The sequence below is a fragment of the Heloderma suspectum genome, chromosome 17 (genome assembly GCF_057233095.1).
Source record: "Heloderma suspectum isolate Gila_16-S chromosome 17, 16-S_ref, whole genome shotgun sequence".
In the NCBI taxonomy this organism is placed as follows: Eukaryota; Metazoa; Chordata; class Lepidosauria; order Squamata; family Helodermatidae; genus Heloderma; species Heloderma suspectum.
In genome coordinates this window covers 12,118,625-12,240,520 of record NC_139474.1, presented here as the reverse complement: position 1 = coordinate 12,240,520, position 121,896 = coordinate 12,118,625, and the positions used below count along the sequence as shown (strand labels likewise).

Below are 121,896 nucleotides of genomic sequence, written 5' to 3'. Positions count from 1 at the left end.
TGTTTTCCCGGCTGGCCTGCCTCTTCGTGTGTACGAGATGCGGCAAAGTGGTGGCCATATCTAGCGAGGGGCCCTTCCCCAGCACGTTTCTGTCTGGCCTACCCACCACCACCACCACCCTGTCTCCTGTCTCCGCACTAAGCCTGATGGACAGTAATCTGCTCTGCCGGGCTGGACGTGCTAGGTTGTCCACAGCGGCTGCAGCCGCATCACAGCCCTGGCTTCTGCCACTTGCGTGCTAAACCCCTTTCATTGCCCCCAAGGGGAAGACAAAAATGAGCGCGGCGCTTTCGAGGCCGCCTGCTTTATTGTGCTGTGTGCTTTTGTCGGCAAAAAGTTTGAAGTTTGTGAGATGCGTGAAATGGCCTGAGAGGATGGCTGTCTCAGCAGAAATGGGCATCGTCTCCCCTAGCCACCACCACCACCAGCTTTTCAACTTCCACCAATCCAGTTTGAACATTGTCTGTACCCCCATCCCATCTGCTCCCCCAGCCCCCAGCTCTGCCTGAATTTATTTATTTATTGAGTGAATGAGTGAATGAGTGAGTGAGTGAGTGAGTGTTTTTATGCTCCTCCTCTGCCGAATAAGCTGGTGGACTGGCTGGCAAATAATCAGTAAAAGAAGACAGTCGCTGCCCTGTCTGAAAAGGCACGACACACAAGGAAGAAGGGGTGGGGAGGGAAGAGCGGGGGAAAAATACTTTTAGCGGGCTGGTGGAATCCCCCCTCTTCCCCTCTCATTCCCTCAGCACAGCCTGCTGGAATCTGGATGCCTGAATTACTGCAGGCCCCAGTGAGAACACAGGAAGGTAATGAAGTTGTGAGACTATTTGAGTTTGAGGCTAACTTGTGGAACTCACTTCCACAAGATGTAGCGATGGCATTAATAGATGGTTGTGTTGTTATTTCAATTTATGAGTCAGCCTACAGTGAAAGGGCTCAGGGTGACATACAGAATAAAAACCAATGCAACACAACCAATACAACACAACCAATGATAAAACACACTCAAAGCGTTTCTTTAAGTTTTAAAAGCAGAAACCATAATTATTTAAAAATAATTTTAAAAGAGGGAGATAAATATTCAAGCAGCTAAAACATGGAAAATATTATTTTTAAATGCAGCATTAAACATATTTTAAAAAATGAAACAAGCAACAGTTAAAACTTCTTTTAAAGACCTTGGAGAATAACAAGGTCTCTGTCTGTTGCTGAAAAGTCAGTCGAATAGGTGCCAGATGGACCTAGAAGAGGGCATTCCCAAATTTGGGGGCCACCACAAAAAAGGCCCTGCTTGTGAGAAGCCACTGACCACATCTCTGTATGTGAGGGCACCCGGAGCAGGATGTCAGATGATGATCTTGGGGATTAGGCCCATTCATGGTTCTATCAAAGATTGCTCAAGATCAAACCAGACTAGGGCTGCCTTCACATCTTGTTTGTGGGCAACAGGGCGCTGGATAAGACAGACCCTTCTTCTGATCCAGCAAGGTTGCTTGTGTGCTCTTAAAAGGATGAATTCTTATTGGGTGTTCTTCCAATACTGCTTATATTTATATACTGCTTCTCATTTGAAACAAATCCGTATAATATTTATATACTGCTTCTCATTTGAAACAAATCCCTCTAATAGCAAGCTCTGGTGGATGTGCACCGACAGGACTGGAGCCAAAATGGGGTCACTAAGAAACAAGAGGGCAGCTTTGGCATGCTCAGGCGAACCCTGATGCCTGCAGAAATAGCAAACATATAACATACATTTTTCTCTGGTCAATTGCCAAAGAAAAATAGAAGATGGGAAGGGGGAGCGAGCACTCCTGTTTCACAGCATGGATCCTCTCCAACATGTGGTAGCTTAACAGAGCATCCATTTAAAGAAGCAGTATACCTTGGAATGTGAGTTACTAGGATGTAAACAGTATGGGTGTGTGTGAGTGCTCTTGTCTTGGTTGGTGCCCTGCTTGTAAGTTTCTTGGAAGCATTCGGCCAGAGACTATCATTCAGAAAATGGCTTTGATGGACCTTTTTGGTCTGATCTTATTCCCCAGCCCTCCATCCCATGCATTTGCTTAATCCCCCTTTTTCAAAGCCATCTTAAGCCACATCTTCTTGGCAGTGAACTCCAGAAGTTACTCGTGCATTGCATGAAGGTGCGCTTTCTTTAGTCTGCCCTGGATCTACTGCCAATCATTTTCACCAGATGACACCTCCCCCACCGCTGTCCCCCACCCCCAGCAACCTGAGGCTCTAGAATTATGGGTGAGGGTGAACATGCCTTTCCCCACAGTATTTGTAATTGTATAAAACCTCAAGCGTGCATGTCTCTGGGTAGCTCTGTTTATACAGTGAAATCAATATGCATAAAGGGGGGGGGGAGGCAGGGGAAGGTGGTTCCTGCCCCGAGGAACTTACATTTTAAAATTTCAACTGTGGAAGAGAGGTGGATTTTGGGGGAACAGGGTATGTTTGTGAGTAACTGTAGTTTTACATACTTACCTTTCACTGCGAGTGGTGGGATGAGGGCTCAGAGGTTGGGCAAAAAGTTTTTGTGGAATAGATATGTGGGAGCTGAAGTCTTGTTTCAATATGTTTGTGCGGTGTGCAGATATACTATACGTCAGAGATGGGCAGACTTCAGGCTTCTGGGATCTACATAAGGTGAGTCAGAGGAGACATAATAGAAGAGTATAAAATTATGCATGATGTGGTGAAAGTAGATAGGGAGGCATTTTTCTCCCTCATAATACTAGAACCTGGGGTCATCCTGTGAAGCAGATTGGTGGGAGATTTAGGATAGATAAAAGGAAGGACTTCTTCACACAGTGCAGAGTTAAACTATGGAACTCACTTCCACAAGATGTAGTGATGGCCACCAATTTGGATGGCTTTAAAAGGGGATTGGAGAAATTCATGGAGGAGAAGGCTCTCAATGGCTACTAATCCTGATGGCTCTATGCTGCTTCCAGTATCAGAGGCAGTGTGCCTGTGTACCCCAGTTGTTGGGGAACATGGGCAGGAGGGTGCTGTTGCGCTCATGTCCTGCTTGTGGGTTTCCTGTTGGTTGGCCACTGGTTGGCCACTGCGTGAACAGAATGCTGGACTAGATGGACCCTTAGTCTGATCCAGCAGGGCTCTTCTTATGTTCTTATGGGTTGTTTTTTTTCTAGAGTCCTGAGTTCCACCTGGTGCAAAAGACAAGACATTTAGGGTTCAATCTTATGCATGTTTATATAGGGGGGGGGGGGAGTCTTAGAACTCCAAGCAGGGCTGGCTGGGGAATGCTGGGAGTTGGGGGAGTTTTCCCTGTCTAAGCGTGCATAGGATTGCCCTGTTAGAATTAAATAATTCTGAGCCCACAAATGTGTTTTAAGTTCCAAAACCAGTGTTCTATTTACAGGGTCAAAGGACCAGGACTTATTTATTTATTTATTTGTTGCATTTATACCCCACCTTTTTTCCTCTTGCAAGGAACCCAAGGCGGCTTACATTATCCTCCTCCTCTCCATTTTATCCTCACAACAACAACCCTGTGAGGTGGGTTGGGCTGAGAGTCTGTGACTGGCCCAAAGTCACCCAGTGAGCTTCCATGGCCGAGTGGGGACTAGAACCCGGAACTCCCGGCTCCTAGTCCAACACTCTTGCCACTACACCACACTGGCTCCTTTGATTGGCAAGGATAATGACATCACCTTTGGGCTTCCCTGTCCCCTCTGAGCATAGCTGCAATCTTCACAGTAGCTGGGGGAGGAAAAGGATTTTCCCAGCAACAGTATATTATTGGGAGTTATGCCTGTCATAATGCAAAATATTTTGGGGTGGCTTGGTTCCCAGTGGGCAATTAAAACTCATTAGCTTTACAAAAGACCTGCTCTGGGTGGAGATGAAAACCGCTAGAACTGGTTTGTTGATATGAATCAAATCTGCTGCCTGCATTTTTGGGCTCTCTTTGGGGTCCAAAGTTATGGGGTAGTTATGATGAGCATCTGCACTTCAGAATTTACAACACTGCCCAGAACTGAACAGAGCTCACAGTCCTTCCACACACGAATCTGCTCTTGGTGCCTTCAAGCTTTCTTTATTTCAGCAATATAACTTGGGGTGGGTGAGAGAGTTATGTTGTTGTCGTTGTTGTTGTTAAATAATTGGGAACCAGAAACCCTTGCCCTGCAAATCCGCCAGAGATCTACCGGCAAATCCTGATCTACCTTCTGCCCACCTCTGGTGTACCATCACCAGGAAGCCGGTGTTGATTTGCAGCTTCTCAGCACGTACGGCAAGGACTGTGCTGTGGCAGCCTAAAGACAAAACACATTAACTGTGTCATGATTGGGTAGAACCCATAGCTAAGTGGTAGAGCGCATGCTTGGCATGCAAAAGGTTCCATCCTGGCATTTCAAGCTAAAAGGGTCTTGGGTAGTAGGAGAGACGAGGGTCTGCTGTCAGTCACAGTAGACCAGGGGTGAAGGACTGCAGGCCCCCAGGCCAAATCTGACCTCCGCAGTTTCCCAGAAGGCCCCCCCCCCCCCAAGTACTGGTGGTTTTTCAGGTTTTGTGTAATTTTGGCCCCTTTCTGAAAGGCTGAAATGCTTTAAGCTCAGACATGCTGGTATTTTTAGCCCCACCCATTTTGCCTTTGAGCCAGCCCCTTTTGCCTTCAGACCCACCCACCAGTGGAATGCTGCCCACCAGAGGCTCCAATGCAAAGCCCACAAGCAGGACATGAGGACAACACCCTTCTGCTCTTGTTCTCCAACAACTGGTATACAGAGGCATACTGCTTCATGACACTGAAGGTAATATTTTCCAGGGGCCAGTCTCACTACCCTGTTGCCAGTGTGGTGTAGTGGTGAGAGTGTTGGACCAGGAGTCGGGAGATCAGAGTTCTAGTCCCAGTCGGCCATGGAAGCTCACTGGATGACTTTGGGCCGGTCGCAGACTCAGGCCAACCTATTTTATGTATGTATGTATGTATTTAAAATATTTATTGGCTGCCTTTCAGGGCAGAAGCCCTTCCACGGGGGCTTACAATAAAATTCATAAAAACAATTAAAATATTAAAAGTGATAAAAATATAAAAACAATAAAAACAACAATAAAAGCCAACAACGATGTTAAAAGCAGCAACAGCAATGTTAACAGCAGCAGCAACCTACCTCACAGGGTTGTTGTGAGGATAAAATGGAGAGAAGGAGGATTATGTATGCCATTTTGGGTTCCTCAAGGAGGGAAAAAAGGTGGGACATAAATGTAATAAATGTAAATGTTGCAGGAAAAACAGCAAAAGATCTTGTGGCATCTTAAAGACTAACATTTATTCTGGCATAAGCTTTCATAAACTGTAGAGCCCATGTCATCTGATACAACCGGAAACAGTATATAGCCAACATGACTAATAGCCATTGGTAGCCTTCTCCTCCAGGAATTTGTCCAATCCCCTTTTAAAGCCATCCAAGTTGGTGGCCATCACTACATCTTGTGGAAGCGAATTCCATAGTTTCACTCTGCGCTATTTGAAGAAATCCTTCCTTTGATCTGTCCTGAATCTCCCACCGTTCAGCTTCATGGGATGTGACCCCACTGGGTTCTAGAGTTATGAGCTGAAGTCAAAAGCGACAGGACCGAAATTTGAAAAACCTCTGCATATTTTAGCTTAAAGCTCTTACTGTCAGTAACAAAGCCTTTAGAAGCATTTCAACCCATTTAGAATGGTGGAAAAACTGCACAAAAGCTGGGAAACCATCAAACGATCGATCAGTGGGTGGGGGAAAGGGGGTGGAGCCATGGGAAGGGGCTGTCTGGGAAATGCTGGAGGGCCAAATTTGGCCCTGGGGCCTAACGTTCTGCACCCCCGGACTAAGATGTTGTCTGCATGGTTGTAGTTTTAATCTGACCTGATCTTATAAATAGCTTCTTCCCCGTGGCTGAATTCCCTGGGCCCCCTATCTTGGAATGGCCAGCGTGCTTTCCAAATCATGGTTAGCTGTGCTCCTTGACCGAGCCGCACACGGGACCAAGGCAAGAGTGGAAGCGAAGGGCAGACATGGCCTCAAGGAAGAAGCCGGCAGAAGCCGCCTTCAAAGGCTTTGGCCCTGGGGCTGGAGATGAGAAGCGGGCTGGTGCTGTCTGTGTGGGGTAGGGGAATAGAGAGTGTGGAGGTGCAGTTTTTAGAAGAATCCAAAAGGCCGAAGAGGAAACAACATGCAAAGGGAACGTGCAGGAGCCAGATTCAAAGGACAGGGCTGAGGCTTTCGCCTGGGGTCCCTTGATTTAGAAGTCCGCCTGACACACACACTTAAAACTTGGCAATCACAAAGCAGCCAGGGTGATGTTGACCAGGGCTAGTCAATATCTCCCCCCTCCCCCCCACCTGTCAAACACCCTGGGTTCTTGTTAGAAAGTGGCCAATAGTAGCAGAAAACTTTTGTTCAACGCCTCAGAATAAATAAGACTCGTTATTTGCTATTTATTTGTTGTATTTATATCCCACCTTTCCTCCAAGCAACCCAAGGCAATGTACATGATCCTCCATTTTATTCTCATGCCATCTCTGTAAGATGGGAGGTGCGTTCCATCGCAGGGCACATGAAAGAGCTGGTAACGGAGTCCGTGAGACTGTATCCAGATGCCCGAAACCTTCTTTTCTTTTAATGTATTTATTATTACATTAATATCCCTCCTTTGTTCTTCTTGCAAGGAATTCAAAGTGGCTTACCTAATCCTCCTCCTCTCTGTTTTTATCCTCACAACAACCCTGTGAGGTAGGCTAGGCTGAGAGTCAGTGACTGGCCCAAAGTTGCCCAGTGAGCTTCATGGCAGCATGGAAAGTAGAACCCGGATCTCCTGAGTTCTAGTCCAACACTCTAACCACTATGCCACACTGGCTTTCAGTTTGTTAACATTTTAAAAACACACATTTCCAGCATGTTTTAGGAGCTGAACTGTCCTCTAGGCTTTGTAGAAGCTGAAAAGCAGGGGGTAAGTACTGCGTTTATTATTTTCAGATTATACAGGAGGGGACTGTAACAAAATGTTGCAGTTTGGAATGCTCATGTTCAGGTTTCTGACTCCCAATTGTTGAACAAAGCAAAAACAAGCCCTAGTTTAGGCTGCTGAAATGGTGAAAGCTTTGGGGCAACAGGAATGGTTTTTTCTGTGAAACGGCTCTGAGCTCAGCTCAGTTTTGGTAGCCAAAACAAACAGCTGTGCAGTTAGGAATTTTGGACTCTGGACTTAATGGTCGTATCCCCCTCCCCCTTTTAGATGGTAATGTTTATTACTGAAAAGCATGGTAAGCCAGCCCTGCTGGGTTTGGGAGCCTTCCTGCTGATTTTGCTGAGCAGGGCCATGAACATCTGCCCTGAAGACCTACCCTGTCCTGTCCAATTTGTAGCAGGAGCCAGATTCGAACTGAGGGCTTTTTGATTCATCGCCCAGCTGCTTAGTCACTATGTTACCCCCAGCACTCACAAGCATAATAACAAGCTTTTATTTCCCGAGAACCCCCCCCCCATCATTTTGGGGGGCGGGGAAGGATAATTATGTCAGGAAATTCTAGCCAATTCAGAAATTATTATTTAAAAATGTCTGCTTATGAATTTAAAAAAAACCTGTGTGAACATTTTGTAATTTAAAAAAAAATTCTATGGGTCCACAGGCATTGGAAGTGGGTGGAAAGGAAGGGGTCTCCTGAGACTCACATCCACACACCCCCTCCCCTGCCTCCCTGGGTTTAATTGGCTTTAATCGCAGCCGTGTCACCGGGTGAGTAATCGGAGGGTAATTACCCACTGGCAGCGGGACAATCTGTGAATAAGCCCCTCAAAGCAGAGCCAACCTCACCGGGGATTAGGGAAAATAATTACTTGGATCAAATGATAGCATTGGGGGGGGGGGTTAACCCCTTCCCTGCTGCAATTTCTGCCTGCCTCCTTAAGCCATCTTCCATGTGGGCAACAGCCACGTGGTCTGGCTGCTGTGTCTTTAAGTAGGGAGAAATCTGGCAGGTGCCACTTCTCCCTGCAGCCTCAGCACAGTGAGGGAAAAGCTGCCCATGGTGAGGATTTGTTTGTCCCATCTCAGCATGACTTCAAAGGTGCCAGAGCCCTTTGTGGAAGACGGTAGTGCAGCCCCAAGAGCTGGCTGGTTTAGACGGTCAGTGCTCACCTTTTTATTTTCTTTCTACAAGCAGGCTAAAGCCTAGAGCCGCCTTCCCCAAACCGGTAGCCTCTAGATGCTGTTGGACTACAGTTCCCATCATCCTTCACCATTGCCCATGCTGGCTCGAGTTGTTGGGAGCTGGGAATTCAAATAACAGCTGGAGAGCCACAGGTCCTCCCCACACTGCTAGAATGCCATGATAAATGTGGCAGGTTTTCAGATGCCACAGGTCTCCTGGTTCGGCTTTTGCTGCAACAGACTTAACTAGTTTACTCTTCTGTGTTCCCTGCCCCCTGGTAGAAAATGAAAAATCCATCTTTACAATCTTTGCATGTCATGATGTACAGCAGCCTTCCTCCAGATGTTTTAGACTACAACTCCCATCAGCCACAACCAGGGGACAATGGGAGTTGTAATCCTACAGCACCCAGAGGGCTATAGGTTCCCACTCTGAGCATACTGGCTAGGAAGAGAATGAGTCACGAACTTTCTGGTTCAAATCTTGCCCTTGCTAGGCATAAACTTAGTAGGTCACAGGTAGGCAACCTGAGGCCTTCCAGATGTGTTGTACTACAAGTCCCCTGAACCCTGTCCATTGGCCATGCTGGCTGGGGCTTATGGGAGTTGTAATCCAAAACATCTGGAGGCCCCATGTTGCCTGTCCTGGAGCTTTTAGGTCAGTCTCTTTCAGCCTGGGTCCCCCCAGATGTTGTTGGACTACAATTTTCATCATGCCTGACCATTGGCCATGCTGGCTGGGGCTAATGGAAGTTGTAGTCCAAACATCTGGAGGCTGCTGGTTTGCTTGTCCTGGTACCCTTACGTCATTGTCCCCCAACCTGCCCCCCCAGATGATGATGGGCTATAACTCCCATCATGCTTGACTATCGGCCATGCTGGCTGGGGCTGATGGGATCTGTAGTCCAGCAACATCTGGTGGTACCCAGGTTGGGGAAAGCTATCTTAGGCAAAGTCTCTGTTGTTTCGACGCGTTACGTACACACACCTCCCAGCAATCTAAAATTGGGTGAGAATCATACTGCCCTACCTTACAGGGCTGTTGTAAAGATTACTCAAAGAATGGCTATGAAGCTCTTTGAACATTGGAAATGTAGTGCAGAAATGCGCTGGCTCAGGCCCATAGCTCAGAAGGTCTAGCGCATGCTCTGTACGCAGACGGTCCCAGGTTTGATTTCAGGCATCTCCACTTAAGATAGATCTGGTGATGGGAAAAGACCATCCTTTGCCTCAGACCCTGAGAGAGCTGCTCCATTCAAAACTGGCACCCCTGGGCTAGATGGGGACAAGGCCGTTTCATATTCATATGCCATAATAAATGTGTTGTTACTTAAAGCAGGATAGGGCAGCCTCCGGGTTTGCAGGATGTACTTTGTCTTGTCCTAGAAACCCAGTATAACTGGAGCCAGGTGCAAAAGACATACACTTAGAATTGAAGGATAGGGTGCCTCTGAGCAGGTGCTGAGTGAGCCCAGGGATTTGTTTTCAGTGTGCCATAATGATAGGACTTTGGGGTAGACGTCCATGGCCCCGCTCAGCAGAATGAACAGGAAGGCCCCAAACCCAGCAGGCTGGCTCACCGCGTTTTAAAGTAATAAACATTACCATCTAAAAAATGGGGTGGGCGGGAGGTAATCCAGAGTCTAAAGTTCCTAATTGCACAGCTGTTTGTTTTGGGTACCAAAGCTGAGCTGAGCTCACAGCCCTTCCACAGAAAAATCCATTCCTGGTTACCCCAAGCTTTCTACATTTCGGCAGCCTAATTTAGGGATTGTTTCTGCTTTGTTCAACAATTGGGAATCAGAAACGCTTACCTGTTTACTGCACAGCATTCCGATTTCAGCCAGTTGATCCCAAACTTGTAAATTATCGTTTAAAACATTTGCATCCCGCCCTATATCGTTAAGATCGCAGGGCAGCGTACTATCTCCACCCCCACCCGTGACCCACCACCCTCTTTATGGTGCCACCAGACTCTTTGTTGTTTTTCTTGCGACACAGACCAACAGTGCTTCCCCTCTGGAGATTATTATGGGTTTCCTATCAGATTTCTGTGTCTAGGGCTATTGGACTGGGTTGCCCTGAGGTAATACCTGAACAGACCCTGAGAAGAAAGAAGAAACTTATCAAAAGACTGTAAATAGCCGGGCAATGTGTTTCCATGGGAACTAATTGTTAGATCCCATCTCTTAAGTTTTTTGAACGGCTAGGACATTTCTGAAAGGAGGCAAAAAGCAGAATTCCCCCCACTCCAGCTAAGGATGTTGTAATCCAGGTGTGTGTGTGGGGGGGGGACAAACTGCAGTTGAGAGAGAGAGAGAGAGAGAGAGAGAGAGAGAGAGAAGTTTGGATTCTGCAAGCATCTTCAACCAGGGGCAGGCAGACTTCAGGCTTGTTGGAACTACTTTGATTTTTACTCAAACACAGTGATCCACCCATCAGAACCTGGTACGAAAGACAGACACTTAGAATTACAGAATTCTGAGCCCAAGAATTTGTTTGGGGTCCCAGAACAGAGCAGAGCTCACACACAAAAATCCACTCCTGGCTACCCTAAACTTCCTTCATTTCAGCAGTATAATTTGCTGCTGTTGTTAAACAATTGGCAAGGATGGTTGACTCCCAATTTACAGCAGGTCACCAAGAGATCTCCCAGTAAAACCAGATCAACCTTCTCCCTGCCCTGGTCTTAAGGCGCTGCTACTGTCTTGTCTCCCCAGGAGACCTGATTTAGGTGCAGTGGACTATTCTGCTTACCCATGGGCATGTTTAAGCCGTGTGCCTCCATCTCTGCTCAGCCAATACGTTTGTCAGTACATAAAAATATTTACAGAAGCATGCAGTGTCCTCCTTCCAAAAGGGAACCAAACCTGTGTACATTCGGTGCCCCTGAAATGTCTCGCTGCTTGGAGAGATGGGGTGACGATATGATAAGGAGGGTCTGTAGCTCAATGGTGGAACACATGGGCGGCCAGGTGGCCCCCCTTACAGAGGACCATCTTTTGTTTGAAGGGCTGTCCTGCCCAGTCCCAGTTTAAAGATAAAGAACCGTAAAAACAGTTACCTGTCCGCAGTTAGCACCTGAGCCACAGGCTGAACAGGCAGGTAAGACCGGTCACTGTCTTCTAACCCCAATAATAATTAACTTGGTAGGCTGGACCTACCTTTTAAAACAGAGGTGGCTTCTTGTGGCCCTCCAGATGTTTTGGCCTACAACTCCCACTAGCCCTAGTCAGTCTAGCCAATGGTGAGGGATGATGGCAGTCCTAGGACAAAAATCTGGAGAGCCACAGGTTGCTTTAAAATACCTAGGTAGGCTGGGCCTTCCTGCCCAAATTCCACACCAGGTTTAGGGATGTATGAATCAGGAAAACGTAAGCCTGTTGAAGATCTCCAAATTACACCTTGAAGTTTGTTCCATCTAGTGTCCATATCACATTGTGAGCTTTGGTTTCTTTTCTTTTTGCATGAAAATGTGTGTGCATTTTAATGCATATTTTCCCAAATGTATGCATCAATTGTGCGCATCTTTGAAATGTACACATTCTTCTCCCATTAATTAAAGAATGTCTGTGCGCATTTTTCAAAAGTATGCATTTTCGTGCGCATTTTTCAAAAGAATGCATGCTGTCAATTCCTTTGTTTGTTTGAGGGTTTTGGTCCATGAATTACATTGCAAACTTGGAAATGTACTGACTTCGACCACAGATTGTGTTCAAGTCTGTGTTCAGTACAGATGGTGCAAATTCGGTAAATCCTGATCAAATTCAAAGTGAAACAAATTTCTCATTCATCCCTAATCAAGTTATAAATTTGCATTGTGGTGGGAAGGAGGAGGCACTTCTCTGAATTCCATCAGTAGGGGAGATGTACTCCATGCATTTACAAAGGGGAGGGCCTTTTTTGTAGTGTCCCCTGGCTTTAGAATGCCCTCCCAAAGGAGACACGCTTGGCACCAACTTTGCTTTCTTCTCATCTCGGAATTAAAACATTTCTTTCTGCCCAAGCATATTTACCTTTTCACATTTTAGAACGTTACCATTTACCATTTATTTTTAAACTGAATGGATCATTGTGGTTTGCTTTCCTTGTGGCTTGAAGCGATGTTCTTTGCATTAGTGTTTTTAACATGTGATTGCATAGGTGTTTTTTTTTTTTAATGGATTTGTTTGTTTCAAGGTTGTGTGTAGTGTACAGCCCCCTGCCCTAGAACCCCTTTTGGATGAAGAGCAATTTATACATTTTTAGAAATAAATAAAATACAAGAGAGAGCCAGTGTGATGTAGTGGTTAGAGTATTGGACTAGTAGAAATCAGGAGATCCGGGTTCTAGTCCCCACTCAGCCATGAAGCTCACTGGGTGACTTTGGGCCAGTCACCGACCTACCTCACAGGGTTGTTGTGAGGATAAAATGGAGAGGAAGAGGACCATGTAAGCTGCTTTTGCAAGAGGAACAAAGGCGGGATATAAATGTAATAATAAATAAATTAAAAGAAAATAAGGTGTGGGGCATCTGGACACAGACTCACGGACTCCATTACCAGTTCTTCCGCACGCCCTGCAATGGAACACAGTTCCCACATTACCCCAACGCAGAATTGAGCATCGCTCTGGCTGTTGCTGTGTTCACTGATCCATCCAGTCCCTTTTCATCTCCTTGGCTCAAGTGGCCGCTAATGAGGCTTCTCTTTGCAAAGTGCCACCATGGGTGGGCATGGTGCCTGCTCTAAGCCTTGGCACTCGAATGGTCGGTTGGGTGCCTGATCATCCAGCCTCTCTCCAGGGCAGGTTTTTGGCTTCAGATTGCCAGCTTACCAGGGGGAAAAATGGCTGAGGAATATCATTCTCTGCCTTAGACCAGGTGAGACTCTTTGTCCCTTTACCCCAATGTAGTCTACTCAGTTTAGCCCAATATAGTCCATCCGCTGCTATCCGATCCATTTTAGCTGGAGATGCCATGGACTGAATCTGGGACCTTCTGCTTGCAAAGCTGGAACTCTACCACTGAGCTAATGGCCTTTAACAACAGCCTTACACAGCCTGGGGTTCAGCATGAGGATGAAACCGCCACTGGAGACATATGAGAAATTCGTTTCAATTTGTTTTAGACCAGAACGTACCCAGTTTGCAGCTCCCAGTTTCGAGTGTGGACTCGAACGCAGCCAGCACATGAAGTCCGTATGTTTCCAAGCTTGCGATGCAGTTCATGGACCAAAGAGAATTGCCTTCAAAAATCTGTACATTTGACAAATGCACATGAAAAAGTGAGTCCTATTGGCAAGTGTGCATAAACAGGCTTTAATCAGTGGAAGAAAAATGCATTCCTTTCGGAGGTGTGTGGAGCTGAGGTGCGCATTTGGAAAAATGTGCACTGAAAATCACACAGACTTTCGTGCAGACGACAAGAACAAGAAAGCTTGCAAGCTGATATGGACATGAGCCGAACCAGCTCCGAAGTGGCATTTGTACAACATTGACAAGTTTGCAGCTTGCGGATTTGTACATCCTTAGCCACCGCCAAAAGTTCATTTGCAGGGGCCGCTAAAAAACAGTTGGCAACCTCCATTTGGCTTGGTTCATAGAACTTGCCTACGTGCCCCCACATATCCTTCTAGAGGGTGCTTTCGAGCAAAGTCCTTGAAGGTTTGTGACTTTTGACATCTGCCCCCCCCCCCTTCTAAACCAGGTCCAGCAAGCTCTAGACCAGACGCTTGAACAGCAAGAAAAGGAATCGATGGTGTGAATAATTTAGAGGGGGCCATTGGGGAGCAGGGGGGGAGGGGGAGGCAGCGTGGATAGACACTTCCCAGTGACAGATTCACGGGCCCCATAGGGGCCAGGTCAGCAGCTCATTTATGGAGCGCGCACACCCCCTCTTCTCATGCGCTGACATTAAAAAGCACACACAATGCTACAAACACCACCAGCCCAACCCGCTCCGTATGTACTCCAAAGTAAGGGCTGCTCCCACACCCGCTCCAGTTTAAAATGTTTCTTCAATCGGTTAATCACGTGAGCTTTAGTCTGTTAATTACGTGATTAAATATGCATCTGGCCAGCAGGGGGGAGAGGCTTCTAAAATGGGTGGGCAATGTGTGGCCATCTAGATGATGATGTTCCTCAACTCCCATCATCCCTAGTCATCATAGCCAATAGTGATGGATGATAGGAGTTCAGTTATTTATTTAAAATTATTTTTAGGGTGCCTTTAAGGGTGGAACCCTGTTAAGGAACAAGGTGTTTCAAAGTTAATAGAATCATAGAATCATAGAATAGTAGGGTTGGAAGGAGCCTACAAGGCCATCGAGTCCAACCCCCTGCTTAATGCAGGAATCCAAGTCAGAGCATCCCTGACAGGTGGCTGTCCAGCCTCGTCTTGAACGCCTCCAGTGTGGGAGAGCCCCCCACCTCCCCAAGTAATGGGTTCCATGGTCGTATTGCTCTTAACAGTCAGGAAGTTTTTCCTGATGTTCAGCCGGAATCTGGCTTCCTGTAGCTTGAGCCCATTGTTCTGTGTCCTGCACTCTGGGATGATCCTGCACCCCACAGGCTCAAACAGACTCTGCCTTCCAAACAAACCTACATGTTATTTTAAACAAAGTCTTTCCCATAAAGCTCTCTCAGGCTGTGGCCATTCTCTCCTCAGGCCAGAAGCCACATGGGTGTTGCCCTCAACTACTTCCTCTCTCCTCCCAAGAAGCACACCCCTTCCAGCCCAAACCCAGCAGTTCTTTCATATTGTTACATCCCAGTGCTCTTCAACATTTTTATTAATGACTTGGAGGAGGAGGTGCAGGGAATGCTGATCAAATTTGCAGATGACACAAAATGGGACGGGATAGCTAATACTTTGGAACACAGAAACAAAATTCAAAGTGATCTGGATAGACTGGAGCGCTGGGCAGAAAACAACAGAATGACATTTAATAGGGATAAATGCCAAGTTCTGCGCCTAGGAAAAAGAAACCAAATGCACAGTTACAAGATGGGGGATACGTGGCTCAACAACACTACAAGCGAGAAGGATCTTGGAATTATTGTCGATCACAAGCTGAATATGAGCCAATAATGTGATGTGGCTGCAAAAAAGGCAAATGCTATTTTGGGCTGCATTAATAGAAGCATAGCTTCCAAATCCCGGGAAGTACTAGTTTCCCTCTACTCAGCACTGGTTAGGCCTCATCTGGAGTACTGTGTTCAGTTCTGGGCACCACACTTTAAGAAGGATGCAGGCAAACTGAAGAGGGTTCAGAGGAGGGCAATGAAGATGAACAGGGGACTGGAAACAAAGCCCTATGAGAAGAGACTGAAAGAACTGGGCATGTTTAGCCTTGAGAAGAGAAGACTGAGGGGAGATAGGATAGCACTCTTCAAGTACTGGAAAGGTTGTCACAGAGAAGAAGGCCAGGATCTCTTCTAGATCATCCCAGAGTGCAGGACACGGAATAATGGGCTCAAGTGACAGGAAGCCAGATTCCGGCTGAACATCAGGAAAAACTTCCTGACTGTCAGAGCAATACGACAATGGAACCAATTACCTGGGGAGGTGGGGGGCGCTCCCACGCTGGAGGCCTTCAAGACAAGGCTGGACAGCCATTTGTCAGGGATGCTCTGACCTGGATTCCTGCATTGAGCAGGGGGTTGGACTCGATGGCCTTGTAGGCCCCTTCCAACCCTACTGTTCTATGATTCTATGATTCTCTTTTGAGAAAGAAAAAAAAAACGCTAAAAAAAAAAACTGGAACTTTACACATAGTCTTTAAGGTGTGCAGAGCTAGATCTACAGTCGTGCTTTTTGTCGGTATTGAAGTGCACTGATAACTGTTGGGGCACAATGTGCATTCCGTATACCACTTTTCTAGTGTTATTTCCTAGATTCCGTATTATCCAAAATACTGCAACAGATGCCATTGTGTGTGCTACGTGGTATAAATGCACAAGAGGGATATAGTGTCACCATCGTATCGATATGACACGAGGTGTAGATCTGGCCCAGGTCTCTTAACAACTCGCCCACTTGGAATGTGTGTCTGGGTTCAGTAGTGACATCTTTCAGCTGCCATCCTTTATTCTGCTCCCCTGTAGACTCATGGTGTGTCTTTGCTGCAGTCTCTTCTTCTGCATTCATCTCCTCTAGACTATACTCCAGTGTTTCTCTGCCCTGGTTAACACATGGCAAGGGTTCCCTGCTTCTCTCATCCTGCAGGATCCTTTGCTGGTTTTATGCATGTCCCTCATTCAGATTCATGGCATCACCCGATTCTTCTGCTGTTTTCCTTCGATGTCTTCGGTTACATCTCAGTATTGGTGTGCTGTGCATCTGTACCTTCTATGATTGTTGGTTATCATGTTGAATTACGGTTGCCTTTTGCCAGACTCTGCCCTGTTTTCTTAGGGGTTGGACTCTCACTGTGTCCCCTGGCTCTAGGCCTGCAAGATCTCTTGCCAATGAGTTGTAATAAAGGGCCTGTCTCTGTTTCTGCTGTCTCTTCAGTTCACCAAGGGATGCTTCAGTAACCCCTGGCTTTAATAACCTCCCATTTGTTGGTAAAAGTGCCTTTGTTCTTCGACTCACTAACCTTTGTGCTGGACTTGAGTTTAGGCCTTGGGAATGGAGCGTTCCAATGATCTAGAAGTGCTAGATATGGGTCTGCCCCTGTCGCTTTTCCTTTTCTCAAGAGTTTCTTAGCTGTTTTTAATAGGGATCCTATTTTGCCACTACTTTGAGCATACCCAGGTGATGAAGTTCAAAATCGCAGTCCTTGCTGAATTTCTGGAATTCTGCTGCAACAGACTGGGGCCCATTATCCAAACACACAGTGTCTGGTATCCCATATCATGCAAAGTGAGCTTTTATCTGGCAGAGATATCTGATAAGTAGTCTATCTGTCAAATATTTGAAAAAGTAATCTACAATGATCATATATTCCTTGTCTGCCCAGCTAAACAAATCCACATCTACTTTTGCCCAAGGTCTCTCTGACATTAGCAATGCCATGCTGTAATAATGTTTCTTTGTGTTTTTGGTCTTCCCAGAATCTGCACACTTCACAATGTGTAGTTGCTTATTCGTTCCTGGCCAATAGACTGCTTCCCTGGCCTGTTGTAGACATCCTTCAGTTTCCAGATATGATGAATTCACATCGATTGCGACTTCTTCTTTTTCAATTTTGGCACAGCCCTTTTCTGTTTCTGATAAGGCTCTGCTTTCAAATCCAACTAGCTGTCCTTCTTGTAGCATGGTAGTCCCTAGACCTTGTCAATGTTCCAATGTTCTGTTGCAGCAGAATTCCAGAAATTCAGCAAGGACTGCGATTTTGAACTTCATCACCTGGGTATGCTCAAAGTAGTGGCAAAATAGGATCCCTATTAAAAACAGCTAAGAAACTCTTGAGAAAAGGAAAAGCGACAGGGGCAGACCCATATCTAGCACTTCTAGATCATTGGAACGCTCCATTCCCAAGGCCTAAACTCAAGTCCAGCACAAAGGTTAGTGAGTTAGTAAAAAGACTTCTTCTTTTTCAATTTGGGCACAGCCCTTTTCTGTTTCTGATAAGGCTCTGCTTTCAAATCCAACTAGCTGTCCTTCTTGTAGCATGGTAGTCCCTAGACCTTGTCAATGTTCCACTTATGACCTGGACCCCCTGAGCAACTCCTTAAGGATCTCTTGGCTCCCTAAGAGTCCCACCTTCCTTCTTTTAAACTTTCCCTTCCCAGTAACATGGGGTTTAGGCTGTAGACATGGGGTGACAGATATTCTAGACACAGGGTTTAACCACAACAGTTTACTAGTAGATTTAAAGGTAGCAAATTTACAGAGTCGAGCTGACCGATACAAAAGGCATTTTAAAAAAAGTTGCACAACGCAAGTTCCTTTACCCTAGCTTTACTTAGACTTATCTAGGCTTCTTCCTGCTCACTTTTCAGACTCTGCTCTCACTTCAGGCTCTGTCTGTCTCTCTGCTCTTACTGGCTCTCTCAAACCTCCTCCCTCAAAACTGAAAGTTCTGCTTCAAACCTGAAGAATTGAAATTTACGTGGATAAATGAAACTGACACTTAACCAGAGAAATGAAACTACTCGTCTCTGGGTTACCCCCTCCCAACAGAAAACTCCAGGCCTCTAAGCCTGACCTTTTTTCCCTTTGCCTCTGTAGGCCTCAAACCTTCACAGACCTGTTTCTGATGCATCACACTGAAGCATTAATGGCTTTTCTGGGTTGTAATACTTCAAGATGGAGACTGTTGCAATAATCTCTTTTATCTTTTGGAAAGCATCTTCATGTTGCTCTGTCCACTCCCATAGTATTTCTTGATGTGTCTCAGGATCTTGCAGTTCTCTGAAAGGTGTTTACACAGCTTAATTAAATAGTTGGTCATTTCCAGAAATCTCTGGACTCCCTTGATGTCTTGGTGTCATGGCATGTCTCAATAGCTCTTACTTTTTCTGGATCTCTTGAGGTCAGTAAATGGCCAATATATAGTATTTCACTCTGAATCTGTCCCTATTCAATTTGATATTTCCTTCTCTGCATCTTTTCAGAAATGCTATTGGTTTTCGATCATGTTCCTGCTGTGCTTGCTGTAGGTCATCACCTTCTCCCACTATCAGCACGTCATCAACTATTGCCTGAATGCCTGCCAAGACCCTCCAAGGCTTGCATCAACCTGTTCTGAAATGCCTCGGGGCCCGGACTGAGGCTCGTTGGCATTCTAAGCCAGCAATCACACCCAAAGGGTGTGGCAAATGTTGTCAAATAACTGGACTCTTCATCCAGCTCAATATGCTAGAATCCATTTTTGACATCATAGACGGAGAACAGTTCTGCTTTTGACAGATTTGGCAATAGATCTTCAGTACTGGGCAATGGAAAATGACTTCTCAGTGCTGTATTTAAGGGCTCTAGTAGATCTATGTATATTCCGAGTAGGGATGCTGGAGAAATCCACTGTGGACTCAACTGAGGCTGGATTCCGAAGAATCTGAGCTTCGGAGCCTGCAGCAGACCGGCTGCACTCACCGCTGCATCCGGAAGAGTTCCCATGGGGTGGCTCTCCGGCTTTCTAAAAATGTGATACGCTAATGGCAGCTGCCATTAGCTTATCGCAGGAAAATTACAGCCATAAATGGCATATTGTATGCCATTTTTTACCTCAATAAACCTACTTCCCTAACTTACTTTTACCTCAATACAGCCGTAAACAGCTGCAATATAGGTAAAAGTTACCTAACTTTTAAGTAGGTAACTACCGTTAGCGTACTGCATTTTTTAGAAAGCTGGAGAGCCGTTCTGCCAACTCCAGGGCTCTGGAGGAATCCACAGGGCCCCAAGCAGCCCAAATTGCCCCGCGGTGGATCCCCCCCGGACATTGGGGGGTTCGTACATCCCTAATTCTGAGTTTCCCTGATGGTTTTCAGATCACCACCAAGACTGTTTATCCAGTCTGTACTTTTCTTACTGTATGAATAATTCCCTGCCATTGTAGACTTCGCAATTCGCAACTCTTCTTTCAGAGGCTGTACTAAAGCTACCAGTACTTTCCCCTTGGGTCACTTAACTGGCCTTACACTTGTATCAATCTCTGGTTTATAAACTCCATCTAGCTGTCCATCTCCCTCGAACACAGCCTTGAATTCCCTTTGAATCCTTCGTTGTTTCCAGCTTCCACCTTCATCTGACTCTTCCATCACTCCACTGTAAACTGTCAATATGTTCTGAAATTGTACCTTTACCAGTTTCATAGCCTGGACCGCCTTCAGGCCTAACAACACTACTGCTCTCTGGTCACCTACAACCACAAACCCTAGCCTGTATTTCTTGTTTTGTCTTTGGGTGAGAAATTTTGAAATTGCATTTTCCCACTGGTTTTGATGCAGTGTGATTATACACTGAAAAGTGGATTAATCTCTTCCAATGGCATACTGGGGTTTGGGAGGTGGATGGGGATAATGCTGCGCCTGCGACTGGCACCACAGTGTAATTGAAATGGTAGTGCTTCATCGCCCAGGCGCATGGTTGCATACAATTGTGTATGTTGTCCTGTTGGCTTTTCTGGCAGCATGTTTACTACTCGATCTGTTACCCATGGAATGACCACACAAGCACAGAGGGAAAATAAGCCACGGCTGCCAGCCGCCTAATTAGCATAATTGATGTGACTTCCGAACCTGGTGAGGGTGGGCTCTGGGGTGGTTTGCAAACCACCCAGCAACCCTAGAACAAGCCATGGGTTCTAGAGTGGTTTGTAAACCACCCTAGCCACCCACCCTCAACAGATTCGGACCCAAACAACTTGAAGGGCCATCTTCACCCATAACCAGCTTGCCTGCGCTTTGAAGGTCATCAGAAGAAGCTCTTCTCACCTGCCCACCAGCAGGGGCAGTTAGGCTGGCGAGTACAAGGGAGAGGGCCTTCTCAGTGGTAGCTCCGCACCTCTGGTATCTGCTTCCATCGGGGTTCATCAGGCCCCTTCTTTGCAGGTCTTCAGGAAAGCTCTGAAGACCCACCTGTTTTCGCTGGCCTTCAGGGCTTCAGGGTTTATTTGTCTGTTTTGGCAAGTTCTGTCTTTATTGATTTCAGTTGGTAATCTCTGGTTTTACAGATTTTGTATCGAGTATGTTCTTATTGCTTATGGAGTACATTCTTATCTACAGACGGAACGGATTTAACAAAATCCATACATCCCTAGCAGCCGCCCATGGTGGAAGGGTTGCCGTTCACTGTGATGTTGCTGCCAGTGCCGTAACAGAAAGATGGGCCAACTGGTGATGGAAAAGAAAAGGTCTCTTTTCCAACAGGTATGGATGGATGCTGTTCTCTCCCTCACCTGGTGGGCTTTCAGCCAGTCTTCACTTTTGATATATCCTAAACACCCACAGCAAATTCATTCTCCCAGTGCAGATCCTGATGTATAAAAAATACACACACAAGAGGGAGGTCTCAGCTGGCTCAAGGGAACCCCAAGGTTTGCAGAAGTCTGAAAAATCTTTAGGGAACCCCCGCTACACCAAACACCTCAATGAGGGCTGAGCATTAGAACGCTAACTGACAGTTATGGGATGTGGGTGGGGAGATAAAACATTTGGATGGGGGGGATGAAATGGAGTATTGAGGGGGAGGGCATGGCTGGCTGGAAATGGAGTATTGTGAGAGAGGGCATGGCTGGCTGGAAGCTGCCTTATACTGAGTCAAACCTTTGGCCCATCTAGGCCAGTATTGTCGACACTGACTGGCAGCCAGGGCTCTGCAGGGTTTCAGACAGGAGTTTTTCCAGCCCTACCTGGAGATGCCCCAGATCGAAACTGGGACCTTCTGCTTGCAAAGCAGGTGCTCTACGGCTGAGCTACAGTCCCTCCCTGGCTGGCTGGAACCCTGAGCAGGAGCACTCCACCCCCAGGCATCATTTTGTGTGCAAAGTTTTGCAGTCCTTCGGATAATCCCCTCTTCGTTCTCTCCTTGAGAAGTCTGGCAAAGAAGGGATCTGGCAGACAGGGCTGGCCCAGAGGATTTGGTTGCCCAAGTACGGTCGCCCACCTGACCACAGAACAGCAATAGCAACAAATCAGCCCTACCCAACCCTTCCACTTTTCAGCAGCAGCCCACCGTGGAGACATCAGTCTGGTCTGCTGAGTGAAGCGCTACTGCTTGCTGGTGAATGTTTGCATGCTATTCTGCTGTTGTGGGCGCAGGTGCAAAAGCTGGCAACTCTCTCCAGCACAAGCAAGCCAGGGTGGAGGATTGCAGCACCATGGCTCAGACCTTCCTTATTTCTCCCTCAGCTGCTCTTTGTCGTCGTGTGTGTGTTTTGCCTGGCTTTATGGAGTGTTGCTCTGAACGTCATCCGTTTGCCTTCTGTAAAATGGGTCTTTTGTTATGCTCTGTGGGGGCAGTCTGTGATTGGGCATTTGAAGCCCAGAGCACTGCCTTGTACTCCTTCTTGGCCGAACTACTTACCTCTGAGCCTCCTCGGTCTGTCTTCTGTGAAATGGGTGCTGGAGCCAGTGGAGGCTGGTGACTCCGATGTCAGTGGGGCGGTGAATCTGCTCTGAGTTTCAGTCAGAACTCTAAAGGAGCTGTGCAAGGTGCTTCTTGAATAGTTCCTTTAGGGCGCAATCCTATGCATGTTTAGACAGAGAAAAGGCCTACAGCTCCCAGCATACCTGGCTGGGGAATGCTGGGAGTTGTAGGCCTTTTCTCTGTCTAAACATGCATAAGATTGCACCCTTAGAGTTCTGACTGGTTCTGGCTGAAACCTTGAGCAGATTTACTGCCCCATGGACATCGGAGCCACCAGCCACCACTGGTTGGAACAGAAAAGCGTGTGTGGGGGGGTGTTTTTCAAAAGAGTGGTTTTATTTTATTTGTTTGTTTATTGCATTTCTATCCCACCTTTTTTCCTCCTTAAGGAACCCAAGGCAGCATACATAATCCTCCTCCTCTCCATTTTATCCTAACGACAACAACCCTGTGAGGTAGGTTGGGCTGAGAGTCAGTGACTGGCCCAAAGTCACCCAGTGAGCTTCATGGCCGAGTGGGGACTAGAACCCGGATCTCCCGGCTCCCAGTCCAACACTCTCACCACTACATCACACCGGCTCTCTGGCGTTTTGTGTTTTGGAGCTTGGACCTCTCCTCTGCCTTGTACTTAGATCCTTGGGTAAGTTGTTTTCCTTTGCGCCTCACCCCCTTGCCTTCTGGCAAATGGGTGTTTTGTGGATGGCCACACTCACCGTGGCAGCTGCTTCGTGGCAAGCCCCATCCCACTGGCAGCCACAGCACTCGTGAAAATTCCAAATGTGCCCACTGGAAACCCCCCGCCCCAGTTGGGGACCTCTGTCTTTGCGGCATCCTCAGCCCTTGACTGACAGGTGCCTCCATGAATGGGGAGAAAGAATGGGGGCAGGAGCATTTCTGGCCTGCTTGGATTACGTCATCCTCTCTGCCCCACCCCATCCCTGAAGGATTGGCAGAGTAAGGGAGAAGGGGGGGTGTCACCGGGAGGAGGAGTGAGGGCTGGAGATCTTGGAATAGAACATCAGAAGAGCCCTGGCAGTCCAGACCAAAGGAACAGCCTTCTCATGCTGCTATTCCCTAAGAACTAGAATTCAGACGTGGACTTCCTCTGGTCCTGGAAGTTCTAATTATATATCATGGCCACTCCAAGCTGGTCAACCTACAGCTGGGGCACCCCTGAATATTTGCCTTCACTGACGTATCTCTCTCTTGAGAGGCTCCGAGAGCCAGCGTGGTTTCAGAAGCTAAGCAGGGTCAGCCCTGGTTAGTCCTTGGATGGGAGACCACCTGGGAATCAGGCTTCCTGCACTGAGCAGGGGGTTGGACTCGATGGACTTGTAGGCCCCTTCCATTCTCCTATTCTATTCTATTCTATTCTATTCTATTCTATTCTAGTCGTGGTTCAAGTGCTGCCCTGGGACTCAAGAGGTCTGGATTCTAGTCCCCAATCGGCCATGAAGCTCCTAGGTGACTTCCGGCCGCTCACTGACTCTCGGCCTACCCTACTTCACAGGGTTGTTGTGAGGAGAGAACGGAGAGGAGGCGGAGGAGAGTCATGTACGCCACCTTGGGCTCCCTGGAGGAAAAGATGGGATATAAATGTAACAAACAAACACGTGAATAAATAACGGTTTCCCCGCCCTACCCTGTCCTGCCTCAGCTGCCTTCAGAACTCTGTCCTGAAGGCCGGGCGCTGCTGCCAGCAATGGAGGCTTTGCAAACGCAGCCCCCCGAACACAGCCTAGCCATATTTCAGCATCACACGGTAGCATACTGCCAGCGTTCATCCCCTCCCGTCCCCCCCGTTATTTATTGCCTCATTTTCTCCTTGGCGCCGCCGGCTGCCGAGGGAGCGAACCAGCCTCCCCCGCCCCCCCTTCTCCCAATGGCTGCTGAAATTGCTAGATGGAACAAGCTGGGGAGTGAAGGGTGGAGAAAAAATGCACCAGGCTGAAGGAGGTGGCCGAGGCAGCCATTTTTAAAAAAATAAAATAAAGGCTGCATCCCACGAGGGTGTGATGGAACGATAGTGTATTTCAGCCTCTGCTTGGCTGGGATCATCTTTGGGGGAAGATGACAGAGGGTGGCACCCGAAAACCTAAAAAAAACTTTTCGTGCCTTTCCACATCTGGCACATTCTCCTTGCCCTTGCCTCTCAGAGCACTCTGTGGCTGCCTTACCCCCCTTCTCTGTCTTTCTGACCTTTACCCACAGTGTGTGACTTTCGCCAAGACCACCGCCCCTGGCTGCACAAAGTTCTCCTCTCCCGGGCTTGCCGCCTGGCTAACCTCTGAACATGGGGGTGCAGGGAAGGAAACGTGGCTGGGAAGAGGCAGGCCTCAAATGGGGACCTCAGCAATCAAGAAGGTTTCTAGGGGAGCAGGTGGTCCTTCAAATGATTCCGCCCATTCTCCCTCACTGCCTCTTACACCTGGAGCACTCACTTCCTGGCTGCCCCTTAGGCGTGGACTCCCTTGCTGCCCCTTAGGCCTGGACTGCTCACTCTCTGGCTGCCCCTTAGGCCTGGACCTTTCATTCCCTCACTGCCCCTTATGCCTGGACCGCTCCCTCCCTCACTGCCCATTAGGCCTGGACCTTTCATTCCCTCACTGCCCCTTATGCCTGGACTGCTCCCTCCCTCACTGCCCCTTAGGCCTGGACCTTTCATTCCCTCACTGCCCCTTATGCCTGGACTGCTCCCTCCCTCACTGCCCCTTATGCCTGGACCGCTCACTCCCTCACTGCCCCTTAGGCCTGGACTGCTCCCTCCCTCACTGCCCCTTAGGCCTGGACCTTTCATTCCCTCACTGCCCCTTATGCCTGGACCGCTCCCTCCCTCATTGCCCCTTAGGGCTGGACTGCTTCCTCCCTCACTGCCCCTTAGGCCTGGACCGCTTACCCCCTCCCTGCCTCTTACGCCTGGAGCACTCACTCCCTTGCTGCCCCTTACACCTGAACTTCCTTCCCGGAAAACCTATGTGGCGCACCACCTGTTTCTCGCTTCCTCCCAAACCCCTTCTCTAAAACCCCACCTCTTTTGTGATCTTTGGTGTTTTTTAAAGAATACGGTAGTCCTCCTTAGAGCAGGCCCATCAAAATACATGGGACATGAGGAGGAGGAGGATGCCATCAGCGCACATGGTTGACTCCAGAACGAAAATAAGAAGGCAGGTCCTTGTCCCAAAGGGCTTACAGTCAAAAACTAGATGTGAGTTAAGGCGATACAGGGAGGCGAAGAAGATGGAGGTGACCAGGGGTAGAATACCAGTTCAAGATAGGTAGGGAGCTGCTTGGACCAATGCATTGAATTAATCCATTGATCTCAGTAGTGGCTACACCAGCCTTCTCCAGCTTGGTGCCCTCCAGATGGGTTGGACTACATCTCCCAGCACCCCCCAGCCAGTCATGCTGGCTGGGGGATGCTGGGAGTTGCAGTCCAACCTATCTGGAGCGTAGCAAGTTGGGGAAGTCCACTCTACATTGACCAGCAGAACCTTTCCAGGACTTTGGACAGGAGCCCTTACTGGCCCCTACTTGAACCTGTGTCTCTCCAGTCCTGGTTTGACACTCTAACCACTCCATGGCTCACACTGTGACCCCTTTGCGCAGCTAGGAACGGGCAGGCACACATCCCACTTGCCACTGCAGACAGATTTTCCGAGCGGGACCCTGACTTTTGTGCAATAATGGCTTGTCGTTGACAAGCATCTCTGGACGAGGGCCATGGCAAATAACAAGTGCACTTTGTCATGTTCTCTCGAACTTCACGGCCCCTTTCGTTCTTTCCCCCACACGCACATGCATGCCATAGGCGTTGTGGGTGCCAAAAAAGCGAGAGCCCTTGGAACTCTGTCGCCCAGGGTTGGTGTCAAAGGTAGGCAGGGACGGCACTGTCTGTCCCGTTCAAGGAGGGGCGGGGGGAGGTTTGTTTGTTTGGCCTGTGGATTTGGGTCTCACCCCCCTCCCCAGGCCTCTCCACAAGATTCCCAGTTGTAGCAACTGGGTGCAGCCCATGCTGCGGTTTTCTTCGGGGGAGGAGGGGGAGGCAGGGCTGGCGTCCAAGGCCGGTATGATCAGGCACTTGCCAAGGGCCCACACCCCAGCAGGGGCCCACTGACAAGGGCCCCCCGGAGTTGCTCCTCCCCTTCCCATTGCAACCTGCTTATTCACCTGCCACTCGCTCCAGCCCAGGCAATGGTGGTGGGGAGAACGAGGAGCAGAGATGCCACGGCAAGCGGGAGCCAGGATGACAGAGAGAGGAGGAGGAGCGAGAGCAGCTGGTGACCATGGCGCTGAGGAGGCCGACTCACTGAGGGAGGAGCCCATGGAGGGGGCCTTGCCCAAGGGCCCTCCGAAGCCTGGAGCCAGCACTGCATGGTCCCCGAACATTTTCCTTTCCTTTTCCCCATCTCTGCTTCCCTCCCCAGTGCTGGCAGCGCTGTCTGGGATCGGAGCCCTCGGTGCTAATTAGCCTGTGATTAATTGTGGTGGGGCCAGGTTGTCAACGGTGCCTGCCAGTCCCGGATTGGATTCACGTCGCTTCGCACACTGAGTACGAGCTGCTGGGGTTCCGAAGGCTGGGTCCGAAGGGCGAGTGGCCTCAGACCCGCTGCTCTGGAGGAGGCTTCCTTTCCCACCGTTGCACTCCTGTCCTGCTTCTGGACTTCCCATTTGGGCTTCTGGCTGGCCACTGTGGGAGCAGAGTGCTGGACTAGAGAGGGCTTGGGTCTGATTCCTTATGTTCTGGTGACTGTAAGTTGGCAGTTGTAAATTGGCACCATCGGCCTCTCAGAAGCTTACAGGATCCACTTGGCTTTGTATTAGAACGCCGAGGTGCATCGCCCAGAGCCAGGCACAAAATGGTGGCTCAGGAAACACAGCCTGCTGCACCCCGTGTCTGATAACCTGCACATATAAGTACAAATCCAACCTCTGGGTGCCTGCATATCAGGGATTCGAACTCTCAGAACGGGCCAGCCAGGTTGCACGAAGACCTGGTCGAAGTGCACCAATTAATGCGCCCATTTTGCAGGCGAAGAACACAGGCTGAGAGAGAAGCAAATAGCTCAGAGTCAACCCTGGCAGATCATTCTTTTTCCCCACTTGCAACTGCAAACTGGGCAGAAGGTTTGGTGTGCTCCTTTCCCCTTTAATAGCCATCTGATCTGCAGAAATCAGCCATTGAGTCAAGCCTTGAATGGCATGGAGCTGAACATGACCAATTACTAATTGGGGCAGAGCAAACTTTTCTTTAAGGCACTGGAGCTGGGTGTGTAAAATGAAGTTGGCAACCCTGTACAAGGTGTGTGTTTGTATGTGGATTTTGACCCGGCTCCTGTAGCTTTGGCCAGTTCAAAAGTTGGCAACCTTCCTCCTTGTGCCCCCTGCCCCCAGCCCTACCCCATGCATACACTTCGGTAGGGTTGCCAACTTTTAAAACAGTCCCTGCTCCTGCGTCTTTAGCATGTTCAGACCAAAACCCCATCTGCATCCTGTTATTTCCGTGCCAGGAAAAGCGGTTGAATTTCTGACTCTTGGGTTGCCATTACAGCCATGGCTTCTCGCCAGCCCCTGCCGAGAAATCCACGCTGACTTTAAAACATTTTGTTAACTCAACGCAGTGTTGTCTAAACAAGCACGGTGACTTGAGGTTCAAGGTGGCTTCTGTAGCAATATTTGGAAATGGGAAAGGAGAAAGGCGCCTTTGCCAGGAGCCCTGTGGGTGTATGTGTGAAGAGGGTGGGTGCATTAAGGGTCACAAAGACCTTCTCTCCCTGTAAGTTTGGATTGTTGCACCCTCTTTGAACCCCAGATAAGGACTGAACAGCAGCCCGCCATGGCGCAGTCGGATGGTGCAAGGACTTGTCCGGCAGGGACACGAGTTTGGCTCTGTGCACTGGTTCGTTCCCATAAGACAGCCTCCCCTGACCAGCGCCCTCTGATGTATGGACTACAAATCCATCGTCCCCATGAAGCCAAAGAAGCTTGGGCGAAGTTCTCCTGCTTTTGAGGGGCAAGGAATGTGTGCCCCCCCCAGATGTTGTCAAACTGGAACTCCCATCCTCTCTCGGCTAGGGGTGATGGGGCTTGCAGTCCAGCCACATTTGGAGGGCCATGCATCCCCCCACCCCTGCATTCTACATCCCAGCTGTCCCTTCTCCTTTGCCTGTCACCCAGGAGGGTGAGCGTCTGAGAGGACCCTGCCAAGGCCTTGGGCAGAAAGAACCTTTTGCCCGTTTCCAGCTTGCACAAAAAGCAGCCAAAGTGTGTGTCGTGTCCTGGGATTGGAAGCTACAGAACCTTGGGAGGTGGGGGGGGGGGGGGCTGAATTGAACCCTTCAAGCCGCTCCTGCTTTTCCTCCAAGAGTTCAAGGTGACGTACATGGGTGCTTCCTGCTCCCACTTTGTCCTCACAACAACCTTGTGAGGCAGGTTATTTGTTTATTATTTATTTATGATTACATTTACATCCTGCCTTTTTTCCCTCTTGCAAGGAGCCCAAGGCAGCTTACATGATCCTCCTTCTCTCCACTTCATCCTCACAACAACCCTGCGTGGTAGGTTATTTGTTTATTATTTATTTATCTTTACATTTCTATCCCGCCTATTTTCCCTCTTTCAAGGAGCCCAAGGCAGCTTACATGACCCTCCCCCTCTCCATTTTATCCTCATAAGAACCCTGTGAGGTAGGTCCGTCAGTGATTGGCCTAAAGTCACCCAGGGAGCTTTCTGGCCAAGTGTGGACCAGAACCCAGGTCCCCTGAGTCCCAGTCTGACACCTGAACTGCTACGCGACACTGGCTCAAAGGTCAGGCTCAACGGCCACGATGGGCCCATAAGACCCTCCCACGAGCATTGTGGCAGAGTGGGCATTTACACTTGCGCCTTCCCAGTTTCTTCCAGGTCCCTCCAGATGTTTTGGACAACAACTCCTATCAGCTCCAGCCAGCAAAGCCATTGGTGGTGGATGATGGGAGTTGTATGGGACCACGCAAGCCCAACCTCCACACCCCGCCCCCTCCAACTTTCCCGCCTGTGCCACATCTTTGGATTTTCCTATTTCAGAAAGCATCTCTGTCCCCCATTGAATGCATTAAAACATGGCGGGGGGGGGGGGAGACCAGAATTCCCACGCGTGTGCCTAGCTAGACAGGGCAGAGGACAGCTCCCCAGAGTAACAGGTTGCTCGCCAGCAGGGAGAGTTGCCAGTCGGCTTCATGCCGCCGCCCTGCTGTCTCGCCGGCCTCCTCCCTGCAGAGCCCCAGCGGTTTTCGCTGGGCTGCGTCTCCATCTCTCTTCACACCTCGCTTGGCGTTTCCTTGGATCTCTCTCCCTCTTTCGTGCCCGCCAGCTCGGCAGACGCACTGAGGTGGCCTGCAAGGGGTTAAGGTGAACGGGCCTGCACCGCGGCACGCACGCCACAGACTGCTGAGCATGGCAGACCCATGAAAGATGTCAGACAGATTCATGCCAGTTGTGCCATCAGTGGCTATTAGCCATGGCAACTAATGGATCTTCCATGGGCAGAAGCAGTGTGCCTCTGGTGCCAAGGGTATTACCTTCCTGCCCTGCTTCTGAGCTCCCCAGAAGCATGTAGCTGTCCACTGTTGGAAACAGGAAACTGGGCTAGATTGTATGCCGGTTGTTGTGTATGTGTGTATGCATACCGCCACACATTAAAAACATGGTTGTTCAGGCAAGCATTTGGGGTGCGTTAGGGTATTTTTAGAAATACGACGTTTTAAATGTGGAATGTTATTGTTTTACACTGTTGTATTATTGTATATCGCCCAGAGTGGCCAGGTGACTGGCCAGATGGGCGATTAAGAAATTTAATACATACATACATACATACATACATACTGTATATATATATATATATCTTTTTTGCCGCCTCCTCTGCCCACTGCATTTTTTTCTGTATCTCCCACACACACAGGCACAGTCATCCTTCTAGTTTGCCAAAGCGTGGGGCTGATCAGCTACCCACAGGCAGACAGGTGACCATCAATTTCTCCGCCCCATAGCCCCCCCCCCAGTAAGGATGGCTTTGGTTTTGCTAGTAGAATTGGAAGTAGCCGGATCCCATTCAAATGTAGATCCAGAGAAGAGCTTTGCCATTGAACTCCAAGGCGGCCCCTAGGAAGGGCAGTTTAATCCTTAGCTGCATCCTCTGCTGCTTTCCATAATCCCTTTTGAGTTGGGGGTCTGGGGGCGGATTGGAAGGGGGGGGAAGGAAAGGCCTCCTGCTAGTTCCCTTGTTCCCCTCTTATTTCGCTCCCTATATTCCCCTCCCCACTCCATCAGCATGTGAATATATCAGAACAAAGTTTAGACAAGACTCTTCCCTATAAAGGAAGGATTTTAGCAACCTTGGGCACATAATGAATTAACGAGTGGGACCTGCCACAAAATGTTGCAGTATAGAGTTCTTCTGATCAGGGTGCCACCCAGCCAGCCATGCCCTTTTCCAGAGTACTCCATTCCACACAAATCCCAGTTTCCCTCCCACTCCCCCAACAGGCACTCAGTATTCTGCGGCTACTGAGCCCACTTGGTTTTCATTCAGTGGTTTTGGGGAGGTGTGGTTCTCCATTCCCTTGGCATCGCTTATTTGTTTGTTTTGTTTTTAACTCTCCCCGCCTTTGTTCTGTACTCCTACAAAGCTTGGGGTTTCCCCCAGTCTGCTGATACCTCCCTCTTGGTGTGGATGGTGCCATTTTGGCTAAATAATGATTGGCACTGGAGAACGGAGATTGCTGTTGGATAATAATTCGGTGCCCACAAGCCTCGCTCCTTGGAAAAGCGATCTTTGTTCTGCAGGTCCAAAGAGGGCTTGGTCCAGCTGCGTGGATACATATATACATATGGGGTGCCCTTTCTAATTTGTCGAATTTCGGCTTCTCTGCTGATAAAGGAACAAGTGCAGAAAGCCCAGTGTGGAAAAATGGGTGCCCTTACAGGGTTGGGTGCCCTTACCTGAGGGTTGATTGAAGCCCCGGAACCTGTTTTCACGTACCAGCCGCAGCATACACAGTAATAGTATTTATTTTTAAAAGTGCATCTGAACATGCACAGATCACTTTTCATTCAGCACTGAGTAACCACAACATACGTGAGATATGGGAAATGGGCATCCAGGACCAAGGAGAGCTTTAGCGCTTTCATTTTCAAACCAAATGTTCTGGTGTGCTGCGTTGAGGCCCTGGTTCAAATGGGGGATGATGTGTGTGTGAGTGGGTGTTTTGTTGCCCCATCGGTATGATCCGTGTGCTCAAATGGCGTACAGTGTTGGCTGTGATGTGGGGGGAGGGCAAAGAAAGTGGGGAGCCAAGGTGGACCCTGGGCTATCATGGGGTGGAGCTTGGAGGGATATGGCTTCTCAGAGGGTGGAGCCATGGCAAAATCTGGCGAGTTGAAGGCAGAGCCATAGAATTTCAGGGGCAGTGGCGGAGCCCGTGCCAAATCTGGCAGGTTCCATGGGTGGAGCCTGGCAAAATCTGGGATACTGGGGCGGAGCTTGGAGAATACGGCAGGGGTGGAGCCTTTTATTGATTCGAGGGCGGAGTCCTAGGAGAATCTCACAGGTTGGGGCGGAGCCAATATAAAACCTAGTGGGTTTTATGAGTGGCACTGACTTGGAGGCAAAACCTGGGGAACATGGCAGGTCAAGGGTGGAGCCAAGTCAAAATTTGGGAGATTCAAGGGTGGAGCCATAGGAAAACTTGTCGGGTCTGCAGGGGCGGAGCTAATTCAAATCCTGGCGAATTGCGAGTGGAGCCCGTTAGAATCTGGACTCTAGCGTCCTTTTGAGCAGAGTTCTGGTGACCTGTCTGCATGCAGTTTTCCTGGTGTGGACCAGTAAAAAATACCTGATGGTTGCCAACCCTGTTTTGTACCCTGGGCACAGGTGTTCAGTGCTGGCATCTTTTTAGCCAGCTTGGGGGGGGGGGCAGGGTAGCCCCCTGGAACCCCCGGGGGGAATCGGGTGAGTTTGGCGCCGGCAAGACATTGACTCAACCCGACGAACCGTGTGGGCCTCATTCAATTTTAACGAGAGCCATGGCGCTAAAAAAGGAAACAGGAAATAGAACAATGGGCACAAGATGGGGGAGAGGGAAGAAAGACACCCCCCCAGCACACCCAACCGTGGGATCTGGGTGAATTGTGAGGAGGCAGGGCTTTTTTATTGGTTTCCCGCTTCTGCTTTATGAGGCTGGGAGGCAGAGAGGCGATCCGGCATTTTCGTAGAAACATATCATTCTTCTGTTTCTGAACTTCGCGTGCGTGTGGATTCAGTCTGGACATGTGCCACAGCAAGTACTTTAGCATACACACCCGACACACTGGTTAGCATGGGTCTGAACGGTGCCTGTTGCGAAGGTGGACCACGTGACGAAATGTCTGAGCCCGTGTTAGGATGTGTACCACTCTGCCAAGCAAGCAGTTCCTTTAGAAGGGGGCACAGGGTCTTGCCCCTGCCTGCAAGCCCCACATACTCTCCGATCTGAGACTGTGGGCCCCTCAGTGTCTTTATGCGTTAGCAATGGGTATGCCCTCTGTGCATGCTCAGAGGCCTTCTTGGCTTCTCCCTGTGTGTGTTTGTGAGCATCAAAAACAGGTTTTGGGGCTGAGGTTTGGGGAACCCCAGCTGGATGGTTGGGCTGCCAAGGAACTTTATTATTTATTTATTGCATTTATATCCTGCCTTTTTTCCTCCAGGGAACTCAAAGCGTCGTACATAATCCTCCTCCTCTCCATTTTATCCTCACAACAACAGCCCTGTGAGGTAGGTTGGGCTGAGAACCTGACTGACCCAAAGTCACCCAGTGAGCTTCCATGGCTGAGTGGGGCCTAGAAGGGGCCGGGGGAGCTGCGGAAAGTTGCTGCTTCTGGAAAGACAGGCTCCACCCACAGCCCACAAAGAGTCTGCCTCTGCCCACAGCCCACAAAGATTCTGGGTCTGCCCATGATCCACAAAGATTCTGTTGGCCCTGCCTACAAAATTTTGTGTTGGCTCTGCCCACGGCCCACAAAGATTCTGCCTCTGCCCACAGCCGACAAAGATTCTGTTGTGGCTCCGCCCATAAAGATTTTGTGCGGCTCTGCCCACCATGGCCCACAAAGATTCTGGCTCCACCATGACTAAGCAGATCCTACATGCTGAGCTTCAGAACCTCCAGGCCCATCCACGACTCTGCTCGTCTGGAGGCAGTGGTTTGCGTTTTTTCTCTCTAAATCATACGTTGATGTTTCCTGCTGGCTGATTTCCAACAAAATCCTGATGCATCCTGACCACAAGGCACCTGCAAACACGTGCGCGCTTCCCTTTTGTAGTTCTCCTGCACCCGCACATACGCCCCCCCCCTCTGGCCATGCCTTCCACATGCCCTGTCCGTGGGGCAAGCCAGTGTGGCCGGAGGGGGTTAAAGTTTTCTGCCAACCTCTTGCCAAGGCCTCTCCGCGTCGTGCTCCCGCCTGCTCCTTCTCACGCCCCGTTCCATGTTTATTTATTTAATGAATAATTTATCCCACTCTCTGCTCAGCAATCTCCATTATCACGCCCCACTCCCCCCCCACCATTGCCCGCTCCAGCTGCAATGCATCCCCCCCCACACACACACTGCTCTCGCCTTCACGGCCCTGTGCAATGATTTATTGAACACTGTCTATACACTACGCTAGGAACTGTTCTGTCACAGGAAGCCAGGTTAAATATTAACCAGGGCAAGAGGAGCCAATATGCACTCCCCCGGTCTCTCTCCTGTGGCCCTTAGAAACATAAAGTGGCCCCTGAGGCCAGGATCAGGGCCCGGCCACAAGGGAAAGGGTCAGCAGTGGCCTGCTTAACTATTCCATTTGCTTGCGCAGACTTGAGAAAAAAGGGTGGAAGGAGGGAGGGTAGGTTTTACTGAGAGGCGTGGAGTTGCCGACTAGCTGGGGTTTTACTAGCCCAGCCAGAATGGCATCCCTCTAGCCAGCAGCCATGAAAGGCGGACGGAAAGTGCGAGTTGAGTGTTCGTATTATTTACCCGTTCCTTGGTCATATTTATAACCCCTGCATACCACCCCTCCAAGAAGTTCAGGGCAGTGTACATGAGCTGGGGGGGGGGTACATGAACCCATTTTATTTTCCTAACAAGCCTGTGAAGTAGTTTATGCTGAAGGAAAGGGAGAGAGAGATTGGATAAAGATATGTCATTCATATCCCCCTTTTACAGCTGGGGAAAACTGAGGCTCAGAAAATCCATGGAATTCAACTTAGAAAAAAGGTTTCATTGACAGCAATTGAAAGTTCCCAGCTGGGGGGAGCTTAATTGTCACGTGGAGGAATTTTGCAGGGGGGGCACAGCACACAGGGAAGAGAAGGTTAATCCTTCCCCCTCCGATGGCTATCCCCGTGGAAATCCCCTCCCCTGCATGGAAATTAAGCTGAAAGAAAGAAAGAAAGAAAGAAAGAAAGAAAAGAAAGAAAGAAGGAAAGAAAGAAAGAGAATCATTAGCACAAATGGAAAGATTTCCCCCCTAAGTTTAATTGCCATGCAGGTTAGGATTTGGGGTGAGGGGGTATTGCAGGATGTGGGAAGGGGAGGGCTGACCCTTCTCAGCTGCAGCCCCCCTTGAAAATAGCCCCCTGCGTGGGAATTAAGCTGAGAAAAAAATCTTCCATTGACAAGAATTGACACTGAGGTCCCTGGGGGACTGTACCGTGAGGTGGGGCGGGGTGAGAAAGAGAGAGGAACCTATTTCATCTTCATTCTCACCAAGCCTGTGAAGTAGTTTAGGCTGTGAGTGTGTGAGACAGACAGACAGACAGAGACTGGACAAAGATGCTTGATTCAGACCCCCATTTTATAGCTGGGGAAAACTGAGGCTCAGGGAGCCTGGCTTGAAAAAGTCTTCAGCGCTAGTCTCCTAGTCCTCAGCGTGGTCCCTCTGGCTGCTGGTTCCCCCCTTTGAGCGCCCCCGAGCGCTGGCAGTGTGGCACCCGTTGGCAGGACCCAGTCCCCACCCCCATGTTGTCTGGCGTTCTCCCAAAGCCGGCACGTGGGAACTGAGCCACCTGCCACTGGCTCGGGGAAATGAGTCAGAGCCGAAAAGCGACAAACAACCGCCACCCCCTCGTGCTCAGCCGAGCCAAATCCAAACGGCGGTGTTCACGCCCAGTTGGTCAGCGACAGAGCGGGCATGGACTGTTCTCCCCGGGCCGGGCAAGGAATGGCATTTTGCCTGATTGGCATCAAAATCTGCCTGCCCTCTCTGGAGTCTGTGACGCCAACACCCTGGATGGAGTGGATGTGGGCACAAGGGCAGCAAATTTGGGTGTTGGCCAAATTTGGCTATCTGTAGAGAACTTCAGCTATTGGGGGGTATAGAAATGTAATAAATACATACATATGTACATACATACATACATTTGTGTATGCGCATGTATCTTTTATGGTGGGGGAGTGGAACATGTGGGCTTCTAGATGTTGTCGGCCTGCCATTCCCATCGTCCCTTACTGTTGACCATATTAGCTGGGGTTGATGGGAGTTGCAGTCCAAAATGTCTGGACGGCCCCAGGTTGCCTAATCCTGGTAAAGATGATAAGAAATCCAGAAAGAACATCTAGGAGAACTTCAAACCGAAGAACTGGTTTTGCTTTGCTTTGCTTTGTTCCTCCTCCCTCCCAACCCCTTTTCCTTTTGTGTGATGTCTTTTTGATTGTAAGCGTGAGGGTGGGGCCTCTCTCATTATAAATCTTTGCAAACTGCTCTGGGAGCCGTCTTTGGGCTGAAGAGCAGGGTAAGAACAGTATAAATAAATACATTTGCCATCTTATGTTCACCTTCCCCCTGCCCCACTAAAAAAAACATCCTAGCCCAAACACTGTAAGCCATGGCTTGAGCAACTTCTAGACTTCCAGATGTTGTCAGCCTATCACTCCCATCATCCCCGAACCATGGGCCATGCTGGCTGAGGCTGATGGGAGTTGGAGTTCAAAGGCATGAAGAGTGCTGCAGCTTCCATGCCCTTGTATTATCGGGGGGAGGGGGGGTTATGAGCATGTGGAGCACATTTCTTGCCTTCAGGTGCCACATTGGCCTCATGTTCCCCCCATCTGCTCAGCAGCAACGGCGGTGCGCACGCAGCATGTGGAGGTGTGTGTTTGTATGTTTTCCCTCCACCAAAGCACACTGTTTAGGGAGAGCTATTTCCATACATCCGCGCATGCGAGAGAGATTCCCACTCCCGCGCAAGGGTGGCGCGGAGTGGCAGAAGGTGGCGGCTGGCACAACGTGGCAGACAGAAAGGCAACGCATTTGCAGTTCCCTGCCACAGACAGACCGTCAGAGCGGTGTAACCCGTTCCTTTCTCTGTCTCTTCCCCCCACTCCCCATGAAAACACACATGCACACACTTCCCTCCCGCCCAGGCTGCCTGCAACAAACTCATCCACCGCCACCAGCACTGCCCGTTCTTGCTGTCGGCACTGGTTGTGCCGTCAGCCTGCCACAGTTCCTGACGGCTGGGCTGTGGGCGGGAGTGGCGGGGGGGGGGGGGGATGTTCTTCAGGGAATGAGCCTCCATCTCCTCTCTGGCTGGGAGCCAAAAGATGCCAAGCCAGGCTCTACTGGAGTGCCCGGCTGACACGTCGCTCCCCTACGCAGGGCTGCCAAAACACGTGCCCCAGCAGTGCAAGCTGGCCAGGGGGGCACCGTCAGTGGCCTTCTGTAAGCCTGCTCTTCATAGGCACGCAACACACACACACGCACATGTATTCCGCAAGCATCGACAGATGTCCCTGCCTGCTTCAAGATCATGTGCCCCCTCCCCAAATCCAAGCTGGTGGAAACCCACCCACCCTGATCCCAGTCTTCTCTCCCATGTATGCAATTTCCCACAGTGCTGATCTCTGTTATGAGGTCAACATCATGCCTCCACATTTAGGGGTAAAAACATCCCATTTTCATCGCTTTTTAGTAATCCCTCATTGTGTGTGTGTGTGCACATATGTCCCCAATTTTTAGATAAAGTGGAAGCACTTTAAAAAACAGTTCTTGTCCCCTGCCTGTTTTTAGGGAAAAACTTACCAATGCTTCCCTTGGGCTTTCCTAGTCACACAAGCCACCTGTATGCCAGGGGAGGGCAGCCCACAGAGGTTGCCCATTGGCCTGCAGAAACTTCAACCATTTGGCTTCTCAGCCACTTGGCTTCAACCTGAACCCTTTGGCTTCGCAGTACCTTAACTATTTGGGGGGTACACCTTGTGACCTTTGTTACTGAGGGTGATAGATACAGATGTCCCTGTTTTCAAATGGCTCTAGTACCTTGGGCATCTTGGAGTATCTGTTTACCCAAATTCAGCTTTCTCAGTAATATGGAAGGACCCTAACAGTTAAGATGCCCCTGTGAGGCCAGAATAGCGAGGCCCCAGTCTCTCTCTCTCTCTCTCTGTCTGTCTGTCTCCCTCCCCCCATTGCATAAACCAGTTCCAAACATTACGCTGTGGTTTAGTGGTTAGACTCTAACTTAGGGCACAATCCTATGCATGTTTAAACAGAAAGAAGTCCCACAACTCTCAGCATGCCCCAGCCAGCCATGAGTTGTAGGACCTTTTTCCTGTTTAAACTTGCATACGATTACACCCTAAGATGATTAGGTGTGGAGATCCTCTGTGTTTAGGGGCAGTATATCTTTGAAGGATATCAGACTCTGGGGACAAAATGCCCTACTGGGTATCGTCTGGCTGGACGCTGTTGGAAAAAGGAATAATGGATGGTCCAGCATCAGCGAAAGCTTTTCTTATGTTGTTGTGTGTGTGTTTGTGGAGAGGGATCCCCCGAAGAGAGAAGACATAGGGCCAGAATGAACAGTGGGTTCCTTGCACCGAGGCTGATCTGAGCCAACTCATCCCAGCCTTCCGCAACCTGTTGCCCTCCATCGATTGGACTACAATCTCCATCATCCCCAGTGATGGGGATTGCATCCGATACGTCTGAAGTGTGCCAGGTTGCAGAAGCCTGGCGTAACCCTATGAGCATTGGCACGGCACATGACGGGTTAACCACCAGCTGCCTCCAACGCGTGCACACACAGCCTCTGGGGCTGTGGCAGCTCTCTCTTTGGCCCCCTCCCCCCACACCTTCTGCCCTCCCCCTCTTCTTCACCCCCCCCAACCATCAGCCCAGTCGTTCAGAGCTTGTTTTTTCCATGTTGCATTTTCTCCACTTCACTTCCTCAGATGAATAATTAATCGAAGCTTTTTTTGGTCTTTCAGCGTTGTTTCACCAGCCACCTCCCTTCCCACAACTCCCCCCCCACACACACACACACACTGCCGTGCGCGCACACTCTTCCCAGCTGGGGCTACTGACTGGCATCCAAACAGCGTTTCTTCCTCCCCCCACCCCATGCACACACACGGCTTCCACCCCTATGCACACAGAAACATTAAATTAACCCACCTTCCTGCAGGTTGATGGAGGCGATTCCTTCCCCGACCAGGATCAAGTGGCCATGTGCAGTGCACGCGCATTTGTTTGTATGTATCTGTGTGTGTGACTGTGCCTTTCACCACCGGGTAGCTCTTCTAAGCTGAAGGCAGCATTTGAAGAGGGCAGAGGGCATATACAGACTGGTGGTTATCATTATTAAAAGAAAATTTTAAAAGCAGACCCACACACCTTCTGACCCATCCTGAGCTGAACATAGCATGTCCCTGAGTCCTGACAACACACACAACCATGCGTTCTGGCCAGCTGGGTGCTGAACAACGACCCCCTCCCATTTTTTCAGGCTCACCTTCCCATTTATTGGCCCCTCCCAATGGGCCTGACAGGTTATATAAACAATCAACTGGGCCCTGAAACAAGAGATAAACATCACAGCAAGGAGGAGACCGACCTGACCCCATAGATCAGAATAGCTGCAGGGTGCTTGTTTCCCCCTTCCCTGCCAGAAAGAACATATATAAGAACACTGAAATCAAGAACCAGTGCCTGAGTTTTGCGGCTGCTTTTTTCCCTCTTCCCTCCCAATGCCTTTTCCTTTTGTGTCATGTCTTTCCGATGGTAAGCTGGAAGGGAGGGGCTGTCTTATTATTAATCTTTGTAAACTGCATTGGGAACCTTTTTGGGCTGAAGAGCAGGGATATAAATGCTGTAAATAATAACTAATAAATTATGTGCGGGGAGGGGAGTTGAAGGGTGCTTTTAGGAGCCATGATACAGGGGAGGGAAGGCGTGCTCCCTGCTTTTGGCAACTCCTCCTCCTCCAGTCAGCCTTCCCCAGCATGGTGCCCTCCAGATTATTTGGACTACAACTCCTATCATCCCTGCCATGCTGGCTGCGGCTGACGGGAGTCGTCTTCAAAGGCCCCTCCTGTTTGTTCTGCTGCCTTGGAAGTCCCACCATCACGACACCACCGCACTCATACTGACATAAACCACGCCCTTTGATCATTCCAGAGGTTTAAACTCAGGAGCACCGCGCATGACGTGCGTTGCCTTTTGCTCTGTTCGCCAACAAGGAAGGAGCTGGGGCATCTATTAAGGGAGTTGCCGTCAGTTTCAGCAAGGAGGAAGGCGCCTTTGGAGTCCTTTTTACAAGCAGCCACAATCCAAAGGCGAGGGGGCTGGTAGGGGGCAGTCCGCGATTTGTTGCTGAAAGGTGGGAAGAGGAACCAGCGGGCAAGCCGAGAACTAGAACAACCTGGGAATCAAGGAGGGCTTGAGGGCAGGGGGCACAGGATCCTGTGGGGTGGGCTGTCATCCTGTGGATGTGGCCAACAGCGCCATCTCCACTGCCAACAGTTGCAGGGGGAGGTGCCTCCCCCCACATATACAGCAGCAGGGCTGGTTTAGCACACTTTGAAGTTAGAGAAGTAGTCCATGTTGCCATCTAAAGCAGGGGTGTGCTGTTTGTGGCTCTCCAGATGTTTTGGCCTACAACACCCATCAGCCCTTGCTAGCAGTGCCAAGGGTGAGAAATCATGAGAGCTGTAGGCCAAAATATCACAAGTTTCCCTGATCTAAATATCCCTGATCTAATACCTAATATCTAATACCTAATCTAATACTTGAACTAATCCCTAATCCCTGATTTAATATCCCTGATATAATACCAAATCCCTGATCTAATATCCCTGATCTAATACCTAATGTAATCTAATACCTAATATCTAATCCCAGATCTAATCCCTAATCCTTGATTTAATATCCCTGATCTAATATCCTGGATCTAATACCCCGGATCTAAAGCGGTGTGTGCGTGTGCACGCGCATAAACCATGGGGTCCCAAATGACCACTATGTGGTACCACTAAATATTGGGAAAGTTGCCTAATTCTGAGCATGCCTGTAGGATCAAGGCTCTTTGGAAAAGCCGGGTTTTATAAAGAGAGGCCTTCCGGATCCAGCCATGAGTCCATCTTGTCTGGCATGCCAACTCCCTCCCTACAGTAGCCAACCCAATGCTGCCAGCCAGGCCAGAAGCAGGGCATGAAAAGAAACGGCTTCTCCCTGCCCCGCCACACACATATGCATTGTTTGCAGTGGTGCATTTTGGAACTTTGACACTCTGGACTGACAGGTCCTATTATTACCCCCGTCTTTAGATGGTAATGTGTTTTACTTGCTTCAAAATGTGCTAAGCCCACCCCACCCCCGCTCATTTTGCTGAGAGGGCCCCCCCACACTTCTGCCCCACATTCCTGCCCTAATGGCGCCCCTGATTGCTGCCCGCCCAACAGCCAGTTTGGAGAAGTCCAGTGCCGCTGGACATGGGCGTTCCATCTAGACCAACTTGGGCAGATCCCCAGAGTGGTTGCTATGTTAGTCCACTGCAGCAAAAAATGACCAAGAGTCTTGTGGCACCTTAAAGACAACCACATTTATTTTGGCATAAGCTTCTATGGACACTGTCCACTTCATCAGAGGTATGAAGTATTAATCTCAAATGTCAGCCTGCCAAATATAAGCCTGCCAACACTACAAGCATCCGATGAAGCGGGCAGCGTCTGCAAAAGCTCCGGCCAGAATAAACGTGTCCATTTCTTAGGTGCTACAAGACTCTTTGTTGTTTTGGGGGAGATCTGTAATTGATTGATCTATTTTATTGTAAAGTGGGGATTAATTTATACAGATGGGGCAAGGGCTGAAGACTTCCTTTGCTTGGACAGGCCAGGATCCATCGAGCCACACTGTGTTCCTGGCGGTGCTCAATTCTGATACAGGGCGTGATGAAGGAGGTGGTTGCTATTCCCAGGATCTGCTCTTCAAAGGTATGCTAATTCTGTACATAGAGGTTCCTTTTTGCCATCTCCCTGACCTTGCAGGCTGGGGGTGATGGGAGTTGTAGTGCTCCAGGCCAGGGAGGTCAGACATTACATTCTTTCGATCTGAACGCTTTCCTTATTGATTTAAATATGTGTATTTAGTCTTGATTTACATAAGCCAGCAGGAGCATTTTCTCTATTCTGCACATGCCCAGAGGCACCCATTACAGGTTCTACTTGGTGCCTGAGGCAGAAAATCCAAACGGGCATTCCTCTTAAGGAAGAAGGGGCACCATCCACCAGGAAAGTCTCCTGCAGGTGCCGTCTTGTCGTGAAAGGCAGCCGTGCACGCACAGCGCTTCCTGCCGGATCACCCCCACCCCGCCCCCCAGTCAGATCTGGAAATGAATTGAGCTCATCTTCTTTAGACCGTATGGTCCGCAAGGCCGGTATCTGCTGTCTCCTGGTTACTCGCTAAAGCGTCATGAGCGGTGGTGGTGGTGCTGCGTCAATAAATTAAGAGCAACCACCAGTGAGGCTCCCACCCTGCCACCTGTAACGTGGAGGGGGAGGAATCCTGTCCCAGTGATGCCGTCAGGACAGGACTTTCAGGCATACGTCCAGGGGCCCTACTCAGCAGAATACGTCAGCAGCAGGACTTACTACATCTCGAAGCCAGGGAAGTTATATGTATTACCATCTAAAGGGTGGGCGGGAAGCATAAGACCGATAAATCCAGAGCCTAAAATTGCCTAACTACGCTACTGACCAAACACAGCTGCGTCACCTTCCCCTAAAGGTAGAGGCCCCCCGTCACATTAGCCCAAAGCTGAGGCCCGGTGAAAAGAAGTCTTGCATTTATTTTTACTTTTTATTATTACATATATATCCCACCATTCCCCTTCTTACAAGGAACCCTCACATGGCCCTCCTCCCCTCCGTTTTATCCTCACAACACCCCTGTGAGGTACGTCAAGCTGAGAGGCCGTGACTGGCCCAACGTCACCCAGTGAGCTTCATGGGGACTAGAACCCGGATCTCCCCGAGTCCCAGTCCGACACTCGAACCACCACGCCACGCTGGCTGAGCAGTTCCTCCCACTGTATCAAAACCAGGTAGGCAACAAGGAAACATCCCCACCCGCTCTTTGGCCAGCTGGGATCCCACCCCTGCAGGCTCTGTGCCGGTGCTGCCCGTCTCCAGGCCTCCGGTCGGACGGCTCCAATTTCCCTGCTCACACTCGAGGAGAGCAGCTGGTGCAGCCTAGTCTCTGGCGTGAGGCTGGCTGCTCTGCTGGCGCTTCCCCAATGGCAAGGAAGGGTGTGATCAGCAGGGCACAGTTCCTCTGTGATCCCCGGGCACAGAGTCCACGCCCTGGCCCCGGGCCCTGGGCCACATGCCTGACATGCCTGAGCCACCACAGCTGCAGCCTGGCATGTTCAGGCAAGGCAGGTGCTGAGTCTCCCCAGTGGTGGCAGGTGTCTGTCTCTCAGTTTCCTGGCTCAGCACATCTGGGATCCCGGGTGCCCCGGGGCGGTGCAGCCACCGAGGCCTCCCAGGATCTGTGAAGCTGCCCCACAGCAGGGGTCTTTGGGAAGAGGGGTTCGGCCCTGCAGATGTGGCCGGGGAGGAGCCCACGCCAACTGCACCCCACTGGCCTTTCCAGGGTACCTTCTTTATAAGCAGGAGACGTGCCAAGGGAACCGCACCCACTTCCCCTGGAAGCTGTTCTGTCTGATCTCGGAAATTGGGATGGGTGCATGGGAGGGGAAGGCTGGCCGCAATCCATCTGGGATGGGGAAGATGCTCTGCACAACTTCAGAGGTGCTCTCTTCTTTCATTAAACAAGAAATGATACTTTTAGTAGGACCAACCCAAACACGACCAAAGGATCCGAGCTTTTGAGCACCACAGAACTCTTCGTCGGGCTGGGTGGTACAAATAACAGCTGGGGATGGGGGAAGAAAGAGAGCAGTTCAAACATGTGGCCAGATGTTGTGGCGATGAGGGATGCAGCAGTTCAGACCCAGTCTCTTTTTTCATGATCTCAGGTTGGCCGGCATTGAAAATGCTTCTGGGGCCCAGTCCTTTCTCGGCTATGTTCGCTCTGCTTCCAGCTCTGTTTGGGGGAAACTGGGGAATGAAAGACCACCTCCGGTTTCTCCTTCCAGATGTTCTCCACCTGGTAGCAATTATTTTTTAAATGCAGTCTGCTGGGCCAGGAGTGGGAGCGCTCCTTCAGCTAGCCTGGAAGCGGTTGCCCTGTAACCCGCCTTTCTTTCACAAACCAGATGTGCAGGTATTGTTGGCACAACGGGAAACGCCCCCAAGGCTTGGAGGCACCCAGTTTGATCTGTGACTCCACATCTTGCTGTGCTGAGCAGTCATAAGCAGGGCCTCAGGGGGTTCAGAGCTTTGCACAGTAAGGGGGAAATCTCTCTGCACACGCTCAGAGGTCCTGCTTTTCCTCTGCTCAGAAACATCCCCTATTATTCCATGGAATTAAAAACAGCCCTGGCACAACTTTTTGAGCAGTGTTCTTAATCTCATCGACACTCGACTTCAAAACCTGGGGCCGGGGGCAGGATGAAGCATCGATGTGCAGACGCAAAAGCTCTCTGTGCACACTCAAAGGCCCCTTTCCCTCTGCTCATCAACTTCCCCAATGAAATTAAAAATAGCCTTGGCACAACTTCAGTTGGCATTCTTAATCAGCCTCATAGCCCTTTGCCTTCAAAAGTGGGGCCTGGGGGTGGGAGGATGTAACCATGATGCGCTGAGGCAAAGGAGCTCTCTGCACGCGCTCAGAGGCTCTCCTTTCTTCGGCTTGTTGCCTTCCCCTATTATTTCATGGAATTAAAAACAGCCTCAGCACAACTTCAAGGGTCATTCTTCATAAACCTCACAGCCCCTTGCCTTCAAAAGCAGGTTGTGGAGGGGTGGGGGAGGACCAAGCCCTCTGTGCATACTCAGAGGCCCTGCTTTTCCTCTGTTGGTCGACTCCTCCTGTTATTCCGCAGAATTATAAACAGCCTTGGCGCAACTTTGAGAGGCGTTCTTAAGACACCTCATGGACGTTCACCTTCAAAACCGGGGGCCAGGTGTGTGCGAGCAGGACACAGTCCCATCATGCTGAGGCAAAACCGCACTAGCTCACCCTCAGAAGCCCTCCTTCCCTGCAGTGGTTTCCTGGACTGCCCGTCTTGCATCGGATGACACTGTCCTCTGACCCACAAGGAGAAGGAGGGAAGGGCGCTGTGCGTATGTGTCGGCGGAGGGGGGGGGGTTCTCCACATGCGCTGAAGCAAAAGTGCACTCTGCTCATGCTCAGAGGCCCTCTCCCCACCCGGCCTGGAATGACACAAACGTACGCCCTGTCCTCTGACCAGCAGGGAGAAGTGGTGTGTGTGTGGGGGGGCGGGGGGTGTTTTCCAGAAGCCCCCCCCACGCCTGGAGAGCTGTCGACCGAGGGGCGGCGCGTAGTAGCCAGGCAGGGCCACGCCTCCTCAGTGGGCGACTGCCCCTTCGGGCAGGCTGGAGCGGGAGCGCACGCGGGAGCCCCCTTCGATGGCGAGCCGGGCGCGCGGCTAGGGCGCAGCGTGGGGAGCCCGTGGGAAATCGCGGGCGGGCGCGCGCGCGCGCGCGAGGGGGCGGTCCCCGAGCCGGAGGCGCGCGGGGAGGGGAGGGGAGGCGGGGCCTCGGCGGCGCTGGGGGCTCCGGCGGCGGCGGCTTGTTCTTGGCTCGGCTGTGGCTCGCCGCTCTCCGTTCCGAGGCTCTCGGTCGCTCGTGGCGCCGCGCTCCGGCAGGCGGGATGGCCGCGCTCCTGCTGCCCCCGCTCGCCCCGCTGCTGCTGCCCCTGCTGCTCGCGCTGCTCTGCCACGGCCCCGCCGGCAGCCTCGGCAACCGGCACGCGGTGCATTGGAATAGCTCCAACCCGCAGTGAGTAGCGGCCGGAGGGGAAGGGGAGGCGGGCGAGGCGTGGAGGGGGCATCGGGGCGCAAGGAGAACAGAGATCGGACTGGCGGGGAGGGGGAGGGATCTGGACCCCGGGGGGGGGGCTGGGGCGGGCGCCCGCGCGTTGCAGCGGGGGGAGTGCCTCGAAGTCGGGAGGGGGGTGGCGCGCGCGCGCACGGGGAAGAATCGGGCGAGGGCACGTGCTGCGGGGATCGGGGTCCTTGGAGGAGGGGGCGCGCGCGCATCGCAGTACCTGGGGATGCTGTTTGGGCGGGTGTCGGGAGGTGTCTGCTTTTTTGTCTGTCTTTTTCATAGAGAGGGCCCTGCCTGAAATGGAGGCTTCTCTTCCTCTTCCCCACTCCTTCTCCCCCCCCCCGCAGTCTGGCAGCTGTCTGGACTGGGACCCCCTTCTCTCCTCCCTCCGCCCCGCCGCCGCTTTCCACCCCGTTTCTCCTCCTCGTCCTTCTCACCCCACCCTTCCTTTCCTCCAGTTTCTCTGATTCAGCCCTGCCCCTCTTCTCCCCCCAGACCCAGACAGAAGGGGTGCTCCGTAGTGCTGGAGGTGTGGAGGGGGGGCCTGTCTGGGCTTTCCTTCCCCGCCCCCCTAGACGGGGCTTCCTCCTGCCCACCGCCGGTTTTCCTTTCAGGGTTCTCCCTAGTTCCGACGGGGGGGGGGCAGAGGCAGGAGGGGTGCTCTGTGTCGGGAGGGGGGCGAGAGAGCGTGCTGTCTGGACGTGCGCCGTGGGCGCCTCCGCTCCGCAACACCGTTCCGGGGCTGGGCGGGTGCGCTGCCCGGCGTGCCCCCTTGGGTTGCCGCCTCGGGCCGGCTCCCGCGAAGCGCCTCGCCGTGCCCCCCTCGCCGGAGGCCGAGCGCCCAGCGGTGTGTCCGTGTGGCATGACCTATTTTTCCCTGAGCCTAGGCGTGACTCCGGATGACAGGCCACCGCCGGCAGGGTCGCGGCTGGGGGTGGGCTGCGAGACGGGCACAGACTCCTCTGGTCGCGCGCGCGCGCGCGCACACGCAGAGGCTGTGGGTGCGGGACCTCGGCGCCCCTGTGCGCCTGCCATCCCCGGAGCGCCCTGTGGCACGTGCCCAGGCAACGCCGGCCTCCGCTGGGGACTGGGCGAGGTAGCGAAACCGGGAGAGAGGGGAGAGAGGGTGCCGGGTGTCTGTTGCAGATCCGAACCGGCGAGGTGCCAGGGGAGAATCTGTCCCTTCTGAACACTCATGCGGGGATGGGGGGGGGGGGTCTGCGTGTGCGTGCGCGTACTGTCTGGCAGATGCCCGATCGTTTCCACCTCTCCAGGCTTGGCATTAGAGGCGGCAGGCGGCTCGGGGCGGGCATATGCCGTTTCCTCCACGCCTGTCTGCCCTGCCACCTTTTGGGGAAAGGGGCCGCTGTGCTGGGGCCCTTCCTTGCAAATCTGCAGAGAGCACAAAAGGGGCTGGCGGGGTGTGAGTGTGGGGGGGGAACCAAGCCAAGCCCCCTTTTTCCCACCCATGCTGACCAAACAGGGGTGTGATGGCGGCCAGCTGTTGGTATCCGCGTGGTATGAAAGCTGCACGGCTTACCTGGGGAGGGGGGGGGGAAAGTGTGCCTGTTTTCTTTGGCGGTGGTTGCTGGGCTGGTGCGGGGGGGGGAGATGAAAGATATTTATCTCACCCCATCCCCCTTTCTCATTTTTCTTTGCTTCAGAAGCACAAATCAGGGCATTTGGCTCCACTCCCATGACTGGTGGGCTCCATGTAAACACACAGGCGGTCAGAAGCAGTTCAAAAGGGGAGGGAACCTTCTGCCTCCCCCCCTCCCAATTTAACATGAGTCAAACTTGCAGTCGGAGCTCCCGGGAGTGGGGTGGGGGCTGGCAGTTGTATTTTGGAGAGTGGAGGGGGCTTGTTGGACCAGCCTGGTTCGTTCCCTCTTCTGTATTCATGTGTGGTCCTGTTGGATTACTTGTGGCCAGCAGCCTTGTTCGGTGGGAGGCTGATGCATGAGGACGCTGTCTGGTGCTCCTCGTGGTGCCACGGTGTGGCGGCATGGTGGGAACTGTGGCCAGGATGTGGTTCCCAGCTGTGTGGGAAGCCCCCACCCTCTTTTTGTCAACAGCGGTGGTTGCTGTGAAGACCCCGCTGCTCTCTTGGCTCTGGGCCGGACTGCCCCCCATGGCGTCTGGAGCCTCCGTAGCAGATGCTGCTCTGTGGCTTTTGCGGTCACTGGTTCCACAAGTGCCTGGCCTGGCCATCCTTCCCCTTTAACTATAAAAGTGTGCTTTGCAGGGGGGGGCAACGTGGGAGACAGTGGAAGCATCATTGTTTTTTGCGTGTGATCCCCCCCCTCTTTAAATTAATAGGGTTTTTAAGTAATAATCTAGAAATTGTCATGGCCGCCAAGTGAAGCCACGGGGAGCCAGATCAATGGGGGAGTTAACAGCTCTTGAGCTGCATCTCCAATGCCTCACCCATGGGGTAAGGTGGAGCAAAGGAAGGGACACAGCTGCAAAGCCATGCGGGAAGTCAGGGTGGTGGTGTCAAGAGGGCAGCACTGGACTTGGGGCCTGTGAGCGGTGGTGAGGTGGTTCGAGTGCAGGCAGCTGGCCCTCTGGATCCATGGTTCCTTTGGCCCAATTGGCTAGGGCCCAGCACCCGCTTCCCGCTCTGGTGGCATTTGCGCCTTCTTGCATTCATGGCTTCCATTTTCTCTGAGATGTGGCCATTAACCAAAGCGAGGAGGGAGAGACAGAGCAGGAATGTGCGTGCACCCGACTAATTCTCCCCACACACACACACGTGCACACCCAGCCTGTCTGTCTGTCCAGCCTTGCATGTCTGGGTCTCACGCCCTCCGTTCCCTCTCTCGCTCCTCTTTTGTGTGTCGAGGGAGCACCATCTCCTTTGAGAATGTGTTCTGAGGCGGAAGCCCAGGCCCCATAAATTGTGCCTCTGAATCGGGTGCTGGCGGGCACCGCACAATGGAAGAGCGGCTGACGTGGAGGTCCCTTTGCCGGGACCACCCCACCCACCCTTCCTGTGGCCAGCGCTTTCTAACCTGGCCTGACTTTAGTGATGTGTGTGGTGGGCGGGAGGGAAGGGGGGTGTACAGTTGGAAGTGAAAGGATGGTTGCTAGGGAGCTGCAAAAAACGGCTCAGGTACAGTTGCTCTGCAGAGCCTGACCCACAATGCACTGGGTTTCCTTGGCGGTGGTGGACACAGAACACACCTAACCTGGTAAGAGCCTGGCCTGGCTTATTTTCTGTGACCGCTCTGCGCCAAACACCCCAATTTGAGCCTGTCCTCGCCACCATGGTTACCTGTCTCCCCTTGGGCCTACCTCCCTAATAACCAGATTGCTGCTTTCGTTGGGGAGATGTGGGGAGAGGCATTGGTGTGCCCTCCTGCTTGGTTGCCTCCCCCCTCCCAAAAAGCCTCACTGTAGGTACTAGGCCTCTGTCTTTATGGCAAGCCGAAGTGAGGGGGGGCCCTGCCGCAGAGCGGGTTGCCGGCGCGTCGGGGATATTTATGGCGAAGCAGTGCGGCAGAGCCAGCTCTGTGGCAGCCGCGCGGTGGTGTACCCTTGTGCTGGGCTTTTGGGGATAAATTATCGGTGGAATTGGTCCTTGTGGACCTGGCTGCTGGGTGTCGGGCAAGGTGTAAACAAGGCTCGGTGAGACACACACCCCCTCCCCCCTGCTCCTGTTGTGAAGAGGCTGCTCTTGAGGCATTTTGACCCAGCGGTGGTGATCAGACCTGTGGCGGGACCCCTCCCTTTGGGCCCCGGGCTCAAGGAGATTGCCCCATTCCTGGAGCAATTCTGGAGATTGGGTTCTTCTTCCTCTCGCCTTTCTCCTTCTCCAGACTGCTGACCGTTTTCCCGTTCCCCTGGAGATCTATGAAGGAGGCTGTCTTCCCTTCTGTACATAGCTTGTTTGTGTTTTTTAATATCGGCTTCTCCTCTCTCATTCATGCTGGGCCAGGCTCTTTTTGCCCAGGTTCTGGGGATGAATGAGCTTGTCTTGTTGATGCGGTACCTTCTTTACACACACATACATGTGGAATGTGCCCCAGTGGCCTAGCTTTGCCTTTATCTGTGTCCACTCTTATTGGACCTACATTTCCCAGCAGAGGTGTGCATGTGAGAGAAACCAACCCACACGGGATGGAGACTGCGTTAGCTTTGGGACATCTTATTCCCACCCCTCCATGGCACCCCCCCTGCACCATAAAAGCCCACCATCACCAGAAAGAGGCCTCTTTTTCCCTGGAGCTGGTGGTTCTAAATGTGGGTGCCGGGTTCCATAATACTTGCAGTTCTTAAGTGGGTTTTATTTTAGGTGCTTGGGTAAACCAGACCCTGGGATTTTTCCAGCACTGACCTCTTTCTCCCCCCACCCCTCTGATTCCGATTCTCTGCAGCCCCAACGAGTACTGGAATGGTGACAGAGCTGACGCTGTCTGCCTCACCCTCCATCCCTTTTAGGCTCTCCTGCCGGTGGGGATGAGGTTGTTTGTCAGTCTCCCTGCAGCAGTTCTGTGGTCTGGTCCCTGAAATCTCTGGGGTTTATGTCCCTCTTCCTTTCGAAGCAGGTCCTTGTGTCCCACTGGTGTATGTCTGTGTGTGCGTGTGTGTGTTTTCTGGACAAGGGCAGATGTGACTGGCATGCTGATGAGCTGTGGAACTGCTGATTGGTCTAGGGTGGGTGGAGGAGACATTAGGCGGTGGTCTTCCCAAAGGGTCCTTCATACAGAAGGTCTGTAGATCTCTTGCCCTTATTTCTGAGTCTCAGGGCAACTCACCCCACAAACACCCCTTTAAACGGAGAGTACATTTGGGATAAACTTCCTGCCAACGTACACACGCATACACACACACACACACACACACACGACATTGAAATTTTATTTATTTGAAGTTCTCAGGGCTTTGAAGAAGAGGGCAGTATTAAAACATGTGCGTCCAAGGAATGCTGCACAAAATAAATCAACCTTACCTTAACAGGCGGGAGAATAATACCAACATAACGCCATCCAAGCAAGAGATGGGAAAAAATTCTTTTAGGAGCCGCCTTTGAATATTTAGGGTCCAACACCATAGATTAGCCTTCCCCAATGCGACATCCTCTAGAATGGTTGGACTACAACCTCCATCATCCCTGGCCAGTATGGCCAGGGATGGGAGTTGTAGTCCCACATGTCTGGAGGGCGACAGGTTGGGGAAGACTCCTGTACAGGTGGTTTTTTGTTTTGTTTTTGCTGGGGGGAATATTGCATTTTCATGGGCTGATCCACAGTGATCAAATTCATACTTAGAAGGCATTTCTGTGCAGGAAATGAACACACAAACTGCAGGTACGTGACCAAGTGGGATGTTCTCGCGTGTGGGATTTCCTGGCTTCTCAGTGCATGAATGTGTTGTGTGGAAGCTACCGTTTTGGACTTGGATTGAGGAGACCTGAGTTTGACTCCTGTTCAGCCATGATGCTCAATGGGTGACCCTGGGCTGGTCACTCTCTCGGTGGCAGAATGCAGAAGCATGTAAAGACCCAGTGTGGCATAGTGGTTAGTGCTGGATTGGGACTCAGGAGATCTGGCTTCTAGCCCCACTCGGCCATGAAATTCACAGGGAGACTTTGGGCCAGTCACTGATTCAGCCTAACCTACCTCACAGGGTTATTGTGAAGATAAAATGGAGAGGACAAGAAGGACTAGGTAAGCCTCCTTGGGCTCCTTGTAAGAGGAAAAAAGGCAGGATATAAATGTAATAATAAAACAATAAAACAGGTCCTGGGTTCAGTCCCTGGGATCTCCAGAGAAAAACACCTCCCCCCCCCCCCGCACCCCACTACGCACACCTGAAGCCCTGGAGAGCCACTGTCAATTGGTGTAGAAAGTAGATGGACCCAGAGTCTGACGTGATAGAAGGCAACTTCCTATGTTCCTGTTTAATTCAACTCTGTATTCAGAACTGTGGGGACCGGAAACTTAAGGCACAGTCCTGTGCATGTTGAGACAGAAAAACGTCCTTCAGCTCCCAGCAGAGCTGGCTGGGGCATGCTGGGAGTTGAAGTCCTTTTTTCCTTCTCAACATGCATAGGATTGTACCCTTATTTTATGTTTAGGGGAAGGGCTGTAGCTCGGTGGGAGAGCACTGAATTTGCACACAGGAGGTCCCAGGTTCAATGCTCAGCATGTCAGGGTAGGCCTGGAGAAAACTCTTGTCTGAAACCCCGGAGAGCCAGTGGCAGTCAGTGTAGACCAGACTTCCCCATCGTCCTGACTATTGCCCATGCAGGTTGGGGCTGATAGGAGTTCTGGTCCAAAACATGTGGAGACACCGCATTGGGGAAGGCAGGTGTCAACAGCCAGGGTTAGATGGACCAAGGATCTAACTTTGTATAAGTCACATTCCTGCGTTCTGCAGTAGCCTTGCCTGCCTCACAGGTAGAATGTGTGACTAAAAAGGGCTTGCCCGGGTCACCTGTGGCAAGTCAGAATCTTCTCCAGGTGGCAGGAGAGGGAGGCTTCATAAAAGTGGGTTGCTTTCTCTATCACCCTGCCTTACTCCTTTCAGATCACCAATTGCTGTCATAGATTTGGGTAGCTGGGTTGGCTGGTAGAGATGTTGAGGACTAGGACCTTGTGCAGACTGGTTTGCCAAGCTGAGGGAATAACCCCAGGCATGCTGCATGGAGCTCCTTGGAGGAAGAGCAGGATTCAGATTTGAGCAATAAGTCAAACAAACAAACCAAGCCTGTGTACATGATTGTCACACCTGCATCACACCTACGGCCAGGATACACGCCACATCTTACATAGATGAGCCTCTTGGATTAAGAATCTGTAATGTGTGACAGTGACATGTTGGAGGGGGCATGGCTCAGTGGTAGAGCCCCTGCTTTGCATGCAGAAGGTCTTGGGTTCAATCCCTGGCCCCTCCAGGTAGGGCTGGAAAAACCCCTGCCTGAAACCCTGGAGAGCCGCTGCTGCCTGTCAGTGTCAACAATACTGGGCAAAATGGACCAAAGTTCTGACTCTGTATAAGGCAGCTTCCATTGTTCCTATGACATATTAAAAGTCACGGCTGTCCAGACAGTCAAATACTTTGGGACCTGTGTGAGCAGCTCTGAGGTTCTGGGAGAATTGGTCAGTTCTGGGAGTGGTGCCGCTTTTCAACAATTGATGAATGATTTGAAACTACTGCCAATACAGGCTGCTAAAAGATATGGAGTAGCGTAGCGGTGAAGAGGTTGAACTGCAAATCAGGAAGTTCCTGGCTTGAATATCACTTCTGTTGTGACCTCCTAGGTCCAGACTAGGCCACCTGGTGCCTTTCAGATGTTTTATTTATTAACATGTATAGGCCGTCTTATCTGCTAAAAAGCCCTCGAGGCGGTGTGCAACAATTTAAAACAACAAAACCTTAAAACAATAACACCAAGAACAGTTAAAATACTAAAACTTTTGGACTGCAATTCCCATAATCCCTGGCTGAGGTTTCCCTACCTGTGCTCTGGAAGAGGTACAGCCCAGGCACAGGTTTACAAGTAGTCACATGCCTCTTCCATGTGCGCACATCTGTGTATGGTGTGCATCATGTCTTATCGGCTACCATATTTGCTATAGAGAAACAGGAAGTTTGGGGGCACATCCCCTCTCATGCTAACAAGCAAAGGGCCGCCATAATAAAGAGCCTCACAATATCAGCATCTGGGCATGTGCGGTATGTCGCTTGATGTGCGTGTGCGCGCCATTGTTGCGGAGCTGAACGTAATGCACAAGCAATATTTTACATGTCCCTTGTGAACATGTTCTCCTGATTTTGGAATGATTCAACAGATGAGCTGATTCTGACCTTCAAGGGAAGGGCATGTGGTAGGCTAGAAGTCTTTTTTTTCCTTCTTTTTCTGCTCCTTGATGCGTCAGGCTACCACAGACCAGGAGTTTTTTTCCCCACATTGGAGGTGGTTCCAGAGAAGCTGTTTTCGCCGCGCATTCTGAGAGAAGCATCTCAGAATATGTGTGTGCTCAGGGACATTTGTGCCTTGGTTCTCACTTGGATATCTGAGTCCTCTCTTTGTTGTTGTTGTTTAGTCGTTCAGTCGTGTCCGACTCTTCATGACCCCATGGACGATAGCACGCCAGGCCTTCCTGTCCTCCGCTGTCTCCCGAAGTGTGCTCAAGTTCATATTCATTGCATCGGTGATGCTATCTAGCCATCTCATCCTCTGCCGTCCCCTTCTTCTTTTGCCTTCAATCTTTCCCACCATCAGGGTCTTTTCCAGTGAGTTTTCTCTTCGCATTAGGTGGCCAAAATATTTGAGCTTCAGCTTCAGTATCTGTCCTTCCAATGAGCACGCAGGGTTGATTTCTTCTCCTCTCTTAGAGTCCTCTCTTAGGGCCTGTTTAAACATTATCGCTCTCCTCCTGCCCCCATGCAAGCATAGCTGTAGAGCTATTCACCATAGCAGTGCTCCAAGTAGAAGCAGTCATGCCATAGATCTTAGCAATGGTTAAATTACGTGGAGTAGGGAAGAAATGTAGGGATGTGGACTACAGGTGAATAGTATTAACATGAAAGGCTCTTCCTTACCAAACAAACATACATATATGGGTAGGCATATGTGGTCAAAGGCTCTTAGATGTTGCTGTCACCTTCCCACAGAGCACCACGTGGGAGAGTATTCAGTGGTGCTCTCATGAGAGGGGGAATAACATTAGAGCAGGCCCGTAGTCTCTTCTAGACCATTTTTCTAGAGTTGTGCATGTCTCTTGTGCTGAATTAGAAGCCATTACAATTGGGGTAGGTCTCCTGATGGGAGTCATAGGCCAAAACATCTGGGGAGTGATAAGACATATTTTAATATATAAAAATCATAAAGTAATACATGGCTACATGGTTCAGGTAAGAAGCAGATGCTTCTAATCCCAGAGATGTGCTTCCCAAGATGTAGCGGTGGTCACCAATGTGGATGGCTTTAAAAGGGGATTAGACAAGATCTTGGGCAAAAGCTATCAATAGCTACTAGCTGTGATGGTTATATGCTACCTCCACGATTAGAGGTACTATACTGGGGAACACATGCAGGAGGGTTCTGTTGCCCTCATGATCCTGCTTGTGAGGTTCCATATGGTTGGCTGCTGTCAGATCAGGATGTTGGAGTAGATAGGCCTTTGGTCTGGTCCAGCAGGGCTCCTCTTAAGTTCTTAAGCAGTGATTTGGGTTGAATTCTTACATAGTAAATTAGCTTCAAATTGGGGTAAACTAAGTCCCACCCCCCCCTGACTCCATCACTATGAGCGGTGTTCTCCATGAATGGGGTCGGAAGACGTGTGGGGCAGTGGCGTTCGCCTCTGGTGTTCGCACAGCCTTCTGGGTAAGTGTGGCTCACGGCTTTCTCCACAGATGTGATGCATGGGCTTCTGGGTAAATGTGATGCACAGCTTTCTGGGTAAATGTGGCACACAGCCTTCTGGGTAAGTGGCTAAGGCTTTCTGTATGCAGGTGGCCAGGGGCAGAGGTTTTGTGATATCCACTTCTGCCTAGCTCATTTCTACACAGCTTGGCTGCCGAGCTGAGGGACATGAGGTTTGTGTAAGAAAAACAAACCAAGTGTCCTGCCGTGGCTTTATAAAGACTAGCAGAAGTATCATGGCTTAAACCAGAGGTGAGGAACCTCTTTCAGCCCAAGAGCCGAATTGCATTTCAGAGAAGCTCTCGGGGGCCACATTCCCGTGGTGGGCAGGGCTAAGAGCAAAGGGTAGGGCCAAAAATACCAGTGCATTTAAGCTTAAAGCTGTTACGGCCAGAAAGTAGGCCTTAAGAGAGGCATTTCAACTTTTTAGAATGGGGAAAAAACTGCACAAAAGCCAGGAAATCAGCAAACAAGCAGTGGGGGGGGGGGAAAGTAGGTGGGGCCAGGACAAGGGACGTGGCCATATGAGGAACTCCAGTTGGGCCAGACTTGGCCCCAGCCCTGAGCTTCTGCAGTCATGAGCTAGAGTCTGCTCCACAGCACGGCTGCCCCTCTGGAAACTCTGTGTCATTTTTCTTGGCCTCGTGGGACGTTTGGGTTAGAGTTTGTGGCCCACCCGTGGCCCAGGGGGCGGCTGTCCAGCTGTTTGGGAAAAGCGGTGATCCAGGCCTGATACTTACACAGTGGCTGGCAATATCATGAGGCAGAGTGTGGTGCTTGCTTCAGGTGGCAAAATCTGGGAGGCGGCAGCAAAGTGTCGGACAAGAGAGTTGTGTGCCAAGCGGCCTTCCCTGCACTCCCTAAGCTAGCCTTCTGCCGTCAGGTGCAGTGGAAGATGCTGTCCCAAGATTCAACTGCCAGTCCAGTCAGCTTTTGTACAGGGAATGGGGAAGGGCGCCATCTTGTTCTTCGCCTCAGGCACCAAAATGTCTAAAGTTGGCCCTGCTGAGGCATTGTGGGACTCCAACCTGGTGCCCTCCAGAGGTTTCGAGGCTACAACTCCCATCATTCCCAATCCCTGGCCGTGTCACCTGGGAATGATGAGGGGTGTAGTCTGATACATTGTAAGGTCATCAGGTTAGGGAAGGTTCTTTTAGGTATCCCTGATTACAATGGTGTCTTATATATATACTCTCTCTCTCTCTCTCTCTCTCTCTCTCTCTCTCAGGCTGTCTGCTGGCACATCTTTGCTTTTTCCTCTGCCATCCCTGGCCTCTCCAGCAATTCTCCTTTGGGCACACCTAGGCGTCTTTGAACCTTTCACAAGAGCAGGGTGCGGGGAGGCAACTGTGGGTGGCTGGCTGGGTGTGTGCTGTTTCTCAGTGGCTGGGGTGGCACTGCTGAAAGGAGAGGTGTGTTCTGTCCTTGCTTTCCTTTCCATGTCTCTCCCTCCCTTGCTTCGTGGCAGGCCATGTCTGTCCCCCTCCTCTGCATCTTACTACCCTGTCCAGTAATGCTCCATTTCTGCTGCCACGTCACTGCCCCCCCTCCACCACAAATGTGCTAGATCCCGGAGACAGAAGAGGAGCGAGCAGTCCCTGATCCGTGTTTATAAAGGCCGTGTGACCCAATTCCTACTCGTAGACATGGGAGAGCTGCGCATCTCGCGGCCTGGGTGTTTTGGCGTGCGCACCAGCGTTGGGAAGCTGCACTCGCTCAGAGATCCCTGCATCCTTCCTTGCAATGATATGCGTGTGAGCCTCGCACATGGCAGTTTGTTTGCGGCTTGGTGTCCAATGCCCCGTGCGGAAGTGTCCTCTGTAGAAGTTTTGCCATGTTTGAAACAGTTCTGGTAAAAATGAACAAGGCAGGGGTGGAGAAAGAAGAGGACAGCATCAGAGGTGTGTGTGTGTCAGGCGGAGGAGAGCCAGTGGCTATGGAGGTGCTTCCAGGACTGGCCTACACACATACACCCTGCCCACAGTAGAGGGCATCTGCCTGGGGCTTGAGGGGAAGGGCTGTAGCTCAAAGGTCGAACGCCTACTACACCCGCAGAAGCTCCCAGATTTCCATTCCACCAGGTCATGCTAAGAGCTATTGTTTAACTGGAAAGAACTGGTACTGAAGCTTGCTTGCTTTTTTTCCTCTTCCCTCTTGCTCCCCTTTTCCTTTTGTGTCATGTCATTTAGCAGTTGCAAGCCACCAGGGGTAGGGATTGTCTTGTTTTTATGGTGCACATAAAAGCCACTCTGGGAGACTTTTTGAAGAAGGGTGAAGAGAGAGGGGTGCAAATACGTTAAATAAAATAACAAAATAAGTAGATCCACAACCTCCCCAGTTAAAAGGAGTTCGGGTAGCAGGGGAAGCAGGTGTTCTTGCTCCTGCCAAGCCGTTTGGTCCTTGCTCGGGCTCCCCAAAGCCCCACCTTAGACCAAGTCAGGCTGTTGGTCCATCCAGCCCGGTATTGTTCTACAGGCTTTTCGGGATCTGCTTTGCGTTTTACTGCAACCCAAAGAAGATCCATCCACTGGAGCTGAGCTGAAAGATAGCCACGTGGCCTGAGTAATTCTCCGCCCAGGACTTTGTTTGGAGTCCCAGAACCAAGCAGAGCTTGCATTTCTTCTGCACACAAAAATCCACTCCTGGTTCCTCCTAGTTCCTCCCTAGTTTTCTTCATTTCGGCAATATAGTTAAAGGCGAGGGATGAAGGTGAGTCATTTTGGTGGTGCTGTTGTTAAACAATGACAAGTCAGAAATCCTTACCGATCTACTGCAAGGTCACCCAGAGATCTACCAGTGGATCCAGATCTACCTCCTGCTTACCCCTGGTCTGCCTCTTCAGGAGGTCTTGAGCAGAGAAGGATTTTTCCTGATACCTGCCGCCTGATCCTTTTAACGCAGGGCTGGGGCCCCCAGGCGGGCGGGCCGTATCTGGCCTTCCTGGGTCCCCCAGAGGCCACACCCCTTCCCTGGCTCCTCCCCTTTCCCCTGACTGCTGATTGTTTGGTGGTTTCCTGGGGCTTAGTTATTGGTAACAAAAGCATCAAGCTAAAATATGCTGGTATTTTTGGTGGTTTTGGCCACGTCCCTTTGGCATTCAGCCCCGCCCACCACTGGAATGCGGCCCCCGAGAGCTTCTCCAAAACGGAATGCGGCCCTTGGGCTGAAAGAGCCCCCCCTACTGGAGATGCCCAGGATCGAACCTGTGACCTTTTGCATGCCAAGCAGATGCTGTACCACTGAGCTATCCTGGGTCAGGGCTGGTGGTGGTTCCATGTAGCTGCCACTATCAGTACAGCTCTCCGTGAATTGGTGTAATATTGTCCTTTTTTCTCATCTAAGTTACTGACCACTGGCAGACAATAAATCCCACGAGTCAGCCTTCCCCAGTCTGGAGCCTTCCAGATGGGGTGGACTACAAGTCACTTCATCCAACCAGGGGTGGTGGGAGTTGCAGTCCAGCCCATCGGGAGGGCACCAGGTCAGAGAAGGCAGCCATAAATCAACGGCAGGTTGCATGCATATATGTGTGTGTGCAGAAAGGCTTTGTTTACTTCAAGTCTGAAGCAGCTGCTGGTTCGTGCAAGGGGCAGGGGCCCTATCTCGGTGGCAGAGCCCTCCTTTGCATGCAGGGGGCCCTGGGTTTGATCCCCGGCGCCCCCACTTATAATGATCTTGGTGAGCAGACGATGCGGAACACCTCAACTGAGAGAGGCTGCAGATTTTTTGCCACCCAGAGTCGCTAATACTAGCAGCATAGACCAGTGCTCTGATTTAGAATAAGATAGTACTGGCTTTGCATGCAGATGGTCCCAGATTCAATCTGGTTAAACGGGCAGCAGGAAAACTGCTTCCCTGTCTGGGATCCTGGAGATCCACTGCCAACCAGTCTAGACTAGGGGGTCAGGCAGAAAGTAGCTGTCTAGATGTTTTGGACTGCAACTCCCAGCATCCCTTACCACTGGCCATACTGGCTGGGGCTGATGAGAGTTGAAGTCCAACACATTTGGAGATCTGCCTTCTGCCTACCCCACCTGGTGCCCTCCAGGTGTTCCGGACTACAGCTCCCAGCATTCCTGGCTGTTGGCCCTGCTGGCTGGGGCTCTTGGGAGTTGAAGTCCAAAACATCTGGAGGGCACCAGATTGGGGCAGGCTGGAATAGACAGTGCTTGGTCCAGTTGGGCAAACAGTTTGGACATGGAGAAGGGAAGGAAAACTGGGGGGGGGAGTGGGGGGGGGAGGAGAGGAGTGGTAAATGTGGACAGGAGCTACAGAGATGAGGAAGGACTGTGTAGCTCAGCAACTAGAGCATCCGCTTTGCACACAGAAGGTTCCAGGGTCAGTGCTCGGCATCTCCAGCGGGACCAGGAAAGAGCGCTTCCCTGAGGCTTTGGAGAGGTGCCACCAGTCCGAGCAGGTGATAAATCCCAGGCTGGAAGGAGCAACCAGGCTGGTTGGACTCTGTACAAGGGCAGCTTGATGCATTCTGCGTCCACTGAGGCCAGGCTGTCTTCTCTGGTGGCTGAACCAGGTGGCTCAGCAAAGCCCCCGCTGGGCCAGCAGATGTAGCGGGCAGGCTACATGTTTGGCTCAGTCGTCCACACCCACTAGGAGGCCTGTTGAAAAGCCACTCCCGATTGCTTGCCCTGCTCAGTCCCATGCCAGCTCGGGATCCAGTTGTTATTATTTTCTTTTCATTTTCATTCAGTTGCACCTGATGTGGCAGAACGGCCTGCTGTTGTATGAGGCTACTTGTTCTGTTTCTGCCAGAGTCCCTGCCCTAGGCCAACTTCCTTCCAGAGGTGCGGCAGGTAGTCTCATCCAAAAGCAGGGGCATTTTGCATGTGATCCAGGTTCATCCCGTGTGGAGGCACCTCAGCATGCCGGAGGCTAGCTGGAGTGGAGCAAATGGCCCTGGAAATCATACCGAGATGCGGTAGGGGGTGGCTCTGCAGGTGGGTTCTTTTGAGCTCACAGGAGCCTTTAGATGGTTTCTATTCGTTCCTTGCAGTGCGCTACTGTATCCCAAAGATGCACAGTTTGGAAATGGTTGCTTTGGGCTGTAGCCAAGACCGTGACCGAGCCAGGTGGTTTCGTAAAGACCAACGCATTTGTTGTGATGTGGCGCCGTTGTGCGAGGCAGGCAGCATGTTGCCCTCGCTGTGCGCGTGCATTTCACACCATCTCCTCCCCAGAACACCTCGTTTTCGCTCTCCATTGTGTTACAGTCGCTGTTCGCGACCTGTGTGAAATTTGGTCTTGTTCCCTCGTCTTTCTTTGCACAGAGGCATGGGAAGCCAAAAGCAGCGTTTGGATCCTCTGGCGCTGCCTGGTTTTCTCTCTGCTAAGGTGCGCTCCCTGAAAATGAGAAAAAGCAAATATGTGAGAATCTGTATGCTGGATCAGGGTGGCGCTCTGCCCCTTTTCTTTCAGGAATTCGCCAACCACATGTCAGGTGAATCGCCAAACAAGTGCACTGTAGAGAAATAATGGTGTCCCTGTGCCTGTCCTGCTATCTCTCTGTATGATTCTGTGTTCTGGGCTTGTTCCCCCTTCCGATCAGCCTCTTAGTGGAGGTGGGAGGATCTGCCACATCTCTGCACGATACTGGGTGAGACTGGATAATTTCAACGCTCTTTTTTGTGGAGGCGCAGCAGCCCCCAGGGGAGGCAAACCCTTCTCTTTTCTGGTCTCTCCTCCTTCCAGTCCGTACAGTGGCATGCTGGGCTTGGTAGGTTCATTTCTCACATCTTCCCAGTCTAAAATCAAGCCTTTTCAGCTGGCAAGTTGAGAGCCCATTTTTATTCATTTGTTTTTAATCCTGTTTACATCCCGCCAGCCTGTCCACTGTGGAGCATGTACCTGTTTCTCCCCACCTCCACCTTTTATTTTCACAAAACCCCTGTGAGGTAGCTTAGGGAGTGTGTGTGTGTATAATGGTGTGTGTGTGTGGGGGGGGAAGACTGGTTCAAGATCACTTGGCTGGCTCTGTGGTTGAGTTGGGATTTGAACCCGGGTCTTCCCAGATGGCAGCAGACCTGCGTGGAGAAATGCTATAAAATGGCACAATGGGGTGGTTTAAAGTGCAGTGTGGTGGAGTTGGACTGTGGCAGATGGTGAATCTCTGGGGGATTGGCAGTGGGTCAGCTAGGATTTCTGACTCCCAGTTGTTTAACAATGGCAGTAGGTTAGTAAGGATTTACTGAGCAATGGTTTTAACAGTAATGAAAATAAACTGCCTTTTCCCCCTCCTGCCTAAATTAGGCTGCTGAAACCAAGGCAGTTTGGGGGTGGGAATGGGAGCAGACATATGTACGAGCCCCAGTTTTGGTAATGAAAACAAATTCCTGAGCTTAGCAAAAGCTCAGAGGCACCTTGCTCTGCAATTCTATGTTCCCCCTCCCCGAGTTTCTATTTTATGCCCAGCTCCGGCTGGTGGAACAAGTGAAAAAAGACAGCAGGGCTCGCAAGCCTAAATTCTGCCCAGCCCTGGTGTAGGCAGTACCACGCTAAATGGACTGTTGGTCCGGTTTGGTAGAAGGCAGCTTCCGATGTTCCTTTGTAAATCAACCCTTCTTCACGGTCATTAGGACTGGAATCTTAGTTTATTTTTAGGGGAAGGGCTGTAGCTCAGCGGGAGATCCCATGCTTTTTCCATGCAGAACATCCCAGGTTCGATCCAGGTTCGATCCCCAGCATCTCCAGATTGGGCAGGGAAAGACTCCCCCGCCCCCGCCTAAAACCCTGGAGAGCTGCTGCCAGTCAGTGTTGACAATACTGGGCTAGATGGACCGATGGTCCAATTCAGTAGAAGGAGGCTTCCTATGTTCCTCCTGTGAGTGGCGGCATTTGCTACTGTGTAAACACCACCATCCTACCCTTTTGTACCTGTTTAAAGAGGGATTACACATCAGAGGGAGAAAATCCCTCATTTTAATACCAGTTCAAGGAGCCTGCCCTTTTCACAACAGGGGAGGAATCCACATTGAGGGCAGCAAGGTGGGGTTCAAATTGGGGGGGGGGGGCTGGCAGGAGATCACAGAGGTGCGGTGCGGTTTTAGCACCTCAAGCCGCCGCCAGTAGCAAGCAGCAGCCTTCGATCCAGATCAGCAAGGGGTGGGGGGAGTTTAATCCAGATTAACCCCAGGGTGGAGATTAAAGGGTTTTTTCCACTGCATTCATCTTAATCCTGTCAAGGAAAGCCGTTCTCTCTCTCCCCACCCCTCGCACCAGTTTCTGTCTCTTTTTTTATTATTATTTTCTTGTTTTTTGGTCTATCACCATTCATAGAGCTGAACCTGCTGGGCTAAGAAATCTCGAACTGGGATCTGAGCATGGTAAGATTCTTAACAAGGCAAACAAAATAAGGAGTAGCTTCTCACAGGCAAGAGCTCTGCAGCTGTGTTACTGAAGTACCCTGGCCCTTTCCCCTTACTAGAGTATAGTAGTACTCTAGTAGTACTAGAGTATATCCGCAACATCAGTGTATCAGGGTGGATATTTTAGCTTTATTTAGTTCGGGTTTGGTTTTGTTTCTTTGCTTTGGGGTGGGGTGGGGGAAGGCAAGCGGGAAGAAAAAGAAAAGCCCAAACCGTTCGTAGGATCGACCACCATTCGCAGTGTTTTGCACGAGCTGCAGAGTTCCATGGGATTCTTCATCGGGCAGGTGTAAATAAAAGAATATAGTGCGTGTGGTCCTCCTGTCGTGTTGCTACTGCTCGTGATGGCTGTGTATTCCCTCTAATATTGGAGGCAGCAGGCCAGGCGTTAATGGCCAGTATGGTTGGGCACCCACCAGGGGCCCACCCCCCAGCTGGGGCCCGCTGCCAAGAGCCCCCTGGAGTGGCTGCCCCTCTCCCCCATCGCAACTGGCTTGTTCCCCTGCCTCTCGCTCCGGCCCAGGCAACGGTGGTGGTGAGAAGGAGGAGCAGAGATGTGGTGGCCTGCTTGCTCCCTGGCTCTCTGCCTGCCAAGCGAGCAACTGGTAACAACGATGAGGAGGAGGAGGAGCTGCTGGTGACCATGGCGGTGAGAAGGCCGACTCCCCGAAGGAGCGGGCCATGGAGGCCGTCTTGCCCAAGGGCCCTCCGAAGCCTGGGCCAGGACTGGGTGGCAATACGCCTCTGCATACTAGTCACTGGAGACCACAAGTGGGAGGGTGCTGTGGTGCTTGCCTCCAGCTTGTGGGCTTTCCGTTGGGGCACTTGATTTGCTACTGTGAGGAGAGCATGCTGGACTAGAAAGGCTTTAGTCTGATGAGGCAGGGCTCTTCTTGTGTTCTTATGAGCCACCGTGAATAGGAATGGCACCTCCATGTTCAGAAGCTGTGTACCTTTACATCCCAGTTGTTTGGAAGCAACAGCTGACCAGGGCTCTTGCCTTCATGCCCTGCCGGGGGACTTCACAGAGGCACCTGGCTGGCTGGGCTAGAGAGCCCCAACCTTTTTGGACACATTGGCACGTTTGGGAATTTGAGAACCTGCTGTGGGCACCACTGTCAAATGGCTGCTACGGAGGATGTGGCTAGGCACATCATGGCTGCCGTGGGGGCCTGGCTAGTCAAAAAAGAGAAAGAGCAAGGCTAGAGGCTAGGAGGAGGGAGAAACAGCGAGATAAAGAAGTGTGGAGAGAAAGAGCAAGGCTAAAAGCTGGGAGGGAGAGGGAAACAGGAAGGCAAAGGGGTAGAGAAATAGTGAGGCCAGCAGCCAGGAGAGGGAGAAAGAGGGAGCTAAAGAGGAGGGGAAATAGTGAGGCCAGAGGCTGGGAGGGAGGGAGAAATAGCAAGGCAAAGGGGGAGGGGGAGAGAAAGAGCAAGGCTAGAGGCTAGGAGGAGGGAGAACTAGCAAGGTAAAGAAGGGGAGGGGGAGAGCAAAGCTAGATCTGGGTGTGGAGAGAAACAGTAAGACAAAGGGGTGAGTGGGTGAGAAAGAGCAAGGCTAGGGGCTAGAAAGGAGAGGAAGAAGAAGGCTAGGGACAGGGAAGGGAGAGAAACAGTGAGGAAAGGAGTTGGGGAGCAAAATGTCAAGAGTGGAGGCTGGAAGTGCGGGGAGAGAGAGAGAGCGCAAAGGAGAAAGATCTGTGGGGTCAGAAGAAGATAGGGTGGCTCCAGGAAGCAAGTCTTCCCTTCTTTTTCTGCTTGGCAACAGGTAGGGAAAGAGAACCTGGTGGCCTAATGTTTTTCAAGCTTTTTACAATTAAAAATACATTTTGAAGGAGGTGGGGAGTGTTGAGCTTTGTGGGCGCCATTGGAGGCCCCCAAGGGGACCCCTGAGATAGGTGTTTGGTCTCATCCAGCACGGCTCTTCCTAAGTGGTACCAGTCCAGTACCTCGGTTACCCTCGAGAGCTGAGTCTACTGATGGTGTGAGTCTTCATTTGGGTGTGGGGGGCAGGGAGCCCTAATGTGAACTGCCCCCAGAGTTTGGGGAGTCAGTGCGGTGGGCTCACTTCTGCACCGGAGAGGTCCTGCAATGCTTCTCTGTAGCTGGAAAGGGCAGGGCTCCTTCCAAAGACCCTTTTCCACTCCCCATTTTGTCCTCGCAACAACTCTGCGAGGTTGGCCAAGCTGGATGAAAGCGACTCGCACGCAGCGAGCGGGGATTCGAACCTGGGTCTGCTGGTGCTGTAGCCCTATGGCACAATTTCCCGACGTAACATCTGCTAGAGTTCTACACGAGTCAGCGTGGTGTCACGGCTGGAGAGAGGATTGGGTCTGAATCTCAAATCAGCCAGGAAGCAGAACTTGCCTCCTTTGAAATTCTCTCTTCTTCACAACCGCAAGAGCAGGGGTGAGGAATCATGTTCCGGTGTTCGTCCTTCCATACTTCTCTCTGGAAAGGCGGATCTTTCCATATCAGCTTGTGGTGGTTCTGCTGTGTGCACGTGGGTTGCCCTTGCCCTGGAAGGTGGTGTCATGGTGGCCTCAGATACGATGAAAACGGGGGGGGGGGGGGTTCTGTGTGACTCATTCACATTCTGGAGGGCTTAGAAATCACGCCATTTTAGGAGGCCGTTGGAACCTGGGGCAGGCAGGGGGTGAGGAGTGTTTACTTCCAGGTCAGAGTTCAGGACGGTGATGTGCATTGCCAACAAAACTGTGGTTCCCTGCGGTCCGAGGGCGCCCCAGCCTCGGCTGTGAAAAGAGCCTTGCCAGTTTGCGTTGTCAGCGGTGCTCAAATCTACCTTGTCAGGCCCATGAAGCATCTCTAAAAGGAGCTGGTTGCTGTCCAGAAAAGGAACCGGCAATGGCACAGCTAGGAACAGAAGGATTCTGGGTAGATTTGTGCCTGAGCCAAGGCACGAGGAACAGGCGGGGTGAGCGTAGAAGGTTTCCCAACTTATTTCTGTGTACAGCATTGCCAGGTATTTATCCCACTTGTGTTTGGGGAATGTCCATTGAAGCCCAAGAACAGAGAGAGAGAGAGAGAGAGGATGTTTTGGGGAGAGGGGTTGGCATTGCGGAGTTGTATCCCAGCTTGAAAGGGTGGGGTGGGGGAGTTTCGTGCATGGATTTTTTTCATCCTGAACCTGGTAGATGAATATATTTGGTGATACAGAAATGCCTCACCTCCACCCCACAACCAGCCACTGGAAATCTTGTTCAGCAACTCCCTTGAATTATTATTTTGTGAAGATTTTTTAGCAGGTATTCCCCATGTATTTGCAATCATAAGGACTAGTGACTTGCCTTATTTTTATTTTTTAAACAATCAAAAGTGTGGCATTCTTACGAGAGCTCTAATGGAGGGATGCCAGCTGTGATCACTAAATGGAACCTCTGTGTACAGGGGCAGCTTATCTCTTTTGTGGGAGGGCAGCTGCCTCCACACCCACACCCTGCTTGCAAACATTCTTGGAAGCATCCAGCTGGCTGCCTTATGAAATGGGACGCTGGACTTGAAGGCCCCCTGGGCTTGATCCGGTTGGGGAGTTCTAAGGCAGAATCTGATAACGTTTGTGGTGGCCTGGCCTATAGGTAACTGTTAATTGCGGTGGCTAAAATTGGCACTTCTCTAACTACAACTCCCATTGCCTGGGGATGATGGGAGCTGTAGTCTGACACATCCGGAGGGGGCCAGGTTGGCCAAGAATGCCTTATATTCTTAAGGGCTTGAATCTGAACTACAGCTCCATCCCTCTCAGCGTCAGGACTTGCTCGAGAACACTGTGAAAGAAGAGCGGCCACCCCTCTGAGTGTGTGCAGAGAGCCTCCCCGCTGCTCCACAGCTGCTAGCCCGCACATACCGTATTATGGAACTGAATTTCTGGATATTAGGCGGGCTGAATTCTGGACAGACATGAGCCTGTATACCTCTGTTTTTTGCATACAGAGAGGCTAGCTTGCTTGAGTTATCTGGCCTTTCCTTTCTGGCGCTCTGGGTTGCTGGCGATGATCTGTACACAGTCTGGTTGGCGGATGGTCTTGGCAAATGGCTGGGTTTGTCCCTGGAAGCATCCTCACCATGGCCTACTTTTTTGCATCCTTCCCCTCCCTCTCCTGCAGCTTACGTTACTGGGAGTAAGAGTGTTAAGCTAAAATCTGCAGGTATTTTGGCCCAAGAGCTTCTCCAAAGTCGGGCTGAAAGAGGTTCGACACTTGCTGGATAAAGGGAGCAAGTAACACATTAAGAGCTCGGAAGGAGATCATTCTTTCTCTCTCTCTTGCACTGCTTGCCCGCACCCCCCACCCCTGGTCTTGGATCTGCCATTACATTCTTCCTGGGGCTCAGAGCCAAAGAAGAGCCCTGCTGGATCAGACCAGAAGGGGTCCTTCTAGTCCAACACCACGTTAGTCAACCATACCCCTCTTGGAAGCCCTCGAGCCGGACGCAAAGGTTATTATTTCCTTTTAAATCTGAATAAAACCACGACAGCCTTGTGGCGGGGAATTCTGTAGATTAGTTTCAAGCAGGGGGAACAGGTGCCTCTCTTCTGCTTGGCCCGAGTCGACGACAGCCCATCGCAGCCCCATTTCCGTGGCATGGGAGGAGGAGGGAAAAAGCAGGCAAGAGCCCTGTTAAAGGGGAAACCTGCCATGTTGGGCACCCCCAAAATTGGCATCCCAGCCCCCCCGATTTGCCAGCTGTTTGCCAGCCCGTTTTTCCAGCTGGGATTCCCCTGCGCCAAGAGTGTGGGAGGCAGGGTCGGCCTGGCTGGGCAGCTGCCAAGGGCCCACCCCCCAGCAGGGGCCCACTGGCAAGAGCCCCCCAGACTCGCTCCTCCTCTTCCCCATCGTTCCCCTGCCTCTCGCTCTGGCAACGGAGGTGGTGGTGAGGAGGAGGAACAGGAGATGCCACCGGCGTCTTGCTCACTGGCTCTCTGCCTGTCGAGAGGAAGCAAGGAAGAGAGGGAGGATGAGGCGCACGAGCCGCTGGTGACCGCTGCGAAGGCGGAGGCACTGAGGAAGGCGGCCCATTGAGGGTGTCTTGCCCAAGGTCCTTCCGAAACCTGGTGCTGGTGGCACGCCTTGGTTCCCTTCCGCTGGAGCACGGGAGGAAAGGAGACCCTGCCGCCTCCGTCTCCTGCAGCATCCCTGGCATTTCCACTTCAAGGCGTCTCTTATCTGCTTCAGCTCTGCGGCGGCAGCAACGTCTTCAGAGGCCGCGAGCTGTTGAGTCTGAGAAGAACCCTTCAGCACGGCAGCCTCTCAGAGCCACGCGCCTCTGTGCCCAGAATGGCGGCTTTAGCTCTCCCAGCTGGCCAGAGCTGGGCCGGGAGGCCGAAAGACCTGGGGTGGCCTTCCCAGCTTTGGGAAGGGCCCTGGGGGAAGCAGCCACAAACCAGGCTTCCAGGATTCGATCCCACAGTCCTGTGTGCCTAAATATGGCCCTCCCCAAAGGAACATTGGATTCTGCCGCCTTTTTTCAGTTTTGAAAAACTACGTATACAGCACTGTCCCACCGATCTCCATCCCAAGGGTCTTACAATCTAAAACTCCACATGCGGGGAGACGATGGAAGGAGACAGAGGGCCAGGGGTAAGCGGAGGAAAGATTGTGTCCCTGTTTCAGATACAATGGAGCACCGCTGATTAACATACTCCTACTTGGCTGTCGAGTTTCTACCACCATATTTAACGTTATTTCTCTCGTTTTTATCTTTCCTTCCTTAAGGAGCTCAAAGCATTATCCATTGTGTGTGTGTGTGTGTGTGTGTGTGTGTGTGTATGCATATACACACAGTTTTCTCTTTACAACAACCCTGTGATGTAGGTCAGGCCTACAAGCTTTGTTGCTGAGTGAGGATTTGAACCCAAGTTTCCAGGGTCCTGATCCCACCGTCTAGCTGCTTATACCCATACTTGCTTTCCGCAGGAATTGCTCTATCCATTCGATGGTCTTAATTGGAGATGGGACTCCCCCCTTGTGACCCATTCGGAGTGCCAGGGACCAGGGCTTGCCCCTGAAATATATGAAGGAATCGGGGACCTCTCTTGAGCATGCGCAGAGTGCCTTTACCTCACTGCTAAATAAGCACCACCAGCCCCTGCTGGCAAGTCAGTCCGGGCCTTGCTCCAAGCCAGAGAAATACATGCCTTTGCACTTCTCCTTGAACACTGGCACCTGGCTTTGGAACATGTGGTATGGTGATCTATCAAAGGCTTCACTGAATCAAGCGCAGAGTGCCTTTCTTTCACCACAGAGCAAAGCATCACTGATCTTGGCTGTACAAAGATTGGAGTGGGGCTTCCAGCTTGAAAGGAGCGGCTCGGAGTTTTTCTCCGGGGGGGGGTGTGAAAATCTGAAACATAATGAAAAAGCAAAGTGCTTTTTGAGTAGAGATGTGAAGGCCCTGAAAAAATGGGGAAATTGGGGGGGGGGGTCAATTTTATTCCATTTTTTTCTAAGGACTGTTTTTGTTTTTTTCTGAAAAATTGAACAGCTTTAGACTACGAAATCTTTTCTTTTGGAATTTAAGACATGGTGTTTATTGTTACCCAGCCTTTACTCCCCACAAAATGATTTCTAAAAACTATGTAATAAGAACACTTTTATAGAACGACTAGAGGTGTAAAATGTCTGGAAATAATGAACCGAGGGGGGAAATGTTTTTTTAATCCTCTCTGTAAGATTCCCGGCATAATTATTCCTTCCATTCCTTATTTCCATTCCAAAACTAAGTATTGCTTGTTTTTCAGTTTTTTCAAAACTTTCTTTTTTTCCCCCAGAAAAAGCCCAGGGTAAAAACACACACCCCTGCTTCAAAATTTCCAGAAATTTTACATCTCTTGAGCACGTGCTGAGTGTTTTCTGCTTACCTGCCGCTTCTTACCTGCCCTTTCCATATTTGACTGTCCCATTTTGTGGGGTTTGTTGCTTGTGCCTCTGACTACACTGGAGGCAGGGGAAAGATGGGAGTGGGGCTGGGATGTAGGGCTTAATCCGTGTCAGAGCTCAGCTCTGGAATCTGCCTCCGACACTGCCATTTAGCCCTGGGTGAATGAAACACCATCACCCTGAGCATGTGCAAAGTGCTTTTCTGCTATACCCCAGGCAGCCCTTGCATATTGGGCGTGGGGAATGAGGGGTAGGGGTTAGAAGTAGGAGGATTTGAATTGGGGGGGGGCATTTCCACTCTGGCATGTCTTCCTTCCTTACCAATTTTATTTATTTAAAGTATTTTTATGCTGCTCCTCAGCCAAAAAGGCTCCCAGAGTGGTTTCCATAAAATGAATAAAATCAGACAGTCCCTGCCCACAGGCTTCAATCTAAAAAGACACGACACACAAGGAACAAGGAATAGTGAGGGCAAAGGAAAAATAATTATGTCTTTCAGCAGGGCTGGTGGAATGGGCACTTTCCCCTCTCATCTCCCTCGATACAGCCTGCTGGAATGGCTGCTAGTGGTGACAGCTGAGGGAGGAGATCCTTCAAAGGAGCTGATGCAGCACAGCCTGTTGTCAAGTCTGGGGGTGGTGGGAGGAGAGAAAACCTTGCACCCTGGGGTTTCTTTGGGTGAAGAAGGAACAAGGCCCCGAGGACAAGGCAGTTCCCGAAAACCTGGTCCCTGTGATTCTTGGGCGTCAGCTGGTCGTGGCTCTGTCTAACTGGGTGTCTCTGCAGAGCCAAGTGGGAAAAAATGTCTACGACGGAACGCAGGAGGGGTGTGTGTGTGTGTGTGAGTGTGAGAGAGAGAACCCTTGGCTCTGCTGAGCATGTCAGGCTTTTGGCTCTGGAAGATTTGGGCCGTAGTAACAAAAGAAGGTGCCCTTTTGCGCATGCACAGAGGCTTGGGTTGTGTGTGTGTGTGTGTGTGTTTTCTTTACGTTTTGGTAGCCTAAGCTGTCCCTGCCCCGTTTTTGCACGTCTGGAACACGAGTACGGACCTGCCACTGTAGTGGGCTGTTACTGTGAATGGCTGTGAGGCACTTCTATGGCCAGGGACTGTCTATCTCCAAATATTCAGTGCTGAGGGAAAATTAGGTAGTTGTCTTTGCACTTCCCTTGTGTCAGGGGTGCAGAACCTAGACAAGCCAAATCCAGCCCACCTGGGGTGCTAATCCGGCCCTCTGAGGTTCCCTGGATGGCCCCTGGCCCTGGACCCTTTCCCCTGCCTGCTGAGCATTTGGTGACTTCCCGGCTTTTGTGCAGCTTTTTCCCCCATTCAAAAAGGTTGCAATGCCTCTCCTAAGGCCTAGTTACAGGCAGTAAGACCTTTAAACTACAATATACCGGTGTTTGGGGGGCTGCCCCCTTTGCCTCTGGCCTTGCCCACCTGGGAGCATCTCCAAAATAGAAGCCAGCCCTCGGGCAGAAAGAGGTTCGACACCTCCAGATGAGGGGATTCCTGGGTGTACCCGGTCAGCTGCTACGAGAACCAGGACGCCAGATGCAATGGGCCCTGGTCCTGATCCAGCAACCCCACTTGCATAGTTAAACTATGGAATTCACTACCACAGGATGTGGTGATGGCCACCAATTTAGATGGCTTTAACAGGGGGTTAGAGAAATTTCTGGAAGAGAAGGCTATCAGTGGCTACTAGTCCTCATGGCTACGTGCTGTCTCCAGCGTCAGAGGCAGTCTGCCTATGGACACCGGTTGCTGGGGAACATGGGCAGGAGGTGCTGTTGCACTTGTGTCCTGCTTGTGGGTTCCTGGTCGACAGCTGGTTGGGCACTGTGTAAACAGAATGCTGGATGAGATGGACTCTTGGTCCGATCCAGCAGGGCTCTTCTTAGGTTCGTATGCTCAAAATGGGCATGGCTTCGGTGGTGCTGGGAAGGCCTCGAACGCCTGCTCTTGCAGAGCACACATAGGCCGACCTCCAGAGTGGAAACGGGGTGTGGTTGGGGGAGATTTGATGGGAGCACACCAGTAGCCCTTACCTGGCTTACCTGGCTTGACTTGTTCCCACCCCCTCCTCCCTCCCCCATCTCTTTTCCTCCTGTGTGGTGTCTTTTGGATAGTACAGCCTGAGGGCAGGGACTCCCATCCTGCCGATTTGTGTAAGGCATTTGGGGAGCCTTTTGGCTAAAGAGCGGTGCACAAATGCTTTAAATAAATTAATAGCAGGGAGCATGCTGGGTGCAGGAGTTGGCGGGCTGTCCCATTTGGGCATTTCCAGCCTCCGCTCTGCAGCAAAAGTACCCCCCGGGACGGGCCGTGCTCACTTTCGCTGCGCGGGCCCTTAATTGAGTTGCCAGCTGCAGATTGATCGCTTAATTAAAACTCAATTAAAAATCCCATTGATCTTGTTAGCCAAAGCCGGTAGGTCTAGGATTTGCAGAGTATTTGCCGGCATGGCCTAGGGTGGGTAGGAGGAAATATGAGAAAGGGGCTCCCAATTTTCTTCTTTGTTCCCTTGGTGGGCTGACATGCTTTCTATCCTCTTTCCCCACCATCCCCAAACAAAATGAGTCAGGTCATTTGCGTTGGATGAAACTCCATGTCCCACATCTCGGCATTTGCTTCTGGCTCTTAAAAAGTCCCACTGCTTTTGAACAATGTAGAACGGTGGCTTTTATTTTATTTCATACATTTTTATCCACATACTTCTTCAAAACAACAAAGCTGAGAGGTGGGCTTGGCAAAGTCACTGGCCCAAGGCCAACAAGCTTTGTGGCCGAGTGGGGATTTGAACCCATGTCCCCCTGGCCCTAGTCTGGTGCTCTAACCCCAGTGCCTTCCGTATGTTTTGGACTACTTCTCCCAACAGCTCCAGCCAGCACGGCCAATGGTTGGGGGTTATGGGAACAGATATCCAAAATATCTAGAGGGCACCAGGTTTTGACTACTCCTGCGCTAGCTGCGAAACTGCCCTTCTAGCTAACTAGAATATTCTAGTTCTCCCCTGCCAGATTATAGAATCATAGAATAATAGGGTTGGAAGGGGCCTATAAGACCATCGAGTCCAACCCCCTGCTCAATGCAGGAATCCCAGCCAAAGCATCCGTAACAGATGGCTCTTCAGCTTAATCTTGAATGCCTCCAGTGTGGGAGAGCCCACTACCTCCCTAGGTAAGATTTTGATGCTTTCATATTTGTGGGGGTCCTTTCTCCCCCCGCCCATTAATATATTTTACATGCAACAGCATTCCTAACCAGGAATGTTTAGAAGAATTCCAATTAGAAGAATAGAGATCAACATTGTAAATAAGTTTGCAAAATTTGTAGCCCAGAAAAACTGGGTGCTAGACTGCCTAAAAATATCTCCGTTGATTATTTATAGCAACTTGGTGACCTGAAAAAGAAGAGGGAACCCATTTTTTTACATTCCGTTTGTGTGTGCAATTTTGCGCAAGGAGAATTTGTTGGAGAACTTTTTTTAAAAAAACAACTCACATCTTAGGTTTGGCGCTAGAAAAATCATCAGGTGCTTATGTGGTTTCACATTTTCTCTGCTTCAGTTCCCCCATCTGTAAAATGGGAACAATACAGCCCCACCTTATAGGATTGTCACCGCACTGAATGGGGCTCTGGATATTCTGTGCCTGTTGTGATCTTCCTGCATGGTCAGAGAAACCCAGAATCTGCTGCTTGGGCTTTTGCTGGCGGGGGGGTTGGCAACTGGCATTCCCCTGGCTGAATCCGCCATTTCTTTCTCCCTTCCCCCTTCTCAAAGCAGCTTGGAAGAAGGGAGAGATGGAGACCTGAGCATACGGATGAGAGGAGGAACCCTCCTCCAGCTTCTGCTTTGCTTTTCTTGCGAACGAGAAATTAATCAATCAATTAATGGATTGCAACGAATCTGTCTCTGGTTTGTAAGTAGCTTTGCTTGGTCGCCTGTGCCACTGTTTGGATCGCCTCTAGATGGGACTAGCATCGAAGCTTTTAATGAAGGCAGTGAACAGAGAGGTTGGAGGTCAGGGTGGGTGCCAAGCTGGGCTAGCTTTGTCGTGCTCCCTGGCTAGCAAGCTTTGCAGTCTGACTCCCAGGGCTGATCTGCTTCTCCGAGCTGGTTTTCGCCCAGTCCTGGTGGCATGATCCGTTCTTCTCTTCTCCCTCCCGCTCCGCCCCAGTCTGTGCTGCTACGCGCGCTGTCGGGGAAGAAAGTGTAAAATCAATGAGCTGTTTTGCTCTCAGCCGATCGATATCCTCTCCCTCCCCGATGCATGAAGACAGAGCTGGGAAGAGGATCAGCGCGGCCGTCTATGCCACGGGGATTGGGGCTTCGGCCGAGCACGTGCTGCGTTCACAGTATTAGATCTCTGGCATGGCCACATGTGGAATAGCTCTTTGTGCCTCTAGCTGCCCCGACTCTCATGCACACACACACACACCTCCCGCCTTCCCTCCAAGGAGCTCAAGGCGGCTTACATGGGCCTCCCTTCTCTCCATTTCATCTTCACAGCAACCCTGTGAGGTAGGGTAGGCTGAGAGTCAGAAGGCGCCCCACCCTCCAGGAGTTGACTGTCTTACCACCACTGTCACCAGCTGCTCTTGTTCCTCCTCCTCTTCCTCATCATTGCTCCCGCTTGCTTGCTTGACTGGGCCAGAGCGAGATGCAGGTGAACAAGCAGGAGCGGGCTCTTGTCGGTGGGACCCCGCTGGGGTGTGGGACCTTGGCAACTGCCCGACCATGCCTATCCTCGAGGATTATTGCCTCGTGGGCTTCCCAGAGGCTTCACTGTTGGAAGCAGGATACTGGATTGGATGGATCCTTTTGGTCTGATGGATATGGATTTCCCTAAGGCTTCTGAGGCCTGCATCTGCCTGCACCGCAGTGGCTGTTTGATGTCAAATTGTGTGTTGCACGTGAAGCCATTTCCCCAAGATAAATAAATCGTTCTGTCTCACTCATTTGTAAATATATATATTTTAAATAATTATATATAACGGTGTGCTCAAGCCATTCAGCAAAACAGATGGGATAAACAAAATCCCGCGGTTCATGTGATGCACACCTAACCTATGGAACTCACTGCCGCTGGGTTTTTTGTGACTTCCTTTAAAAAAAAGAAAGAAAAGGGGGCTATCCCCCCCCCCCCAGGCCTCAAGATGGGCCCATGAAGATGTTATGGTCCTTTCGGTGCCAGGTGGAGACCATTTTATTCTCCCAGGCGTTTTAAGAACTGCTTTTAGTGCTTCCTTCTGCTGTTGGCTTTAATCTGGTTTTATGACGTTGTCATGGTTTTATTCTTTGCTGCTAGTTTTATTTTGGTTTTAGTCTGTGCTCTTTTTATTTTTTGGTTTAATATTTGTACTGTATGCTTTTCATGCTTCTGCACACCGTGACATATATGCCAGGGGTTGGATCCAGATTTTGTCCTAAGTAAAGTAGACCCCCTTGAAACCAAAGGGACTTAAGTTGGCCACGACTTATGTCCCCCTGATTTCAAGGGGCCTGCTTTGATTAAGTCCACCCCCAGGGAGGGATAGGACCGTTGGTGGAAACATCCAAAAGCCCAGATGCCAGGTTCGAAGGTGGTATCCCCTCGCCTGGCCACTAGAAGCTTCCGTGGTCTAATAACCAGAGGAGGATATTCCCATCATGCCGTGCTGGTGACCCTCCCTGAGGCATTTAATTGGCCACCATCGGTAGACAGAATATTGAGCTGGAATGCAGCATCCGTCTTGACACAGTACAATAGTGGTCTTGTTTGTTTTTCTGGGCCTGTTGCAGAAGCCCGCTTTCCTCGAGCCATGGTCTTCCAGGCCTACGCCCATGTTCGTTCTCCCGTCCTGGTGCTCCCGTTCTCAGCCTGTCGCGCTGGGCTGCCTGGCAGTTGTCAGCCTGCACCATCTCCCTCTGCACCACACACCAGGCAGGCGGTTGCATTGGCCGGACGTGCAGTGGCGGTCAGCGTTTTAGCCCTTCAGAAGGGCAACCAGCCTCCGCCTCCCCTTTCCTCCACCACTGCTTGCCAGGTATCTGGGGGCACTTCTCAGTTCCTGGGAGGCTGGGCGCCATGCCGGGCTGCGCTCATCGCGGTTCTGCCAGGGGAACTCCATCTGCCCGGCTCCGACAGGAATGATGGAAGGTGCTGCTGCCCTCAAAGCGCTGTTCTAAAAACCCAGTCGTGCAGAAGCGATGTTGCTCCGTTCTGCTTTGGTGCTTAACCCTCCCCGTGCCGAGGTGGGCAGAAGGGGTGGGGGACGGGGAGATCCCCGGATGGTCCCGTTGTCTCGGGAAGGGTGGGTGAGGTCCCCAGCCCACCCGCCCAGGGAAAGCAGCTGCCACCGAGTGATGGGATGCTGAACAGTGCAAAGCATGTGCAGGGAGGGCGGGAGGGAGAACAGGGGAAGAATGCACAAACACAGTCCCCAGTCTGCCAGTGGCTATCCAGATGCCTCGGGGAAGCCGAGAAGGAGGGCGAGAAGGCAACAGACCACCCCCTCTGCTGCCCCCCAGTAGCTGGTTCCCAGAGGTAGAGTGCCTCTGAGCATAGAGATCCAATTCTTAACAGTCATGGTTAAATTGTTATTTGTAGGTCTGTCTGCCATAAATGTGTTTCCAGTCTTGAGTAGAATCGCCTTGCCTGAAAGTAGGCTGACTGGAAACACAAATGCTATAGTAACACAAATTACTGTTTTTATTGTACACTGGTATTCCCAGGCAATTCTCAGTCAGTCTCTCTCTCCCTCTCCCTCTCCCTCTCTCTCTCTCTCTCTCTCTCTCTCTCTCTCTCGTACACACACTCCATTTCAGATGCTGGCTGGGCCCAAACCTGCTTCTCTTTAGAGATGAGGAGGAGAACAATCCTTTCTTTCTGTTGATTTTCCCCTGGCATGCAAAGTGCTTCTCTGAGCATGTGTAGAGTGCGTTTCCTTGAGAACCCTTAGCGCGGCCCTGTGAGGTAGACTGGGATGATCAGTCACTCCCACAGGGCAAAATGGGGGGAGAGAGGGTGGCAAAAGCCGCAACTGAGCCTGCGGGGGAACAGCAGTTTCATGGAGGCTGGGGGCTGCTCCCCCCCCGCCTCTTCCACATCCCTTCATGCTGTGCAAAGAAGGTTCTGGGCCCTGCGCTATTTCCCAGTGTTAGCCCTTCTGTCTATCTCTCTCCTCTACCTTTCCGGCACTGCTGCAGAGTTAGGGGTGGGATCCCGTGACGCGGGAAACGGAGCCAAGAGACGCAACGGCTCAAGTGAGTTATGGCGGGGAGGATGTGTCCTTTTCGTACAGCATCCAGGCTGCCGGGCACAGCGGCACGTTGTACTCGCCCGGGCAGGAGCCGAGCGTGACGGGGCTTGGGCGGGGCCTGTGTAAATGCGGGGGGGGGGTGTTGCAGCCGCTCGCCTTGAGCTGTTGAGGCACAGCTGCGGGACTCCTGAGCTGTTTTCAAGGGGCCACTCCACACTGCGCCCATGTTCGCTGCCACATAATAATTGGCACCTTGCGCATGTGTGGTTAATTGCCCGGTGCCCCTTACCCTGTTTTTCAGGACCCTTTGGTGAGATTCCCTGGGTGGGCCCACCGCCACCACCTCTTCCTTGCCAGTGACAATTACAGCCTTCCAGAGGGGGAATGTAAAGGGGTGTCTGGGCACTCTTGTCACTGTTTGCGCGCTCAGAGAGGTTGGAGGAACAGGCAGTGGCAGCAACGGGGAGGAATAGCAGGGGCAGGAGACTCCGGGCATTGTCACCGGGGCCCCCCTGCAGAAGCACACACCTCAGCAGGTGCCCAGTCATGCCGACCCCTGGTGCCGGCCTTAGAATTGCTACAGATGCCCACAGAAGCGGGCCTGCCATTCTGTTTGAACACACCTGGCACTGTTCCCAGGTGTGTGGCAGTTTATGGGGTACGATAACAAAATGGCCCCAAGGAGATTACGCTCTAAACTTTGGCAGGGGAAAGGAAGGGAGAGGAACGGCTCATGAGGGATGGATGCAGGCAAGCGCGGGGTCAACCCCCACGAGATGGAACGTGGCGCCCCCAAGAGGGCCATTTTTCATGGCATTTGAAACAGGCGGGTGCAAATCCCACAGTTGCCCAGTTGCCTCACACAGAGTGCAAAATTTGCTGTGGGATTCAGCAAGCTCCTGAATCAAGCAGCTTTCATTTAAAAAAGGAAGACAAGGTTTCTAGTCCATATGGATATGAAGGGTGTGGGCAGTACCTGGAGGGAGCTGCAGAAGCCGGAGGTGGTCAGCAGCGCCCCTTGTCTCTCCCTGTACCTGGCAGAAGCGGTTTTATGTGAAACTGTCTCCTGGATGTTAATGGACTTAACTTGCATAAATTGTCCAGGCTGGATTTGGCTCTCCTTGGTGTGCCTTTGCTGCCCAAACGATTATCTCAGTCAAAACACACAGAAAGACGCAGAACTCTGGATTCCTTTCAACTGCCCCTCAATCTCCTGGAGCTGAGCAGGCACATGCAAACTGTCAATGACAGAGTGCCTCTGAGCATATGCAAAGTTCCTTTTTATCCTCTTCCCCACCACTCACCCGTTCCTTGTCGCCTTTGGTACTTGTATTCATGAACAGTTCCCCCCCACCAAATTTAAACTGGCACTTGTGCCTTTGTGCATATGCAGAGTTCCTTTTTGTCCCCTTCCAAGTATCTGCAGCATCACCTCCCCATTCCTTATCACCTTTGGTGCCTGTATTTGTGAACAATCCACTCCCCTGCCCCAGAATTTAAACTGGCACCTGTGCCTCTGGGCATATGCAGAGTTTCTTTTTAGTTCCCTCTCCTTCCCAAGGAGCCACAGCCTACTCCCATATATCTGGACGCAGGGGGCCTGGTTCCTGGGGATGGGTGGGGTGTGTTCCCCCCTCCCCCAAGCAGACTCGGACTCCCATCTCCTTGCCTCATTTTTCTTTTTTAAACAAATGGCTTCCCAGCCTCGGATTTCGTTTCAGATTAGCACTCTCCTCTGTGAGAAAATGGTTTATCTCTAACCGTTTCAGTTTATTATTGAGCCTGTTTACCAGGCTGCCGCTGTGGTTCTAATAGGCCCCAGTGCAGGCGCCGGTCCCTGGGGGCTGTCCTGTACCCCCAGTGCTCTCTCTCAAGAGAGGGAGAGGGAGAGAGCACACACCATGGTGAAAGAACCGACTTGGCTCCCTGCAGGTTGTTTTTGCATCAAAGTAGAATGTTCTGCCCGGCTTCGGCCTGGTTGCTACATCCTAGCAAGTTTCCAGAGCTTGGGACAGATGTTCAGCAGGGGACGTTTTTCCATCACTGCATTTGGGGGAGCCGCCCCTGTTGAAATCCTGCCTTAAGCATTCTTCAGAAGGAACCCAACGGGTCTCCCAAGGCTGGGAAGCAGCGATTGGAACAGGACCTGTTGAATTCCTGCTGGGCCCTTTCCTGTGAGAGGTGCAGGAGGTCCGCCAAGGGAAAGGAAGGGGGAACCACCCCTGTTGAATTTCTGCTTGCTGCTTCAGAGCAAAAGGCAGCAAGCTGCAGCCATGTCTGCTGCTGCTTCCCTGTGGAAAGGCACAGGTGATGTCCCAGGAGGCAGTGTCAGAGCTCACTACGGCGGTGCTTGAGCGCAGCCTCGCTGCTTCGCCACAGCCGCCTCTCCTTGAACACCCAGGTGCATAATCCGAGCAGGGCAGGCTCAGCGTGTGACCTGCCAAGCTGGGCGCAGCCCCCCAGCTTCCTAAGTGAGGGTGAAGCAGCAGAACCATCTGTCAGTCTCCTGGTCTGCCCCCCTTGTCCTGAAATGTCCGAAACGGGGCAGCCACAAGCCACAATGGGTCACGGTCCATAGCTAGTGATCTCTGTTCAGCTTTGCAGCTCGTGCAGGCCTGGGGCTGGACTCATGGGAGTCCTGGGGGGGACGAGGCGGGCAGAGCACTGCCTAAAGGGAGCTCTTCATACAGCCCTGTTGTACTTGACCAATGGAAGACGCTGCTGCGAGGATGTGCCTAAAGCCCCTGGCTGAGATGGCTTTTAGAACGGGGGTGCAGAACCTCTTTCAGCCTGAGGGCTGAATGCCATTTTTGAGGAGCTCCCGGGGGCCGCATTCCAGTGGTGGACGGGGCCGATGGAAAACGGGGCAGAGCCAAGATATATTGATATAGATATATAAAACAGCCTGTTTTTATCTCAGAGCTCTTACTGTGAGTAACTAAGCCTTAGGAGAGGCAATTTGACCTTTTATAACGGGGGGGGGGATGCAAAGAGTGGTAAACCATATGATCGGCAGTCAGGGAAAGGGGGAGGGGCCAAGGAAAGGGGGGTGGCCATCTGGGGAACCCATCAGGCTGGATTTGGTCACCAGGACTGAGGTTCAGCACCCCTGTTTTAAAAACCTTTTAGACAGAGCCATGGAGGAAGCCCCTTGATGGTTGTTCGTCATGAGAGCTAAACCAAGCTTCCCTGCCCTGTTGCAGTCTACCTCTCCATACCCAGCTGCTGGGAGGAACCAGCAGCGGGGGCGAGGCTGTGCCCTGGCTTGTTCAGATGTTATCTGGCTGGACATTGCTGGGGAGAGAATTTCTGGACTAGCGGCCCCCATCCAGTGAGGCTGGGCTTGTGTCCCATGCTGCGTGGTAGGATTTTATGCAAAGAGGGACTGAGCCCTGCAAGCTGTTGTTGTCGTGATGTTTTTATTCCGCCACCCCCACCCCCCCGGTGCAGCCCTGCCAAGGGCAGAATCCGAACAACGATGAGGGTGAAACTGAGCATGTGCAGAGCCCGTTCCCTTTGTGTCACGAATGAGCTGCACGAGAGGGCCCATCGCTCAGCCAATAGAGCACCTGCTTTGCCTGTAGAAGGTCAACCGGTGGCCTGGCCAATTCAAAGGATCTGGGAAAGACCTTTTGCTGAGAGCCCCGGAGAACCATTACTTGGCTAGCTGGGCCAAAGGTCTGACTTAGGACTCAGCAGCTTTGTAGCCCAGTGGCAGAGCACGTGTTTTGCATGCGGAAGGTCCCAGGTTCAATCTCCAGCATCTCCAGATAGGGCTGGGAAAAGACCCCCTGTCCGAAACCCTGGAAAACAGCTCCCAGTCGGGGCAGATAAAGTGGACCGAGGCTCTGATGCACTATAAGGCAGAGTTCTGTGTCCCTATTCAAATCAGCGCTTATTTAGAACCTTGAGGACTGGAATCTTACTTTATTTTTAAGGGAAGGGTCATAGCTCTGTGGTGGAGCTTGCATGTGGAAGGTCCCAGGTTTTGATTGCCGGCAATTCCAGCTAGAGCCGGGAAAGACCCACTCTTTCTGAACCGCTGGAGAGCCACTGTCAACCTGTGTAGAGCAGGAGTGGGCAACTTGCCCTCCTGATGTTTTGGCCTACAACTCCCAGCATCCTCCACCATTGGCTATGCTGGCTAGGGCTGATGGGGGTTGCAGCCTGACATCTGGACACCTGCAAGATTTGGCCTTGGTATCATTATTTTTGGAGTGTGTGTTTATTGTGATGTGTTTATGCATAGCATGATCTAAATCTTGCTGTAGTTTGTAACGTAATTATTTACAAATGTTGTTATGTTATATTGTGTACTGTTTTAAAAGAAGATGCTGTAAGCCACTTGAGCATGGTTTTACCACGGAAAAGCATCGTACAAATAAACCCATGATGTTGACAACAAGTTGCTCATCCTTGGTAGATTAAGATGACACTGGGGACAATCCAACCTAAGCCCTACTTAGAGTAGACCTATTGAAATGAGTGGGACTCCAGTTAGTCATGACTATCTTAAATCTCATTCATTTCAATGAGTTTGTTCTATGTAGGGCTAATGTTGGATTATACCCATTGAGTTACATCAGCCATCTCCAACCTGGGACATCCCAGATGTGTTGAACTACAACTCCCAGCATCCCCAGCCAGCAATGGGAGTTGTAGTCCAATGCATCTCGAGGGTACCAGGCTGGGAAAAGCTGAGTTTAGATGGACCGGTGTTCTGACTTTGCATCTTCCCATGTTTCTTTCGACTAATCCAGACAGGTACAAACCTGTTGGGTCGCTAAATACCTGGGATTATTCCCAGGCCTCAGTTGCAGGCAGAGAGCAGAGCCTTGTTCCAGAAATCGGACTCTGCCTAGGGGAGGCTTATACGGTTTGCCCTGATTGGGTGCGGCAGGGAGGACAGCTGCAGGTTGGATATGGGGCAAGTAGAACTGTCAGGGTTAATTGCAGCCTTGCTCGGCCTCTTCTCGGTTCAGCGATGCCGCAGAAGTGACCCCTCCCTCGCCAACCTGGCCCTGTCCCCAGCCCTCCCCTTTAATAAGTGGCTGCTTTCACACCACTTCAAAGGCAGCTGGTGCTGGGAGGTGGAAGGTTTCGCTCCGGGGTGGTTTGGCTGGTCGTGCCTTGATCTTTTGGGTGTGCCACCCGCCAGCTGCATTGTTGCCTGGCCCAACTGGTAGCCAGAGAACCTGCATGGCTTGCACCAGCTGAGGCCTAGTTTTGTCTCCTCCTCGTAGTTTGAAACCCAATTCTGGCCCAGGAGCCAAATCTGGCCCTCTGGCAGTCCGATTTGGCCTTCTGGGTTTCCCCAGGTGGCCATGGCCCGTCCCTAGCCATGCCCCAGACCACCAGTTGTTTGGGTTCCCAGCATTTATGCAGTTTTCCCCCGTTCTAAAAGGTTGAAATTACTCTTCTAACTCTCCCCTTTTTGTTGTTGTTGTTGTTCAGTCGTTCAGTCGTGTCCGACTCTTCGTGACCCCATGGACCATAGCACGCCAGGCCTTCCTGTCCTCCGCTCTCTCCCGGAGCGTGCTCAAGTCCATATTCATTGCATCAGTGATGCTATCTAGCCATCTCATCCTCTGCCGTCCCCTTCTCCGTTTGCCTTCAGCCTTTCCCAGCATCAGGGTCTTTTCCAGAGAGTTTTCTCTTCGCATTAGGTGGCCAAAATATTTGAGCTTCAGCTTCAGTATCTGTCCTTCCAATGAGCAGTCAGGGTTGATTTCCTTTAGGACTGACTGATTTGACCTCTGGTTTTTTTTGTATTTTTGGCTCTGCCCCCATTTGCCTTTCTCCACCACCCCCCTCACTAGAATGGCCTCCTCAAGAGCTTTTCCAAAATGAAATTTGGCTCTTGGGCCGAAAGAGATTCAACACCACTGCGTGACTCAGTCACAGCCTGATCTAAAAAAGGTTACAACCGCAGCTCTACCTCTACGCAGACATATGGTAAAAAATTAAATGTTAGGTCTCTTCTTAATGAAAATCAATTTAAATTAAGTTCATGCTTCTAAAAGCTGGTCCCAGGTCCAAAAATGTTGAAGGGTATTGTTCTAAGTGACCCCCACAATTGCCGATATTTCTCAAATAATACCTCTGGAAATGGATTTGTGCAAGCCTGAGTTTATTCCAGATGCAAACCTTCTTTCCACCCATCCCTCGTGGGTTTCTCTTTTTTTCCTGGTAATAGTTCATAGATTTTTAACCTTCTCTGGAATAGTCCATTGATCGGAAGCACCTCCTGTTGCCAAATTTTATAGCTGGCGTGTGGATCCCGTTCTGTTCTGTAATTTTGAAATGTAGTGCATTTTATAGCGTAAGCCTCATCACTGGCCCCTGTGGAGAAGGGAAAGTTGCCTGGGGCCGGGGGGGGGGGAATCTATGTGCTTAAAACATAAGTGCATCTTATACCACTGCAGATCCCTGTGCCCTTAGTTTGGGGTACTGCCACAGTTTGGGGAGAGAAACGTTTTTGGGTACCTTCTTGTCAAACAGGGACTGGAATTTTGGACTTTGAGCAGTCTTTCTCCAATCTGCTCTTTGACCTAATCTTGGCCTAAGAGGCTGCTATTCAGACTGGGTTGGAGGTGTGGAGAGGCAGGGGTGAAAGAGAGGCATCTTTTACCAACCACCCCCAGATAGCCCCGAGTGCTGTTCCCTTAATGGCAGGATGTCCTTTTTCCTTCCATCTCCTAGATGCTATAGACTTGGTGGAGAGACAACTGTGCATTCCGCCCCCTCCATGCATCACAGCATGGGCCCCTCCTTTTGCATAAAGGGAAGCTACAGAGACAGGCTGTCCGTCACTCTGGCAAGATTTGAGATTCCAGTATGGGTACGCAGCCGTTTTGCTCGTTGGGTTGGAAATTTGGAGTGACAGGCTGGCGGGAGGGCGGGGGAGAGAGATTGCAGAAGTGTGTGTGCATGTAGACGTGCGCATGGCTTCCTAGCACCTGCACATGGACACCAGTGTGGTGGAATGCACATACACAATCGTGGCATAGAATGAGTGATGCATGAGCTAGCATGCGCCAGTGTGGTGTAGTGGTGAGAGTGTTGGACTGGGAGCTGGGAGATCCGGGTTCTAGACCCCACTTGGCCATGGAAGCTCACTGGGTGACTTTGGTCCAGTCACAGACGCTCAGCCCAACCTACCTCACAGGGTTGTTGTGAGGATAAAATGGAAAGGAGGAGGATAATGTAAGCCACCTTGGGTTCCTTGCAAGAGGAGAAAAGGCGGGATATAAATGCAATAAATAATAAACAAATGTGCCTCCGTGGTCCTGGGAAGTTCTGGCTTCCAGTGGCACCATTGCCGTGACCTCGCTAGGTGCCTTTGAATAAGCCACTACCTACTATCTCCACCCCTGTGGTCTTTCTCGCCCCCCCCCCCCAGTCTTTAATCTGGGGGAATAAGACTGGTCTACCTTACAGGATAGTTGTAAGGAGATCAGACATGAAATGATTTGAACAGTTGGTGGAAGGGGAGAAATACCGAGTCGGCTTCATATTTACGTTGTGATTTTACTGAGTGACCTATTTGCGTACTGTTAACTCCATAAAATATCCCTATAGGGTAGTTCGGTTTTATTAGCCCCAGATTGCTGGGAGTTGTCTTCTGCTGCCCCAACTCGCTTGACCCATAATTATATGTCAGTCTGAGTTCCTTGGGTGATGGGCAGCAGGCAAGCATGGCGACTGAGACAGGCCATCAAGAGGTGGAGGGCAGGGAGGCTGAGCATGTGCCGAGTGCCTTTCCTGGTTTCCGAGCACAGCTCACAAAGCCGAGGTTTCGTCGAGCGAGGTTCGAGTCCAGGGGCTTCCTGGTTCACAGCTCCATGCCTCCACCGCTACGATACATGGGCGCACAACATCCGAACAACACCGTCTCTGCCCAGGTGGGGTCTTCATGGCCTCCATTAGGCAAACAAGACAGAGGTTTGCAAGGGGTGGAAGTGAGAGACCAGTAGAGTAGTGGGCGTGGGATAGGTGAGTCTTCCGGGTGGGAAATGGACACGCACATCGTAAGAAAGCGCCTCATCTTTCATCTGTCACCACTAGTAGGCTCTAAAAGATGAGTGGGGAAAGCAGGGCCATTCCACCAGGCCTGCTGAAAGACTACTTACTCTTTTTTCTTCCTCTTCCCTCCCCATCCCATTTTCCTTGTGTGTTGTGTCATTTTAGATTATAAGCCTATGGGCAGGGGCCATCTTGTTCTACGGATTGTTTGTGAGCTGCTGTGGGAGGCTTTTTGGCTGAGAAGCGGAATAAAAGTACTTTAATGAACTAACTGTGAATATTGGAGCCCTGCATTATCTGACTGCAGGCCCATCTAGGCTAGCATCTGCAACTTCCAGATATCCTCACACCCCCCACCCCACCCCAGGAACCTCACAAGGCTGGGCATAAAGGTAACATAACAACAAACCCTTTTGTTGCTCGTCTGCAGCTGGTATTTGGAGATAGACTGCCTCTTCAGACAGGGGTTCCATTCTTTGCTGTCATAGCTGCTAGCTGCTGAAAGAACTGTCCGCTGCAGATTAAATCTCTGTTCTTTCCGAAGGAATTGACTTGCCGGATCGGACAGACAAGTCTCGTTTGATCCCAATGTCCCATTTTTCCAAAGGTGGCCAGGCAGATGACGCATAAGGAGCATGCAAGCAGAGATGTACATTTCCCAAACATCTGGCATTCAAAGGTACACTTCCTCTGAACCTGAGGGTTCAATTACTGGTCATGGCCAATGGCCATCGTCATTTGGCCTGTTACCCCCACACATCTGCCAGGTCCTTCAGTAAGGTCCATCTCGGCCCAGCATTCTGTCGCCGACAGAGGACAGACAAGGGTTCCCACTGGAAATTCGACAAGTGGGGCACAGAGGGGTTGGTACGCAGCCCCTGGCTTTCAGAGGCGCTCCATTATCTCGCTGTCTCAGATTCTGTTTCTGCTGGAGCCCATCAGCAATGCAGAGGATTCGTCCTGCGGCCGGCCACTGTATGTTCTGCTGCGTTGTCATCTTCCTACAGCAGCACAGAAACCGTTGGTAATTAATTGGCAGATCTGGGGGGGGGGGGTGTCGGTGTGTGGCGTGTCAGCCTGTCAGAATTATCAAAGCTGGGCTCTGAATCAGCCAGGATTAGATGCCGCCAGGGCCTTCCCGAGCAGATCAGAGGGGACCTGTGGCACAGGATCAGCGTAATGGAAGCTCCCTCGGGGCGCCCCTTTGCAGCATTAGCGGGTAACAGGATTAGCTGCCAGGGGTAGCGGAGAAAGGGGGTAGGGATTGCCTCTCTCTGTGGAGTGTCTGGCCACAATTGCTCCTCGCTGCAAACGAACCCAAACCCCACAAGATGCTTGCGACCTGTTGATCTGCCCCGTAGTTCAACATCTCGGGGTAACTTCTATCGCCGCTGGGGTGGCGGGGGCAGCAGAGCGAGGGACTGACCAAGTACACAGCCACTGCAAGATGTGTAGAAATCAGGGGAGTCTTTTAAAATGGAGAGATCCGCACATCCAGACTCATGTGTTGCAGAGGCTCTCGGAAAATACGTGACCTCAGGACACAAGAAAAGCCCTGTGAGATTGGGCCGAAATGGTCCATCCAACCCATTGCCCTGTTTCCTGCTGTGGCAGGCCAGCAGTCTCTGGGGGCTCAAGAGTGGAACATGGAGCCAGCAACCCCCTTCTGGTGTTTTTGTCTCCCGGATCCTGCTACTTGGAGGTAGCCTGCCTCTGATCACGGAGATTCCATATTAGCCTCCATGGCTAATAACCGTCAATTGCTGTTCCCCTTCCTAAGGACGAGCTGTTTGAGGACAGGAGAGGGTAGAGATATATTATTCTACTGCAGCGGTGTTGAGCCTCAAGCCCGTGGGCCAAATCTGGCCTGGCTAAGGTCCCAATCTGGCGCTCCGGGGTTCCCCAGATGCCCACGTTCCCTTTCTCCCCGACCACCGGTCATTTGGTGGTTTCCTGGCTTTTGTGCAGTCCCCCCCCCCCGCTAAATGGTTGAAATGCCCCTGCTAAGGCCTAATTCCTGGCAGCTTTGAGCTAAAAGATGCTGGTATCTTCACCTCTGCCCCGTTTGGCCTTCTGCCTCGTCCGCCATTGCAGTGCGGCCCCCAAGAGCTTCTCAGGGGTGGAATTCCACCCTCAGGCGGAACAGGTCTCACGCCTCTGGCCTAGTCTGGTGTCTTGGAGATTGGAGGTTGGAGTACAGCTGACTCTCCCAACCTGGTGTCCTCCAGGTATTTTGAGCTACAATTCCCTGGGGCAGATGGGAGTTGAGGTCCACCCTTTCGAACTCCCTCCATCCAGGGCTCCAATATCATCTAATATATAGATGATATATCTTAGGGGGTGTAAGCACAGTGCAATGCTCTTCGCAGCGTCACACAGTCCCTGCATGTAGACAGCTAGCAGGTCAGGGTGGAGACGAGGCTAGAACGTGCGGGAAACGTTTTTGTACAGAGGAACGTGAGCCCTCGCCCAAAGCGGTACAGCCACAACCCTGTTTTGCCGCAGCAGGGAGAACGAGGCCCAAAACCGACTGGCAGAATGAGGTGGGGGGAAGAGGGGGGAACTTAGAGAGATGCGGAATTTTCTGTCGCCTTTCCACAACTGTGGCTGTGTGCGTGATTCAGGCCAGCTGATGGCTGATCTCCTCGCGCCCACCTTGGAAGAAGAAAACAGGCGGGGGGGGGCTAGGGGAACTCCCCATTTTCAGCCCTGCTCCCTGCAACAGTGTCTGTCACACACCCCACCGCTGCGGCCGCTCTCGGCTCCTCCTTCCGCCCCCGCCGTTGCCTGCTTTTGCTCGTTGGCAAGGTTGCCTTAATTGATCAGTGGGATGCAATTAGCGTCTCTCCGAGCTGTGGCATGCGTTTTTTTTCTCTTTCTGCTGGGTGGCAGCAGTGTCCAGAGGGGGGGTTGGCACCGAGAAGATCCCCCCCTTTCCGGGGACCCCTGACGATTGCCCAAAATACCAAGACCCCCTCTGGCTTGTTACAACCGGGCACTCGGGAAAGGGGCAAATCCAGGTGCAGGGGATGGCGCTGGGACTGCTCCTCTCTTGCGCAAACTCTGGGGATTTGGCTTACAACAGGAGGCCTCCCGCCACCCAGCCAGTTCTGGCAAAACAGGCTGCCAGGGGAACTGGGTTGCAGATGGCATTCCGGCATCTCCTGCTCGTTGGCTTTCGAAGTGGAGTAAACGGCTGGAGTTCACATCGGGCTGGAAGCTGGACTTCCTGCCCCAGAAATAAATGGGATCAGGCACAGCTGACAACAGATTCCTGACCCCCTTTTCGTCTTTTTATTTATTTTATTTTTACTAGTGGGTGCCTGCAACAGAAGGTTGCAGCATTCCCTCACCTTCTCACAGGTGTTTAGGATGCCAGCCGTGTCTTCTTCCAGAATCCCATTTTTCTTTTCCAGTCGGCAGTCAACATTCCATAGCTGTTGAGCATGATCAGTTGATTTATTGTATTATTACATTTATATCCCACCTTTTTTCCTCCAAGGAACACAAGACAGCTTACATGGTCCTTCTCTCCATTTTGATCCTCACAACAACCCTGTGAGGTAGGTTAGGCTGAGAGTCAGTGAGTGGCCCAAAGTCACCTAGTGAGATTCATACCCAAGCGGGGACTAGAACCCAGTTCTCCTGAGCCCCAGTCCAACACTGGTACCTCCCTCTTGTTTTTCAGGGGTCCCATTTTGGCTCCGATCCTGTCGGCACGCACCAACAGAATTCGCTGTTAGAGGGAGTGGTTCATTCTGTCGGTTGAATCATGATCGTAGTGTAGGAGAGAGAATATCTCCGGGATGTCCCTCTAGGACGACCTCTTTCCACATGAACCTGCCTGGGCAAATGAGGCCCTGTTGTACATCCATGAGCTGTCTTAAATGAGGGAGTGAGCCATGATAGGGCCTTCTCCTTCTTTGGAACTCACTCCCTGGTGCACCCAGTGCCTGCTCCGTTTTCTTTTTGGCGCCATTTGATGCTTTGCTTTGCCCAGCCCTTTTACAATATTTCAGGGTGGAGGTGGGTTGACTGCAGGGTTTTTCTGTCTTTGAAAAACTTCTTTTTGTTGCTGTTCTGTGTTTTTGTTTGTTTGTTCTGGCTTTGTTTCCTTACATTCACTTTTCAGCGATGCTTTTTTAAGATGGTTAGTTTCCGATGGCCCCGTCTGGCTGCTGGAGAAGTTTTGCTGCTGTCATCTACTTCTGTTTTTGTGTTTTGCTTGTTGGCTTATTGCGTTCTCCTTAATTCGGACTACTACGTTGGTTTGTTTGGGTTTTTTTGTTTCCTTTTAAATTGTAAACTGCTTTGGGATATTGCGTACCTGAAAAGCAGTCTCTAAAGTAAATAAAGTAAAGGTTGCTGGATGAGGGATTCCATCTCCTCCTCGTTGCTTTAAAAGGGCGGGAATATGTTGTCTTCCCTCTTGCTTCTGGAGACCGGGCTTGGGAGCCATTTCCATAATCCCCAAATGCAGTGTTGGCTGACTATGGTTGCTCATCAGAGAGAAGAGGGGAAGGGCACTCTGCACATGTTTGGATACCCCCTTGCTTTTCTTCCCTCACCTGTTTGATTCAATTTTTTTATGTTTATTTTATTTTTATTAAATATATATCCCGCCTTCGCTCCTCTTGCGAAGAGCTCAAGGCAGCTTAAATCATCCCCCTCCTCTCCATTTTATCCTCACAACAACCTGTGAGGTAGGTTAGTCACTGAGAATCAGTCACTGGCCCCAAATCACCAAGTGAGCTTCATGGCTGGGTGAGGACTAGAACCCGGATCTCCCAAGTCCCAGGCCAGCGATCTAAGCACTACACCGCACTGGCTGTCATGATATTTGTTTGTTAGCCCTGTAAAGTCCCATTCACCAGGATGGGGCTGTCATAGTATTACGAAGTCTTCTGAGAGCTAGACGGGGTCCGTTCCCACCTTGTCTGTGGTGTGGCTGTCAGCTGCTTGCACAGGGACAGAGAGCTGCTTATGGGACACACACACACCACAGCTTGTTCATCTCCTTCCCATCACCCTGCGTTCCTGGTCCCATCCTGCCTTGCTGCAAGAACCTTGGCAAAAAAAAGCTGTGGGTGTTTCCCCCACCCCCAATTTCGGGATTCCCATCCAATTGCAAGAGTCAACGGTGCATTGTGTCTACACAATTCATTTGCCATCCCATACATGCACACTTTTCTTTTTTCCCCTTGCAAGGCTTTGAGGCATCTTGCGTTCCAGTTAACAGTAAAAAAAAAAAAAAATCCACATGAATTTGTTTTTTAAACAACACACGTTCAGTCTAAAAAGTACATACACCATGCAGCAAATGGAACAAGCAGCAGCATTTGAACAGCACTGGGGATTGCGTGATCAATGGCTTGCCAAAAAGCACAAAGGGAAAAAAAGCTGTTCTGAATTGGCACTGCAAAGGGAAAAGAGGAGGCGCCCAGTGGATCTTTCTGGCGAGGATTTTGCAGAGGATGGTGGGCCACCACTGAAAAGTACCTGATCACCACCTGACTAAACTCTGAAGGAAGCGGGAGCAGCGCCTGGAGAAAGGTCCCCAAAAGATGGTCTTATATGAGTGGGCAGGGTTTTGTGAACCACTGGAACACAGGGGACTGATTTCCACCCACCCCCTGATCAGAATTGGCGTTCTCTCCCAGTAGCCCCAGGTAATCAGCCTATGATAGCCTTGCAAGCAGTCAGTGGCCAGTTCTCTGATGGTCACTAGCAATGTCCCTTCTCCCACACCCCCAGATAAACACAATTCGTTTTATGCTGCGCTCCCCAGCAAAATGCCAAGGGAGACACCACATTTTGGTAATGCAGGTCAAATCGACCATCCAGAAGACTCTCCCTTTTTAACAGTAAAATCCTAAGTTTCTACCCCTCATGGCATAAATAAGGTCTCGATGGCGCGGCAAAAAAGCTGATGCTGAACTGGACTCTATGGCCTCAAGGCTCTGCCTTACATAACTCCATTCCCCTACCTGGGGTTAGCAGAAATGGAATCAATGTTTTCTATGGGAATTTGCATCATTTTGACTGGGGGGGGGGCAAATGTACCTTATCATCTCCCCTCGGAGCCAAATATAAGTTGCCATCTCAAATTAAAAACCAGTCAGTCAATTGCAGCTTCTGCACAGCCATGCCCTCGTAACGTGTATCTGTGGCCAGCTCATGTTCAGCACATCACCACCCGCCCGCCCCCCATCTCCCCGATTTGCTACAAGCTGAAGTTGTGACTCTGCAAGAGCAAGCAGCACCATCTGAGCTGAAAAGGAAGATCAGAGGGGTCACGGGGGGTGGGGGAGCGACTGGCTCGAAGGGCCAGCTCTTCCAAGTCCAACATCCACGGGTCACCTCCGTTCCGGGCACGCGGAGGATGACTGCAGCTGTCTGGTCCAATCTCGCGCGCCGTCGGTCAACCCTGGCCCACAGGCCCAATGGCGTTAGACTCGCTCCTGTCATTTATGCGCGGCGAGTTTGTGACAGGGCATGTTGCGTGGGGCCTGGCTTGGTGGTTGCTTTTCATTATTTATTATAAAAGAGAGAGCAAAAAAATACAAACAAAACTGACCATCCAGCCCTTCTCTTTCTTGGCCTGCGCTCGCTTCCTAAGCGATGAACCAGATACCATCTATGCAAGATCTTTAAGAGAAGAAAAAAGAGATCACAGCTGTTCTTTACCATCTGCGTGTTTTTTATTTAGTTGGTTATTTGGCTGATTTTTAAAAAGCATTGTCATTGTTCTAGCTTGATGGAATCCAAGCCAGGCCTTGTGTTGGGTGGTTGTGGCTGGAGAGGAATGCTCAGAAACCAGGTAGCGCTGCAGCTGTGCAGTTTGCACGATGCCACCTCAGTCCAGTAAATGCACAAAACTCCGATGCGGGGCCTGCCTTGATCGGAGAGCCGCCCACTGAAGTGGGAGAGTTGGGGATGGACTTTGTGTCTGTGTGCTTGACAATGAAGTACGTTTTTTAAATTTGTATTCCTTTACTATTTTCTACCAGCTACTACAGATAACTTCTCCTAACTTAGGCTCTGCCGGATGTTTTGGACTGCAACTCCCATCAGCCCCAGCCAACATACCCAATGATCAGGGGTGATGTCAGTTGTAGTCCAAAACATCTGGAGGGGCCCAGGTTGTGGGGGGCTGGCTTAGGACACTGTACATGATTTTCTCCTTTTCCTTTTTTCCTCACCACAACCCTGTGAGGTAGGATTAGCTGAGAGAATGAGAGAGAGAGATTGCAGCTGATTCTAGGTAGTCTGCTGAGCTTCACAGCTAAGTGTGGATTTGAACCTGGAAGTCCAATATATTCCCACTGCCCCCCTCCCCCCAAAAACACAGAAGTCTTGAAGTTGTATAAATTATACAAGTTGTTCACATCTATCTATCTATCTATCTATCTATCTATCTATCTATCTATCTAATCTATCTATTTTTACTTACAGCATTTATGTACTGCTCCACATCCAGACCAATTCTGGAGCGATGAACAATAAAAGATACAAAAACAGGATAAAATAATAAAACACCATGTTAAACATTATTACCATTTAAAAAAAAAGAAAAAAAAGAAACAGAAACATTTACACCACTTCTCTTACCTTGCATCATTTCATTTCTGGTTTTCCTGGCAGGCTTGTTCAACCACCTTGCTCGGCTTCTGAGATTTCACCAGACCATGTGTGCACACCGCACCTTTGCAACCTTGAGGGCTAGAAACATGGTGGGTTCAGCCAAACATGCACCATAAAATCTAATATTCTCAGCTGGAGCCCAGCATCTAAAATCGCAGTCTGTGCTCCTGCAGGATCATACAGCACAGATGCAGCCCTGAGTTTTGGGATCCTGTTAAAACTGGGAGGCAGATGGATCTGGTCAATCGGGTGCAATCCACAGAGAAGTCGAATGAATGGCTGTCTTCGTCCTATTGGGGAAATAATGGTTAGGATGGAGAAGGGCAGTTTTGATCTGTTGTGTTCTGCGGCCTCTAGCGGCCATCTCCCGATGCTGCAGCCTGGCAGAGCACAAGCGTGACTTCCAACCAGGTTCGGGGGATGGAACCCCATATTCCTCACTGCCGACAGGGAATGCTGGGGAGGGGGCCAAAGTGCAGAGAGGGCTGGGTTTCGTATCCACTTTCCACTTCAACAAGTAGGGGTGCTGAGACGGGATCTCGGAGGCGAATTCCAGCTAGGTGTAAATGTCGCAATATTTGATTTACATTTTAGGACGAGGTGCTCCTTTAATTTCTTAAGCAGCAGGCGTCGAGGGGCCCTGCACCCTGCAGGGTGGTCCCACATTTTATCCCCACCCCACCCCTAAATATATATTCAGTGCTGTATATTCCCTTGCCATTGAGAAGGGGACCGGAACAATTCACCCTATTGGTTTTATCGATTCCTGTGCTGTTTATATTCTTTTAATTACTTGTATTGTAATTTTATATTTTTAACCGTTGTATGGCTTTTTAGTTGTTTAATGGTTTGTAAATGACCCGGAGAACACTAGTTATTGGGCAGATTAGAAATGTAATATAATAAATAATAATAAATAATCATGTTAAACCAGCCTTTCCTGACCCAGTGTCCTCCAGACCTGTCGGACTGTAACTTGCGTGTTGGCTGGGGATGATGGATGTTGCAGTCCAGCTGGAGGGCACCCTGCACACCAGTCGGGTACCCCCTTTTTCCTTAACCCCCAGATTTGTGGAATGATGCCGCTCACGGTCACTTAGTGCTGAAGCGAAGAACACTCTGCACATGCTCTTTTCTCGCTTCTCTGCCTTTCTCTGGCCTCTCACTGAAGTGACCGCAAGCTTCTCCCCACAAATCTGGGGTGAAAGATTACCCTATTGGAATGTCGGAGAGCGCTTGAACACAGACTTCCCCAAAGGGTGTTTCAATTTAAATTTGGGGAAGGAGGGAAGAAGCGGGGAGGAGTCAGGAGGAGTGGCGCCTCTTTGCTCTGTAGGCCCCCATCCTGACTCGCCTTTTTTGTTCTCCCTTCAGCTTGCGGCGGGAGGGCTACACGGTCCAGGTGAACGTCAATGACTACCTGGACATCTACTGTCCACACTACAATTCCTCGGTGCCCGAGGGGCGCATGGAACAGTACATCCTCTACATGGTCAACCACGAGGGCTACCGGACGTGCGACATCAGCCAGGGCTTCAAGCGCTGGGAGTGCAACCGCCCGCACGCCCCGCACAGCCCCATCAAGTTCTCGGAGAAGTTCCAGCGCTACAGCGCCTTCTCGCTGGGCTACGAGTTCCACGCCGGCCATGAATATTACTACATCTGTGAGTTGGACCTCGGACATGCATACGCACCCCCCGGCCTTATGGCAGGGTTGCAGAATCTCAGGCAGGGTTGCAGAATTTCAAGGTTGCAGAATCTGTCCCTCCTGGGGTCCCAGTGATCTTCTCGGGGGTCCCCTTTCTCCCAACTGCAAATTGTGTGGTGGTTTCCTGGCTTGCGCTCTTTTACCCCAATTCTAAAAGGTTGAAATGCCTCTCCTAAGTCTTATTACTGGCAGGAAGACCTTTAAGTTGAAAATATGCTGGTATTTTTTTGCTCCATCCCTTTTGCTCATGACCCCGCCCACCACTGGAATGCGGCCCCCAGGAGCTTCTCCAGTGGGGGTGGGGCCAGGGGAGAGGGGCATGGCCTTCTGGGGGAACCCAGAGGGCTGGACTGGGATCCAAACTGTGCTGGATTTGTCCCGTGGGGCTGAGGCTCAACTCCCCTGCTCTAGACAGAGACTTAGAGAAGCTTGTAGTGGTCTCTTTTGAAAGGGAGCGGCCACAGTCCAGTGATGTAGCCCCAGCTTTGCATGCAAAAGGTCCCGATTCAATCCGTGCTCAGAAAGACCTTGGACAGCCAGGGCAGGGGAAGGCCCCAGCCAGAGAGAACTGTTTGGGGGTGCCTTCTGGACAGCGCTGGGCCAAACAGACCCACAATCATCTTTGGCATAATGCAGCTATGCTCAAGGTCATTTAATTCCCCCCAATCCCTCCACCCCCAGCAAGATCGCCAAGGGAGGGAGCTTTTAACCTCTGACCTCCTCATCCCAGCTGACCACAACAGAAGCATTTTTCACATTTATTTTTATTATTTATTACTACATTTCTATCCTGCCTTTTTCTCCTCTTGCATGGAATCCAAGGTGGCTTCCATGGTCCTGCTCCATTTTAAGCTCACAACAACCTTATGAGGTAGGATAGGCTGAGAGACAGTGACTGGCCCGAAGTAGGGATGTCCGAGGAATCCGCAACAGAATCAAATGATTTTGGATTTCTATGAATCCGACCTCTGGCTTCCACAGCAGATCGGCTGTTCCCGAGTCACGTGGATTCTGCAGGCTTGCGGGGTGGGGTTACTTTCCAGAATTTTATGCAAATTTAGTCATACAAAAATACATGAAATAAAAAAAAACACACTGGCTGAAAATGTGCATTTCCCCCATAGGCTGAAGCATGAAAATGCGTGTGGGGGGATTTGTGCAAATGCGAATTTGTGCAAATGCGAATTTGTGCAAATTCGGGAAATTGTGGGGGAAACCGATTCCACCAACGGGTAGGCAATGGAACGAAAGGCACTTGACAATCCAAGAAATGCAGACAGAATGGATTTTACAAAATCCGTATATCCCTAGCCAAACTCACCCAGTGAGCTTCTTGGCTGAGTGGGGTCTAGAGCCAGGAGATCCACAGTCCTTGTCCAAACGCTCTAACCATCGCCCCACACCGGCTCTTTCCCCCTATAATACGATTGTAATGACACTGTGTAATCTTTGGCCTCTGTCACGAACAAAGCTGCCCCCCTGCAAATCTGTCCTTCTTTCCTGTTGCACCCCAGTTTGGAGGTAAATTTATGGAGGGTCCGTTTTACTGCTCGGGAGAGCACAAGTAGACCAGCTTCTAGTGCTACGATAGTTTGCTCACTTTTTGGGAACCGAGCCGTGGAAACGTCTCCTGTGGGCCATCGGTTCTGCAACAGTTAATGATGCGGATTGCTCGTTAGTGCTGCAGGGAGGTCCAGATAACTGGCACGGATTCTTCCCTGTATTCCCCACCCCTTTCGGTGGGGGGAGTGGGAAGCTTTTCTGTACACATCCTCTTTGCTCTGCCCTTCGCACTTCTACCCCCAGGGACTCCCCACTGAACATGCGCTTCAGGTCCACCAGGGGGCGTCCCTCACTAAACGCTGGTACGCGGCCTGATCTACGCATTTTATTTGAATCATTACATTTCTATCCCATCTTTTTTCCTCTGGCAAAGAACCCAAGGCTGCTCACATGATCCTCCTCTTCCTGCATTTTATCCTCACGATAACCCTGTGAGGTAGGTTAGGCTGAGTGTCAGTGACTGGCCCAAAGTCACCCAGTGGGCTTCGCAGCCAGCTGGGGACAAGAGTACCAGTCTGACACTCTAATCACACACCACACTGGCCCTCATTGAGAAGAATCACATGGGACAGACTTTCTGAGGCTGAACCACTTCTTGATGAATCCTCGGGGCGGGGGCGGGGAGCTGCACATTTGAATGCCCCCTCCACCCTCCTATCAGGCAGGCCTAACTTTAAGTTACAGCTTCTTTGGAGGGAGGACTGACTCCCCCAAAGCAGCAGGGCCTTTTCGGTTGTGGCCCCAGCATTGCATGGTCTGTTTGCTTATCTCCTTCTTTCATGTAATTCCGTAAAAGCACCAGAGCCCCTTCTGTTCCCTTCTGCCTTCCTTGTTCCTCTTGCTTGTGTTTTCCAGTTGACTTGGAGGTTGTTTGGAGGGTTTTATTTCTGCTGTTGTGGTGGTTACTGAAACACTGATTTTTAACAAACTCGTTGAAACGCAGTGCATCAACCCTGCAAAATCAATTCTGGCAAATCAATCAAGAATGTATTTGTTACCTTTCTGCCCTGCCTTTCGTTCAATTTCCCCACTCCTTGCCCTTTATCCTCACAACAGTCCTATGAAGTAGGCTAGGCTGAGAGACAGCAGCTGGCTCAGGGTCACCCAGCAAGCTTTGTGGCCAAGTGGGAGATTTGAACCTGGGTCTCCCCAATCCTTGTCCATCTAGCCAAGGATGCAGAACCTCTTTCAGCGGGGAAACCACCAAATGGACAGTTGGGGGGAAGGGGGGCCCGGGAAAGCAGGCAGGCCATATGGGGAACCCCGGAGGGCCGGATTGGGACTCTTGGCCTGAGCTTCTGCAGCCCTGCTCTCACAACTGCACCAGCCTTCCCCAACCTGGTGCCTTCCAGTTGTCTTGGACTACAACTCCTATCATTCCCAGCCAGCACGGCCATTGGCCCCACTGGCTGGGGATGGTGGACAACCTAGGCCAACACACCTGGCGGGCACCACGTTGGCGAGGGCTGGTTAAATGTGGCCTTTGGCCAGGCTCACTGGGGATGATGGGAGTTGTAGTCCAGCACACCTGGCGGGTGCTCTGTCAGCTGTTTGGAACCCCAAAAGTCAGTTTAAGAAAGACGAGGAACCTGGATCGCCAGTGCCCAGTCTCCATTCTTCTCCCATCCGGGGGTAGAGGGGAAAGCACCCTCTTTCTTATCCAGCGGGCGAACGTTTCCAAAGGCGTCTGCCACGGGTACAGCAAGACCCGAGCGCGAGATTAGGCATTTGACTAAAGATGGCGCGCCTGCGTGCGTGCGCATTCAAACAGAAAGGGAATGAAGCCGTGCTGATCCCTTTCCGGAGGGGAGCAGTGAGTCAGGAGCGGTGGGTGGGTGGGGGCAGCAATGCTGGGGGTGGGGGAAGCATGTCAAGCAGACAAGGCTGCCTCCCGATTTGCCCCCTGCGAAGCCCTTGAGAGGGCGGGCCCTGTTTCAGGGCTGACGGGCAGCTGCCAGGGCCCACGGCCAGCCCCTTCGCTGGCCCTCGCTGGCGCCATTCACCCCCTCTCCGAGAGTGCGAGCGCTGCTGAAAGGCGAGGAGGAGGCAGCGTGACCACCGCTGGCATGTTCGCCCCCTCTGCCCGGGAGGTGTTGGTGGATTTGGCCCAGCGGGAGAGGGCGAGCGAATGGCGTGACGGTGGCAAAGGGGGGAATTGTGGGAGTTGTAATCTAGCAAATCTGGAGGCCCCCATATTTGGGGAGGCTGGTCTGCTCTGATTAGCAGCAGCTTTCTGAAGCCTGGGGCAGACAAAGGCCCTCGCCCGCCCCCGAACCTGCTTCCAGGTTCTTTGTACCAGAAATTGAACCCGGGACCCTTCTGCGCGCAAAGCAGCTGCTCTACCACTGAGCCTCCAGACTTTGGCGGCAAAGTGGGCAGGACAAATACTGACCTCTTCCTCCGTTTCCTTTTCAGCAACTCCGACACACAACCACCGCTGGGCCTGCCTTCGAATGAAGGTTTTTGTTTGCTGCGCTTCCCGTGAGTGCCCTTTTCCTTTCCTCTCCCACCTCTCTGGGCATGTACTTTGGGCACCCCACCCTCTTTGCAAATCGCTTGTGAAAGGGCTCTGTGCTATTCAAAACCTTGCCGAGATTCCCTCTCCTGTGTCTCCTGCATCACTGAAAATCTTCATTTTCATCACTGCATTTTTTTCTAAAGCAAGCTGCTAGTCCTCATGGGTACAGCGATTTATTTTACTTCCTTATTAAGACATTTTACCTCCTGCTTTTTCCTTCTGTTTAATCAAAAGCGGTTAAGATTGTCACCCTTTTTTTAAAGTGTAAAATGGAGCAATACATGCCCACATGTACAATAAAGCGTGAGATTACAAATATAGTTACATAGGATTTGTAAGGACATAAAGAGAGCATCCTTGCTCTGTGGTTTTCCCTTTACATCTGAGAGAGACTGCTCCTGCACACGGGAGCTCTATTCCAAATTGCCATCGCTGTTAAGAACATAGAGTCAGCCTGAGGGTCCAACTAGCCTAGCCCTCCCACAACCTAGTGCCCTCCAGCTGTGTTGGACTACAACTCCCATCACCCCCTGGATGATAGGCATTGTAATCCAACACAGCTGGAGGGTGCCAGATTGAGGAAGCCTGATTTATCCCATCACCTTCGTTCTTACGATGGCCCGAGAGACGTCCCTGTGCGGTATGAAAGCAGCACACACGCACACACACCTCTGTTGGTTCCCTGCTCTGCCCAGTAATACCATTTCAGAGGCAGGTAGAGTGCCCCTGAATAAGGAGGTACCATTTGGCTTTCATACCTAATAGCTTGTTGATAGACTTCCTCCTCTATGAATTTGCACGTGTGTCTTTTTAAATTCTTATTATTACATTTATATCCAAACTTTTTTCCTCTTGCAAGGAGCCCACGGTTGGCTTACACAGTCCTCCTCCTCTCCATTTTATCCTCACAACAACCCTGTGAGGTAGGTTGGGCTGAGAGTCAGTGACTGGCCCAAAGTCCCCCAGTGAGCTTCATGGCCGAGTGGGGACTAGAACCCAGATCTCCTGAGTCCCAGTCCAACACTTTAACCACTACACCACACTGGCTCTTTGTTGAATCCCCCTTTTAAAGCCATCTAGTGGTCCCCGCCTCATTGTGTGGCACTGATATGTTTTGATTTTCTGGCACAAGAGGGTAGGAATAGAGGGGGCTACAGAAGGGAAGGCCAGAAGGCCACAGACAGAGAGACAGGAGTGGCCCAAGGAGCCACGTGTGTTGAGACCCTGAACGCCACGACTCGACCACTGGGAAATCTTGCTATGTCCCTCTGGGGCCTCAGTTCACCAGATTTTTGCTTACATATTTCCCCCTGCCCCTAATCTCTTCTCTGAATCCATAAGGACTAGAAACTTGCTTTAAAAGAAAGAGAAAGAACACTGACCTTCTGAGCACTGCCAAATTGATGGCCAGTATATTCACCCCTGCCATCACCCACCTCACCCTGCACCCACACCCCTGTGCACATACTTGTGGGTGAGTTCACCTTAGGCAAGGAGGCGTTCTGCCAGCGGCTTGCTCTTTATTTTGAATATATATTTGATTTATGTGTAGAATAATATATTTGGTAATAAATAATATAGGATGCTTATAGGATGCTTTTCTGTAAAAAAAACCTCCAAAGCGGTATCAAAACAGTGAAACAGTTTAAAAAGAGCTGACGTGGGCAGCAGAGGGCAGCGTCCTGATCACTGGATGCATTATGGGATGCACATTGAGCCGCAGCTGTGCGCGCACTGAGGCAGGCTTGTTGTTCTACAGACAGGTATCTGGGAGGCGGGGAGCAGGTAAGCTCCTGGAAAAAACGATGTGGGCTTCTCTTTGGTGACCTTATTTGCAAGGCCTGTGTCAATGCCAGCCTTAGTCTCCACAAACGTGGCCCTAAACCACAGCAGACAGCGATGTGCGCATAGCCGCGCTCCATGTGCATTCCAACACGTGCTTAGCAATGGGACAAGGCGTGCCTGCCCTTGGCCTGGGGAGCATACACAGCTCCTCTTGCACACCCTGCTGTTCTCCCCTTCATGTGCCCATGCATACTTGTGCATACAGTGCACATGCTTGAGCTCAGTGTGCCATCCCATAATCCACCCAATGATATGGACACATAAGCATGCCTGCTTTATTTTTATTTTATTTTTGGTCGATAGTGTACATGCCACTTCTTTTGCACACCCCATGGCCATCCTTGTACCTGCTCCACCGTCTTCCCCACACCCCCATGTAGCTCACATTGTGTGTCATCTGACCTAGTGATCTTTGACCTTTCTTGTCCTCTTTTTCCCAAAGGGAGCATCTGGTTTGGACATAGGATTTAAGGCAGGGGTGGAGAACCTCAGGCACGCAAGCCAAATCCAGCCCTCCTGGGGTTCCAGTCCGGGTTTCCCCAGATGGCCACGCCCCCTTTTCCTGGCCACACCCCTTCCCTGACCACAGATCATTTGGTGATTTTTCAGCGTTGTCGTTGTTTTTCCCCCATTCTAAAATATTGAAATGCCTCTCCCGAGGTTTAGTTCCTGGCATTAGGAGCTGTAAGCTACAATGTGCAAGTATTTTGGCCACACCCCATTTGTCTTCAGCCCTGCCCACTGCTGGTTTGCGGCCCCCGACAGCTTCTGTAGAATTCAGTTTGGCCTGTGGGCTGAAAGAGGTTCCCCACCCCTGGTTTAAGGGCAAGGAAGCAAAGGAGAGGAAGGGAAACTACGGCGGGGAGGCGGGGTGGGCATATGGTCCCTGCGCTCTGCCCCCTGGGCATAACCCTCTCCCCCCATCTCCTGCCCGCAGCGTCGCACTCTGGGGAGAAAGCAGTTCCGACCCTTCCGCAGTTCACTATAGGGCCAGAGGTGAAGATCGAGGACTTGGGTGAGTGAGAGCCACAGTGCCCTCGGCTGGGGCGGGGGGCATTTCCCCAAATTTAGCAAACCATATTGGCAGAGCGTGTGTGTCTCCGCGGCCCCTCTGCTGGAAGAGGCCAAGAGCTTCTTGCGGGCTGGGTAAAGCCACTGAGCTGCGTTAGCGGTTGTCACCTCCGCCTCCCGATACCCAGAAGCCTTTGCAGTCTGCCATATTGGAGGCACCCAAGGAAAGGACAGCGTTTTGAGCAGGAGGCGCGAGCTGGGGGAAGACGGCGCCCGCCCCCCCTGCTCAAGTCTCACCTCCCCCCCTCTCTCCTCCCCCCTTTGCAGATAATTTTAACCCTGAGATGCCCAAACTGGAGAAGAGCATCAGCGGGACCAGTCCGAAACGGGAACACTTGCCTCTGGCGGTGGCCGCCGCCCTCTTCCTCATGACGCTCTTGGCCTCCTAGCCACGTGGGCTGCTGTGGGAAGGGGGCCGAGCCATCCCACTCCGCCTGGGCCGCAGTCCTCTCCGAGACCTCCTCGGCGTTTGTGAAAAGGGCAAAACGTATATTTAAAGGGGGGGGGGTCGAATTTCCAGAGGGAGGCGTGGTGTTGCGAGGTGGGAGGCGCAAAGGTGGAGGACAGTGAACTTTCTGGGCTGGGCCGCCCCCTCCTCCTGTCCCCACCCCCAGCTAAGGAAAACATTGCCGCTGCTTCTGTCTCTCTCTTTCGCCTTTCCCACCTGACAGGTTCTGGGAGAGGAGTTTTAGTCCAGCGTGTGGACTTCAGAGGGGGGGGGTTGGTTTTGGTGCCCCGGGAAAGGCGTTCCAATTCATCCTGAAATCAGGGCCTCCACGCCAGGCGATCCACCTGAGGACCACAGGTCTCCGCTACAGCAATAGGCCAGCTGCTCGCCTGTTCTGATGCTCAGGGCAGAGGGCCGACAGCAAAACTCCAGAGTGGCGGACTGTCTGCGAGAACGTCTGATGGCTTGGCAGCGTTGCAGCCTGGCAGTTTTGTTTTGGAGAGGGAGAGCTGTGCCCTGCTTGGAGAGGTGGCATCCTGTTCCGGGAACACCCATGCCAGAGATGGGTGGGCTCTGTTTCCCAGTGACTCTCACGCTGTGGGGCATGTAGTGCTCTCGCCCTCACCCCGGGGGTACCTGTACATATCTCTTATGTGTTCTGTACAGAGAGAAGGCTCCATTATCCGTGTCTATAGATTATATAAAACTGTTCTTGTAGTGGGTGGGTGCAGGACGGGCACCGGTTTGCCCGTCAAAGCCAGAGTCTTTTGTTTTTTTGGGGTGTTTTCCCCCCTTTGTCTTCTGTGAAGACCAGACCTATGCAAGACGCACGGACACTTTTTTTTCCTTCCCGAGGTGGGGTGGGGTGGGGTGGGGGCCGGGGCAAAAACCACATTGACGGGAAAAGAAAAAAAAAAGGACCTTTTGGGGTTGGGATGGGGGGGGCGGCAGCGGTATTTCTCCTTGTGTTTTTTTTTTTCTTCTTCCCCAAGAGCTTTGGCTGGCAATTTTCATATACTTGCTCTTAGTCTATTAAAAAAAAATTAAATAAAAGGTGGAAAAAAATAACTAGCCAGTCTTTATGTTATTTATTTATTTGTTACATTTATATTCTTCTTTTCCGCCAATGAGCCCAAGACCGCATGCCTCATCCACCCCCTCCGCCTGATCTTCTTATGCTCACAACTACCCTGTGAGGTAGGTTAGGACGAAAGTCAGTGGCTGGCCCACAGGCACTTAGGGCGCAGTCCTATGCATGTTTAGACAGAGTAAACTCCGACAACTCCCAGCATTCCCCAGCCGGCCATGCTGGCTGGGGAATGCTGGGAGTTGTCGGACTTTTTTTTCTGGCTTAACATGCATAGGGTTGCGCCTTTGGTGGCCAAGTGGAGACTACAAGTTGGGTCTCCTCAGTTCTAGTCCAGCCTTTTAACCACTACACCACACTGCTCTTTGTTTCCTCTGCTGTGGATTTGTGGATCTGCTGGTCCACAGATGACCATTATGGTGGGGTGGGGGAGCAGGGATGTCTTTATTTGTTCCCTTTCATTTTATCCTGCTTTCTCTCCTCCCCGTTCTTCGAAATGTTCCGTTCCGAGTAGCCAGTGCTCTAGTTAGCAGGTAAGGAAGTTCAGATGAGGTTGGACTCCACCTTCCATCGTCCCTGACCATTGGCCATCCTAGCTGAGACTGATGGGAGTCGGGAGTACATCCAACATCTGGAGGGGCACCGTGGTCCCAAGCTATGAATGTTCGCCCACGACCGCAATCTGTGCGTCTGAGAGAATCCGGGGCTTGTCCCCAGAATCTGGTGGTCACATTTCTGATCGTGGAGGCTGCATTTATTTATTACGCCTTGTAGCTCTCGATAACCCAGCCCTCCTTTCCACCATGAATTTATTTCAACCTCCCCTTTTTAAGCCCTTAAATCAGGCCCACCTAGGGGTCCCCAGATGGCCACAGCCCGTTTTCCCCAAAATGTTTGGCAGTTTCTCGGCTTTTCTGCCGGTTCTCCCCCCACCCCGCCCCACTTTTGAAAGACCGAAATGCCTCTCCCAAGGTTCAGTTGCCGGCAGTAAGTGCTTAAGCTAAAAGATGGAGGCGTGTTTGCTGTTTCGGCTCCTTGCCTTTGGCCCCTGAGTTTGCCCTTGGGATAAAAGAGGTGAAACAGCCCTGCGTTAAAGCTAGTTTGCCACGAAACTGGCGCCCCTTGGACAGCCATAATGCAAGACTGCGGCCCTGTCAGGACTCGCGCCTGCAGCAGGCCTGAAGCCTGTGGGGACTCCAAATGGCAGGCCGTCATAGGAAAGGGAGTGCGGCCAGGGTAAGGTGTGGCCTTCTGGGCAGCCCTGCAGGGGTGAATTGGGACACACACACATGTGCGCGCACTCACACACACACACACACGGGCCTGAGGTTTTGCACCCCTGCTGTAAGGGAATGGAGACGGCCCCTCTTGAACTCAGCCCGGGGTGATGCTCAGCTGAAATATCCCACATGTCAGAGGCGAGACAGTGGCCGGCTGGCACCTCACCCACCTTCCTCAGAGGAGGGTGAGTCACCGTCTGGATCTATGAAGTCTGTCCAGAGCTGCCTGGAAGAACCTGGAAAATCCCTCACAGGCCTACCTTGAATCACCGAGCGCGTTTGCAATCGTCGCTGCAGCCCTGGCTTTGTTGCAGCCCCCATGCACGCAGCCGGTGCGTCACGGGCAAATTCCCAGCTAGTGCAATCTGTGGATCTCTTTCGCCACCCACTCCTACTGTTCCATGACTCCCATCTCCAGAGGCTGTTTACTTCGGCATACAACGACCCTGTAAGGCAGGCCAGTATTATGCCTCTACCATTCTACAGCTATTTGACTCCCATCTCCAAGGCTGTATACTTCTGCGTACAACAACCCTGTAAGGTAGGCCAGTATTGTTACTCCTGCAGCCACCCTGCCCTTCCACAGCTATTTGACTCCATCTTCAGAGGCAGTCCATTTCTGCATGCAACAATCCTCTCATATTGTATCCTCGCCTCCAAACGGAAGCGTTTCTGTTCAGGTTTCTAGCCATCCTCCTCCGAGATACTATAAGCCTGCTGCGCTCCAGATGTTCTTGGACTCCCAGCATCCTGACCATTGGCTGGGCTGGTTGGGGCTGATGGTAGTTGTAGTCCAAAACAGCTGGAGCGCACCACGTTTGGGAAAGCTGCTATACGCTGTAAGAAGAAAGCCATCCCACTCCCCCATCTTGTTTTCTTTTGGTTCTTTCTCAACAGACGTTTCGCATTTTGTGGCTATTGGCCACGCTCGATCTTTACTGCACTGAAATTCGGGGATGTGGGAGTCGGTTGCCCCCTTAACTTATCAGTGGCTCTGTTTCTGTCGGCACTGAGTCCCAAATTCGCTGTTAGATAGTGAGGGGCGAGGCATGGTGGAGACTGAGAAAAATATTATTAACAACAACAATTTATATCCCGCCTTTTTCCCTCTTACAAGAAACACAAGGCAGCTTACACGGTCCTCCTCCTCTCCACTTTATCCTCACAACAACCCTGTGAGGTAGGATAGGCCAGGAGTGAGCGACTGGCCCAAAGTCCCCCAGTGAGCTTCATGGCCGAGTGGGGACTAGAACCCGGAACTCCTGAGTCTCAGTCCAGCACTCTAGCCACTACACCACACTGGCTCTCACCGCCACCACCAACTCAACCTAAGCACACACCCTGGAAATCATTGCATGGTCCCCCCTCCCTTTCCATTTCAGAACAGAAGACCCTGCAGCAGCACTGGGTGATGGAGGCCATCTCAATTTCCCACAGTGCCCCAGAGCGGGACTACAAGGGCCTTGTGGGACATTCAGATGGTAGCTAGGCTTCTCTGCCTGCACTATATTATTATTGCACCACCCAAGGACGTGGTGGCTCTAAAAAGCACGAGAGGACAGATCTCTGCCCCTAGTGGCTTCCAATGTCAAAACGTGACCCAAGGGAGGTGCAAGGAAATGGAAGCCCGCAGGAGAAGAAGAGTTTGCCTTTCTCCGAGGTTTGCCCGTGGCTGCCTCGAGGTCACCGCAGAGCCGAGATTCGAACTGGGGACTTCCCCTGCTCAAGCTCCTCACTACGCGCGCACATGCCCCTTCACACGCTCTGCGCCTCCTGGGTCCCTTTTGGATCTACACACCGGCGGCTGCCAACGCCATGCAAGCTGCAGCCTGCCCTGGTAGAGAAAAAAGCTGGCGAACTGGCTAGACAGGTCCTTTGAACGCAGCTGAAAGGTGGCGGGAGGGGGGCTCTCCAGACCCCCAGACGACTGGGGGAAAGGGACGGTTGTGGTGGATATGGGGACAGCCCCACAGCCTCTCCTGCCACCCCCAGAATCCCCAGCCTGCGAGGGGGTGGGGGGAGTCCCATTCCCTGGGCGGGGCTCCAAGTCTGTGCCAGCCACCAGCACTGCCTCTGGGCCTGTGGGCATGGCTCCTTGCCATGTGCGCCAGGCGAGGCCAGAACTACCCTTGGCTCTGCGGCGTGGCTGCTGGGGGTTGTTTCACGGGGGAGCTGGGGGAAAATGGGTGCTGGGCAGCACGGCCTCTGCCCCAAAGAGCCTGCAATCGGCGCTAGGCGGGCAAGACTGGGAAGGAAGAGGTGAAAAATGATGCATCGGATCGGGAAGAGATGTGGGAAGCAGTGGGGGGACCGTGGTTAAGGTCAGCTGAAGCTGGTTTAGGAAAGGGTGAGTTCTGTGGGGACTGGGGAACAGGGGGCGTACCTTGAAATAGTAAGAGGGGTTGAGCCCCAGTCATAAAAAAGGGTTTGACCCCCATCCTTTTTGTGTGTGTGCAGCCCCTACACCTGGCTCCATAGAGCAATTCTGCGGCCGTTTCGGCAGTGGCGGCCGTTCCACGGGAGGGGGTGCCCCCAGTGGTTTCCGGCCTCCACCCCTGATCCCCAGACGTTGCCCACCCTAAAGGCAGCACATATATATATAAAAATCTATATACATAAAATAAACACATGAGAAAGAGATTCTGGCGCTCTGGCGCTCGACACAAAAGAGCCATCACTTTGACGCAGAAGCCCTGACCCCAGTCGCACTTTCCATTAGGTCTGTGAGAAAGGAGACACACTCTGCACATGCCTAGAGGTATCCTATTTTCAAAATAAAACAAGGACCTAAGAAATAAATTCTGGGGCTCCTGCACTTGACACAAAAGAACCACCGTTCTGATGCAGAAGCCCTGACCCCCAATCTCAGGCTCCATTCAGCCTGTGAGAAAGGAGATGCACTCTGCACATGCCTAGAGGTACTCTATTTTCAAATGAGAACAAAGGCCCAAGAAAGAGATTCTGGGGCTCTTGCCTTTGACACAAAAGAACCACCACTCTGACACAGAAGCCCTGATCTCCGATCTTAGGGGAAGCAGTTTGGGCTCTGTTCTGAGCTCTGCACATGCCTGGTGGTACCCTTCCAGCCTTCCACGAATGAGCGCCATGCAAACCTGTTGTCAAGACCTGGCACAGCTTACGCCTCCGTGCCAAAGTGCTCGTCGGCCATTGTGCCCTTTGCCCAGCCGTCTGCTTGCGCGGCCAGCCCTGTGCCAGCCACCTCACGCGGGCACTGCCCTCACTCTTGCTAAGTTATAAATAAGCCTGTCACGAGATTCCCTCCCTCCGCCCCCCCACATACAACCATGAGTTCAGCACAAACACACTTTCCACGAGTCCTTTGCTGTTGACGTCTTGGTTGTGTACGTGCCTGCAAACAGAGGTTCACCTCTCCCCTGGTGACCGTGCTGACAAGGCTCCGAGCCTGCCAGGGCACTGAGCTCACCCATGACGAGCCGGGTGAGCCTCCAAGTCAGCAGTGATCCCTGGTGTCCCTTCTCTATGGCCACAGAGGCCAGGAACCTAGGAAGCTGCCTATCAAGTCAGAGCCTTGGTCCGTCCAGCCCAGTATTGTCAACACTGACTGGCAGTGGCTCTCCAGGGTTTCAGGCAGGGTTTTTTCCAGCTTTACCTGGAGATGCAGGGGATCGAGCTGGGATATTCTGCCTGCAAAGCTGGGGCTCTTCCATAGAGCCACAGGCCCTCTGCCGCACGCAAGTGAATGGAGTGGGCTCACACTTCGCGGGTAGGGGCACCACCTCGGAGGTCGCCCGTTCGAGCCTCGCCCTCTGCACAAATTGGCCAGACCACTTTTCGATGCAAGCCACGTCGAAACGAAACACAAGCCCTGCTCTCTTCGTCTCGCCTGCCCTTTTCCGCACAGTGGGGATCATCGTCAGGCTAGCCCGGCTTTACGAGATTGGCAAACGGGGGCCCAAAGGGATCCCTGCGACAGGCTTTGCAGGGCCATCCTAAAGCGGTGGTGGTGAGCAGATCCAATGGCAGAGAAACCAGCATGTCCCCCGATGGCTCAGGTGGTGATGGGGCGGATTTTCTACCCCCATCACTCCTGTTGGGCCTTTTTAATCCCCCCACCCACACACACTGGTATCAGTGGGAGGGGAAAGATGTATTCCTGCTGCAGGGCTGGCGTAGCCTTTGGGCCGTTCTGGGGATGTGTCGTGGGAACGAGGGGGTTTCGTAACTGGTGGATACAAGATCTCCCCCAACACATCCCTGGAATGCTCCGTTTTCAGCCCACCACCCACGGAGTACTGCGGGTGGTACAGCAGCACGACGGAGCTTTCCACTGGGGCACTGGGGAGACCTCCAAGCACTCCTCAGCGGCCCTCCCGGGGAGCACACGGTCACCCCTTCGTCCGCTGTTTTATTTCAAACATCACCTATTTGGGGCCCTTCAGCCAAAGCGTGGCTTAGAACACGACGCCGAGCGCGACATCAGATAACATTCCTGTAACAGATTGGTGAAGAACAGCACCGAATGAATCATGAACGGTTAATGGGAATACAAAGAGGACCTGTTAACATTCAGCTGCAGATGGAGAAATAACAGGCCGGGAAAACGCTGGGAGCCGTTCTTATTTTCATCCATCGATCCCCGATGGATCCAGAGCTCTCCATAAGACATCGTTTCTATCCAGGCAGCAACGGGGGGCCCCTCCTGTGATCCCTTTCTCGATATCAGAAGGCATTTAAAAGTGCTATATATTTGCTGTAAGTTCTGAGCAGGACACCACGATTTAACGAATTTCTCAAACATCTTTAGGTGTGGGCCATTAGCAGGTGCCCAGCCATGCCTACTCTGGATGCCAGCTCCGGATGACAATTTCTAGTGCCCTTGAGAGCTGCAGAACAGGAGATGAATAGATCCTTCCCCTGGGGCCCAATCCACCAGGAAGTCTTTTTGTGCAAAGCCTATCTGTAAACGAATGGGAAATGGCAGAGACAAAAAGAGGCTAAGCAATAGCAAGAAGGAGGCTGTTCCAGGCCTACCCGAAGACTGGGAAGGTGGAGCAAAAGAAGAAGACAATGCGGGGTGGGCCACATCCTGATAAAAGTGGCTCTGAGGAAAGACGCTGAACAGGCGGGTGCTTGGGTTAGCTTGAGGGTGTGGGCAGGCAGAAAGTTGGCTGGGTTCTACTGGTGGATCTCTGGGCGACCAGCGCGGGTTTCTGACTCCCAATAGTTTAACAACGAGTAAAACGGCAGGTGAAAAGAAGTTCTCTGCACAGCTGGCCTTGTGCTTCTCGCTTCTCTCTCAGCCTCGGTGGTCCTCACCTGTAAAATGGGCATCTTAAATGGGCTTCTTTCATTGGGTCTTGACCCAATGGGCAGCTTGACCCATCTCAGCCTTGGTGGTCCTCACCTAGGAAATGGGCATCTTAACTGTTTGCTTTGGACTGGGCCTTTGTACACCCATTTCTATGGGTGGATAGAGCTAAGTATCGACCTATCTACCTGCCTCTCAGGAGAGAGAGAAGATAAGACTGTGCCCGTTCTAATTTTGTGGGGAGCAAATGTTTTTAATATGCATTTCCTTTACGTTTTACACAGACAAATCTTTAAGCCGTTTTTTTTGCCCCCTCAGAACACCAAGTCTTTCTTTTTTTAAATCGGCAAAGAAACACTTTGCGCGTGCCACGGTGCTATTATTCCGTCATGTGTTCCTGACTCCAGAGAGTGGGGGAACCTTAGCGAGGCCCTGGCAGAGGGATTTCAGTAGATTGGGGTGGAAAGCCTGTGGCGCTCCAGATGATGTTGGCCTCCAGTCCCCATTATCCCCAGCCGGCATGGCCAGCGATTCAGAGTGACGGGAGTTGTAGTCAGACAACATCTGGAAGGTCACGCAGGTTCCACACTCCTAGAGTTGAGCCAGGAAAATAAAGATGAGGTCAGGGTGTTACCTCCATGTATCAACTTTTCACGGGCTCATGCCCTCGCCCCCACAGCCCCACACAAAGGGAACCGTCATTCTCTCTTAAATTTCTGGGAAGTCCTCTGCAGCGAAATTTCCCCTCTCACATGTTTTCTCTCTGCATGTGGGACGTGAAGAAAAGAAACCTTCAGGAGTTGCATTCCCAGCCAACACGCCTGTTATCGCCTGCTTTTATGGAAGGTCACTGGGTGAAGAAAGACTCCCAGGGGACGCCTGGGTTCTTTCTGCACCGCTCGGGAAGGGAAGGGTGGCTGTGAGGCCAAGTGGGCGGGTGCTGTCATGCTTGGCTGGAAGAGGTCGGCATGAGAGGTAGAAACGTTACTTTCCAGCTTGGGGGAAAGGCAGCTGCAAGGAAATCAATCAATTGAATAGAGAAATATTTTCTCTTCTTCTCCAGAGCTCTTTCCTGGTGACTGCCCAGGCAGAAATTCAACAGGTGCAGCTTTCCCCAACGCACACAGGCACAGTAACGGAGAAGTGACACGGCCTAATGTCTGCGCAATGTCATGTCTACCAAAGGCCCAGGTGCTGGGGGTGAGCCAGAGAATGGCACACAGCTTCCTTGGTCAACAGCTCGGTCCCCCTGCTCCTAGGCAGGGTCCCGGTGATGCTAGGAAGCTTGGAGCTGCCATGCTATTTTCCCACAATGCCCTGGAGCAATGCATTATGGAAAATGAACATGTCAGCTCCCAAGTTCCCGTCCACCGGTGCCAGGTAGGCCCACCAATATAGGGACAGCCACCAGGGGGCGCTTTGCTGGGGAAGCCCCCCCCATGTGCTCCTTTCTCATCACAGTGAGATGTCAGGATTTGAACCCAGGACACTCTGCATGCGAAACATGTGCTCTACCACCAAGTGACTCCTCTAGACTTGCAGAGCTGGCGTGCAAGAAATTTGCTAAGGTAGCTGCTTCTATCGCCAAGGGGGAATCGGTTTACCGCGGCCTGCTGTCTGGTGTGTCAGGGCCGCCTCTAGCACACGCTCTCTCTCTCTCTTGTGCTGCCCTCTCCGTGTCGGGCATGCAACATTACCCACAATCAATGCATCATTATGCGATAAACAAGAGTAAAGTTGTTTTGCAGACGCGTCAAGGAGTTATTGCTTTCTCTCTCTCTCTCTCGGGCAGCTGTTTAAATGAGAATGGATTGGCATTTGGGACTGGCGTGTCTCCGTGTTGGTAAGGAAAACCTGACGGACGGATGTGTCGAGGCCCTCTGGGGAATGCACCGGAGGGCACTTGTGATCGATGCGGGCAGGAGGCTGAAGTGGTAGAGACACGAGGTCGTACAAGGGGTCATACGGCATTGAATAATTTGCAGTGCTCCAAGCAAAATGAAAGAAATGAGGCCAGCTCCCTGCAAGGAGGAAGCCTTTCTCCCTGATGGGCTAGTTTTCTGCTTTGAGGGAGCAGTCATGTTGTTCTTTTTTGCATAGAGGATTACTCAAATGTTCAATTAGACCACCTCCTTCTCCAGAATGGGTAGCCCAAGTCATTCAAACTGTTCCAGAGCAAATCACGTTTCTTTGAATGAATGAAGAAAAGGTTGTTCGGGGGGCTGGGGGGAGACGCCCTTAGGGAAAATGTCAGGAACATCCTAACTAACTTTCTCCCTCTCTCTGTGCCTTTAAAGTAAGGGTGTGGAACCTCTGGTCTACAAACTCAAATGGCCCATGGAGGTTCCACACCTGTGAAGGAATTCCCTGCATGTTGTTTCCCCTCCTGTGGAAGGCGTGGTGGGAGCAATTTCCCCCCACCCACCCCCCAGCCTATTTTTGTTCTGCACCCCTGCTTTAGAAGACAGGTCAAAACAGCGCAATGCAAACACTTGTTTGGCCTGGACAATCTATGGGTAAATTTAGACTTTGGTGCCTGCCACTGATAGTTTGATATTGCTCCTATTGTTGGGGGGTTTCTTTTTCCTTCCTGTTTTATATTCTTCAATCAGATGTTTTAATGCTTCGAGGTCCCTTTATAGGGACAGAAAGATGGGGTGCACATGATTTATAATTAATTTTTTAAAATGTGGAGTCAAAAGCTGCTCCGGTCATGTGCAGAGTGCTTTTCACTCATCTGCCTCAAGCAAGCACCAAACACCTGGGATTTGGGGAAGGTGGCCCTTCCAGACCGGTTTGAGTCCTGGCCTCACTGTCTGATGCTGATTCAAATCCCCACGCAGCTACGAAGCTCGCTGGATGTACCCGAGGTTGATCGCTATCTCTCAGCCTGACCTACCTCACAATGTTGTTGTGAGAATAAAATGGGGAAAGAGGGAACGAAATATGCTACCTTGAGCTCAGGATATAACGGCAGGAGAGAAGTGTGATGAATAAATTAATTTTATATAAATACATTTCTATTTTATACAATTATTATTATTAATAATAATAACAACATAATATATGATAAATTAATTGTGCTGCTTCTCCAACAGTGTCTGAATATTGCAATCCTATCAAAATTAATATATTGTAGAATGAACAACAGATAAATAGATTTATTGAAAACTAGACATGTTATGCAATATCCTGAAATGGCAAATATCAAGACAATACTGGACCATACTTTTTTTTCTCTTTACTGTAGACTGTTTCTTATTCTTTGTGTGTATGTGTGCAAGATATTTTTTTTATGTAATAAAACATGATATATAACACATAATAGTAAAAGAAAATATACTAATGATAATAATGATACCCCCTTCATGGATCACTGCCTTGTTGTGGCGAAGGGGCTTGCGTAACTCAGTGAAGCCATAAGCTATGCCGTGCACGGCCACCCAAGACGGACAGGTCATGGCGGAGAGTTCTGACAAAATGTGGTCCACTGGAGAAGGAAATGGCAACCCACTCCAGTATTCTTGCCAAGAAAACCCCATGGAACGTATCACAAGGCTAAAAGATATGACGCCGGAAGATGAGCCCCTCAGGTCGGAAAGTGTCCAATATACTACTGGGGAAGAGCAGAGGGTATTTCCAAGTAGTGCCAGAAAGAGTGAAGCGGCTGGGCCAAAGCTGAAAGGACACTGAGCTGTGGATGTGTCTGGTGGTGAAAAGAAAATCCGATGCTGTAAAGAACAATATTGTTTAGGAGCCTGGAATGTCAGATCAATGAATCAAGGTAAGCTGGAGGTGGTCAAACATGAGATGGCAAGATTGAACATCGACATCTTGGGAATCAGCAAACTAAAATGGACAGGCATGGGCGAATTTAATTCAGGTGACCATCATATCTACTACTGTGGGCAAGAATCCCTTAGAAGAAATGGAGTAGCACTCATAGTCAACCAAATGGTGGGAAAAGCAGTACTGGGGTACAATCTTAAAAATGATAAAATGATCTCAGTACGAATCCAAGGCAAACCATTCAACATCACAGTAATTCAAGTCTATGCCCCAACCACTGATGCCGAAGAAGCTGAGGTTGATCGGTTCTATGAAGACCTACAACACCTTCTAGAACTAACACCAAACAAAGATGTCCTCTTCATCATAGGGGATTGGAATGCTAAAGTAGGAAGTCAAGAAATCACCGGGATAACAAGCAGGCATGGCCTTGGTGTACAAAATGAAGCAGGACAAAGGCTAATAGAGTTTTGCCAAGACAACACGCTGATCATAGCAAACACTCTTTTCCAACAGCACAAGAGGCGACTCTACACATGGACATCACCAGATGGTCAATATCGAAATCAGATTGATTATGTCCTTTGCAGCCAAAGATGGAGAAGCTCCATACAGTCAGTAAAAACAAGACCTGGAGCTGACTGTGGCTCAGATCATGAGCTGCTTCTTGCAAAATTTCGGCTTAAATTGAAGAACGTAGGGAAAACCACTAAACCATTCAGGTATGACCTCAATCATATCCCTTATGAATATACAGTGGAGGTGAGGAATAGATTTCAGGGATTAGACCTGATAGACAGAGTGCCTGAGGAACTATGGACGGAGGTCCGTAACATTGTTCAGGAGGCAGCAACGAAATCCATCCCAAAGAAAAAGAAATGCAAGAAAGCCAAATGGCTGTCCAATGAGGCTTTACAAGTAGCTGAGGAAAGAAGGGAAGCGAAAAGCAAGGGAGAAAGGGGAAGATATAGCTAACTGAATGCAGAGTTCCAGAGAATAGCAAGGAGAGACAAGAAGGCCTTCTTAAATGAACAATGCAATGAAATCGAGGAAAACAACAGAATGGGAAAGGCTAGAGATCTCTTCAAGAAAACTGGAGATCTCAAGGGAACGTTTTGTGCAAAGACAGGCATGATAAAGGACAAAGAAGGCAGGGACCTAACAGAAGCAGATGAGATTAAGAAGAGGTGGAAAGAATACACAGAAGAACGATACAGGAAAGGTCTTAATGTCCCTGATAGCCATGATAGTGCGGTCACTGAACTTGAGCCGGACATCCTCGAGAGTGAAGTCAAGTGGGCCTTAGGAAGCATTAGTAACAACAAAGCTAGCGGAGATGACAGTATTCCAGCTGAGCTATTTAAAATCCTAAAAGATGATGCTGTTAAAGTGCTGCATTCAATATGCCAACAAATTTGGAACACTCAACAATGGCTGCAAGACTGGAAAAGGTCAGTTTACATTCCAATTCCAAAGAAGGGCAACGCCAAAGAGTGTTCAAACTACCGCACAATTGCGCTCATTTCACATGCCAGCAAGGTGATGCTCAAAATCCTACAAGCTAGGCTTCAGCAGTATGTGAACCAAGAACTACCGGAAGTACAAGCTGGGTTTCGAAGAGGCAGAGGAACTAGAGATCAAATCGCCAACATTCGCTGCATCATGGAGAAAGCAAGAGAATTCCAGAAAAACGTCTATTTCTGCTTCATTGACTACGCTAAAACCTTTGATTGTGTGGATCACAACAAACTGTGGCAAATTCTGAAAGTGATGGGAGTACCAGACCACCTTACCCGTCTCCTGAGAAACCTGTACGAGGATCAAGAAGCAACAGTAAGAACCAGACATGGAACAACCGAGTGGTTCAAAATTGGGAAAGGAGTACGACAAGGCTGCATATTGTCACCCTGCTTATTTAACTTATATGCAGAGTGCATCATGAGAAATGCCGGGTTTGATGAATCACAGGTCGGAATTAAGATTGCTGGGAGAATTATCAACAACCTCCGACATGCAGACGATACCACCCTAATGGCAGAAAGCGAAGAGGATCTAAAGAGCCTCTTGTTGAGGGTGAAAGAGGAGAGTGCAAAAGCTGGTTTGAAACTCAACATTCAAAAAACTAAAATCATGGCATCTGGCCCCATCACTTCCTGGCATATAGAAGGGGAAGAAATGGAAGCAGTGACAGATTTTACTTTCTTGGGCTCCACGATCACTGCAGACGGTGACTGTAGCCATGAAATTAAAAGACGCTTGCTCCTTGGGAGGAAAGCTATGGCAAATCTAGACAGCATAGTAAGAAGCAGAGACATCACCTTGCCGACAAAGGTCCGTCTAATCAAAGCTGTGGTTTTCCCAGTAGTAATGTATGGCTGTGAAAGCTGGACTATAAGGAAGGCTGAGCGCCAAAGAATTGATGCTTTCGAACTGTGGTGCTGGAGAAGACTCTTACGAGTGCCCTGGACTGCAAGGAGGTCAAATCAGTCCATCCTAAAGGAAATCAACCCTGAGTGCTCATTGGAAGGACAGATACTGAAGCTGAAGCTGAAATATTTTGGCCACTTAATACGAAGAGAAAACTCTCTGGAAAAGACCCTGATGCTGGGAAAGACTGAAGGCAAAAGGAGAAGGGGACGGCAGAGGATGAGATGGCTAGATAGCATCACCGATGCAATGAATATGAACCTGAGCACACTCCGGGAGAGAGCGTAGGACAGGAAGGCCTGGCGTGCTATGGTCCATGGGGTCACGAAGAGTCAGACACGACTGAACAACAACAATAATGATACATTAGTACTAATAATATTAATGATGACAACAACAAAAACAGATTTTTTTTTAGATCCGGTAAGCGTGTATAATCTGATAAAATAAATCATAAATAAAACAATTCATTTGAATATATGAAATGATGCTTGTGTAGATGTTGTAACCTAATCATGGCTGGGGTCAACAGGTAGAACACTGAGGCAAGACAAACCTAGACCACTGGGCATTGTGACTAGGGGGCTGTGTAGGGCAGAAGCATAGAAGGGCAGCACTTTGGCATAGGGTGGCATGAGAATTTTGTTCCTGTTCGCAGAGCATGTGAAACTGTCCAGGTCGCAATGCCAAAAGCGAATGCAAGCAGAAATGCAATTCTCAGGAAAGGTTTGCAGTTTCCCAAACGTGCATTCATGTTCAAAAGTGCACACTTGCACAAGTACATACTGCTGAAAATGTGCAGTTGTGCAAACATGCACATCCACAGATGCACACGTGCACATTCCTCTCTGAAATCTGCATTTTCACACTTTAGCCTATGGGGAGGAAATGTGCGTTTTCAAGTGGGAAAAAGGCACACTTTTTAAAAAGCGCATTTTTCCCAGTGGGAAAAAAGAGATGTTTGCGTTAGGGAACGCAGCCAAATGAGCTTTGAGGAGGAATTTGGAGAAACTCAACAAGCTTCAGCATCGCTTGTTTGGCCAGCAGCACCGCCGGTTCAAATCTCATGGTTTCCCAGCACATGAGTCACCATCAGTTTGTTTGTCCATAATAACAATTTAAAACACACACACACACACACACACAATCCCATCCAATTAAAAAGACGCGCACAGCATTTGAAATCCTATGATTGTTCCACTCCCGTCATATTGACATTCCCTTTGTCAGATAACAGACTGTTTGCATGGGTTTCAAAATACATTTGACGCTGCTTTGCCGGTACTGTGGGAAATGTGGCTGCTTGTTGTGCTAGATTCCTCTTATCAGTCTCCAGCAACAAAATAATCACGTTTGGTTTGTTTTTGTTTTGCAAATTAGACCATTGCCCACAGTTGTGAATTGGGAGAAAATTGCCTTGCGGTGTTTTTCTTCTTCTTCTTTATAGCACCGCTGCTCAGGAACAACAGAGTTTGCTGGGAGCGCCTGATGCCATAGTGAGGGTCTGGATGGCTTATCTGTGGGTGGAATCCCCCCCCCGCGCGCTATATTATGAAGACCAAGGTTTGAGGTTGCAACATTCAGGTGTGGGGTTTGCTCTGGGATTAAGGGAAAAGAGATGAAAAGAAAAGAAAAAGAGAGGGAGGGAGGCACCGCTGGAGCACAGAATCCACACATTCCAAATCAGTCCGAAATGTCGGGATTTGGGATCTAGCTTGGGGGGGGTGTCAAATTTGGGTTGGGGTTTTCAGCTTGGGAAGAAAACGTGCAAGTTTTGAGGAATGTTAAGGTGACCATCCATCAGCACGCCTAATGTAATAATGTCTAAGCCAAATTGGTGCCTTCCAGATTTTTTGGGACTATCGCATCAGCCAGCATGGCCAACAGTCAGAGGTTATGGGAATTGTAGTCCAAAACATCTGGAGAGCACTGGGTTGCCTCTTTTACATCATCGGTGCATATTCCTCCATTCTTACTAGTGCCTCTCCTTTTGCTCTATTGTTTTTCCAGCCAGTCAAACTTTAGACTGTAAAGTTGTTGAGGCAGAGGCCTCTCCTTCCTTCCTTCCTTCCTTCCTTCCTTCTCTTCCTTCTTTCCTCCTTTCCTCCTTTTTCTATATTACAAACTCCATTCTATTTTCTGTGACTGCTATTACTAGCCATACAGGCCTGATCTAATCTGTGTGTGTGTGTGCTCAAAAGGCCCACAGCTGCTAGGGTAGGTGTGTGTCCACACACTGGGATTATTTGATGCGCCTGCCCCTTCCCCAGCCCCTAACTGCTCTGTGTCGAAAAGGATTGTCATGTTGCACTTCTGTTGCTGTGTTTATGTCTTCCTGCATGACTGTTCGAATCAGCCTTGTGCAACCAGTTATTGTAGCATGTGCGAGGCTGTGTGACAGATTGGTGCATGCCTGTTCATGCCTGCTGACTGTGTGATGCTGTTCTCCGTGAGCATATGAATGTAAGTGTCCCTTGTAAGACAAGCTGTGGGCCGCTTGGTGTGCAAGGAGTAAACCGTGGGGGTCTGCGTGCGGCTGCTTATCCTGCTTCTGGAGTGGTCCTTAGGTTGCTTCAGACATCTAGAGGCTAGTATGGGGCAGTGCACATGCATGCACCGGCCCCTGTGACTGTCCCTTTATTTCTTTCAGATTTTTCTCCTAGCGGGACTGTTACTGCTGTGTGTATCCTGTTGTGAGGGGCATTTTCCTCCTTCTCTCATAATACTAGAACCCAAAGGGGTCGTTGCATGAAGCTGATTGGTGGGAGATTCAGAACAGATCAAAGCGCACAGTTAAACTATGGAACTCTCTACCACAAGACATAGTGATGCCCGCCAATTGGCTTTAAAAGGGGATTGGACAAATTCCTGGAGGAGAAGGCAACCAATGGCTACTAGTCCTGATGGCTAGATGCCACCTCCAGTATGTGGGTGGTGTGCCTATGTATGCCAGTCACTGGGGAACATGGGCAGGAGGGTGCTGTTGCACTCCTGTCCTGTTTGAGGGTTTCCCCTGGGCAGCTGGTTGGCCACTGTGTGAACAGAATGCTGGACTAGATGGACCTTGGCCTGATCCAGCAGGGCTCTTTTTGTGGTCTTATGTTCTTATGTCTCCACACGTTTCTCCTGCTTTCAGTGGTGTTATTTGGTGTGTTTGTGGCTTCTCTGACAAGCAAGCTTTGTGCCATGTGCAAAAGTAGGGGTGGCCAGATTTTTACAGGGGGGGGGGTGTTTGCTACTGGCATGTCAAACTTCAGGCTCGCAGACCACAGCTAGCCCCCCTGGGCTTCCCGTCTGGCCTCCAAGGCTCCCCTGAGGGCCACGTCACTGTTCCCCAACCACCGAGAGTTTGGTTTCCTGGCTTTTGCGCCAGTTTTTTCCCCATTCTAAAAGGTCAAAGTGCCTCTCCTAAGGCTGAGTTCCTGGCAGGAAGAGCTGTAAGCTGCAGTATGCTGGGTTTCCGCCCCTTTTGCCTTCGGCCCCTCCCACCACTGGAATGCGGCCCCCGAGAGCTTTTCCAAAATGAGATTCGGCCCTCTGGCTGAAAGAGGTTCGACACCCCTGTTTTACTGAGACCCACCAATCAGAGCTTGATGCTGCCAAATAGTGGTTCAGGCGGGTGGACATTAAGAGACATGAAGAGCTGAGGAACAGAGTGCCTCTGAGCACATGCTCAGCAAAAGAATTTGTGACTGGTCCCAGAACCAAGCTCACAAGTCCTTCTCACACACAAATGCACTCCTGGTTTCTCCCCTCAAGCATGTTTTCCCCCTAGCAACCTATTTTAGGAGGATAAAGGGTTTTCCAGTTGCTGTCGTTAGACAGTTGGGAGCCCGGCACCTTGTTCTCGCTGGTGCAGCATAGCCACGGCTTGCCGGGACGCAGCCCGGGGCTTTCCGATTAGCAGGGACTTCGTCTGCCACCCTCCGCAAGCTCCCTTGTTCCCTCTGAGCTTACCCACAATCCCCACAGGAGCTGTGGAGTGGGAGAATGCAGTTTTCCCTGTGATCATAGAGTATTCCTTACTGTAATGCAAAGCATTTGGGGGGTGGCTTGGACTTGAATGGGCAATTTAGCCCCATTAGCCGTACAAAAGACCTGCTACGGCTAAGACTGGATTGTTGGCTTGGAGAACTGATGCAGCTGCCTGGATTTTCCTTGGGGAAGCAGCTGTGGGGATTGTCACAGTGAGCGCCCGCACTGCTGAATTGACCACTGCTTGTTCTGTGAGTTGTCCTGGCCTGGAAGAGTGTGCACGTGCGGGGGGGGTGCGCTTCCTCGTTCATGTGTGCAAGGGGTGTGCGTGCGTGCAAAGCAGTGTCCCGGCCCAGGCGTGAGAGGCTTGCGCTTGTGAGTCTTGCTGCGTACGTCCTCTGTGTACCAGAGTGTGCACTCATGGGGTTTCTTGCCACATGTATCATGGCTTGTCTCATTGAGTCAGTGGTACTTGTAGCTCCACTGCTTCATGAAGGAGCATGAAGGAGCCTCTGCTGTGGTTGTTTCCGTGCCCTGCTCAATTTGCAGGCGAGGTGCTTGCGCCCGCGCATAAGCGGCTCTCCAAGGTCTCAGGCCAGAAAGCAGTGCTGCCATGGATCGAGCCTGCGATCTTCTCCATGCAAAGCACTAGGCTGGGGCCCTTGGCTTGGAAAGCATGCAAGATTCTGGTCCTCATGGTTTCCAAATCAAGGGCTGATTTGGAAAGGAAGCTGCCTTACATTCCGGGTCTTTTTCTAGCTTTTTATATACCTTTTTGAATGTTAAGATGTTACATTCTGTTTTTATCATGTTACATTTTAGGCTTTTTAATTTTTGCGAACTGCCCAGAGAATTTTGTCTGTTGGGAGGCACGTCGAAATAAATGAACATTCATGATAATAATCATACCAAGTTGAGAACGCTGGATCCGTCTAACTCAGTATTGTCTACACCAGCCTCGCCCCCCCCCAAACCTGGTTGCCCTGTCCAGAACTTTTGGACTACAACTCCCATCATTCCAGAACCAGGGGCCCTGGTGGCTGGGGCTGATGGGAGTGGAAGTCCCCACCCACAGCATTCTGCCGACTCTTTCTCCTTGCCCCCTGCGCCCCTCCCGCCTCACCCACGTGCAAGGCACCCGGCGGGGGGGCCTAGTGGTTGCAGCTGCTGGCGCTGCGTCCGTCCGTCTGTCTCTGTGTGTTTGTAAAGACGTCTCTGTTGTGTTGGGACTGCGCCTCCCTCCCCTCCCTCCCTGTCCTAACCGGCCCGGCCCGGCCCAGCCAAAGGCGGGTGCCGCCTCCTGGTACATATAGCTCCGCTTTGGGCAGGGTGCCCAGCCCGAGAAAGAGAGCGAAGGCGGAGCGCGCGCCAGGGCGAGCGAGAGGGAAAGGGGGAGAGAGCGGGGCGAGAGGGCGCGGGCGAGGAGCTTGTTCGCGCCGTCGAGGAGGCGCCGCTGCCGAGCCCCCGCGCCCCTCGATCCGCATGGAGCCCTGGCTGTGGGCCCCCCTGGTGGGGCTGTGGTGCGGGCTGTGCGTGGCGGCCGGAGCGCGGCACACCGTCTTCTGGAACAGCACCAACCCCAAGTGAGTGACGGGGGCGCGCTTGGGGGGGCGGGGGCGCTCGAGAGAGCCCGCCCGCCCCTTCGAGGGGGCTGCAGCCGCGCTACAGAGCGGGAGACCCCTAGCCGTCGCGCCTCGCGCCCTGTTTGGGAGGGGGCAGGCACCCAGCTTTGTGGGGGCGCCCGCTGGGGAGGCGCCTGCCCTGCCCTGGGGTACGGGGGGATTTGGAGATCCCGCCCTCCAAGCAGGCCCCCAGTTGAGGGGTGCAGTGTACCCCTCCGCCTCAACTTAATGTGGGGGTTCAGTGGGAGGCACCCCCTTCCTCCCCCCCATATGCATGTGCTTAGGGCGCCCAGCTTCAACCCGACACCTCCCCCCCAAATCCAGGAGCGCAACAGAAGTCCGGTCGTCCTACACTGGAGGGCTGTACGTAGGCAGAAGGCGCCCGGGGCACAGGCACGGGAATGGAGTTCTCCCAGAGACCCTTTGATTCAAGAGCTTTTCGGGGGAGGCTTTGCTATAAAGCCTGAATACTTCTTGGGAAGCCCTGCGCGTGCACCCCCCCCCCCAGCAATGATGAACCAATGGGGGGGGGAGTGCCTGCAGCGGGACAATTTCAGACTCTGGACTGAGCGGTCTTATCATAGAATCATAGAATAGTAGGGTTGGAAGGGGCCTACAAGGCCATCGAGTCCAACCCCCATCTTAGGGGCAGGCAAATCCCCCCCCCCATTTTTAGATGTATTTTACTCCACTTGCTTCAAAAAGGTGAGAAGGGTCCCCCTGCTCTTGGCACCCCCCCCCCACTCCTTCTGCCATGCGAGGCCAGGGACACCTGCACAACACACCTGAGTGGGAGGGAAATCAGAACTGCGTGTCCCCTTTTCCTGAGCTTTGGGACACTGTCTGAACATGACCCAGCCTCAGCTGTGGTCCTTACTAAGGGTAAAGTGTGTGTGGGTGTTGGTTCTTTAAATCTGGCGTGAACACAAATCTCTGTATGTATACAAGACCTGAACCCTTTCGTCTTTCCGCACACTTTGCAACCCGGGTCGAGGATCGCACGGGGCAGCCTGCCCTCCTCTGTGTCCCGCCAGCCACCAGGCTCAGATCTCTGGTGCCATGACCACAAGTCCCCAAACCACGTGCCACAAAAGAGGGTCTGCTGCCAGCCTGGGTAGGCGGGTTTGTTTTGGAGAAAGGCAACCCATGGAGGGCTTTCTATCTCCTCCTCGTGCCCTTGGCAGGAGGGAAACCAGGGTTCAGAACTAGCATTTGTAAATATCCACACTGTAGGCCTTTGCTTGGTGCTCAGCCAGCCCCTGGGCGAGGT

At 51.2% G+C, this 121,896-nt stretch overlaps 3 protein-coding genes across 10 annotated transcripts in view; all 3 read left to right on the top strand.

The window, feature by feature from the left end:
- The first annotated feature begins 4,687 nt into the window (after positions 1 to 4,687).
- On the top strand, positions 4,688 to 43,979 carry LOC146334514 (uncharacterized). 5 transcript variants are annotated; one of them, XR_014786348.1, is made up of 7 exons: positions 4,688 to 4,793; positions 20,830 to 20,973; positions 28,684 to 28,746; positions 32,912 to 32,978; positions 41,356 to 41,457; positions 42,364 to 42,566; positions 43,503 to 43,972. XR_014786348.1 is itself a non-coding variant. In XM_084824650.1 (6 exons), exons 2-5 carry the CDS (start codon positions 20,929 to 20,931, stop codon positions 42,462 to 42,464), a joined length of 348 nt encoding a protein of 115 aa, XP_084680776.1. In that variant the 5' UTR covers positions 4,688 to 4,793; positions 20,830 to 20,928; the 3' UTR covers positions 42,465 to 42,566; positions 43,503 to 43,972. The 5 variants fall into 5 exon arrangements, 1 of the variants encoding a protein (XP_084680776.1); XR_014786346.1 differs by lacking the exon at positions 32,912 to 32,978; XM_084824650.1 differs by lacking the exon at positions 32,912 to 32,978 and having other exon boundaries at positions 41,319 to 41,457.
- Positions 43,980 to 45,143: 1,164 nt separating this feature from the next.
- EFNA3 (ephrin A3) lies at positions 45,144 to 102,214 on the top strand. Of its 3 annotated transcripts, XR_014786344.1 has the most exons (6): positions 45,144 to 45,390; positions 93,378 to 93,667; positions 97,690 to 97,755; positions 100,575 to 100,652; positions 100,976 to 101,292; positions 102,108 to 102,190. XR_014786344.1 is itself a non-coding variant. In XM_084824648.1 (5 exons), exons 1-5 carry the CDS (start codon positions 45,263 to 45,265, stop codon positions 101,095 to 101,097), a joined length of 684 nt encoding a protein of 227 aa, XP_084680774.1. In that variant the 5' UTR covers positions 45,144 to 45,262; the 3' UTR covers positions 101,098 to 102,214. The 3 variants fall into 3 exon arrangements, 2 of the variants coding, with proteins under 2 accessions (XP_084680774.1, XP_084680775.1); XM_084824648.1 differs by having other exon boundaries at positions 100,976 to 102,214; XM_084824649.1 differs by lacking the exon at positions 100,575 to 100,652 and having other exon boundaries at positions 100,976 to 102,214.
- Positions 102,215 to 120,339: 18,125 nt separating this feature from the next.
- EFNA1 (ephrin A1) overlaps positions 120,340 to 121,896 on the top strand; it is a 12,019-nt gene continuing 10,462 nt past the window's right edge. For both annotated transcript variants that reach the window (XM_084824789.1, XM_084824790.1), the window contains exon 1: positions 120,340 to 120,587. In XM_084824789.1, the coding sequence (XP_084680915.1) occupies positions 120,487 to 120,587 (101 nt within the window). In that variant the 5' untranslated portion in view covers positions 120,340 to 120,486. The remainder of the gene's footprint in view (positions 120,588 to 121,896) is intronic.

What these genes read in the sequence shown, in the direction of transcription:
- LOC146334514 (XM_084824650.1), top strand. Translation starts at nt 20,929, where the DNA reads ATGGGCCAACTGGTGATGGAAAAGAAAAGGTCTCTTTTCCAACAG. An exon ending in AAAGGTCTCTTTTCCAACAG is followed by an intron (nt 20,974 to 28,683) that starts GTATGGATGGAT and finishes CCCTCTTGCAAG; the next exon opens with GAGCCCAAGGCAGCTTACAT. An exon ending in CCTCACAACAACCCTGCGTG is followed by an intron (nt 28,747 to 41,318) that starts GTAGGTTATTTG and finishes TAATTTATACAG; the next exon opens with ATGGGGCAAGGGCTGAAGAC.
- EFNA3 (XM_084824648.1), top strand. Translation starts at nt 45,263, where the DNA reads ATGGCCGCGCTCCTGCTGCCCCCGCTCGCCCCGCTGCTGCTGCCCCTG. An exon ending in TGGAATAGCTCCAACCCGCA is followed by an intron (nt 45,391 to 93,377) that starts GTGAGTAGCGGC and finishes TTCTCCCTTCAG; the next exon opens with CTTGCGGCGGGAGGGCTACA. An exon ending in GGTGAAGATCGAGGACTTGG is followed by an intron (nt 100,653 to 100,975) that starts GTGAGTGAGAGC and finishes CCCCCTTTGCAG; the next exon opens with ATAATTTTAACCCTGAGATG.